The sequence below is a fragment of the Mustela erminea genome, chromosome 10 (genome assembly GCF_009829155.1).
Source record: "Mustela erminea isolate mMusErm1 chromosome 10, mMusErm1.Pri, whole genome shotgun sequence".
NCBI classification, from domain to species: domain Eukaryota; kingdom Metazoa; phylum Chordata; class Mammalia; order Carnivora; family Mustelidae; genus Mustela; species Mustela erminea.
Window position 1 is genome coordinate 805855 of NC_045623.1, and position 144179 is coordinate 950033.

A 144179-nucleotide genomic window follows, 5' to 3' on the forward strand; every position below is an offset into this window, starting at 1 on the left:
CCCCTGAGGTCATTACCTGAGCCAAAGGCAGCTGCTTAACCAACTGAGCCACCCAGGCACCCCCCTTTTTTTTCTTTTTTTAATTGAAGTATCGCTGACACATGTTCCATTGGTTTCAGGTGTGTAACATAGTGACTTAACATGTCTTTACCTTATGCTATGATCACCACAAGCACAGCTCTCACGTGTCAAGTATTTTTATATTCAGTTTGTAGGTGGGGAAGTTGTAAACAGTAAAACTTAACACCATTCAAAATACTTGTGAAGAGGGGTGTGGGTGGCTCAGTGGGTTAAATCCTCTGCTTTCAGCTCAGGTCATAGTTCCAGGGTCCTGGGATCAAGCCCCGCATCGGGCTTTCTGCTCAGTGGGGAGCCTGCTTCTCTTCCTCTCTCTCTGCCTGCCTCTCTGCCTACTTGTGATCTGTCTGTCAAATAAATAAATAAAATCTTAAAAAAAAAATACTTGCGAAGAAAAAGTAACTAAATCTAGGCTAACGACTGCATGTATTATCTTACTTAATGCTCCTCCTCAGCCTGAGGTAGGTGTTATTTTCTCCATCTACAAATGAGAAAACTGAGGCAAGGAGTGGTTATGTAACTTGCCAAAGTCCCATAGCTGGGATTCAGTAGAATCCAGTCCAGTCTGCCTGATTCCAGAACCTGCACTCTTAACCTCTACATATCTTTCTGATTAGTTAAAAGTCGTTTTCTTAAATATCCCTGAGTCTAACAAATAAATCATTGAATAAATTTTTAAAAATGGGGGGGGGAGTATAGCTCTTTTTTACAGAGGAATTCCAAACAATAACTGCAGAAGAAATGAAGAAAATAATTACCATCAGGTAAATATCAATGGTTGCAGGCAAGAACCATTAATGAATTCCAGTTAAAATTATGATGAATAGGATATCCGCAACACGTCAAGGAACCTCTCCGTACTTTTTTTTTTTTTGAAATTTGAAGTATTTAGTAGCAAATTTAATAGCAAATCTTCAAAGAGTCCCCCTTTGTGTAATAAATGTTTGACTCAGGTGGGAAGCCTGGCAGTGCCTTTCAGCATGCTAGATTTTCCAGCGTCTCTGCAGCTAGGTAAGAGGAGAACTGTGTGGTCCATGTATAGGACAGTGGCATCCCCGTAGGTTGCAGGCTGGGTGAGCTCAGAGCTTGGCCGGAGGCCAGGGAGACGGGAGTGATTGGGCGCTATTCTCTGAGGGCACACTGAGGAGCGGGGCCCCGAGCCCTCGGCTCCTCGGGCCGGAGACTGGGAGGCCACCATTTTCATTCCTGTCCTCTGGAACCTCTCCGTACATTTTTATTGATTTTTTCTTTAGGTATATATTTTTTAATTGAAGTATAATTAACATACCACATTGCATTAGTTCCAGACGTACAACATATTGATTCAAGTCTATACATTCCTCAGCGCTCATAATGGCAGGAGTCACCATCTGTCACCATACAACATTATTATAATATTGTTGACTATATTCTTTATGCTGTACTTTTCATCTCCATGACTTGTTTATTTTATAACTGGAAGTTTTTACCTCTTAATCCCCTTTATCTATTTTCATATATTAATTACAAGGAGAAAGATAGTTTTAGTGGAGAAACCCAGCAGACACCACCTAACGAAGTGATTGAAGTTGATATCATCATCAGAAAGATGAAATCACCCAAACTAGTGAATGTGCAGACCGAGCCCTTCATGCAAATAAATTTTTATTTTTTTAAAAGATTTTATTTATTTATTTGACAGGCAGAGATCACAATTAGGCCGAGAGGCAGGCAGAGAGAGAGGAAGGGAACCAGGCTCCCTGCTGAGCAGAGAGCCTGATGTGGGCTCTATGCGGGGCTTGATGCGGGGCTCGATCCCAGGACCCTGGGATCATGCCCTGAGCCGAAGGCAGAAGTTTAACCCACTGAGCCACCCAGGCCCCCTTACTTAATGATTTAAAGTGATTCATTGTTTTTGCTACTATAAAGTTCAGTACTAGACCACCATCTGTGACGAAAGCTTAACAAATTGTTTGATTTGAGGATGGGCAATCACTAAGCCTCTGAAGGAACTTGAAGCATATTTTTCCCCAGTTTTTTTTTTTTAAGATTTTATTTATTTATTTGACAGAGAGAAATTACAAGTACACTGAGAGGCAGACAGAGAGAGAGAGAGAGAGAAGGAAGCAGGCTCCCTGCTGAGCAGAGAGCCCGACGCGGGACTTGATCCCAGGACCCTGAGATCATGACCTGAGCCGAAGGCAGTGGCTTAACCCACTGAGCCACCCAGGCGCCCCTACCCAGTTTTATCTCCATGAAAATTGTATGCTTTACAAATTATGAAGCAGTCCAATTCTTCCCATCGACACTTCTGTTATTGTATAGTAATGCAAGATAAAATGATTATGGAAATTATATTCAGAAACCATAGTTTACAGATTCTGAAATTGATTATATTTTAACATTTTGTCAAAGGGGAATAAAATATGTTGTGTGTAAAAAATAAGCCAAAGGTATATCTTGTGATTTTTTTAAAAAAATACTTTATTTATCTGCCAGAGAGAGAAAGCAAGCACAAGCAGGGGGAGCAGCAGGCAGAGGGAGAAGCAGGTCCCCTGCTGAGCAAGCTGGACATGGGACTCGATGCCATGACTCCAGGATCATGATCTAAACCAAAGGTGGACTCTTACCTGACTGAGCCACCGAGGCTTCCGTACCTTTTTAATTTTAAATAATCAAAGCTGGGGACACTGGGTGGCTCAGTTGGTTAAGATCTGCCTTTGGCTAAGGTCATGATCCCAGGATCCTGGGGCAGAGCCCTACATCCTGGGCTCCCTGCTCAGCTGGGAGCCTGCTTCTTCCTCTCCCTCTGCTCCTCTTCCCATTTGTGCTCTCTCTCAAATAAATAAAATCTCTAAAAATAAATAAAGTTGCTATTTTTTAAAAAATATTTTACTTATTTATTTGTCAGAGAGAGAGAGAAAGCACAAGCTGGGGGAGCGGCAGGCAGAGCAGGCAGAGGGAGAAGCAGGCTCCCCACTGAGCAAGGAACCCCACGTGGAACTCCATCCCAGAATTCTGGGATCATGACTTTAGACAAAGGCAGCAGCTTAACAGACTGAGCAACCCAGGCATCCCTAAAGTTGCTATTTACTGAGCATTTAGCATGTTCCAGGCACAATTTTTCTGCATATTATTTCATTTAATTCTCATAATAGGCTCACAAACTTTAGGACTATCACAACTTTTTTTTTTGAAGATTTTATTTATTTATTTGACACACAGAGCAAGATCACAAGTAGGCAGAGAGGCAGGTGCGGGGTGCGGGGGGGCAAGCTCCCTGCTGAGCAGAGAGCCCCATGTGGGGCTCGATCCCAGGACCCTGAGATCATGACCTGAGCCGAAGGCAGAGGCTTCACCCACTGAGCCACCCAGGTGCCCCTATCACAGCATTCTATAAATATATAACTATTTTATACAGAATGTTTACATTCTGCATCTTAACAATGTACAAAATATCACTACCACTTACTTCAATGGAACTTCAAGGGCAATGGAATGAATTACTAACCTTAAGTAGGCACCTTCCTTCTCATCTAAAATGTTATAATTGTCCAACTATAGATATAGAAGAATGCAGTTTCTTGCCACACATTATTTAAATTGATTACTGTCTAAAAAAGCACAAATTTCATGGGCAAGATTTTCTCTCATCTTTTCTAAAAAAAATGCACAAAATGGAAAACAATCTTATACAGAAGTCTAAATTATAGGTAAAGAAAACAACCAAGTGTCACAGGAGAGTGACAGTGAATTTTCAAATATTTTTTTTTTAAAGATTTTATTTATTTATTTGACAGAGAGAAATCACAAGTAGATGGAGAGGCAGGCAGAGAGAGAGAGAGAGAGGGAAGCAGGCTCCCTGCTGAGCAGAGAGCCCGATGCAGGGCTCGATCCCAGGACCCTGAGATCATGACCTGAGCTGAAGGCAGCGGCTTAACCCACTGAGCCACCCAGGCGCCCCGAATTTTCAAATATTAATAACTTACAGGATTTTCAGGTGTTTCACCGGTTCACTGTTTTCTGTATTCTAAATTGTAATGTATTTTAAATATATTTAATATATTTAAATTAACATTTTAAGTTAATAGAATCTTACATAATTTTTCTCATATGTATCCATTTAACGTTCACATTTTAATATAATGTAACTGTCCCTCACAACAATATATTATTTAAAATATAACTTCTAAGAAATTGTACCAGTCACACAAGCATGCTTAAATACAGCCTTAAGAAAAACATGCATTAGCAACAGGCCTCTGAGGGAGATGATTTATGTATTGGAAGCCGAGCAGCTGGGAACTCTGGCCGGCTCAGAATGGAACGCCGCCTGCTTCATGTTTTCCTTGTCTCCCTCGCCTCAGAAGCAGCCTGCAGTTAATCAAGATAATCCCTTTAAATGTGCTTGCCTCAACTCTAAATTCTATACTGCGTGACCGGGCATATCCTACTTTTCTTGCTTATCTATAAGACTTATAATTGGCATATAACTCATATTCCTTCTTGTTTATCTACAAGACATATGGTTAATATCTAACCTACTTCTTCTTTGTCGGTTGTTTTCTTGTATCTAATAAGTAGGGGACTGAGGAGTTGTTCTAGGTGGCAGTGCTTTTAGTGGTCGTTACCTGCTTGCTTTCTCTGGCAGCCGAGTTGTCTGTGCCTCATTCTCCTCTGTGCTGTGAGGAAGCAGCAAGCGGCACCTGACCAGGGACCAGAAACCAAACAGGAGAAGCAGCCCCAACGTGATGTCTGCACAGGCGGTACCTTTTTCCCTGCTGGTGAGTAGGGGTACTCACCAGTGGGTGAGTACTTGGTGGTAGGGAATGGGTAATCTAGAGAGCACAGACCAATATCACCCTGAGGTACGCTTGCTGAGACAGCTCCTAAAGGCGGGAGGAGCAAAAGTCAGCAAGGGCCAACTTTTGGAGCTTTTAAAAGTAATCAAAGAACATTGCTCCTGGTTCCTGACATTAGGGACTTTAGGCTTACAGACTTGGGAGAAAGTAGGTCGAGTTAAAACTTTTGCATGCTAAAAGGAAAGCCAGTTCTGATTACTGTATGGCCTATTTGGACCCTTATTCGCTCCGTTCTGGATCCTTTACAATCCTCTGATTCGGAGAGCAACAATGAATGTTCAGGAGAAACTAAGAAAAAGGAACCTGAACATGCCATCCTGGAGGGAAAAGAAATTACTAACATCATCATGAAGGAGGAATTTCTTCCCCCTCCTCTTCCAATAACAGAAAAAAAGGAGGGACCAGTTGTTGCTGTGCTACCACCATGGGCTCTGCCATCCTGCCAGAAGGTGCCATTTAGTGAAAAGAATGAAAAATCCATGCTATCAGCCATTCAGAAAGGCCTCCTTGAAGTAAAGCGAGCAGGAGACCTGGATGCCTTACATATTAATGTCCCAGTTGCTATTAGAGAACATGTCGCTCCAGAACATGATCCTAACAACCCTAATGGTATCTTATGAGGCCATACATGAGCCATTTCCCTTCAAATTACTGAAAGAACTAAAACAGGTTATGCAAAACTATGGAATTAATTCCTCATTTAAAACGGGAATCATCCAAGACATCACAGAAGGCAATCAGTTTATTCCGATTGATTGGTCATTACTAGTAAAAACAGTCTTATCCTCAAGTGAGTTTTTAAAATTTAAAACATGGTGGCAAGACCATGCAGAAACAGCGGCTGCCCGTAACAGCTAATAAAGTTCCCATTTCCATTGAGTAGCTCATGGGTGTTGGGCCATGGGCCCAGGTGCAAGATCAGGTACAAATGAATGATCAAGTTGTTGAGCAGCTCCAGCATTGTTGTTTGAGAGCCTGGGAGAGAACAGAAGCCCGGGGAGAGCATTGCTCTTCTTTTCAAAAAGTGGTACCGGGGGGCGCCTGGGTGGCTCAGTGGGTTAAGCTGCTGCCTTCAGCTCGGGGTCCTGGGATCGAGTCCCACATCGGGCTCTCTGCTCTGCGGGGAGCCTGCTTCCCTCTCTCTCTCTCTCTCTGCAGCCTCTCTGCCTACCTGTGATCTCTCTCTGTCAAATAAGTAAATAAAATATTTAAAAAAAAAAAAAGTGGTACCGGGTCCAAAAGAACCCTATACTGATTTTATTGTGAGATTACAAGAAGCTGTTAAAAGACAAGTAAATAATTTCAAAGCTGCTGATACTATTCTTCAGCTGTTGTCATAGGAAAATGCCAACGCTGATTGTAAGAAATTGATAGCACCCTTTAAAGGCAAGGGAACATTGACAGATTATATTAAGCTGTGCCAGTTGGGAACAGAGACCTATAAAGCTGATTGGTTAGCTCAGGCAATGGCTGCTCTGACCACAGGAAAATTTAAAGGACAATGTTTCAACTGTAGGCAGACAAGGCATACTAAAGCTCAGTGTAGACAAAAAGGAAAATTCCCTCCACAAAATGTAAGAAACAAACCACCAGGTCTCTGTCCTAAATGTAAAAAAGGAAACCACTGGACAAATCAGTGTCATTCCAAATTTCATAAAAGGATGGCTCCCCTCTTTCGGGAAACTTCTTTGGGGCAACCCCTCAGCCTCAAAAGAAAAGGGGGCCAATTCTCCCTTAACACCCAGCTTCCAGATAAATGTACCATTTTAAATTTATTACATGCTATGCCTGGTAGTGCTGGATTAGGTATTCCTATTCCCAAAGATCATCTCTTAATGCCTGCCAAGCTTCCCACTAAAATTCCAACCAATATTTTTGGCCCTTTACCAAAGGGAACCACTGGGTTACTTTTGGGGAAATCTAGCCTTACTTCAAAGGGAGTACTAGTTCACACTGGCGTTACTGATTCAGATTATACAGGTGAAATTTCAGTGATGTTAACTACTGTGGCTCCACACAGTTTTCAAAAAAAGGAGATTGCACTGCCCAGTTGCTACTTTACCCTATTTCCAGGGTCAATTTTAAAAAACAAGCAAAGCAGGGCGCCTGGTGGCTCTGCCCCACATCGAGCCCCCACATTGGGTTCTCTGCTCAGCAGGGAGTCTGCTTCCACCTCTCTCTCTCTCTCTCTCTCTCTCTCTGCCTGCCTTTCTGCCTACTTGTGATCTCTGCCTGTCAAAAAAAATAAAATCTTTAAAAAACAAGCAAAGAAACTCCAACAGGTTTGGGAGCACTAGAAAAACTGGGGCATATTTAACTGAGAAAATCTATCTAGATACACTGATTTGTCTTTTTAAATACAATTTGTCTTTTAAAATTACAAGGAAATGAACTTTCAGGTCTAATTGATACCAGAGCTGATGTCTCTATTACAAGCTCGTTACATTGGCCTAACATTGGCCTAAAAAATGGCCATATAACATAACTCGTCTGCTGTAAATATCATGGGATTAGGACAGGCTAGCAATGTATGTCACAGCTTCAATATTCTTTTCTGTGAAGGACCAGAGGGTCAAAAGGGCTATCTGCAGCCATATATTGCAGACTTGCCCATTAACCTTTGGGGGCGAGATTTACTAAGTCATTGTGGAGTCTCTCTGGTTTGACCTTCCCCTAAGGAGGATTCCCAGATTTTTCACGAAGGGCCACTGATGCTGAACCCATTCAGTTAAGAGTGACAAACCTATTTGGGTGGAGCAGTGGCCCTTAACACAAGAGAAATTACCTGCTTTACAAGCCCTAGTTGAGGAAGTGATATGAAAGGGGCATACTGAAGTATCTCATAGTCCTTGGAATTCGCCTGTCTTTGTTATTTAAAACAAAACAAAACAAACAAAAGAACCCAGGAAAATGGAGACTTCTAACAGACAGGCATATGGTTAATTCTGTTACCAACCCATGGGGTCTCTCCAAACCGGTATTGCCTTTGCCTAATACAGTTCCACTCAAATAGGCAGTGATTCTCATAGATTTACAGGGTTGCGTTTATACTATACCACTTGCTAGGGAAGATTGTACCCATTTTGCTTTCACAATTCCCAGTGTAAATTTAAAAGAACCAGCCAAATGATACCAATGGAAAATTTTACCACAGAGAATGTTAAATAGCAGGAATCTGTGGCCAAAGTTACACCGCTGGTCAGAGGTCAGTTTCCACAAATTTTATCTTACCCATTACATGGATGATATATTATGTGAAGCCTCTGATAACGTACAATTGCAGGACACATTTAATATGCTTCAATTACAACTGGAAAAATAAAAACTAATTATAGCTCCAGAAAGAAATACAAACCACCTCACCTTTCTCATATTTGGGGTTCATTATGAACAGGACCTCAATTAACCACAAAAAGTTCAAATGTGTAGAGATAAAATTACAACCTGAAATGATCTGCAAAAATTATTGGGAGATTGGATAAGACCTAAAATTGGAATTCCCACTTAACGCTTTGCAGCATCTGTTTGCCTCTCTTAAGGGAGATCCTAATTTAAACAGCCTTAGGACCCTATGAAAAGAGGCCTTAAAAGAATTACGGTTTGTCGAAACCCGAATTCAGTCAATGCAGACGGATAAAGTCCAACCTAAAATACCCTTAGATCTTACTTTTCATACCCCACATACACCCACCAGATTAATTATACAGGAAGAACTAATCATAGAATGGATTTTTCTTCTAAATAATACTGTTAACACACTCACTATTTACATAGACCATATTGGTAGCATTATTCAATTAGGAAGAAAAAGAACTTGCCAAATACAGGGATATACGATCCAAAGGTTATTGTTCCGCCTTTAAATAAGACACAAATTGAAACAGAATTCCAGAATAATTTAAATTGGCAAATTGCCCTCAGTGGCTTTACTGGAAACACTTCTTCTCATTATCGCTCTTTACTTATTGTTTCTTTTTTAAAACGTAATGCTTTTCTCCTTCCTAAAACTACTTCTAAAAATCCAATAACTGATGCCCCTACTTATTTTTCTGATGGCTCTGTCAAAGGCAAACCCTGTTAACTATGGTCCTACCTCAAAAATCATATTTACTACAGGTCTTTCAGCACAGAAGTCAGAATTAATGACAGTTACTGCATTATTTCATGTTTCTTCTGCATTTAATCTGTTACCTGATGCTTTATACACAGTGTATGTTTTATAGCATATAGAAACTGCTACTGTTTCTACATCTGATGTACTATGATGGCTCATCACAGTAGCTGTAAGTCTTCGGGGATGTTATGCACAAATAACTTCACTTACTGGGCTCATATCCCTAATCCTCTCCTGCTCTGTCCAGTAAAATGGGGAGACGATATAATACCAATTTATTTGAATGCCTCAAAATGGGTACCTGGAATTTTGGATCCTAGATTGCCATTATTGCCCCAAGAGGAGAGCACAAACATTAAACTTACCTTGGGATACTGGAGCAGACCAGTATGTATGGCAATCATTCCAGTTGCCTTATCCTTGATGATCAAAGATCGTTGTGACCTCTCCTACTAACAGTGGTCTGACTCAAGTCCAATTACATTTACTCTTCATTAAAGGATTCTAAGGTCCTAGCTATAGCATAGCAGCAACCACCCCCTCCCCCGGACCCAATGCAGACTGACACAGATGTGGTCTGATGAGGGAATCTTTACCAGAGGATTGTCGAGCTTCTTACCCCAGGGTCCTTATTAATAACCTGCGGAATTGTATGGGACTGGTCCCCTAAAGGGATGGCAGTCACCAAATGCAGACCCTATTTCTCTCAACGGAATTTAAAATGACAAGTTTTTGAACACCTCATCTTACCACAAACCTTAACTTGGGGAGATGCACCTCTGGTCTGGCATGGGCAAGGACTTTTGGCGCCATCCCCTTTTGCTGATTATCATAAAAGACAAGAATTTATGGAAGGTCATCACCACTTTAAGTCACCTTAGAGTCTGGAACGGCTCTTATATTTATCAGTCCAGTAGCTAGCTATGCATTCATCTTTTTTCTGGTGAGAAGAATGGGTGAGAGCATGTGTTAGAGATCCCTATGTTTTTTGTCATTGAAAAATTACTTTCGAGCATAACAAAAGAGAAATAAACTGTCCCAAATGTAAAATGTTCACCTGTGTGAATAAGAATGTTTACACAGACAATTCCATTATTCTCTAAGCTAGAAGAATAAGCATCCGGTTACCAGTGAAACCACTGTGTTTGGGAAAGCTCTCCAGGTAGGCATGTACTTTTAACAGTTTTGAAGGCCTGGGTGTGTAGAACAAAAACGTATCTCGGGCTGTTTATAGCAGCTATTTTAGGAATTAGAGTCATTACTGTTATGGCTACCACTGCAGGAATGGCCTTGCATCAGACTATACAAACCACACAGTTTGTACAAAAGTGGCATGAGAATGCTAGCAAAGCTTGGAATCAACAATCATTGATCAAGGATTACATGTAAGAATCTCTGATTTAGAATCAGCCATGATGTATACGGGGGGATGGTTTTCAAAATACAAAGCTTAAGGGCACCTGGGTGGCTCAGTGGGTTAAAGCCTCTGCTTTCCGCTCAGGTCATGATCCCAGAGTCCTGGGATCCAGCCCAGCATCAGGCTCTCTGCTCAATAGGGAGCCTGCTTCCCTTCCTCTCTCTCTGCTTGCTTCTCATCTCCGTCTGTCAAATAAATAAATAAAATCTTAAGAAAAAAAAAAAAACTTAGGCTCCACCTTTCCTGTGACTGGAATATTTATTTCTTCCTTCTGTGTTACTCCCTATGCCTAAAACGAATCAGAAATATCAGGGAACAAGATCTGCTGTCATATTACCCATCATTATGCCAGTAATTTAACTTTAGATTTAAAACAGCTTCAAGATACTATTCAAGGCATTACTCAGTCATCTTTACAATCAGTTCCAGGCATGAGTTTTGCACAAAGTATTGATGATAATCTGTCTCATCTAAACCCTTTGGATCAGACCAACTGTGGTCTTGGCCTTATAGGTGGAATGATTATTCTGTTTATTGCTTTAATCTTTTTGTTTAGTCCTCAGATGTGCACAAAAATCCTTCCAACGACCAATGGATCGGGAGGTTGAAAAACCGACTCTTCCGCTTCTGCACAAGCTAAAAGGGAGAAATGTAACTATCCCTCAGAACAGTGTATAACTTAAAATATAAGAAATTGTACCAGTCACGCAACACACACTAGCAACAGGCCTCTGGGGGAGAGGATGATTTACGTCTTGGAAGCCGAGCAGCCCTGGGGAACCCTGGCCCCCTCAGGGTGGAAGGCCGCCTGCTGCTTCCTGTGCTCGTTGTCTCCTCTGCCTCAGAAGTAGCCTGCAGTTAATCAAGATAATCCCTTTAAATGTGCTTGCTCAACTCTATTCTATACTGTTTGACCAGGCATAGCTTGCTTTTCTTCTTGCTTATCTATAAGACAAATCAACATAACACATTCCTTGTTTATCTACAAGACAAGGTTAATGTATATCCTTCAGCTCCTTTGCTGTTTATCTTCTATAGAATAAATACAGGACTGCAGAGGAGTTCAGGTGGTGGACCCCTGCTCCCTTTCTCTTGTAGCTGACTTGTTCGTGCCTCATTCTTTTGTGTGGTTGGGAAGCCACAATAAGACTTCTTTTTCAAAATATAATTCAAAAATTGATAAAAAAAGACCAGTGCATCCCTTTCTCACTGTCTCTTCAAAAATCTTTTTTAAAAGCCCAATGGGAAGTTTTATTTACACGGTAGAAAAATTGAAAACATTTTTCACAATTTCAGAGGTGATGCAATTACAATATTTTATTTGGCTTCTGAGCTCCCTTAAAGGATTTGATACCTGCATAAAACATTTTATAATCTTGATAGCCAGACTAATGTTAACGTGCTCTCGGTTTAGTTTTAACTGTATACTTCTTAAAACATAATAGAACGACTGATTTGGTAATGTTGAATCTATTGATAAAAGTGACCCCAACAAACACTGGTCATTATTTAGTGGAAACATTTACAAGCAATTAACAGTTGCTAATGCCCTGCAGTTGTCTCTCTCTGATTTTTCAATTCCCTAATATTTTCCCCCCTTTTCGAGAAATGGCATAATGGAGAGAAGACCCTCGGGGTACGAAACACAAATGCAGACATTTAAACATTGATGGCTTTAAGATTCATTTTGTGGTCAGGTTTTTGTTTCTTAAAATTTGTGAGTTTTCCCTTAAAATCCTCGCGCTACGTTGCTTTAGCCCCACCGGATACGTGCCCCCTACCCATTTCCGACTTAACTGGGCTCCTGCCCCCAGTTTCAGGGCCCCGGGTCCCTCGCACCAGCTCAGCAGGACCCCGCAGAGTCCAGTAGCCCAAAGCGCCAAACCCGGGGTCCCTCGCGCGCCCCGCGAGTACCCGCGGCGGACTCTGCTCCCGGCCCTCGGGGTGGGAGGTGGGAGGTGGGGGTGGATCAGAGGCCGCTCCCAAAACATCCTTAAGGGCATTCCCTTTGTTCGTTCATTCAACAAATACTCGGATTCGCCTGCCCCTCAGTCCTCAAAGGACCAATTCGGGCCTCGGTTTGCAGGAGTACCGTCTTCGCCTTGTTAACGACACGAGGAAGCCGGGGAGGACGAATCTCGGCCATTACTTAGCAAATACCTTCCCAAGCGGCCGGGAGCATTGCGCCAGCTCTTCTCCCTTAATCCTTCACTTAATAGCAAACAGTGACCACGGCTGCACTCTGCGGTTTTTGCCTCCAAGTCGGCCTTACGCCAAATTCCTCCACGACGCGAGCGGTTACCCTCTCTCCAAGCCAGCAGGAGAGACTTCCGGGGGCAGCCGGGGCACCCCGGACTCACGGCCCGCCGTGGTCTGGGTCCGGGCCTCAAACAGCTCCAGGCTGGAGGTGGGGAGAGAATCACTTCCGAGAGCGGCGACCCAGGGGGTCTCAGCTGGATTTTTCCATTCAGGCGGGAGGCTCCGTCTACCACCTAGCGCATCGGAACTACAACTCCCAGCATCGTAGTAGCTGCCCGGACTTCCGGAAGCCAAGGCCCGGCGGGGAGGAAGCAGCCGAGACCCGGCCAAAAGGGCCGGGTGTTAATTTAGCACGAAAAAAGGGGGCGGGAAGGGCTGTAGGGGTTAGCCTGTCAGTTCGCGGCCATGAACGTGGTTTTTGCTGTGAAGCAGTACGTTTCCAAAATGATAGAGGACAGCGGACCGGGTATGAAAGTACTTCTCATGGATAAAGAAACGGTGAGTTTGCTTTTGCTCAGTATTTGTTTGTGAGGGAGCTCGCTCGCTCTCTTGTAACAGCTACTCCCACTCCGCTGTAGGATTTAGTGTTTAAAGGTTTTGAAGCGAGGGTCAGTTCTGTGTGGAACTAAAAGGTGGTAATAAAGCTTGTCTGGTGGTTTGAAGTGTAAATAGCTGTAACTACCACCAGAGATTTCTTCATCTACCCGGAACAATTTATTGGAATCAGAAGTCCTTTCCTCAATGTCTCTGCCAAGGAATAATATGTGAGACAGGACACTTGGAAGAATTTTATTTCCAGTCAGCGTTCTGTTTTGAAAATAAAGCTGTTAATGCTCAAGCCGAGATGACAGGTTATTATTTGTTGGTCACAGAATTATTTTTTTTAAAAAAATCACACTCTAAGGTGATGGGAAAAATTTTTTTTTGAAATTTATGGATTGTCTGTGTTGAGAGAGAACATGTTTTTCATTCTGGTACATTACCTACATGTTTTGGGTGTTCAGTAAATGTTACTACTACATGTTAGTATTTGCCTTATCCAGCCAATTATTAATGGGAAAAAAATTAAGTCTTAGGTGTTGCTGCTTGTTTATATTATTTTGACTAGCATAATGATTAGTTAATTCTTCTTCTTTACAGACTGGCATAGTGAGTATGGTATACACACAATCAGAGATTCTTCAGAAGGAAGTGTACCTTTTTGAACGCATTGATTCTCAAAATCGAGAGGTCATGAAACACCTGAAAGCAATTTGTTTTCTTCGCCCTACCAAGGTACTGAGCTGTCATTTGCCCAGGCAAACACAGAGCACCCTGATATGAAAGCATTAAGAAAGCAAAATAAATTTGTATTATCGTTTGTGGCATCATAATTAACCTGGTTCATCAGAGTTATAATCTTGACTCTCTTGCTTTCCACATCTCAGTTTACTCCTTAAAATCATTTTTTCCTGTAAGATGCCTTTTGGGTTCCCAGCTACTTCCTAGACCACTAACTAGCCTAGCGGAGACCCACTTCACTTATTTCTGGATTAATCTCCATATCCATCACACTGAACACCATTGCCACTTAATCTTATATACTTATGTACCTACACCAATATCTCGAGTCTGTATCATTTTATTCACGTCTATGCACAGGAAGATACATATAATGGCTGAATTTTACTTCCATGATTAAATCAATATTTAGTAGCCCAGCCCTCAGATCCCTCCTTTAGCTGGTTTGGCCTGCCCTTATGTATCCAGCCTCCTGTGTCCAATCTCTGCTCCTCCACTCTGGCCAACTAGGCCTTTTTATCATCCTTCTATATGCTCATTCCTCTTCTCTATTTGTTCTCTTCCCCTCATTAAAGGTTCTTTAGCCTTCTGTCCATTTTCATCCATCATCTTCTAAATCTAGATTGAGTCCTCCTATAAAACTCCTATAGTATTTCAACCTTATTTTGTATATTATCTTTATATACATGATCTTTAACTCCAGTGCACTCTTTTACCATGCTTGTATATTATGTACTTTCTGAAATATAAATGCCATGTCCTGTCATGTCAACCCCACTTGAAATCCTTGAATGACTTGTATTTATGCTAAAGGCAAAAACTCTTTAATTATGGTTCTGTGTGGTCTGGTTCCTGTCATTCCTACAGTCTCATTTCAAACCATTGCCCCTTTTGCTCTTGGCCACATTAATCTTTCAGTTCACTTGATTCCATCATGCCACAGGACCTTTGCACAGGCTTTTCCCTCTGCTTGGAACTTCTTTACTTCCTCTAGCAGATCTTCCCTGGTTTTGCTAACCAAGTCAAACCCTCCTCTTGTTAGCACTTTACAGCACCATCTTCTTCTCCCTTTTGCTTGTCATAGTTGAAATTGTATATGGTTTGATCAATATTTGTCTCACTTACCAGCAGTAAGCTCCATGCGAATAGAGATGGTATCTGGTTGGTTTGGGGTTTTTTTCCACACTATTATGTCTCCAGTGCCTGCTACATGGTGGACCTTGATAAATAGTTCCTAAATTAATGAATATGTTAATACTGTGTTATAGTCATTTCCAGTTGTTTCATATTTGTAGCTCATGAAATTTTGGTGCTGAGAGGGATCTTAGAGATCATCTGGTCCATCATTTCCTAAGATTTTTAATTAGAGAACCTCTTTATACATATACAGATAGATAGATAACACTCTCTGAAAATAAAAATGTCAGGGTTTTTTTAAAGATTTTATTTGTTTATTTGAGAGAGAACACAAGCAGAAGCAGGGTAAGGCGCAGAGAGAGAGGGAGAAGGCTCCCTGCTGAGCAGGGAGCCCAATGCAGGGCTTGATCCCAGGCCGCTGGCCCCTGGGATCCTAACCTGAGCCAAAGGTAGACACTTAACCAGCTGAGCCACCCAGGTGCCCTACTAAAACTGTGTTCTTAAAAATGACTTTTCTTTGGGGTGCCTGAGTGGCTCAGTCGGTTAAGCGGCTGCCTTTAGCTCAGGTCCTGATCCCAGGGTCCTGGGATCACGTCCTGCATTAGGCTCCCTGCTCATCAAGGAGCAGGCCCCCCTGTTTGTGCTCTCTTTCTCTGTGTCAAATAAATAAATAAATAAATACTAAAGAAATAAAAATGACTTTTCTTTAATATTATGTTGTAAAGTTCATTTTAATGTATTTTTAAATGTGAATGAGTTTTCAAAACCTTTTCCCATTTAATAGGCATTAATAGGCAATGTGTGTTTCTTATATTACTTTTAGTTCTTTAAGGAAATGTATGATTTTTTAAATATTCAAAACTGTATTGCATATCATGTTTAGACTAGGGACCAAATTCATGTTGAAATTTAACTGTGTTAATAGTATCAAAAATAGATAAAACCTGCATTATGATCTTGTGTAATTGGAATTCTTATGTTTTGGCCATATAAAAATCAACTTTTTACTTCTAAATTTCATATTTTACCTTTTTTTTAAAGATATATTCATTTTATTTGCAAGAGAGAGAGAAAAACTCTCTCTGGGGGGAAGGGGCAAAGGGAGAGGGAGAAAAAGAATCCCAGGCAGACTCCTCGCTGAGTGTAGAGCCTAACACCAGGCTTGATCTCATGACCCATGAGATTGTGACCTGAGCCAAAATCACAAGTCAGTTGTTTAACTGAATGAGCCACCCAGGTGCCCCTATATTTTGTTTTTAAATCTTAGCCTACTGTTGAAAATACTTCACAAACATTACAGTTGTACAGTCTTAGGTCCCAGTAAGTTAAAAGTCAAAGTGAATGCAATTAAGTGTATTTTATCTCTCTTTTTTTAAAATATTTTATTTATTTATTTGACAGACAGAGATCACAAGTAGGCAGAGAGGCAGGCAGAAAGAGAGAGGAGGAGGAAGGCTCCCTGCTGCGCAGAGAGCCCAACGTGGGGCTCGATCCCAGGACCCTGAGATCATAACCTGAGCTGAAGGCAGAGGCTTTAACCCACTGAGCCACCCAGGCACCCCAAGTGTATTTTCTCTTGAATGCTAGTTTTTAAAGAACTAGATACGTTTTGATATTCTATCTAAGAATTTTGATTAGATGAATAATTTATAGACATAATTTATAATTTATAATTTATTATAAGCAGCCTGAGGCAAATATACAGAATTATTATTAGTTTTATGTTGTACTTCAACATTTGTATTTTTAATACTTTGAAATCTTAATTTGGCCACGATGATGCAGTTCATTAATACTACAGATGATTCCAGATCATTATTTAACATAACTCTTTTTCACTTCCAGCCCTTATCCCTGCAACATACACTGAAATCTAGACTTCACACTCAGTAGATTCTCAGTAAATACTTAAATTAATCAATGAACAATATTTATTATTTTTTCAGTTAAACAGTTCTCACATATTATTTGTTTATTTGTTGTTTCCTTTCTAGGAGAATGTGGGTTATCTGATTCAAGAGCTCCGGAGACCAAAATACAGTATATATTTTATTTGTAAGTATATTATTTCACTTATTCCATCATGTAACTGTATCCTAGCTAATTTGTTCTGTTGGACACTTCATATTGTTAATAAAGTAACTGAATCAGTCACTATATGAGTCTGATTTTTTTATATCCTTTCCAAGTACTAAAAGTCCTGTAACCAACCAATATGCTGTTTTAGAGAGCTAAGTGGGATTTTCTTCATCATTGACTGATTAGGTAAAAATTACTTTTTAAGTTTTACTTTGCCTATCAGTATTCTTTATGAGTCAAAATTACAAGTAGCCAAATTTCACATCCCACCTCTGCAAATACAAAACAAAGCAAAAAGTGTATACTTATTCCTGTTTTATACTTTTATGAACTGAGGCATAGAAGCTGATTTCTTTATGTGGAGGAGGATATGCTTGAGTTTGTTGGAAAAGCAGAGATTTACTTTACATCATACCAGATGAAAACATTCCACTTCTCTTTGCTACTTTATGTAATACTTAAAAGTACAAGTCATCCAGTAGGTATCTCTTATGTACATAACTTTTGGTTGGGGGGAAGACAGAGTCCTGGAAATAAATTAGGTTTGTGGTTACTGTACATTTTATATGATTTTTTTTTTCAATGTAACACATTCTGCTTTGGAAGTTACATCCATTCTCCTCTAGATGTCATTATTGATCTTCATGGATGAGTAAGTCTAGTTTATTTGGTGCCATTTCCAAAACCAAGGATAAACCTTAACTCTCAGTATGTAGGACATTGCAAAATTTTAAAGCTTACTTGAAGGCTTTGGAGTTTTAGAGTTTAGATTATACTCTAAAATGTACTTACTTTCTACACTATATGCTACAATTAAATTAAAGCCCAAAAATTAACCTTTGTGATAAGACAGTATTTTATAAAGAACTTTCTCATATAATTATTTCATTCAGCCCTTACAACAACCTCAAGAGGTAAAAATTGGCAATTTAATTATTTTTTGCCACCCTGGTGGTGGTGTTATTGTTTTTCTTTTGGCTAATAGTCACAGGCTGAGTTTTATAATTTAACTTTTTATTTTGAGGCAATTTGTAGATTCATATATAGTTGTAAGAAATAATACAGAGATCCCATTTATTCTTAAACCCATTTCCCCCACTGTAGCATCTCACATAACTATAGTACAATACCACATCCAGGATATTGACATTGATACAGTTAGGATACAAAACATTTCCATCTCCATAAAGATCTCTCACATTGCCCTTTTATACCAGATGCACTTCCCTCCCTCCCAACCCCATTATGAGCCCCTAGCAACCACTACTCTGTTCTCTATTTCTATAATTTTGTCATTTCAAGAATATTACATAAATGGAATTATATAGTATATAACCTGTTGGGATTGGCTTTTTTCACTTAGCATTCTTGAGTTTCATCGAGGTTGTGACATATATCAATAGTTCATTCCTTTTTATAACAGAGAGGTATTCCGTGGTTGTATGTGGTTATACCAAAATTTGTTTAGCTACCCATTGGAGGATATCTGAGTTGTTTTCAGGTTTGGCTGCTACAGATAAAGCTTCTATAAACATTTTGTGTATAGGTTTTTGTGTGAACATGAGTCTTCATTTCTTTGTAGTACATAATGTCCAGGAGAGCAAGAGAGCAGTTGCTGGGTCACATGGTAGTTCCATGTTTAGTGTTTTAAGAAGCTGCTAAATGTTTTCCAGAGTGACCATACCATTTTACTTTCCACTAGCAATGTACAGGTGATCCAGTTTCTTTGTATCCTTATGAGCATTTGGTGTTGCACTTATTTTTTATTTTAGCCTTTCTATTAAGTGTGTAGTCATTACAGTATTTTTAGTTGGTCACAAGCTAGATACTTAGGAAAGTGTAGAAACTTCTACTTAGAGATGTGTGTGTATGTGTATGTACACACACATATGAATATATGAGAGATTCCCTGTACTGTCGAATTTAAGTAGACATACAATGGAATCACTTCTTGTACTGAGTTTCTCCGTTTAAAATTGAGTAGGTCATGAAATGAAAGTCTCCTTCTTTGAGGCAGCAGTTAAAATTAGTAACCAATAACATGATGTCTTTTCTTCTGGTTCTAAAGGTTGTTTGATTTGCACTGTGAATCTGTGAAGTAGAAGAAATAAAGTAGCACTAAAGCCTAGGAAAAACAGGCTCTTGGGACTTGGGTAAAGCAATCAATTTCACAATTTTATTTGATTAAAATAAACTAAATGAGTTTTTATGTAGTGATTACATTCATTACAAACTTTCAACACAATTTATATCAACACTGAATTGGCCTTCTGCTCATCTAACCTTTTTATAATTTCATTTTTATATTTCTGTGTCTACTAAATATGTTGTTTAATAGGTTCCTCCCTTCCTTTATTAAAAAAAAAAAAAACAACCTCTCTTATGGAAGTCTTCAAATATATACAAATAGTGTAATAAATCCCAGTGTACCCACCACCCAGTTTGAAAAGTTGCTTTGCCCATGGTCTGTCTTGTTTTAGTTATACTACTGCCTATTCCCCCACCAGTGTTATTTTGAAGGACATCTAAGGCATCATATGAGTTCATCCCTAAATATTTCAGTATGCATCTCTAAAAGATAAGGACTTATTTTACAAAATACCATTATTAATAAAAAATAAAATCCATTATTATACTTATCAAAATAATGAAAAATAATTCCTATTTTCAAATACTCAGTGTTCAAATTTCAGATTCTCTTACAGTTTTGTTTTTTTCTCACTGTTTTTGTATTCGAGTTATGATCATAATAAGATCCACACATTGCTGTTAATTGATACGTTGTTTAAGTTTCTTTAATCGTCTATAGGTGTTTTCTCTCTCTCTCTCTCTCTCTCTCTCTCCAGTGCAATTTATTTATTGAAGAAGCTACATTGTACTGTTACAGTATCTCACAGTCTGGGTTTTGCTAATTGCATCCTGATAGGGTACTTAAACGTATTCTTTGCATTTTAAAATATTCCTGGGTCACCTGGTTGGTGCAATTAGTTAAGCATTGACTCTTGGTTTCGGCTCAGGTCACAGTCTCAGGGTCATGGGACCAGGCCCCATATCGGGCTTTGTGCTCAGTGTGAAGTCTGCTTCAGATTCTCTATCCTTCTCCCTCTGTCCCTCCCACCTGTGCATCCTCCCTCTCTCCCTAAATAAATAAATCTTATAAATAAATACACAAATAAATAAAATATTCCTCTGCCCTTTAGTTCTGTAGATTGGTACTTGGATATAGAAGCTTAATTAGATTTAGATTTTAGTTCTTGGCAAGAATATTTCATAGTCAGTGCTGTGTGCTTTCACTGATTGTCTCTTATTGTGATATTAGCATCAGTTGATGCTCAATACCTAGGTCCATCCATTGATCCATTAGTGGTTGATAAAAATGAAGATGTTTTAATTCTGTCATGATCATTCCTTCTTTGTTTTTTAGCTGGAATATTTCCATAAGGAGAAATTTCTCCTCATCTACTATTTGGTTACCTGTGGTATAGTTTGTATTTAAAAGAATAAAAACTCACTTCTTTTCCCTTTATTTGCTATTTTCAGTAAAATGACTTGGTTTCCTGGCATCCTCCAATGCCTCCATGGTGGTCTTCTTTTGAAGTAGTATGAATTTATGGATTTGAATATATTTGTGCTACTCATTTCAGTTCAAAGGTGTTCGACTGTGACATATACCACAATGTATACTAAACTTCACTTAATCATTAGGCTATTTTGTGTCTAATTGGAGCAAAAGTGATCTCCTTTGAGTCAGACATAACTCATATGTCTGCTTCAGATTTCAGTAATGTGATCAGCAAGAGTGATGTGAAGTCATTAGCTGAAGCTGATGAACAGGAAGTTGTGGCTGAGGTTCAGGTAAATGTATTGATCCTCTAACACATCTCTTATATTGGCCCTTTTTAAAGATTTGACTCTAACATAAGAAAGGTGCTGTCTCAAAAGAAGGGAGATTATTGATCAGACATTATAAATGTGCATTGCACCGAACTATTCTCAGAAAGTTTGTAAGAGGTATCAAATTAAGGGGGAACAAAATTAAAGGAGTCAGTGGGAGTAAGGTGATTGGACTGGTACTGGATCCTACTGAATGGGTAGAGAGAGTTTCACAGGGTTGGAAACAGAGTCAGATATATTCTGTGCTAGCTTTTTTTTTTTTTCCCCCCTATGCTAGTTTTTGAACCACATTATAAGAATGTTCATCTTCAGGGCTATGTCTGATTGGAAAAGAACAGGAAGTAAAGGATGTGAATGAGGTTTGTTAAAGTTCTGTTTGTGATTATCTTGCTCTGGGAAGTAAAAAGTAGACTTTTGTTGTTAGGTTAAAACTTGGTAACGCCTAAATATTCTGCATGCTATATAATATATCACATCAGAACATGTCATGTTACCTTTTACTTTAATGCTTTAATGTTCTTGAATACATTTATCACCTCATAAATGATAGAAGAATAGAATAGGACAGCAAATAAACAAGTTTTGGATTTTCAAAAGGATGTACTAAGTCATAAATGAATAATAATAATAATAAAAGGAATGACCTATTTTAAAACATATTTTCCCTCATGTTAATACACTGTACAAAAAAAAAAGAATAGACTGAACAATGAAGTTCTTTTTCATCTATGTGTAACATTGTATATCCTATAGCAGTGTCTTATTTTTACTAATTGGTAAGTGTACACAGAGGTCTCCAGAAATGTAGTGTACACACTTCTACAACTTTTTTTTTAGAAGATTTATTATTATTATTATTGCTGCCCTTTTATAATTATTTTATTCCCCCACATTGACTATTGCTAGACAGTTACTAATTGATCAGTTTTTTTAAATCTCTTTTATACCTGCATTTCCTCAAATTTGATTATACCACATAGTATCATATCACATATGAAAATATTGCTGTATGATACAGTTGGAATATATGAAATAACTGACTAATCTTGGTGCTTTGTTTGCAGGAATTTTATGGTGATTATATTGCTGTGAATCCACATTTGTTTTCCCTCAATATCTTGGGTTGCTGCCAGGTATGGAAGAAAAGGATAAAAAAATAAGTTTATTTATCAGGTGGGAGTTAATTCAGCAAGTAATTGGACTTGTAAGAAAAAATTCAAATATTTTCTCTGAATATGCATTTTTAACAAAAAGGGTCGAAATTGGGATCCAGCCCAGCTATCCAGAACAACTCAAGGACTGACAGCTCTCCTTTTATCTCTGAAGAAATGCCCCATGATTCGTTACCAACTTTCATCAGAGGCAGCAAAGAGACTTGCAGAATGTGTTAAGGTATGGCTTTCCCTATCTCCAGTTCCAAAGCATCAAGACCATTCACTTCCTTATATTTCAGAAACTACAGCAATATTTTTTCTACAACCAAGGAGGTGATGTGTTAAGTTTACTGGCAAAGAGGTAGATCTTTGTAATAAAAAAAAGCAACAGACTAGGGCTAAAATTTTTGGACTTAACTCAAGAAACATTTGCAAGCTAAGTAAGCTAAATAGTTACTTTGATCCAGTTAAGGCATTTGTAAAGTAGAGTTTTAAATCCTAACCTCTTAAACAACATGATGCCAAACTTTTTTAAGCCTTTGAATCCTTTTCGGAAGGTCTAGGAAGGTGTAAAGAACTTTTGTTAAATGTGTTTTTTATGTATTAATTTTCTGTCTATCAGTATGGAGTTTTCTCAAAAAGTTGAAAATAGAGCTACTCTATGATCCAGCAATTGCACTGCTGGGTATTTACCCCAAAGGTATAAATGTAGTGATCTAAAGGGGCACGTGCACCCCAATGTTTATAACAGCAATGCCCACAAAAGCCAAACTATGGAAAGAGCCCAGTTACCCATAAACAGATGAATGGATAAAGAAGATGTGGTATATGTGTATTATTTGTATATTTTATATAAAGTACATACAGGGGCGCCTGGGTGGCTCAGTGGGTTAAAGCCTCTGCCTTCGGCTTGGGTCATGATCCCAGGTTCTGGGATCGAGCCCTGCATCAGGCTCTCTGCTCAGCGGGGAGCCTGTTTCCTCCCTCCCTCTCTGCCTGCCTCTCTGCCTATTTGTGATCTCTTGTCTGTCAAATAAATAAATAAAATCTTAAAAAAAAAAAAGATACATACATACACATAATGGAGTATTATGCAGCCATCAAAATGAAATCTTGCCATTTGCAATAACTTGGATGGCACTAGAAGGTATTATGTTAAGTGAAATTAGTCAGAGAAAGACAGTTATCATATGATCTCACTGATATGTAGAATTTGAGAAATAAGGCAGAGGATTATAGGGGAAAAGAGTTAAAAATGAAACAAAATGAAACCAGAGAGGGAGATAAACCATAAAAGACTCTTAATCTCAGGCACACTGAGGGTTGCTGGAGTGGAGGGGGGTGGGAGGGGGTGGCTGGGTGATGGACATTGGGGAGAGTATGTGCTATGATGAGTGCTGTGAATTGTGTAAGACTGATGAATCACAGACCTGTACCTCTGGGGCAAATAATACATTATATGTTAATTTAAAAAAAAAGATTTCTGTTTATATTACCAACTAATTGGTTGACAAAACCATCTTTCTCTCATCCACAGCAAGTGATAACTAAAGAATATGAACTGTTTGAATTCCGGCGGACGGAGGTTCCTCCATTGCTGCTTATTTTAGATCGTTGTGATGATGCCATCACCCCGTTGCTAAACCAGGTGCAGAACCCTTTATTAGCATAATAGAAGCATGATTTCAAGTGGTATTCATCAAAATGCAGATGTGGAAGTAAACAGAATGGTCCATGTACTTGCCTCTTTATTTTCAGTTTTGTGGGGTTTTTTTGCCTTGTGTTTCCTGGTCGTTTGGTATCCCTATTCTTCCAGCCACAGTCATCTTTGGTTCTTTCTTCTGCCTCATCTTTCCTGTCTCCTTCTGCCACCACCTTCACCCCAATCAAGACAACTTCTAGATTCTGTAGCTTCTCCTTTTACAGTGTTTATCTGTAGTTTTCCATTCTTACTGCCAGTACCTTTGTATAGACCCTAATCTCTTAAAAGAATACTGAAATAGTCATTTACCCATTCCTCACTTTTAATTTTTATTTTATTTTATTTTTAAAGTTTTGTTTGTTTGTTTGTTTGTTTGACAGAGAGAGCACAAGCAGGGGGAGCAGCAAGCAGAGGGAGAGGGAGAAGCAGGCTCCCCACCGAGCAAAAAGCCTGATGCAGGGTTTGATTCCAGTACCCTGGGATAATGACCCGAGCCGAAAGCAGACGCTTAACCAACTGAGCCACCCAGGCACCCCTTATTTTATTTTTTTATACAAGATCAAATCTACACTTTTATTTATTGACTTTTCAATAAGTTTAAATCCTTGAGGGTATAGCATTGTATGGATTCTATGTCCAGTGGCCTTAGCATGAAGGTTGCTTAAGAATTTGACGTGAGCGGGGGCGCCTGGGTGGCTCAGTTGGTTGGACGACTGCCTTCAGCTCAGGTCATGATCCTGGAGTCCCAGGATCGAGTCCCGCATCGGGCTCCCAGCTCCATGGGGAGTCTGCTTCTCCCTCTGACCTCCTCGCTCATGTTCTCTCTCACTGTCTCTCTCTCAAATAAATAAATAAAATCTTTAAAAAAAAAAAAAAAAGAATTTGACGTGAGTCATGCCACTGTTCCCATGATTATGAGTCACCTTCTCCAGATTACTCTGGTTTTGCTCAGTTTGCCACCAGGAGTCACTGTGTTATTCTTTGCTTTGTACACATAAGCACATCTCTTGCCTAGATAGAACTTAGTTTCATCTTGAGCATGAACACCTTCAATTTTAAAAGTTGTATGCTCCCTGTGGTTCTGGAGATCCTGCTTATACCCAGCAAAAATGGCCTTATACCATAGCCGTCCAGGCATATTTATTATTTTAGGAGTCTTGTTCCCAGCAGACCTCTACAGGCTCCAAGATGGCTGAAACAGGCCTTGATTCCCCTCTTTTAATTTCTTTCTATTCTAATAGATTTCATAGACACAATGCTGTTAAATCATTTTTCCTAAAGAACAGTTCTGATCTTACTACTTCTGGCTTAAAAATCTTCATTAGTTCCCATTTGCCTACTAGCTTAAATACAGATTCCTGAACTTGGCATCCAAGAGCCTTTACAGTATGAGCCCAGCCTTAACCTACAGCTCACTACTGTGCAGATATGTTGTGTGGTTTCTGGTCATCATTTTATTCATGTTGTGACTTATGCCTAAATGCTGGAATGTTTCAAATACCTTCTCTCCCTATCTTCACCTATCAATATTCTTCTCCTTTAAAACCACTCAAAACATCTCCTTAAAGCCTTTTATTCTTTTAGTCAGACATGTTCTTTTTCCATAAAATTACTGCAGAACTTTATCTTTCTTATGTCCTTTGCTTTATTTACCATGTTGTACCTTTGGTTGTTTTCACACAGTCCTTCACGGCAGACTCTGTCTTACTGTGTTTGTTCTTCTGCAAGTATAAGAATAGTACTTCATACAAAGTAGAGGCTTTATTAATAGTGACTTTGAATTTGTAGGGAAAGACATAGTTAATATTTCAGTTTCTTCCCAGCTTATCTTCATTTTAATGCTAGGAGAACTCCGTAGCTGTGGAGTGCAGCTTCTCTATAATAGGACAGCCTTATAGTCCTAAAATACAAAGTAATAAATGTTCACTCAAGAAGTTTTGAAAATATAAAAAAGTGGAAAGTTAAACGAATGCCTATAAATCTATTTTCTAAAGAAAAACAACCATTTATTCAACCAATTTCACTGAAGACCTATTATGTGCCAGATATTGTGTTAAGTATTGGAGGTAATGGGGTACCTGGAGGCTCAGTCAATTCAATGATTCATGATCTCTGCTCAGATCTTGACCTCGGGGTCATGAGCTCAAGCTCTGTGTTGGGCTTCATGCTGGGTGTGCAGCCTACTTAAAAAAAAAAGTATTGGAGGTAAAAGATTAAAAGATGCAGTCTCAATTCTCAAAGAGCTCATGATGGGGAGAGAAGTAACTGATCATTTTAATAATAGAATAAGTACTAATGGTAGAAGCATGAACAGGATGCTGTGTGGAAGCATATTTTGTTATACATATTTTGTGTGCTCCCACAAAACTGCTTTTTTCTGAAGATATTATTTACTATTTGAGAGAAAGAGAGAGAGTGCATGTGCACACGTGCAGCAGGGAGATGGGTCAAGACAGAATCTCAAGCAGACACATCGCTGAGCACCAGGGCCCTACTCTGGGCTTGATCTCACAACCCATGAGATCATGAACTGAGCGAAAACCAAGAGTCAGACACTTAACTAATGAGCCACCCAGGCGCCCCTGAAACTTGCCTTTTAAAGGATTCATTTGGCAAGTATTTTAGGAAATGAAGCACCTTCTCTTATAACCTTACGTTCTTTCTTAATAAATCTAGTTTGCTTAAGATGAAGTAAAAGTATATAAATATTTCTAGCATTTAGATTCTAGATTTAGAAGCTAATTTGCTGGAGAATACTTCGTTTTGTATAATGGACCTATGACTAAAAAGAACCCATTCTCCATAAATGGTGAGAAGGCAAAATTTGGGGTTTCCCCATTCCATTTTCACCAAATATGTTCACATTTTGTAAAAAGGAAACCAATCTTTCTTCACAATTCATATTAAGTAAAAATATGAAATAAAATGGATTCAGAGGCGAAGCTTCCGAATATGTGTGTTTTGATCAACTCACAAGGTTGGTTTCTGATAATATTAGTGTTCCCAGGATAAATATAGCACCACTCAGATCTGCAAGAACACACTTCTCATGCTGCAGAAAACCACAGAAGCGTACAGGAAATGGTACAGCTTGTAACTGCAGTACCAATATAGCCCTATCTCTGAAGCCAAAAATATACTCTTAATTCACAGGCAAAAACTGAAGCTAATGATAGATCTAATTTGTTTTCTTTCTATGGGGAATATTAATCTTGTTGCCCTTCTTCCGAATGTGTAAAATCTACAAGTATTTTGACTTTTAGTTTAACTAAATTATGAGTCTTAATGCTTAGTAGAACACAAAATATTAATAAAAGTTGAACTAAATAAAGAAACTCTGTAAGGAAGACTAGTTGCTAAGAATGTTATCCATTTTTGTTTTCCTGAACATTTACTATTTGCATGTTTTGTCAGTTACCAATTTTTTTGTCACAATTCTTCATTTAGTGGACATATCAGGCCATGGTCCATGAACTACTGGGCATAAACAACAATCGGATTGATCTTTCCAGAGTGCCGGGGATCAGTAAAGACTTAAGAGAGGTGGTCCTATCTGCTGAAAACGATGAATTCTATGCTAACGTAGGTGGTTAAAAATTTTTTAAATTGTTTTTAGTTGTTTTTATGTAAGAAGGCCAGTATTGACTTGTTAGAATGAGAACAGATAAGGGATTTTATGTGGAAGGATGATAGGCGCATCCTGTAGATAAACTATCTCAAGAGAAGCCGGAAGACTTGGATTCCGACCCTTTAACAGTGTTTTTTTTATTCATAGAAATCACATATTTAGCTTTGTTTTTTTTAAAATTAGAACCCAATTTATTTACTTCCTTCCCTTCTATAGCCCTTTGTGAGAATAGTAATGGTATTCATCACCAGTGTCCTGGCCAATATCCAGATTTGGTCATTATAATGGAATTTTCTTGCTCTTTGATTCTGCCTTTGGGATTCTTTTTCTCTTCTTCTTTTAAATGGCCTGAAAATCAGACTCATTGATAGAATTGTGTTTCCAACTTCTTTTTTCACAGAATATGTACCTGAACTTCGCTGAGATTGGTAGCAATATAAAGAATCTCATGGAAGACTTTCAGAAGAAGAAACCAAAAGAACAGCAAAAACTAGAATCGATAGCAGACATGAAGGTAAATTGAACATGTTCATGGATGACTAACATGCAAGACTTTGGAACTATTCATGTAAGCAACATTTCTGGAATATTCTCAGTCTGATTTCTGACTTGATTCATTTTGTTTGGTTTGAGACAATTTTCTATACTATTTCTCTTTAGGAAACAGTATAGTGGAAACTTCATCACAAGCCATGTACTTCTTTCCATTCTTCATTAGCATTTGGACTACTTAAAGGGTCAGTCTACTGACATGTACCAGTTCTTCTCTCTTAAAGCAGAAACAAAATGCCATGGGATTGAAAGTCGTAGATGCCTTAGTCTGGGCAGAACAATTCCTGCTTATTTTTTCCCTTCATGTAAGTCTGTCCTCAGTCAAGAAATAACAGAACCCCCAATTGCTCTTTTTCCCATGGCAGGCCTTTGTTGAAAATTACCCACAGTTTAAGAAGATGTCTGGGACTGTGTCAAAGCATGTGACAGTGGTTGGAGAGCTGTCCCGGTTGGTCAGTGAGCGGAATCTGCTGGAGGTTTCAGAAGTTGAGCAAGAACTGGCCTGTCAAAATGACCATTCTAGTGCTCTCCAGGTATCTATTCAGTCCAATTTGATGAGCACCTACTATGTGTAAGGCACTGTGCCAGGCAGAGCAAGAGATACAAAGGCAAGTAATCCTTCTTCACCAAAATGGAATTTATAATCTGACAAGGAGTTGAGTCAAGAACACAGATTAGTTTTATTTAAGATCGATACAGGAACCACAGGAGAAGAATAATGTGCAATAGCAAAGGTTTCAGGCAGTTAACTGGGTATTTAGGAGGGCATCCTAATCTATTAGGAAGAATACTAGACTAAAATCAGAAGATCTGGATTTTAGCCACTTGCCACCTTCTGGCTTTGTGACCTTTGGAGCTGTTGGCTTAATTTCTGAGCCAGTTTCTTCATCTGTAAAGTAGGTGTAATGATACTTATCTCACAGTGTTTTAAGGAGGATTTTAAAGATACAATATATGTTAAAATGCACTAAGTCTTTTATTATTGTGCACCTGCTCTTCATTCCATGAACATGTAAATGCCTGCTACATGTACATTGTGCTATAAGGATCCAGAAGTATGAAGAAGAAAAAGATACCATCCTTTTCCTCAAAGAGCTCACACTATATAGTAGGGAAGAAAGAAATTTAAACCAGGAATTACCATGCTGTAAGTGCTATGATACTAGAGGTATTTACAAAGGGATATGGAAATACAGAGGAAGGAAAACTGTTTCCCCTAAGGGTGATGCTTCTTGAAGAAAATGACAGTAGATTTGGGTCTGGACAAATAAGGAGGAAGGTACCAAACAGAGTAAAAGTGCACCAGCCAGAGAGAAGAGGGGAAATTCTTGGCAGATATGTGAGGGGAGAAAAGTAAGGGAACAGAGAACAGTGCAGTGTAGCTAGTGCAGGGTACAAGATGAGGAATGGTCTTAGATAAGCCAGAAAGATAGCCTGGGGCCTGATTATGGCCATTGAAAGGACTTTGGGCTTTAATCTTAAAATGTTGAGAGCTATCAGAGCATTTTAGAAGAAAAGGAACATAATCAGAACCTTGCCGCAAGAAATTTACAGCATTGTTGAAGGAAAAAAACAAACACGAGAAACATTTATGAGGTGTTTCAAGGTAATAGTTAATTAAGTAAATATTGTGATGCTGACTATAATTAGATTTGAGGTTATCAGGGACAGTTCCGTAGAGAGGTAATATATTAAGATGGACCATCAAGAATGAATAGAATCTGGGGGAGGATTTCATTCAGGGATAAGAGCAAAAGCAAAGAGGCTGAAGTATGCAGAAAATAATAAACTGTGACCTGTTGGAGAGTGGGTGTGGAAGAGAAATAGGAGATAAATTGAATGGGTAAACAGGAACCAGTTTATGAAGAGGCTTGTAAAAGGAATTTGCACTTGCTGAGATAAGCAGAGAGATCCATTGTAGGGCCATATGTAGAAAGTCAAAGCAGTATGTAAGGAAATTTAATAAGTATGCTTTGGAGGTGAAAAAACTGGTTAGGGTAGTAGACTCACAGTGATAGTACTAAAAATGTTCCATAAGGGCAAATCTGAGAGACAGTTCAAAGGGAGAAAACAATTTAGCAACAGATTGGATACAAGGGTAACTAGACAGAACAAATCTAATAATTCCAAGGTTCCTGATGAAATGACATTGTGGTATCACTCGCAATAAGTCACTTGGGAATGAGAGTCCCTTGGGAGGTAGTCATTTCTAAAGCACTCACCATAAGACCATAAGAAGTGCATTTTCTTATTAATAGGACCCAGTATTCTACAACTTAGTCTTTTTCTTTCCCTCCTGCAATTCGATTTGACTTTATAAAATAAAACCAGCCTGATATAATGGAAACAACACAGGCTTTGGAGCCAAACTGTCCTGGCTTTTATCCTGTCTCTACATACCAAAGTTTTTGGAGGAAAAAAAAAAAATTACTTATTTTGCCCAAGCCTCAAAGATAAAGATTTCAAACTAATAGACTCTTACCAGGATTCAGTGAGATCTGTAAAATGCTTCACATGCTGTAGGTGCTTGGTAAATGTTGATTCCCTTCCTCTAAGCATAATGCTTTAAATATATCGTGTAGCTAAAATAAAGAAATCTACCCACCTGTGGTTGCTTTAGTTATAGTGAGGTCTTTACTGGGATTTAGAATTCGTTACTTTTTTATGTTTATTAAGATTTCCTCTGAAAACACCATCAGTTTGAAAATTTTAAAGATTCTACTTGCTTATCTTTATGAAAAGTACTTTTGTCAACACTTTGAATATTATCCCTGTGTTCTTAAATCCTTTCAAAGAACTTTTAGGCCGATTTTATTATTTTTTAAATTGTATTGAGTTCTAATTCTTAGATAGATGATATAAGTACTTGGTGAAAGAGTATGTAGTAAAAACTCAGTCTGTAAAAAAAAAAAAAAAAAAAAACACCTCAGTCTGTTAGTGGTCTCACCTGCATCCTTACAGTTATTCTGTATATGCGCAAATCTAGGGGAGTGGATCTTCCTCTCTTTTAAATTCAAATAACAGCATACTTTACACATAGTTCTGTATTTTGCTTTTTCACTTAACCATGTATCTCAGAGACTGTTCCAGATCAGAACCCAAACATTCATTCTTTTAAATCACTAAAGTAGTATTCCTTTATAAAGATGGCAGTCTGTTTAACTTGACCAACTTACTTGAAACAGTACTTACTAATAACAGTTTGCAGTTTTGTGGGCCTCATAGAAGTATTCCTATGAAAACTTTTTTTTTTATTTTTAAGATTTTATTTATTTATTTGACAGAGAGAGAGTTCACAAGTAGGCAGAGAGGCAGGTAGAGAGAGAGGGGAAGCAGGCTCCCTGCCAAGCAGAGAGCCTGATGTGGGGCTGAACCCCAGGATGCTGGGATCATGACCTGAGCCGAATGCAGGGGCTTTAACCCACTGAGCCACCCAGGTGCCCCCTATGAAAATTTCTTATTTATTTTTTCCAAGAAAAAAAATGTTCTTTTCTAATTTATTAAATAAAGCAAAATGTTGTCCTATAATTATACATAATATATATTATACATATTAAATATAATTACAATTAAATATAAATTTCCTTCTGTTTCTTTGTCTTTTATTTTTCCCTTTCAAACAATAGAACCAAACTTAACCACCTGCCAGTTTTAGTATCTTTATTTGTGTCTCTCTACCATACAAAAAGCAGTTAGACAAGGTTACTGTTACTATAATTCCTTGCCTGGGTACTTGAACTCTTAACTCATAAGAAATATGAATATTTCTTATTCACTTTAAAAGAAAAAAAATACTTTTAAAATATGAATTCCATTTGTAATCCACTTTATATTTTAAAAAGTTATCCTTTGAAGGTTTTCTTGCCCATGTTACTCGGGTTTTACAGTGAGCAGTTGATTTGGACTCCCCCACCATAAAGGATTTCTTGGGCAACATGACTTAAATAGTCTATAAAGGGAGCTTTTGTTTGATAATGAGTACATGCCAGGGTCCTGACCCTAGATGGGTTATAGCATTCCTTGGCTTGACCTTAGATGATAATACGTCATGAAGTAATGAATTGAGGTTTTTGAGGAGAGATGACGTTTGCTTTACTGAATAATAACTATATCATGATGAAGGGAAAAAATTCACATATTGCTAAAAAGTAACTTATAAATTGCTGCCACTTCTAACCAGTTATCCTGCAGGCTAACTAAATTTTGATTTAGAACTTTCACTAGAACCAAACTGCAACATTCTATCATTAAAATATATCTATAGCCTTGGAAAAGACTCATTTGATCAGTGAGGAAGATTTTTTTTTCATGCCCTGAAGAGATACATCTTCAGAAACTAAGCAGTTTTCCCCCATTGTGTGTCATATCATGGCTTTTCATTTAGAAGGAAGAACTATTTTTATATCCTTCTTTCCTGACCTTGGGTAAAAGACCTCAAATCATCTTATTAAAGATACATAGTAAAGACTCAATAAATACTTGTTAGAAAAATGAAGAGGAAGAGTTCTATTTGAGACAGTATAGAGCAGTGGCTAAGAGCTTGGGACTTTGATGGCTTGGGTTTGAAAATTTTATTAGTCTTTTTGTCTGTAAAATGGGGAAAAATTACAGTACTTAAAGATTTCTGTGAGGGTGCAGTGAGCTAGTATGTGTAAAGCACTTAATATGCCACCTGATTCTTACAACATTCAATAAGTAATAACTGTCACATTATCTGTATTATTATTTGATGATACATTCTGTTTTCTTTATGACATCCAGGACATTGTTTTCTAATCTGCGCATCACCTCAGATCTCTTTCTCCCTGATTTCAGAAGGGTTTTCTGCTTCTCATTAAAATCATGAGAGGGGCGCCTGGGTGGCTCAGTGGGTTAAGCCTCTGCCTTCGGCTCACGTCATGATCTTGGGATCCTGGGATCGAGCCCCGCACTGGGCTCTCTGCTCAGCAGCGAGCCTGCTTCCACTCTCTGCCTGTCTCTCTGCTTACTTGTGTTCTCTCTGTCAAATAAATAAATAAAATCTTAAAATAAATAAATAAATTTTAAAAAATAAAATCATGAGAAAATTATTTGGGACATATTGAGATGACAATTTTACTTTGACCAGTTGAGGATAAAAATGATCATTTTCTCTCTAAACTAACATTTTGCAGTGTTCTCAGACAGTGTTGACCAGCAGAAGACCTACAATAAAGCTAAATTTTATGTTGACTAGTCATTAAGGAAAAGAATACTGACTCAGATGTATTTACCAGGCAGTAGAATTGGGTCTTGCCTACTTTTTGTCATTTCTATCATTTTTCCTAGATAAGCTCTCCACTAACACTGTTCTCTCAAACTGTTAGACTCATTTTTTTTTATCATATCAGCATGTTGAAGGCTTCTGCCAGTTTTGTCTTGCTATTCTAATCTGCTGGCTTATAATGTTATTCATTGATGATTTTACTACATTTATGTGCTATTAGATAACAACAAGATAGAGTTCCTGTTCTGGAGGTCAAATTAAAACAAAAAATAATAAAGACTATTTTTTCTTGTGACTTCATCTGTAATTTATAAAAATTTGTTCTTGTGCTGCTTCATCATAGTTTTGGCAGAAGAAAACAGAAGAGTAGCCCAAAACAATGGAAAGATCTTTAAATAACAGAAAAGAATTGTTTTTTAATTGATATTTTTTGAGTGAGCATTAGCTCCTTTTTGAAACTTGACCTTCAGAGAATGAGTTCTTGCTTTTATTTTTCTCTTCATTGTTTAGGCATATATGAATGTTAGAACTCAGTGAATTCTGTGTTTGAATCCTATCTTCTTAAGAGGACAATAGTTTTCTTTCACTCTTTACTCGGCCACTGTATTGTGAAATGTACTTTTCTCTCTTGAAAGTTTCAAGGCTTATGGAAAATTTAATAAGAAAAGAGAAACCAATAGTTCATTATGTAATTCACTCATATTTCCAACATATAAATACCTGCTGTGTAATTAGAAGTCTCGGATTGTTTTCTCCTCTTGTCCGGTTAGTACCCTGGAATGTCAATATAACGTATGCCACTGGCAGTCAAATTGATGAGTCAAGTAGCCATGAGTGAAATGTTCAAAATTAAGTCAGGGATCCAGTCAAACAAAAATGCCCTTCTTCAAGGACGTATATAACCGAACGAGAAGAAAGAACTTAGCTTATACCTACATGTTTCCTTTCATGAGTAAATAGATAAACCTAGCTGGAACACTGACCTGAGTCATGGATTGGGTCCTATGGGATCAAAAGTAAGCAAAGTAATCTACTCAAAATAATCTTGGATCATACCCCGCAACGTCCTCTAGAAAGAGTGAAGAGTCAAGCCAGGGACTCTAAATACAAGCACCAGATCTCAAGGAAGACAAGTGTATTCTTTACTGGGAAACACCAAGAGTCAAGATGCGAGTGAAAGTAGTTAGAAAGCGAACAAGAAGGGTGCAGACTGATTGGGGCAGTCTTTGTCCCTGTACCAGTTGTGTGGTTTCAGCAAATCTGAGAAACTGAGTAGATGTAAGGTAAAAAGAGAGTGATCCCAAGGGCAGGAATTGAAACATTGTGCTATTTAAAAAGTGGCAAAAGAGATCCCAGTTTAAAGATGTTTTAAACTGGGTGCCTGTGGCTCAGTGGGTTAAGCCTCTGCCTTCAGCTCAGGTCATGATCTCAGGGTCCTGGGATCGACCCTGGGATCTGCTCCTCAGGGAGCCTGCTTCCTCCTCTCTCTCTGCCTGCCGTTCTGCCTGCCGCTCTGCCTGCTGTTCTGCCTACTTGTGATCTGTCAAATAAGTTAAAATCTGTTTAATTAAAAAAAAAACATGTTTTAAACTTAGGCTAAGTTTATTGAGAGACATAAGAAATAGGGTATTCTTACTTGATAATTTGTATTCTGAAATTTCTTCATATTATGATAGAAACACAAAGTGGCAAATTTGAGCAGATATTCTAAATAGTCTGTATTCTGTGATTGCTCTGGAAAGGGTACTGCAAAAGAAAAAAGAAGTAAGGAAATTCTTTTGACTGTAGGGTTTAAATCTAAAAAAGAGAAATGTCTTCCCTTTTGATTCCTTAAAGACAATGCTAGGGAAATAGTCGCTCAGAAAAGCAACAATAGAAATCCTACCCAGAGACCTTCCTACTTGAGAGCCACCTGGGAGGTTCCCCCATGTCATCATAGTCCTCTTTAGTGTGAACAGAAGAGTTCTTAAACACTAGGCCTGGTTGTTGTGAAGTATTAAAAAGATCAGGTATGTGAAAGCTCATAAGTTGTAAAGTTCCATTTGGAGGATGTATGTCCTCAGACTCTAGTGCCCTCCAAGGCTCTTGCCAGTCTTTCAACCCAACCCATTCCTTTCTCTGATTTCCATATTCCTGTTAAGAGCATCTCCTCTTTTAGTCTCCCAGACTATTTCTAACACTTAACTGATTCTTTAGGGTCTTTTGTAAATGTCACCTTCTTCATGAAGTCTTTCTTGGCTCCTCAGGAACCAGATGTACTTTTCTTCACTCTGTGTCCCCTTCCCCGCATTGTGCTGATTCTTTCTGTTTCTTGGGTTTCCCCCCCCCTGCATATATATATTTCTGTTATAATACCACATATGTTTTCCTGTAAAACCTCCTCCCATTCTGTAAAATTATGTACTAAAAATAAACAAGTGTTATGGGAAAATAGGTTTATAAGCAGGTCACTTAAAATCTATGTAACTAAAAAAAAAAATCTATATAACTTTGTAATCAAAGCCCTAATAAAAGTAGTGACAATCCTAACAAAAATTTAGTGCAGTTAAATCTCCACAGGCATTGCACCTAGAAATATACTCTGTCCATCCTTTGTAGCCTTCCTTATTCCTGGGATTTACATTTTATTCTTCAAGATGTAAGGACAGAAAAACTTCTGCTTCTCATACAAACTAGTTTCACCAAAATTAAAAATACAGTATGGGAATATCAGTCAGTTTTTCACTGTCATTTTGTTGCTTTTTAACTCAGAAAAATACCTTTGCGTCCATTTTATTTGCACTTGCCCTTTCCCAAGATAGCTTAATACAGTGGAAAATACAACAGTACTTCAAGCTACAAAACCAGCTACTTCTTGCAGAAAACCCTTGTGTAGGATTTACGTCCTTTCCTCTTTAAGAGGAAGCTTGACCCTATTCCCTTCTTAATACTAATATGCTGGAAAAACTGCATATAAACCATTATACCTTCTGTGTTAAACTGACACCATTCCCATATTTAATGATCTTGTACAGTTAAAGTGCATTCAAGAAGTGTAGCAGAATAGGCTGTAATTGTTTCATTCCTCTTGTTTCATACCTCCTTGTCTGTGAACTCACTAAGGACAGAAACTGTGTCTTAACACCTCTCTATCCCCTCCAGTGCCTGGCATAGTGCCTTATCCTTGGAAGGGAATAACAAAGTAGTTCTTGGCTTGAATTAATTTGTTCTGCTGCATAATAAACATAAATATTATACTATGGGGAAGTTCCTTAATGTGAGGATTGGCAAAACCTAAATGATTTTGTCTGGCTTCCTTTGCTGTCAATACCTGCCCTGTTAGGATCACAGGTGTTCAGTTTAGAGATTACATGCTACATACTCATATCTCTGAAGGCCATAAGGAGACATATTGTTACATCTGATGGTTCTTGGAGATTAAGCCCCATCAAAACTCTACCAACTTGTCTCCCATTTCACTGGTCAGTCACTAATGCTAAGCAGTAGTTTTGCAAGGCAGTGGGTCAGTTCTTTTATGTGCTTTGTTGATTGAAATGGTGGAAATGGTATATGTTCCTTGTTTCAGCAAGGAAGCTGCAGGCTTTCCCACCTGAGACCATAGACTGTCTCATCAAAGGAAAGAAAGAAGGAACTATCCATAGTTAAGTTCATTTTTGTCCTAAAGCAATTGCAATGGGAATTTTTTTCCTTGTTTAATTCTTACCTTAGGCAAAGGCATTCAATTTTTTGTAGTTGAAACTAACGCTAAACCTATAACCTGTACATTGCCGTAGTAGTTATCTTAGTCATGAACTCCAGTGCATCACCGCCATTCAATAATTATTAGACCTAAGATCTTATACATCACTTAGGTGAAGGGGGATAAATATCAGCTCTTTCTTTTTTCAGAATGTAAAGAGGCTCCTGCAGAACCCCAAAGTGACAGAGTTTGATGCTGCCCGCCTGGTGATGCTTTATGCTCTACATTATGAGCGACACAGCAGCAATAGCCTACCAGGACTAATGATGGACCTCAGGAATAAAGGTGTTTCTGAGAAGTATCGAAAGGTAACCATTTCTATATTAATCCCCACCAAATAGCTAGCAACTTGAATATTATATTCTTAGCTCTGACAAATGAGAACTCATACTGGGTTTGTTTTTTTTTTTTTTTTTTAAGACTTTATTTATTTACTTGACAGAGATCACAAGTAGGCAGAGAGGCAGACAGAGAGAAAGGAAGGGAAGCAGGCTCCCTGATGACCCTGGGATCATGACCTGTGCCGAAGGCAGAGGCTTTAATGCACTGAGCGACCCAGGCGCCCCCCCATAATGCTTTTACTTCCAGAAATATATAACTTTGTCCTCTCATATCTTCATTTCCTTAATAAAGGCATTTTCTTATGAAGTGAGTTTCCTGATCCCCAAGCAGTAAGAGGTGATTTCCCTTTTTTTTCCTAATAGCTTGTGTCTGCAGTAGTTGAATATGGTGGTAAACGGGTCAGAGGAAGTGACCTCTTCAGCCCCAAAGATGCAGTGGCTATTACCAAGCAGTTCCTCAAAGGATTGAAGGTATGGCATGTTCTCTGTACTCCTAAATGTGAATCAGTGGAGGCCCCTGCATCTGAGGGTGAATAAATAAGATCTTCAGAGTAACTTCAGGGTTGCTGCTGATTTAGTACTATGTCAGTTAAATGAAATTAAAGCAGACGTCCTCCCAAATGCTTTCTGTATTGGAACAGTATCAGCATTGGACCAAACAGCTGAACAGGGAATAATAGAATATTTCCAGGAAATATCCCAGAGTAGAAAACAGTTCTGTCAGTTATAGCTGTTTTACTCCATTGTTTATCATTTAAGATTTGTTTGGTAGTCTTCTTGGAAGGATATTAAAGATGAAGCAAACAACTGTAGTTCTTTTAAAATTACTATTTTCTTAAAATGGCAAAAAGAAAAATAGTTTTAATCTGCAAGCCTTTCCTTCATTTCCAGAAATGTTTCCATTTTCTTGAGTGTTTCCAGATTCCTTTTCTATGTGGTCTTTTCCTCCTACTTGCTCTACCTATCATATAACATTTTCACAAAGGGTAAGAATCACTGAAAAAATGATAAAAAATTTAAGCAATTCCGTTTTTGAGATTTTTTTATAATAGCTAGGCTTAAATTAAAAAGTATTTTTATGAGATTAGAACATTTCTAATTGATGAAAAGAAAATTTTAAATTATTTAACCATAAAATTCCCATTTGAATCCATCCTGTGAAATCCCTATTGAGTGCCTGTCCTTCTCTCATGAGTATCACTAACTGTTATATTCCAAGTTTCCTGAAAATGATATAAGAATCATCTTCCCCTGTCTTAGGGAGTAGAAAATGTGTATACTCAACATCAGCCATTCCTACATGAGACCCTGGACCATCTCATCAAAGGCAAGCTTAAGGAAAACGTGTACCCTTATCTAGGCCCCAGCACACTCAGAGACAGGTAAGATAACCAAGATATCAATAATGAAAACCAGAAATATTAATAATATAGGAAATGTGGAGTATGGTAAGAAACAACTAAGATGTTGCTGCTCTACTCCTCCTTCCACTGTTGTTTCAGTTTTGAGAATCTTCTGGTTTTACGTGTGTCAGGGTTAGATATAAATTCACCTGCTAAGCCCGCAGGATTTTCTTTTGGAATAAAGAAACAGGTGTTTTGAAGTATCCCAAATACTTGTATTCTGTCCTTTGGTATCAGATGAGTTTATTTATGCCATTTAAGGTTGAGTTCCATGGCATTTAATATTTGGAGTTTCAAACATAACAGCCAAATATAGATCTGCTGCTTGGTTGCCTTCCAGAGCAGGTTGTTACTATTTTTGGTGAGGACTGGACTTTGCCAAATGTGGCCAGCATACAACTGAGACCTAATTAACAGAAGCCATTTGTTACACAGAATCAAAGGATGGCTTGCTTTTGGGGTATTAACTGAAGGAAGCAATTAATTGTCATTTTAATTCAGTGGTCTGCCAGGTTTTGTTTTGTTTTGTTTTGTTTTGTTTTGTTTTGTTTTAAAGATAGTATTTATTTATTTGACAGAGAGAGACACAGTGAGAGAGGGAACACAAGCAGGGGGAGTAGGAGAGGGAGAAGCAGGCTTCTTGCGAAGCAGGGATCCTGATGTGGGGCTCGGTCTCAGGACCCTGGGATCATAACCTGAGCTGAAGAGAGACACTTGAGCCACCCAGGTCCCCCTGTCTGTCAATTTTAATAAAAGAAAACTCCAGATCAACTTACTTAGACCAACCTGAAATTTTAAATATGCACAAAGTCTACTTTTTTTTTTTTCAAAGTCTACTTTGTTACAAATTATATTATGTATTTTTTTTTTAACTGGGACCACATATTACAAAAAGCCTAATATATGTAATAGAATCCTATCGGATAGATTGATGTGTGAATTATTACTATTGGTAGAATTCTTCTATTATTTCAGCTAATCATAACCTAAGAGTCTTGGAAGAATAGTGTTTTATATATATAATAAACTTCTGAAGAAAGGAAAGGATGACTCATACGATAAAATGTTTTTTTTTTCCAATTTGTTCTTTTACAAAAAACAAAACAAATTTGGTAACAGAACAGAAAAGAAAGATCTTTTAAAAAATCCAAGGTTGGGCGCCTGGGTGGCTCATGATCTCAGGGTCCTGGGATCGAGTCCCGCATCGGGCTCTCTGCTCAGCAGGGAGCCTGCTTCCTCCTCTCTCTCTCTGCCTGCCTCTCTGCCTAATTGTGATCTGTCTCTGTCAAATAAATAAATAAAATCTTTAAAAAAAAAAAAAAAAAAATCCAAGGTTGAGGGGCGCCTGGGTGGCTCAGTGGGTTAAAGCCTCTGCCTTCGGCTTAGGTCTTGATCCCAGGGTCCTGGGATCGAGCCCCACATCAGGCTCTCTGCTCAGCAGGGAGCCTGCTTCCTCCTCTCTCTCTGCCTGCTTGTGATCTATGTCAAATAAATGAATAAAATCTTAAAAACATTTTTAAAAATCCAAGGTTGAGAGGCAGAATATCTGGAGTTAAATTCAGACTGTACATTCATTCAGATAAAATGTTTAAGGACCTTGATGTCAAGATTCAGAAATACCAGCTAAGTGAAAAGTACACAAACTAGCCTAAAGCTATTTACCTATCATAGAGGCTTTTCAAAAAACAGTATCATTCTTTTAACTGACCTTCTAATTAATGTACGACAAAAGTAAAAATAGTACTTTTTTATGAATTTCATTTAGGAATTATCAAACAGGAAATTAGTTATGTATTGCTAAAGAGACACCATAGCCCACCAAAAAAGTATATTGTGTATGTTAGTTCATAACAGCAAACCTTTCTAATTTGGGTGATTCGTTTCCAAATAAAGCTCAAAATGATGCTTTTCCAACAAAATGCACATTTATCAGTTGTCAGCATCTGTTAGCATTTGTCACTATTACCTAAATAAAATATAGTTAATAATTCAATTGCTCCATCCTTTTTTTTTTTTTCTCCATCCTTTTATGTAACAAATATTTATTGAGTGTCTTCAGTATGTCAACAATTGTTGTAAATGCTGGGGAAATAGAACAGGAGAGACAGGTTACCTGCCCTTAAAGGGACTTACATGAAGGAGACAATAAGCTAGTAAACAAACAAAGAATATAATTTGAATGAAATAAGTACTATTGAAGAAATAAGCTACAAAGTAACTTTATAGAGGTCAGGGGGCTGCTTTTAATGGAGAGAACCTCTCTGAGGAAATGCTATTTAAGATGAGCTTTGAGGGGCACCTGGGTGACTCAGTCATTGGGCATCTGCCTTCAGCTCAGATCATGATCCCAGGGAGGGTCCTGGAATTGAGGCCCCCATCAGGCTTCCTACTCAGCAGGAAGCCTGCTTCTCCCTCTCCCACTCCCCCTGCTTGTGTTCCCTCTCTCACTGTGTCTCTCTCTGTCAAATAATAAATAAGATCTTGGGGGGGAAAAAAAAAGATGAGTTTTGAATTAAAAGACAGAGCCAATCACAGAACAATTAAGAGAAAAAGCATCCGAAGCAGAGGGAACATCTGAGCAAAGGCCTTGAAGATAGAACTTGGCAAGTTCATGGAATAGAAAGAAACCCAGTGTGGTTGGGGCATAGTGAGTAAGGAGGAAATAAGTTGAAAAAATAAGTAGGGGCTGGATTACATAGGGTCTTAAAAAGGGTTTTAAATTTTAAATGTCAGAGTAAACCACTGAAGAGCTTAGCATATAGGTGACATGAACTGAATTACTTATTAAAGATCACCTTCTAGAGAGAGTTGGGTTTTTTGGGGGGGTTTGGTTTTTGGTTTTTGGTTTTAGAATGGATTTTTTTTTTTAAGATTTTATTTATTTATTTGACAGAGAAAGATCACAAGTAGGCAGAGAGAGAGAGAGAGGGAAGCAGGCTCCCCGCCGAGCGGAGAGCCCGATGTGGGACTCGATCCCAGGACCCTGAGATCACGACCTGAGCCAAAGGCAGCGGCCCAACCCACTGAACCACCCAGGTGCCCCTAGAATGGATTTTTGAAGGCAAAAATAGAAGTAGGGAGACTGTTTAGGAAGCAGTTGTAATAGTCCAGGTAAGGAATGAAAGAGGTTTGGATAAGGAGGCTAGGAGAGAAAGAATCAATAGACTTATTTAATAGAGTCATCTACTCCACTAAAGAGACTATATACTTTTACCCTTTTACCATAGAGTAAGAGAAAAGTCAAGAATAACTCTCAGATTTGGGAGGAGTAGGGCAGGAATCAAGTTGTTAAGTTGTAGATGTAGATATACAACTTGTAGGTAACAAGTAGAAATGTTAGATAATAAATTGGGAGTCAACAAGATTTTGGTGATATATAAAGCTATGGGATATAAGATATATAAGATCACTGAGGGAGAGAGCATAGAAAGAGAAAAGAGAGCCCAGGACTGAGCATTGAGTGGAATACATGGAGCCAGAAATGGAGACTGAGGAGGAGACAGAAAGGTAAACGGAAAACCAGGAGAGCGTAGTGTCATAAAGACCAAGAAGCAAGTGGTAACCTGAGTCTGGTCTTCTGAGGTAAAGCTGCAAACAGTGAGGAATCCATCAGATATGGCAACATGAAGGTCTCTGGTGACCTATTCCCTAGTTTCCACGAGACTGGAAATAATTATAACAGATTACAGTTACAGGATATAAGATAAAATAGAGATAACAGGGGCACCTGGGAGGCTCAGTGGGTTAAAGCCCCTGCTTTCGGCTCAGGTCACCATCCCAGGGTCCTGGGATCGAGCCCCACATCGGGCTCTCTGCTAGCAGGGAGCCTGCTTCCTCCTCTCTCTGCCTGCCCCTCTTAAAAAAAAAATAGAGATAACAAATGTAGGTAACACTTTTAAGGAAATTTTGCATGAAGGTGTCAGAGAGATGGGTGGTAGCTAGGAGAGAGTGTGTGCTCAAGGGAAAGAGATTCTAGAGCATATCTGATGAGACTGTAATAAGAATTACCCTAAAGAAAGCAAAATTGAAAATGCAGAAGAGAAAGAGGAACTGCACAAGTGAAGTCTGTAGGGGATCCAGAGCATAAGCAGAGGAGCCTTTGATAGAAACAGAAGTACTTCTTTTTAACAATTTTGATGGTGAGAATATGGGACCATCTAAGCTGATTGGCTTCTATTTTCTCAGTAAAATACGCCGTCTACTTACCAGCAAGGTAGTGGGTAAAAAGAGAGGAAACATTGCGAAACTGTCATCTTGCAGACCAGGAATTCAATTTACTAAGGAAATGTAGTTAGGACTTCTAGCCAAATTGAGTGCCCATTTGAGTTTTATGGTCATAAATTTAAAATAGTGGGATGCCTGGATGGCTTAGTCAGTTAAGTGAGAGACTGTTTATTTCAGCTCAAGGCATGATCTCAGGGTCTTGAGATCTAGTCCCAAGTGGGCTCCACGCTTGGTACAGAGTCTGCTTGTCCCTCTCCCTCAGCCCCTCCCTCCCCAAATCAATAAAAAAGTAAACAAAAATCTTTAAAATAGAGCCCATGAACCTAGTTGTGTGGTTTTCTCCAGTAACTTTTGGCTATACTGGATTAAATGAGGATAAGGCTGGTAGCTAGGCTCAGCCTGGATTTGGGGAATTGAAAACAGAAGGAGGGTATTGGATGGTAGATAAAGTATTGTTGAGTGAATTAGTGGTCTTGATGAGGTCAAGGAATATTATAGAAGTATTAGTTTAGGTGAATTAGAAGTTGAGGAGGTGGTTATTGAAGAAAGAGATCTTGAATTCAAGATGTCACAGTGCAAATGCTTATAGTAAAAGAGTTTATGTTATAATCACGGGTGTTGGTTATGTGGGATGGAAGAACAGATCATCTTGGGTGAGAAGACCAGGCTGTGAGATGAGTAATCCACATCAATGTGAAAGTCACTGAAAATTCTGAAAGGAACAGCAGTGACAAGGAGGACAGTAAACCAGAGCTAAAGTCTTCAGGGAATAAGAGAGTGACCAGGAAAGGAGGTCAGGAGAAAAGAGTGCAACTGCATCATGAGCTGCTAACATAACGGAGACATTGAAGAAGGCAGCAAAGTTGGTTGCGAAACAACAGGAGGGAACACTGAAGGTACCTGTGCCACCTTCTGGCCCTGCTTAACAGCAGGTAGACCGCAGAGGCCTGGAAGAGACCTACTGAACGATTCTGCTTCTATAAGTTTGCTGTTTAGATATATTGTGCAAGTACACAAAGACATATAAATAAGGATAGTTACCGAAACATTATTTGTAACAGTTAAAAAAAAAAGAACCCAAAACGAGCTAAATATCCATCAATAGAGGACTGGTAACCTAAATTATAGTACAGTGCTATGCATTCTTAAAAAATGCAGAACTCTTCATGGGGTGATCTAAAAACTTCCTAAGATACATTGGATAGAAAAGCAGAATGCTATAATATCCCTTTTGTGTAAAAAAAAAAAAAAAAACCAGTCTAAGCATAAAAGCTATTAAATACACATGTGTATATAAGCAAGTCTGCTCAACTGTACATATATACATTGTATGTTTTATATATATATATATGCAAGCGCACATATGTTTATGTATACTGTGAATATTTTGGAAAGAACAAGGAAGTGTTAATAGTGGCTACCTCTGGATATTGAGGCAGTAGTTAGTTGTATACATACCTATTTTGCCCATTAGATACTGATAATTGTATTAAGTATCATAATCTTGACGTAAGAACTAGGTTTTATAGTATTTGGGTTTTTCACAATATTTAACACAGGTGTTTGATAGGTGTCAAGTTTCTCATGTAGGCATCTGTAACCATTGCTATGACAAGGTTTACAGTTGGAAAATTTAAACAAGAGAATAAATTTGGCTGATGTTACCAGAAAATTTGGATTTTTACAGTTTGCCAGTGATGCTCCATAGTATTTTGGCTCTACATCCCCTTGGCCTCACTCTCAGTTCTAGCCATTGTCTTGGATCATCACTTTGAGGATAGTCATTGATTTTAGTCATCTTTGTAATAATTTAAGTCTCATCACGATAGAATTCCTTGTTTATGTTGTTATGAGGAAGTATCAAAGGAGATGTGGCAAGAATACAACTTTGAAAATAGGAACGCCTATAGAATTGTTTTAGCCCTTAGCTATTAAATATGTGGTTAACCTGTTTGGCAGTATAACCATATCTACAAATTGAGGTTTTTTTTTTTTCTTTTTTTTTAAAGATTTTATTTATTTGTCATAGAAAGAGAAGCGAGAGCAAGCACAGGCAGACAGAGTGGAAGGCAGAGTCAGAGGGAGAAGCAGGCTCCCTGCGGAGCAAGGAGCCCGATGTGGGACTCGATCCCAGGACGCTGGGATCATGACCTGAGCCGAAGGCAGCTGCTTAACCAACTGAGCCACCCAGGCGTCCCTACAAATTGAGTTTTGATCTTTCTTCTGCAGATGGGACTCCCACCTATCCTATTTATTAGCAGGCTCATTTTTCTTTCTTACTCCAGAATTGTTCCTTGTCCGTCATAAAAACAAGCAACTCAAACATTTGGCGAGAAAACGGAAGCTCTCTGGTCAGGCATTCCACAGTCAATTCAAAAAGGAAGTACTTTTTTACATTTACACAAATGTAGTGGAATCTTGTTGCAGCAGTTCATTTTGTTTCTATAAAGACAGCAGTCCTTTTCCATCAGCCTGTTCTCCTACTGTAAATGCTCATTAGATCTTTATTATCTCTAAGAACTCAAAAATTTTAATTTTAGCCATAAGTGTAATGGTCCACAAAGTAGATAAAATATTGCCTCTTAAAAGTGTAATATTTTCTACTTAGTTTATTCATTTATAGAAGTAATGATTTACGAAACTTTTATATGTGAAAAAAAATTTTTTAATAAAACAAGATATAAATTGGTTGAGTTCTCAAGGTGTCCTTGTATATCTATATGCAGCATGAATTGGCTGCTGTTTTCTATCTAATGTATGCTGCCTGTGTTAATTAATGCTTTCGGTTGCAATAATGAATTGCAGAGCACAGGAACATGTGTACAAAGAATTGAACTTGTGTATTCCACGTAGTTTCAGTCATTGTGTAAAAATGATTTGTGTATTTTGCCATTGGCCTCATCAGAACATCTACTTTTAAAATTCACCAGGGAAAGGAAAGAAAAGGAAAAACGTTAGGGTTGGTTGTCTTTTTTTTTTTTTAATTTCCCCATCAATGTTCCTCCTTAAGCCAGCTTGAATAAGTAGTAGGAGGTTCAGGAAAACATTTATTAATGTTTTCATGACCAAACGTGACACAGTCATCTTTGTTAGGTACACAATTAAGCCAAGCTGTAAGTCTATCCCAGTGTCTAAGTTTTGTCCTTACATTAATATACCCTACACCCACAGTTACCATCTGCGACATTTTTCTCCGCTCTCCAGTAATATGAAAACACTCTGGCACCCTGAATTATCAGACTAAAGGATAGAGTTCTCGCGGTCTTCCAGGAGCCTGCTTGAGTTTCTTCCTTCCCAGTGCTTGCCTTTCTTTTCCGCAAGAGACAGACGTACTCTTCCAACACACTGTGGGGAGAGGGCAGCTGTAGAGAAGCCCCATCTCTTTTCCAGGATGATCCTTGTTCGTGTGACTTCCCAAGTTCGTTGACTTCCCAGATCAGGAGCCCAAAAATGTTATTGTCTGCTTCCTCTCATCCGTCCCTGCAAGGGAGAAACTTCCTTCCCTTCTTCTTAAATAATCTATGCAATTCATGAGTATGTACTCAAGGTAAACTGCATAATGAGTGTCAGCCTAGGGTTGCCCCTCAACATAAAGAGTATTGCATATGGAATCTCACAGTAAAAAAATACTCACTTTCTGAGAATAGAATTTCATTTCAGCTTTGAGGATTTTATTACTCCTGAACGCCACTGCCTTTTTTTTTTTTTTCTGTCTCCACCTAGGCTGACACCCAGATAGTTACAACACAGACCAAACAATTGATAGAATGTCTTCGGTCTTTTTGGTAGCACATTCTTGCAACATTGGATTTTTTTTCTCCATTCTCCACATCTTTAATGAATATTAAACCAATTATGTCTATATTTAAGATGTCAGTATTATCTCAGCTCATTGGTACCTCTAGAACCAATATAATGGGAAGAATTAAAAATTGACATTCTTTGAAATTTGGTGTTGAAAAGAAATTGTATCTATCCATGAGGGTAATACTATGATAAAGGTTGCAGAGACTCTTGTCAATATTTAAAATTATAGCCAAATGTGGCTTCGTTGATCCCCTTACAAAGTCTATCCCTGAAGAGTCTGACAAGAGCTGAATTTGGGTTTTAGCTGTTACTCCCTTTCCCCTTCCATAGAAAGATTAGTCAGAACTGAAACAACACCATCAGTTGGAGAAAAAAAAGAGAACCTGTATTTTGCCTGAGTATTCAGTACCTGAGTAATTTAGAGTTCATCATACTCAGTGGAAAAACATTACTATCATAATCATGCAACATTTCCTAAGAAAATGTTTCCTAAGAAACATTTCCTAAGAAAATGACCTTTCTCAGCAAGAGAAAGCTGGCCAGTGACTGGAGGCAAGGACTTGAAGGAAAAAAAACCTTGATGGTGTAGAGTATTTCAGTGATTCAGGTAATGCTTTCCTGTAAGCTACAAAGAGCCTCTCTCCCTGCAGCCTAAAGCACTAGATTACTATTGGATTAATAATTTAGCTTTAAGGTTGGTACCTACTTCTCTATGATACTAGAGGAAATCACACAATTACAGAATAGTGCCACTACAAATTCATTGTTTCTAAACTCACTTGGGCCTTCCCAGATACCAAACTTCTATGCATCCTTAATTCTTTCTCTTTGTCTCTTTCTCCACATCAGTTTTGAATGTTTGCCATTTTCTCCAAATCACCTAACCCACCCCAGCCCATAGCAGTGTTTCCTAGAGAAAAAAAATGAATCTGCCAGACATTAACTCCCTCAGTATCTAGCCCCCATATTTATAAACTTACTTACATATATCTTCCTTTATGTTCTTCCTCCATTCTAAAGGAAATACATCCTTTTTTTTCCTATTTAGACCTAATCATTCTGTCAGTGCTCTAGTTTTAGACTCCTACCATCTCTTCTGAAGCCTTCCTATATTGATTATTTGCTTGCTCCCTCTCTCTCCCTGCCTCCTATATTTTCAACTTCTCATCTAACTACTTTCCCACAGACTACAAGCGTACTTGGGTTTCTCTTACTGTTAAACAAACAGTAAGTATAAGACCCTTGAACCTGGATGTTCCTCTAACCTTTCTCCTTTCTTTCATAGTCAGGCTTCCTGGACAAAGTCACTGTCTTCGTCAATCCACGCATCCTGGCTTCTTAGTCCACTATAATACACCAAGACTTCTCTTACAAATTCATATACAACAGCATGTGCAGTGTCTCTTTCAGTCCTCACCTTATTTATTACCCCACTGTTCATTTCCACAGTTAACCATTCAGTTCTTCTTGAAAGTCACTTGTCCCTTGGCCTCTCCCTTCTGGTTCTCCTCCTACCTTTCTGACAATTTCCTTCTCAGTTACCTTTGCTGGCTCTTCATTGTGTTTGTCCTATAGCTGTTAAACACTCTCCAAAGCTCTGTCTTTTGATGCTCTTCTCACTGTACGTGATCTCCCTAGGTCAGACTCATCTATTTCCATGGCTTCAGCTGTCACCTATATTCAGGGAAATCATTGGGCCTCAATGTTTAGTGGACATCTCTGCTGAGATGTTCCACAGTTATCTCCAACACATGTTTTTTCTTACTTTCAGGAAATCAATCTTGCTTTTTTTCCCTTCAAACCTTAACCACTACACCTAGTCACCAAAACCAGAAAACTTAAAGTTATCATAGACTGTTCCTTTATTCTCATCTTCCACATTTAATCATTGACCAAATATTGAAGAGTCCCCTGCCCCCCCCCCTTTTATTTTTTTGGTCTCCTATATCCAGTCCCTCCTCTCCACTCCTGGTATTTCTTTCTGGAAGTATTACAGTGGCCTTTTGTTCTCCAGCTTTTCCCACCTGTTTCCCCCAATTCATTCTCACACAGTTGCCAAAATTGTCCTTCAAAAAAGCAAATTTGAGGCAACCTTCTTGGATCCCCTTCCCTCTTCAGGAGCTTTGTACTGTCACTCACTAAACTTTGCTTTGTGGATCTCAAAAAAAAAAAAATTTGATCACAGTAACCTGTTAAAACCCTTCAGTGACTCCCCATGACATATAAGACTCAAGGCCTTCCGCGGTCTGGCCACTGCTTATTTCTCCCTCTCTTTCTCTCACTATGTCTCTGATTTATCTGCTTCATTCCACAGGAGTTAAGAGACTTCAAAGTTTTTATCCTAAGCAACTGAAAAGATAGATTGGCCATCAACTAAAATGGGAAAAGCTATAGGTGAAACAAGCTTGGGGAAGATAAGGAATTTGAACTGAGAAATTTCTTAAACATCCAAGTAGAAATGTCTAGTAGATAGATATTTAAGCCTGGCATTTAGGAGGCAGTGCTCTATGCAAGAGAGACAGAGATAGAGATTTGGGGTCACCAGCAGAGAAATGTATTTAAAACCATACAACTTGGGTGTGATCATCTAGGAATAATCAGTTAAGTTTAATAGAACTTTCTACAGTGATGGAAATGTGCTCTATCTGTGCTATATTATAAGGTAGTCATTAGCCACATGTGACTGTTGAGTACTTGAAATGTGGCTAGTTCTACTGAGGAACTGATTATTTTATTTTATTTTAATTAATTTAAATTTTAAATAGCCATATGTGGCTAATGGTAACTACATTGGGCAAAGTAGATCTAGAGAGTAAGTGTAGATGAAGAAGAAAGGAAGACCAGTGACTCCACCATTAAGATATCAGGGAGATAAGATGAAGCCATCAAGGGACACTGAAAAAGAGCAACTAATGAAGTGAGAAATCCAAGAATGTGACGTCTTGGAAACCAAGTGAAGAAGGAATATTGAGGAAGAAAAAGTGATCAACTTAATCAGCTTAGAAGGACCAAAAGCCTTGATAATACATGGTGCTGAAAGGATGTGGAGAAACAGGCATTTTCCTGAGTTGCTGATGGAATGATAACTGTGGAGCAATTTGGTGATATCCACCAAAATTTAAAATGCATACTAGATCCAAGATAAGGGCAAGGAGCGGAACAATGTACATAAAATGCTTTTATCTGTGTGTGTGTGCGTGCGTGCTATATGTACATGTACATATGTGTGGTGTGTATATGTGTTTGTGAATATGTATTTATACATATATTTACTTACATATACACATATATAATATCTCTGAAAGGACACATAAGAGGCAAGTGGTAGTGTTTGCCTCTACATTGAAACCGAAGTGCAGGAGCACCGTGGTGGAGGGAAACTCACTTTTTTTTATAGTATATACACTTTTGTATTTTATATTATATGCAAACATTTATCTAGTCAAAAATAGTATATTTTAGAATAATTAGGGTGCCTGGGTGTTTTAGTCGGTTAAGCTTCCGCCTTTCAGCTCCAGACATGATCCTGGGGTCCTGGGATCAAACCCCACATCAGACTCCCTACTCAGTGGGGAGCCTGCTTCTCCCTTTGTCTCTTCCACTACCACTGCTTGTGTTCTCTCTCTCACTCACTCACTCTTAAATAAATAAAATATTTTTCAAAAAATAAAATAGTAAAAATGATTATAGAATATATAACAGTAGGTAATTCCTAAGCATTGTAGTACTAAATACATTGTTTCAAGTAAGTAGTCTTAAATGTTTGTTTTTTCTTAAAAAGTAAATTTGTGGGGTGCCTGGTGGCTTGGTCAGTTGGGCATCCAACTTTTGATTTCAGCTCAGGTCATGATCTCAGTGTTGTGGGATTGTGCTCAATGTTGGATGGAGCCTGCTTGGGATTCTCTCTCTCCCTTCCGCCCCTACTCCCCTGGCCCTGCTCATGCGCTCACACTCTCTCTCTTTTTCTCTCTCTCAAAAAAAAGTAAATTTAGTGTTTAAAGGCATGATTTTAAGTTCCAGGCATTTCACACAGAAATGTCATGGTTGATTCTCTACCTAATTACTTGCAAAATAACCACCTCTTCATCATTGGGAGACTTTTATTGGGTATCTCTAATTTCACATTTTTAATTTCGGCCATAATATCTGATTCTGTTTCTGTAAAGTGCCATAAGAATAAATACTCTCAGTTAATCCCTTCACGGTGTTTTAAAAAGAAACAAACAGAAAGGAAATGTAGAGGGGTTTTCCATGATTTATACATAAACCTGTACGATTAAAGAGGTTTCTGTTTAACTTTGTGCTATGACCTCCAAAATGAATGCTTCTACTTGTAGTTTTAAATAACGTCCGGTAAGTCATTTAACAAAATTACTGGCTTGCTAAGATTAAGTAATTTTATCTTCTTTTGATGGCATGAGAAAAGAAAAACAAGGCAAACTGCAACAGTTTTGAAATGATATGGTCTCCTTCTGGTTGATATCTACAGAAGGGCCAATAGGAGGCCCTTACTTTTGTTGTTATGAAGCTATTTTGATAAAGATTAGAACACAGTAAAACTACACAGTGCTACCCAAATGAAGCAAGTGGCTGAGCTGATGTGTCAGTATGTCCAGTATCAAAACTCTACTCAAGAGTTTTTTGTTTGTTTGTTTGTTTCACAAGGTTGTTTTTGTTTGTTTGTTTTGGGTTTTTTTTTTTTTTTTGGTTTATCGAAGGATTTGAGAACAAAGATTTTAAGAAGAGGTGAAGTCCCCAGAAGTGCTTTTCAGTTATGTGTCCCATTCTCTTTTTACACTCAAAATACTAAACATTTCTAGTTTGCATCTTGTGGGAACATCCTAATATACTGGTACTTTCCAAAATACTTTGAAGTCCTTGGACAGAGGCCATTGTGATGACACTGTACTAAGTATTTGACAGAGGCTTATATACGAAAGGAGCTGTGTAGTACAAGTACAATTTACTGCTATATTGATATCATAGCACAGTGAAGTACTCTGCAGCCTCTTGAATATAAAAGAATATTTCTACATTTGGTTCTAGAAAACACTATTGTGCTATTCTGAAATCCACAGCACAGAAATTATAAGACATCCGCTCATAAACGGAAAGCAAATCACTATTCAGCATTTCCTGCTCTGTTTCCTGCCAATTTCAGATCATTAAAACTTTTTTAAGCCTTTTATTCTATTCTGCTTTAATTCTGCTTCCTCCACCAAAAATGAAAGATTTAGAAATTAAAATTGTGCATATAATAGTAACACCAAATCTGCCTTTTTCCCCTCTTATCCTATGATGTTAACTTTCTTTATTATTGCAGACCTCAGGATATCATTGTGTTTATAATTGGAGGAGCCACCTATGAAGAGGCTCTAACAGTTTATAACCTGAACCGTACCACTCCTGGAGTAAGGATTGTTCTGGGAGGAACCACAGTGCATAACACGAAAAGGTAAGGGAAAACATTCAGTCCTACAGCTCTGTTCCCTTTCCTAGAGAGTAAAGCGTAAATTTATAAAACTGAATAAATTGCTGGTAGACCAAAATGCATCAGTTCATAGTGTAATAGAGATGAAAGATCTAACTCCATTAGCTTCATAAATCACCCAGTTAGGTCAAGGACCTAAAGAGTAAGGACCAGCCTGTACCATTAACAATTTATATTTCCTGTATTCAAAGGAGAAATCTTTTTTTTTTTTAAGATTTTATTTATTTATTTAACAGACAGAGGTCACAAGTAGGCAGAGAGGCTCTAACAGAGAGAGAGAGGGGGCAAGCTGGCTCCCTGCCGAACAGAGAGCCTGATGTGGGGCTTGATGCGGGGCTTGATCCCAGGACCCTGGGATCATGACCTGAGCCGAAGGCAGAGGCTTAACCCACTGAGCCACCCAGGCACCCCTCAAAGGAGAAATCTTATAACCACGGACTGGCACTTTGAAAATACTGAAACATAATGGTATTGAATTCTGAGAGTGTTTTTCTTTTTGTTGGTTAATTACACTCACCCAATATTTAGTAAGAAGAATACAAAGATGAATAAGATAAAGATCCTCAAGGAAATCATTGTCTATTAGGAAAGATAGAACATAAAACATAACAAAATAAGTGTCTAGAGAGACAGACCAAAGAGCCATGCATTATCAGAATGACTAAGAAAAATTAGCAACTGTTTCATGGAGAAGGTAGTGCATAAACTGAACCTTGGGTAGAAAATGGACATGAGGAGGAGAACATACTAGGCAGAGTTCACCACATGAACAAGTTACGGAAGCTGTAGGCAACAAGCATAGAAAAGGAACAGCAAATAGTCAACCAACTGGAATGTGCATAATAAGTGAGAAGGTTGGCTGAATGCTGTAATTGTGAAAGGCCTTGAATTCCAGGCTGAGGAATTTTTACTTTCTTGTGTAGAAAATGAAGAATCATTGAAAGTTATTTAAGGAGTAAAATTACAAGTGGGTCACAGTATTTTAAGAAGATTAATTTGGAAATTAAGGGCAGGAAAGACAGGAGGAAGTGACTAAAGAAGCGTGGCATGACAGTTGAATTTAAATGATTAGAGACCTTGAGAGATCCATGCTGAGCCATGCACATACACATGGATATATTGGGAGTCATTAGAGGTTTTGTGTACTTTTTCCTTTTTGTGTTATTATTTGGCTTTTTAACATAACTGTTCCTCTTTATTATGGAAGTAATATACATTTATTCTGAAATTCTCTTAGTTCAGAAAATGTGAAGAGAAAGAAAACAGCTCCCATAATCTCTCTACTGTTACACTTTGATCTTTTCAGACCTTTTTTTTCTAAGCCTGTTTAAACATTTATGTGAGTGTATCAGCAGAAAAGGGATCTCTTCCACATTCTGTTTTATGACCTGAAATTTGTAGTGTGTGATGTAAATATAAACATCTTCTGGTGTTAAATATATAATCATTCATTCATTAAACAAATTATTAATTGAAAAGTAAGATAACCTGAGTTTGAATCTTGACTTTCCCTCTTACTGTTTGTGAATTTAGGCAAATTACCTAAACTGTTTGTCAGTTTCCAAAGCTTACTCGTCATTTATGTGTTTCTTTTTTGAATTGCCGGTTCATATTCTTTGCCCATTTTGCAACTGGGGTATTCTTTTTTCCCCAGTAATTCTTATTAGTTATATTATATATATACGTACGTGTGTGTGTGTGTGTGTGTGTGTGTGTGTGTGTGTTACATGTAATTATATATAATATAATAATTTATTAATTATATAATTACACATATTGACCATTTGTTACATTATTTTACCTATCATTTTCCTTGTTTGATTTTTTTATATTATTCACAGTATTTTGTTGTATAAAAGTTTTATTTTATTATGTTTTATTTTTTACTTTATGTAGTCAGAACTACCAGTGATTTCTGCCTTTGGTTTCATACATAGTTCTTTCCCAGTGAAAATTATATAAACACTAACCTCTATTTTTTCCATCATTTTTAGGACTTGCATTTAAAGTTATAGCTTTGTTATCTATCAAAATTTTATTTTGTAATAAACTATGTAGTAGTTTCCTTTTTTAATTTATAGAAATATTACATATACTTACATACTTCATTACATACAGAGAAGCATACAAATGATAAGTAGACCACTCAATAAAATATGACAAAGTGAGTATAACTATGTAACCACCACCCAAACCAAGTAGTAGAATGTTACCTGCACTTCCAGAAGTCTCCCTTATGCCTCATGTCCCCTCCTTGTCACAACTCCCACAAAATAGTCCCTGTTATGATTTCTATCACCGTAGATTAGTTTTACTTGCCCTTAAAGAATGCTTGTTGGATGAATGAAGAAACAGGGTAAAAGTAATCTATTTTTGCCTTTCTCACAAAAAATACAAGGATCTTGGCAGGATCCTATGAAGGATCTCTAATTACCTTCCTCCCAACTGACAAGATTTCATTGTCCAGCATTTTGGTTCCATCTTGTTTTTATAATCCCCAAATTAATCATCATCATTATTTTCAACTGTTATTTGTCTAGATTTACCCATGTGTTTGCCCATTTCCCCTTCCCCCACTTTTTCACCCTGATCCTTTCTAATCCAGTCTTCTCACTAAAAACATCCTTTAGTAGTTCTTTCAGCTCCTGGTCAACTTGATTTTTTTTTTCCCTAAAAATACCTTAGTGTTTTAAGTTTATAAATCCAGAGTGATAATTTATTCTCAGCACTTAAAAGTTAGAAGACAATGGAATATTATTTTTAATTGTTGCTGTTAAGAAGTCTACTCTCAGGGGCGCCTGGGTGGCTCAGTCAGTTAAGCCTCTGCCTTCGCTCGGTCATGATCTCAGGAGTCCTGGGATTGAGCCCCACATTGGTCTCCCTGCTCGGCAGAGATTCTGCTTCTCCCTCTGCTCTCTCTCTTTCTCTCTCTCACAAATAAAATCTTAAAAAAAAAAAAAGTCTACTCTCAATAAAATTGTTTTTGGGTTATAGGAAATGTATTCTACTCGGATTCTCTTTAAGATTATCTTTTTGTTTTTGGTGTTCTTGTTCCAGTATTATGTACCTAAATGTGGATTTTTTCTTATTTATGCTACTTGGTATGAAAATCCATGTTTGCCGTGATTACTGGAAATTTTCTAGTCATTATTTCTTTGAACATTGCTGCTTTTCTGTTTCCTCTGTTCTCTTTTGGAACTCCTGTGAGATATATGTTAGGCCTTCATCTGTTCTTCATGTCTCTTAACCTCTCGTGTATACATCCATATCTTTTGTGCTGCCTTCTGTGTAATTTTTTAGATCAGTATTCCAGTTCAATAATTGTGTCTTCATCTGGGTTTACTTTGTCCATTTGTTTTTTTTTTAACTTCAAAGATTATATTTCTATGCCTGTAAGTTCGTTTTGCCTCTTTTTCAAGTTTGCCTGATGTTTTTGTTAATTTCTTCTTTCCTCATGTTTTCAAATCCTTCATTTTTCTTTAATCACATTAATTCTATAACCCCAAATACTTTCCAGTTCTTGAACAATTAAATAATCTTTTATGTAAAGGTAAGAAAGTGAGACAGCTTTGCAGAAGCTTTAGACTAGATTCTTCCAACTAGCCAGCTTTGGTATTTCTTTGTCTGACATAACAGTATGCTAAGCAGTACACTGAATTATGTTTGAGCCAATAGCCTTAGCAATAGAAGGCTTGATAAAATCTTGAACGGGATTGTTCACTGGCTCTATCCAATAAAACTTTTTTTTTTTTAAAGATTTTATTATTTATTTGACAGAGAGAGATCACAAGTAGGCAGAGAGGCAGGCAGAGAGAGAGAGAGAGAGGAGGAAGCAGGCTCCCTGCTGAGCAGAGAGCCGGATGCGGGACTCGATCCCAGGACCGTGAGATCATGACCTGAGCTGAAGGCAGCGGCTTAACCCACTGAGCCACCCAGGCGCCCTCCAATAAAACTTTTTAAGAAGGAGGGAGTTACTGTGGTAATTGCCAATCTGGAAAAAATTTAGTTAATGTTTGCAGTACATAAATGATCCAAAATCATGTGTTTACCATTTATATTTATAAAGATACAACCTATAGCTAATAGGTTAACAATGAAATTTATCACTATCAGTAAAAGAAAAAAATAGGGTCACTTGGATGACTCAGTGGGTTAAGCATTTGCCTTCGGCTCAGAACATGCTCTCAGGGTCCTGGGATAGAGCCCCATGTCAGGCTCCTTGCTCACAGGGAGCCTGCTTCTCCTTCTCCCTGTGCTGCTCCCACTGCTTGCGCTCTCTCGCTCTTTCTCTCTTAAAAATTAAAATTAAAAAAAATAATAATGGAATTTGTATTTCGGAGATCATTTATTGTAAAGGCTTAAGTAATCAAAAGCAACTTAGCTTCAGCTTTTAAGGGGAAGGCTCCATTTTCATGACGAATATCGTCTGTCTTGGGTATTACTAGCATATTGAGTAAGATCACAATTCTTAATATATTTAGAAATCTTGACTCTCGGTAAGCGGAAAGGTTAGTATTTTTTTAAATCAGTTTTATAACTGGATATAACGGGGCTAGTGTGAGCTAACAAAGATCCTTGATTTGGGGGAGAAAAAGTTTAATAATTTGTTTCTGTGAATTGTTAGAGTTTCATTTTTGTGCAGGGGGCTCATTGTAATATGGTTATTAGATTATTGGGTTATTAGGTAATATTAGGTTATTTTTTAAGGAAAAGTCCACAAAGGAGTAAGTGACACAAAGTATTGATGCCAAGAGCTCTACAGCACAGAAGTATTATTTTAAGAGACTGATGGTCTGGGGTGCCTGGGTGGCTCAGTGGGTTGGAGCCTTTGCCTTCGGCTCAGGTCATGATCCCAGGGTTCTGGGATCGAGCCCTGCATCGGGCTCTCTGCTCAGCAGGGAGCCTGCTTCATCCTCTCTCTCTGCCTGCTTCTCTGCCTACTTCTGATCTCTGTCTGTCAAATAAATAAAATCTTTTTAAAAAAAAAAAGGTTTAAAAAAGAGAGAGAGACTAGACTGGTGATCAGGAAACAGTATACTTTTAGATGTGAGTGATGAGTGTCCTCCTTGGGATCATGTTAAATGTGATATAGGCTGTCCCACAAGGATATGGATTAGTGGGGATATTGGATTTCCCACTAAACGGGGTAAAAATCACGTCTTATAGCTGGGAATGTGATGTGCTGATATAGAAACTGTCCTTCTGGAGTGGGAAGTGCCTGTTGCAGGATATTTCTGGGATACTTGATTTCCCTGATTTCTTAAGTAAAAGTTGAGATCACTGCAGGTCTATTCTGCATATCTTGATTCTGCATATCAGATCCTAGCACCACCACTTACTAGTTTATGATTTGGAACAAGGTACTTAATGTAATGGCAGATAGGTCAAAATTGGTCTCTTGCATCCTAGAAACTTACATGTACCCTAACCTCTCATGTTGCAATTTAAGTAACCTTCATCCTATGATACCTTTTGTTTCTAAAATACCTCAAGATTGGGGGTGCCTGGTTGGCTTAATTGGTAAAGCATGCAATTCTTGATCTTGGGGTCATATATTTGAGCCCCTCATTAGACAAAGAGTTTATTTTTAAAAAAATTTTTTTACTAAATAAAATACATTAAGATTACTGTGTATTGAAACAAAATCTCAGTTGTAGACAAAAAATAAAGACCAGAAAGCAATTCTTTCTTCTCTCCCTTGTATATTTCCAGAAATTAATGTAATTTTTGGTGAGATAGGGGCCTTTATATAAGTCGGCTTCATCTTAAGCCATAAGGTATCTGAAGGTATCACTTCAGTTTCAAAAGAAGATATACATTAGTTGAATCTGAAATTCAACTTGCCATTGAAAGTTATTTGAATTCAAGCTGCTCTTTCCTAAGTACCTTCTTTTTTTTTAACTGAGGTATATTAGTTTCAGGTGTACAGCATAATAATTTGATATTTATATATATTGCAAAATGATCCCCATACTAAGTCTGGTTAACATCCATCACCACATAGTTAAAAAAAATTATTTTCTTGGGACGCCTGGTGGCTCAGTTGGCTAAGCCGCTGCCTTTGGCTCAGGTCATGATCCCAGGATGCTGGGATTGAGTCCACATTGAGCTCCTTGTTCAGTGGGGAGCCTGCTTCTCTCTCTGCCTCTGCCTGCCACTCTGCCTGCTCGTGCTCGCTCTTGCTCTTTCATTCTCTCTTTCTCTCTGACAAATAAATAAATAAATACAATCTTTTTTTAAAAAAGAATTTTGGTGAGCACCTGAGTGGCTCAGTGGGTTAAACCTCTGCCTTCAGCTCGGTCATGATCTCAGGGGTCCTGGAATCGAGCCCCACATCAGGCTCTCTGCTCAGCAGGGAGCCTGCTTCCTTCTTTCTCTCTGCCTGCCTCTCTGCTTACTTGTGATCTCTCTCTCTGTCAAATAAATAAATAAATAATATTTTTTTTTCTTCTAGTGAGAACATTTAACATTTACTCTCTTAGCAACTTTCGAATTATACAGTGCAGTATTATCAACTATAGTTGCCAGGCTTGTCTCCATGACTTATTTTATAAGTGAAAGTTTGCACCTTTTGACTCCCTTCACCCATTTCACCCACCCCTTCATCAGCTGCCTCTGGCAAGTACCAATCTGTTCTCTGTAAGTTTGGTTTTGTTTTATTTTGTTGTGCTGTGTTTTAAAGTCCACTTATAAGTTAGATCATACAATGTTTGTCTTTCTCTGTCTGATTTATTTCACTTAACATAATGCCCTCAAGGTCCATCTGTGTTTTTACAAATGGCAAGATTCCATCCTTTTTCATGACTGGATATTATTTCATTGTGTGTGTGTGTGTTTATCCACATTTTCTTTATCCATCCATCTGTTGATGGACCCTTAGGTTGTTTCCCTATCTTGGCTGTTGAAAATAATTCTTCAGGACACCTGGGTGGCTCAGTCAGTTAAACATCTGCCTTTGGGTCAGGTCATGATCCCAGGGTCCTGGGATGGAGCCCCACATCTGCTGCTCCCTCTGCCTGCTGCTCCCCCTACTTGTGCTCTCTCTGTCTCTCACTGACAAATAAATAAATAAAACCTAAAAAAAAAAATTCTTCAATGAACATGGGGGTCCATATATCTTTTTGAACTAGTTTTTTGCTTTCTTTGGATAAATACCCAGAAGTCAAGTTGCTGGATCATATGGTAGTTCTATTTTGAATTTTTTTGAGGAGCCTCCATACTCTTTTTTGTAATGGCTATACCAATTTACCTTCCCTCAACAGTATACAAAATTCCCTTTTCTCCACATCCTTAACAACACTTATTTTTTGTCTTTTTGGTAATAGCCATTCTAATAGGTATGAGGTGATAGTTCATCCTGGTCTTGATTTGCATTTCCCTGATGACTACTGATGTTGAACATCTTTTCATCTACCTGTTGGCTTCCTGTATGTCTTCTTTAGAAACATGTCTATCCAAATCCTCTGCCCATTTTTTAATCAAATTGTTTGGGTTTGGTTTTTTGTTTTGTTTGTTTGTTTGTTTTTTGCTATTGAGTTGTATGAGTTCTTTTTTTTTTTTTTTTTAAGATTTTATTTATTTATTTGTCAGAGAGAGAGAGAGAGCATAGGCAGACAGAGTAGCGGGCAAAGGGAGAAGCAGGCACCCTGCCGAGCAAGGAGCCCGATATGGAACTCGATTCCAGGACCCTGGGATCATGACCTGAGCCGAAGGCAGCGGCTTAACCAACTGAGCCACCCAGGCGTCCCAAGTTGTATGAGTTCCTTAGGTATTTTGGATATTAACTCCTTATTGGGTACATAATTTGCAAGTATTTTCTCCCATTTAGTAGGTTTTCCATTTTGTTGATTATTTCCTTTGCTTTGCAGAAGCTTTTTTAGCTTGATGTAGTCCTACTTGTTTATTCTTGCTTTTGTTGCCTTTCCTTTTGGTATTAAATCCAAAAAATGATCCCTAAGACCAGTGTCAGGAAGCTTACTGCTTATGTTTTCTTCTAGGAGTTGTATGGCTTCTGATCTTACATTCAAGTCCTTAATCCATTTTGAGTTTATTTCTGTGTATAAGATAATGGTCTAGTTTTATCCTTTCGCCTGTGGCTGTCCAGTTTTCTTAATACTGTTTACTGAAGAGACTGGCCTTTCCCATTGTATATTATTGCCTCCTTTGTCATAAATTAATTGGCCTTACATGCACGAGTTTATCTCTAGGATCTCTATTCTGTTCCACTGATCTGTCTTTGTGCTAATACTGTACTGTTTCAGTTACTATAGCTTTGTAATATAGTTTGAAATCAGGAAGCGTGATGTCTCCTTTCTTTTCTTTCTTAAGGTTGCTTTGGTTATTAGGGTCTTTTGCAGTTCCATATACAAATTTTAGGATTGTTTGTTCTATTTCTATGAAAATCTCCATTGGAGGTTTTTTGGTTTTGGTTTTGGTTTTGTTTTTTTGAGAAAGAGCATAAGCATGACTGGGGGAAGGGGCAGAAGGAGAGGGAGAAGCAAGACTCCCTGCTGAGCAGGAACCCCCCCCCCACCCCAATGCAGGGCTCAATCCCAGGACCCTGAGATCGTGACCTGAGCCAAAGACAGACGCTTAACCATTGAGCCGCACAGGCATCCCACCATTGGAGTTTTGATAGGGATTGCATTGAATCTATAGATTGCTTTGGGTAGTAGAGATATTTTAACAATACTAATTCTCCTAATCCATGAGCATGAAATATCTTTCCATCTATTTGTGTCTTCATTTTCTCTCATCCTTGTCTTACAGTTTTCAGTGTATAGGTCTTTTCACCTCCTTCATTAAATTGATTCCAAGGTATTTTATTCTTTTTGATGCAATGGTAACTGGGACTGTTTCTCAATTTCTCTCTCTGATAGTTCATTGTTGGTGTATAGATATGCAGTGGATATCTGTATATTGATTTTGTATCCTGCAGCTTTACTAAATTCTAATTTTTTTGGTGGAGACTTTATGGTTTTCTCTATATAATATCATATCATCTGCAAATAGTTTTCCTTTTGACTTTCCTACTTGACTGCTTTTTCTTTTTTCTTGTGTAATTGTTCTGAATGGGACTTCCAATACTATGCTGAATAAAAGTGGTGAAAATGGACATACTTGTCTTGTTCCTGCACTTAGAGGAAAAGCTTTTAGTTTTTCACCATTGAGGATGATGCTGGGTGTGGGCTTGTCATAGTGACCTTTATTATGTTGAAGTACATTCCCTCTGTACTCATGTTATTGAGAATTTTTATCCAAATGGTTGTTGAAATCTGTCAGATATTTTTTCTGCATCTCATGAGACAATTTGGTCATAGGATTTTTACCATTCATTTTGTTAATGTGGCATATAAGTATCTTCTTTCTTTAAAACCGTTTTTTTGTGACAATATTTTTCAGTAATTCAGGCTCGTTACAAAGAATCAAAGTTCTACAGGCCTTCTGTAGCTATATGATTTGTTTTTATAGGGTCTGCTCTGATTAGGTGTAACTATGATTATCTTTGTTTGGATTTAAACACCATTTAAAATAAAGGCATGTATATGCTGCTAAGACACCAGCGAATTTTGCAGAAGCTAATTACCTCCTTAGCAACATTCTTAATAAAATTGCCTTCTGGATAAAGAGAGACAGTCAATATTTTCTTCTTTCTATAGCCATATGAAGTTTAATATGAATTTTGCCTTGCTTTCCCCTCTCCTTTTGTACGTAATGAAACACACAAAAAAAGATAATAACCAATCACAGGGACCTCTTTAAAGGCGTAATTTTCATGCTTTTTTGAAGGCAGAGAACCTGCCCCTAAAAGGGGTCTGGGTAGTGGATTTCGCAGGGCTCTGAACACATGCAGCGGGTGCCTGCCCTAAGTGGGTCCATGCAGGTTTGCAGTGTGCACACCATGGTCTCCTGTCTCTGTGCTTGCCCTTCTTATGGAATTACCCACCCCCAGCTTCCTTCTTCATTTGTCTTGTTAGTCATACTGCCCCTCAATTGCAGGGGAAGGGGGAGGAATACATCAAATTTCAACTAGGAATAATATATAGGACATGAGTTGTTCTGTAGCACAACAGATATTTTCACCAGTATCTATGAGGAACAGTCAGAAGTCATTTTGCCTGAGTTACAATTTCTAGAATACATAAAGAAGAATATATTGAACACACAAGAACAGCATAAAGTTAACAGTTCAGCAGATATTTACTGAGCATGGAATACCTCCATGAATAAAGCAAAGATCCTAACCCTCGTGGAGCTTACATTTTAATGCAGAGGGGACAAAAATAAACAATAAACTTAATAAGTAAACTTTATAGTAATTCAGAAGGTGATAAATACTGTGGAAGAAAATATCAGAGCAAGGTAGAGGGAAATTAGTATTGCATGAGGGCTGTGGGGATAAGTTACACTACTCCATATGGTGTCAGGAAAGACCTCGTTAAGAGATTTGAGGAAAGACTTGAAGGAGGTGAGGAAGCAAACTGAACAGATGGAGGGAAGAACATCCCAGGCTCAGTAGAGCTATGTCCTAAGGCACAATCATGCAGTGTATCTAAAGAGACTGTAGAGGCTAGGAAAAGGAGAGGGAAATGCAGTCAGAGAGGTATCTGGGGCCTCACAATAGAGGGCCCTGTCGACTGTTGTGAGGGCTGGGTTACACTATGAGTTAGAGAGCATTGGCGGGTGTGGGGTTTTTAAGTTTTATCAAAATGTAATTTCTGTTACATTATATACAATTCATCCCTTTAAGATGTACTAGTCATGGGCGCCTGGGTGGCTCAGTGGGTTAAGCCGCTGCCTTCGGCTCAGGTCATGATCTCAGGGTCCTGGGATCGAGTCCCGCATCGGGCTCTCTGCTCAGCAGGGAGCCTGCTTCCCTCTATCTCTCTCTCTGCCTGCCTCTCCATCTACTTGTGATCTCGCTCTGTCAAATGAATAAATAAAATCCTAAAAAAAAAAAAAAAAAAAAAAAAAGATGTACTAGTCATTGGTTTGGGTATTTTCACAGATGTGTGCAACCATTACCACGGTCCATTTTAGAATCTTTTCAACACCTCAGAAAGAATTTCCCTCATGCCAGCCCTAAGCAACCTCTAATCTTTCTGTTTCTATAGATTTCCCTGTTCTGAACTTTTCATTTAAGTGGAACCATATAATAACACAGTCTTTTGTGAGTGGTTTCTTTTACTTAATATAATGTTCTCCAGGTTCATCCATGCTGTAACCTGTATACTTCATTCCTTTTTAATGCTGAATACATTTCATTGTATGCATTTATCGTATTTTGTTTATCTGTTTGTCAGTGATGGACATTTGAGCTGTTTCCACCTCTTGGCTGTCATAATAACAGTGCTATAAACATTTATGTATAAGTTTTTGTGTGTATTGTAGATTTTTTAGCAGAATCTTGAAATCTGACCTATTTTAATCAGGATCACACTGGCTATCAAACCTAATATGCTTAAGAGAAGTATTATTTCTCTTAAAGTTCAAAATAAACATGTGTTACTATAAAAATGAACATTCTAATTTGTATTTAAATGAACAGTACCAATTATTTATTCATCTGCAATAGACTGGTCTGTTATTCTAGTTGTGTTTGTGATGCACATGATCCTACCTTGCAAATAAAAGAGCATCTCGGTTAGGGATTTGAGCTGGCTTGCCTTATCACTTCACAAGTCAATCAATATTAAAGAGTTCTAGTCCCTGCTGGCTGCAGTTGACACTTTAAGTTAGCTCTGTGAGCTGAGAGGCCAAGAACCAGATCCATATGGATGGAATTGTTCTCCCAGAAGAAATCCCTCTGTCTTCTCAGAATTCAGGATAGAAGTTGTGGGGGTTGGGGGGAAGCTTGGTAAATGTATTAGCCAACAGTGCTGCCATTGCCTAAACCCTGCCTAAGCTTGGGTGAAGAGAGCACTTCAGTCTCCAGTGCTACCAGTTTAATTAAGAATTTTGACAGGGAGGAAGGTCACCTACTAGAAGGTGACCCTAGATTAACAATCCTCTTACTGCCAGATTCTCTTTGGAAACAGTAATAATAATTATACATAGTAGGTTCTCTGTAATACTCCTGGGTTCAGTTAAACTCTCTATATGCCTGCAGAATACTTAATGGTCCTATTTGTCAGTTATTTTCTTTTTTTTTTTTTCCTTTTAATATTTTATTTATTTATTTGACACAGAGAGATCACAAGTAGGCAGAGAGGCAGGCAGAGAGAGAGTGGGGAAGCAGGCTCCCTGCTGAGCAGAGAGCCCGACGAGGGACTTGATCCCAGGACCCTGAGATCATGACCTGAGCCGAAGGCAGAGGCTCAACCCACTGAGCCACCCAGGTGCCCCTCAGTTATTTTCTGAAAGCAAATAAAGATGAAGGAAAATGAACTTTCTTCCCCTCCCACGTAATTCATTGTCATTATAATAAAAAATTTTAAATATTATAGTAAGAATCTTTCAAAACAGTACAACTAAAGTTAATCACTATCAATATTTTGGCATGTTCCTTCCTGTTTTTTCTTTACCTAAAGTTTTTTGAATTTTTTCTTTTGGGTTTGGTTTGGTTTGGTTTGGTTTTTATGTTTTTTTGCTGAGTGTGGAGCCCAGCACAGGGCTTGAACTCATGACCGTGAGATCAAGATCTGAACTGAGATCAAGAGTTGGACGCTGGGGCGCCTGGGTGGCTCAGTGGGTTAAGCCGCTGCCTTCGGCTCAGGTCATGATCTCAGGGTCCTGGGATCGAGTCCCGCGTCGGGCTCTCTGCTCAGCAGGGAGCCTGCTTCCTCCTCTCTCTCTGCCTGCCTCTCTCCCTACTTGTGATCTCTCTCTGTCAAATAAATAAATAAAATCTTTAAAAAAAAAAAAAAAGAGTTGGACGCTTAATCAGCTGAGCCACCTAGGTGCTCCAGGTTCTGTTTGGTTTGTGACATAATTAGGATCATATTGCCTATATCATTTTCTCCTTGTTTTCTTACTTGTAATTATATTGAGAACACTTTATATTGTAATTATATTGAGAACACTTTTCAATGTTATTAAAAATTATTTAAAATAATCTTAATAGCTTATATAGCTATTTCACTTTTAAGAATGTATCTTTAGGGGCACCTGGGTGGCTCAGTTATTATGCATCTGCCTTCAGCTCAGGTCATGATCCCAGGGTCCTGGGTTCGAGCCCCGCATCGGGCTGCCCGCTTGGCGGGCGGCCTGCTTCTCCTTCTCCCATTCCCTCTGCTTGTGTTCCCTCTCTCACTGTGTTTCTCTCTTTCAAATAAATAAAATCTTTAAAAAAAAAAAAAGAATGTATCTTTAGGGTCACCTAGGGGGGCTCAGTAGGTTAAGCATTCAACTCTTAATTTCAGCTCAGGTCACGATCTCAGGATCATGAGATTGAGCCCCAGATCGGGCTCCACTCTGGGCATGGACCCTGCTTTGGATTCTCTCTCTCTCCTGCCTCCCCCAGCACTTGCTCACACTCTTGTGTGGGCTCTCTCTCTCTCTCTCAAAAAAAAAAAAAGAAAAGAAAAAGAAAAAAAATGTCTATAGCCATTACTGTTAGACATTTAGATTGTTTATAATTTTTGTTTGATCTAATGTTGACAAATATGTTGTATATTGATAAACCCTTGTCCTATCTCTGATTATTTCCATAAGACAAAAGTACAGTGAGGCCATCTCAAATATTACTACTACAAGTATAAATTGGTATAACTTTTCTGGAAAGCAATTTGACTTTATATATTCAAAGATAAGGTTAACTGCAAGGCTCTTGTTGAGGCAGTGCTAGTTTCCTGATTTTTTAGAATCTCCGGGTCAGGCGGTGGAAATGTTCTATATCTTGATTAAGGAAATGGTTACACAACTGTATAAATTTGTCAAAGTCATTAAACAATGCCCTAAAATTGGTAAATTTTATATCAACAAGAAATTAAAATTTTAAAAAACAAAGTACTGTAGTATCAAACTGACACTTTTTCTTGATATAATCAGAAAGATTAAAAAAAATTAAAAAGGAATAGTTTTCTTACTATGTAATTCAGTGTTTTTTAATGCCATTGCTCTAGAACTAATATCTAGAAGATACTAGCTAGTATTATGAGTCATGTACTTGGAGAAACACTGATCATAGCAATTCCTAAAAAGGCAATCATGATGATACCAAGAACTAAAATTTATTTAGTACATACTATGTGCTAGACAATGTTATACCTGTGCTCTCCAATATGCTCTCCACAAGTCATGTGTAGCTGTTGAGCACCTGAAATGTGGCTAGTCTAATTTGAGGTGTGCTACAGGTATAAAATATATATCAAATTGCAAAGACTTAGTACCAAAAAAAGAAGTGTAAAATAGCTCATTAATAAATTTTAGAAGTTAATAATGTTTGGGATTTTTGGCTTAAGTCAAATATGCTATTAAAATTAATTTTACCTTTGTTTTTTACCTTTCTAATACAGTTAGAACATTTAGAATTACACAGAAGCTCACATTTGTAACTTGCTTTACATTTCTATTGGATTGTATTGCCTTACCCATTCAGTTTTGTTTCAGTCTCTGATGACCTAACAAAGTAAAAATTTTTATTACTGTCACCAACTTCATTTTTCAGATGAGATTGAGGTTTTAAGGAAGTGAAAACCTTGTCCAAAGCCATGGAGCTAAATAAGTGACAAAGCTGAACTTGAACTGTTTGTTTCCAGGATAGGCATCTAAGCACTCAGTTGAAATAATATTTTAAGAAGATTTATCTAGCTATGATTATTTTAATCTCTTACTTATAAATGTCACTTATTAAGGTAGGCAAAGTTTGTTTTTACCAAATGGACAATATGTGAAGCTTTCTGCCTGCTAAGAAATATTGTAAACCAAAGGTGGGAAAATAGTACAAAAGTGAAGAATCATTTAGTGTTTTTTAAGATTTTTGTCATCCACATGTAATTAAGAATGAGATTTAAGACAGCCTTGCTCTTTGAATAAAAATGGTTAACTTGATGATTAACCAGCTACAGCTGTTAGTTCACCACTACCTAAGATGATGCCTGAGGGTTGGTAATAATATACCCCTAACAGAGTAAGTCAGTAACAATATAGAGAGTACAGGGTTTTTTTGTAGAGAGTATAGTTTAGGGCTTAGAAAACAGCTGGCATTTTTAATTTCTGTAAATAAATTACAAGGTAGGAGGAAGCTGCTTCATATCATCAACAGGTACTTTATAGATTTCTACCTAAACAAGTAACACTAGAAACTTGGACCTTCTCCTGTAACCACGAGTTGGTTCGATCTCTGAATTATTTACAGAAAAATTAGGATCCTGTAACAGAATTTGCATTTCAAAGGAAGAGGAATCCAGAGGACATTTCTTGTTCACTTACGGACATTTCAGGATCAGTTTTGAAACTGTTGGAATCCTCACTGTCTCTGTAGAGATGCTGGGGGAGGGGGGATACTTTCCTGCGGGGACTAGAGTGTTAGCCACCATTGCAAGAGTCATGATGGAGTGTATCACAGGTCACTGACAAGCATTTATTGAGTGCCAGTTATATGCAAAGTTTTGTGCAAGATGCTAGAAAGATGAAGGCATGTTCTATATTTCTAAGTATTTCAGTGTCTAATGGGAAAATAGATATATAAATGAATAACTCTAATAAGACGCTTTTTTTAAAAAAAGCTGGATTTGGGACACCTCGGTGGCTCAGTCGTTAAGTGTCTGCCTTCAGCTCAGGTCACGATCCCAGGGTCCTGGGATCAAGCCCCCAAGTCAGTCTCTCTGCTCCTCGAAGAGCCTACTTCCTCTGCCTGCCACTCCCGTTGCTTGTGCTATCTCTCTCTCTCTCTCTCTCTCTGTCTTGCTCTCTCTGTCTCTGTCAAATAAATAAAATCTTAAAAAAAAAAAAAAATGGATTTAACCCAAGAGTCAAATCTAGGCCTTTCTCAAATCCAGTTTATTTGTGCATAATTGTGTAAAACTAAAAATCACTTTTCATTGCAAAATCAATACATAATACTTGTAGGGAAAAAATTTTAATACAGCTGAGCAAAAAGCAGGTAATAGAGATATCCACACTGCCACCATCCCACCATGGGCAGTGTCAACATTTTGAAGTACATATATAGCCTTTGAAATCTTCTTTATCAATGTGTACACATATATTTTTAAAAGGGAATATGCTATACATAAACTTTCAATAAAAATACTCAAATATATCATTTTTTATAGTGACTGCATAACATTCTGTTGTCAGATTGTGCCCCAGTTTATTCAACTAGTTGTTTTTTGTTCATTCAACACTTATTGAGCACCTACTGTATTCCAGGAGCTATTGTAAGACTGGATTTACAGAGGTGAACAAAATTATTTAGTATTAATTGTTTATAATTTTTCATGCTTATAAATAATGCTGTAATAAGCATTTTATTTACATCCTTACATACTGCCCAGTTGCTCACTTGGGATAGTAATAGTTGAATATATACTATATATGCCGGACACTCTGGTGACTTCATTACATATATTTTCTCTTTTAATCATGATCCAAGAATTAATATTGTGATTCTGTTTTTCAAATGAAGAAACCAGAACATGGAGAAATGAAGTAATTGATCTTAGGTCACACAGCAAGGAAGTGCAAAGCTGGAATTCGAGTTCAAGCTTGTGTGATCCTAGATTCGTGCACCGCTAGCAATGTTGAGATGAAATTACTGCCTCAGAGAGCATAAACATTTTTTTAAGTAGGCTTTTCACCCAACATGGAGCTTGAACTCACCACCCCAAGATCAAGAGTTGCAGAGCATAAACATTTTAAGATACTAAATTACTAATTTGCCAGCCAGAAAGGTTTTACCAGTTTGAACCTTTACTCCATACCCTTGCAACACTGAGGTCAGCTGCTCCTGATTCTTAAAAATTAAGTTAAACTTAAAAATCAACAATGTGGGGGTGCCTGGGTGGCTCAGTCCGTGAAGGGGCTGCCTTCTGCTCAGGTCATGATGCATGGGGCTCCCTGCTCAGCAGGGAGTCTGCTTCTCCCTCTCCCTCTGCCTCATGCTCACTCTCTCTTTCTCTTAAATAAATACAGTCTTTTTTTAAAAATCATTAATGTGTATGGAGAAGGTTGGGTTTAAAAAAAAAAAAAGAAAAGGAAAGGAAAGAGTTTATTTCAACTCAAATACAGGGAAAGAAGAAAGAAGCAGATAAACAGCGTGAAGCTGAGAGACCAGTAAATGAGAAAGACACAGAGGCAAGAGAATCAGAGGTAGATACTCTCTGGTCACAGAGCACCCCTCATCCCCTTCCCACATCCCTCCATCTCACCCCTAGCCCCTTGCCATCTGGTACACCTTTCTCCTTTGCGTAAACTTGGTTGAACAGTTTGTCTCTTGTAGCCAGAATGTTGCATCTTAGGAAGATGTTCTTATCTCTTACAAGTTTATAGGATATGCCTTTTTGTGTAGTATGTAAGACCCAGTACATACTTGCTTATTTGTTTCGGGCTTTGTTGGGTGAAACAATAAAAAGTTGGAAATGGAAGGCAAGTTCAACATTGCTAACTCTATGGAGTGACACAGAAGTGAGTTGTTTTCTTCCTATATTATCTACATTTCTATGTTTTTTATAATAAAAAATACGAAATTGTTCAGCAGATTTTTAAAAGTCAACAATTCGATGTCATTGGGATTATTACGTACTAAAGTAGTTGGTTATCCTCGGCACAGCCCCAAGTTGTCATTCCCCCACCAAAGCCGTATTACCTTCTACAGCAGAAAGACACATCTGTCAGGATATCTGTTCTTTTACTGGGATTATTGTTAGAGTCTCTGGGCTGAATAGCACCTGTGATTTACAGATCACCTTTTGGTACCGTTTGGTCTTTCATTTTTTAATATCTTTTTTAAATCTAAATTTAATTAACATATATTATTTGTTTCAGAGGTAGAGTTCAGTGATTCATCAGTTGCATGTAACACCCAGTGCTCATTATATCACGTGCCTCCTTCATGTCCATCACCCAGTTACCCCACCCACCGCCCCTCCAGCAATCCTGTGTGTTTCTTATGATTAAGAGTCTCATAGTTTCTCTTCCTCTCTTATTTCCTCTTGTTTTATTCTTTCCTTTCTTCCCCTATGATCCTCTGTCTTGTTTCTTAACTTTCATATATGAGTGAAATCATAGATAATTGCCTTTCTCTGACTGACTGAATTCACTTAGCATAATACCCTCTAGTTCCATCCACATTGTTGTAAATGGCAAGATTTCATTTTTGATGGCTGAGTGATATTCCATCATGCATCTATACTACATCTTCTTTATCCATTCATCTGTCGAAGGACAGCTGGGCTCTTTCTGTATTTTGGCTGTTGTGGACATTGCTGCTGTATTGGCAAAGAAGCCAAACTTTCACACTTGCCGATGACATGATACCCTTTGGTCTTGTTTTGTTTTGTTTTTTAAAGATTTCATTTACTTGTTTGACAGAGAGAGAAAGCATGCACAACTAGGGGCAGCAGCAGGCAGAGGGAGAGGGAGAAGCAGCTCCCCACTCAGAGAGGAGCCCCCCCCCAATGTGGGGCTCGATCCCAGGACCCTGGGACCATGACCTGAGCTGAAGGCAGGTGCTTAAGGACTGCGCCACCCAGGCGTTGCCCAATTTGGTCTTTTATTTTTTTATTATTATTTTTTAAAGATTTTATTTATTTATTTGACAGACAGATATCACAAGTAGGCAGAGAAGCAGGCAGAGAGAGGAAGCAGGAAGGAAGCAGAGAGGAAGCAGGTTCCCTGCTGAGCAGAGAGCCCAGATGCGGGGCTCGATCCCAGGACCCTGGGATCATGACCTGAGCCGAAGGCAGAGGCTTTAACCCACTGAGCCACCCAGGCACCCCCACTTTGGTCTTTTAAAAGGCAGTATACCATAGAAGTTAAGAGCATGAGTTCCAGTACCAGATTACCTTTTTTAAATCTCACTTTTGCCATGTGTCCACTTACATGACTTTACCCTAACTACTTCACCTTTTTCACGCCTCAGTTACTCAGTTATAAAAGAGAGGTCATAATAGCTCTCTCATATCATTGTTGTGACGACTGTATAATAGAATATATAGAAAATGCTTGGAAGTGGGGTGCCTGGGCGGCTCAGTGGGTTAAAGCCTCTGCCTTCGGCTCAGGTCATGATCCCAGGATCCTGGGATCGAGCCCCACATTGGGCTCTCTGCTCAACAGGGAGCCTGCTTCCCCCCCCCCCCCCCCCCCCCCCGCCGCCTGCCTCTCTGCCTGCTTGTCATCTCTGTCAAATAAATAAATAAAATCTTTTAAAAAAGGAAATGCTTGGAAGAGAATCTGGCACAGGGTAAGCACTCTGTTACTGGCTGACGCTGCTACTGTTACAATTCTTCTATTTGGGGGACACAAAGCAAAAGGGGCTTCCAATATGATTCATCATCACCCCCTCTGTCATGACCTTTATCTCCAAATCACTTGTTTTGAAAACCTTGACTTCAACATTATTCAAAGGCAGAATTACATTATTATCCCAAGTAGGAATATACTGGGGTGGTGATGACGTTTACTAGGAAGGTAGCCCCATTGCCGGATGACCTTTGTGGTCGATGAGGACAAATATTTTTTAGTAGCTCAAGTTCCATTTGTGCTCACTTCCAGTGTTACCTTTGAGGCTGTCGGAGTTAGCACCTCTGTAATTCATAGGCGCGCAGAGTCTTTGGCAGCCATGCTTGCTACCAGTAGGTTCTGTGGGGCTTCATTTCTTGTGTTTTTTTATGGTGGCCACCATTCTACTATCGCTGTGGTGGCTCTGATGGATTGATGTGGTCTTGAGTGTTCCACATGGTGGGAAAATACATCTCTCGCTCTTTTTGTTTTCAGATGATAACCCCCTTTCAAGACCTCTCTGTAAGTAATATTACAGGCAGTCCTGTCCTTGAGGAGTCCATCTTTTCCCTGTGGACTAAGAGGGTAATCCTTTCTCCTCATACGACACTCCAGTGAGTGATACACATACCAAGCCAGATACATCATGCAGAATCCCATTGGTTGCTTTTTTGTCCTATTTCTTCTCAGTGGAAGAATTCTTTTGTTTTGCGTTTTGTTGTGTTTTGTTTTTATAAGTCAGGTGTCCAGTACTAAGGTGGGAACTGGGAAGGAGTAGCTACACTGTTTAACAGGCAGTTAATATTGTTTGTAAGACAGTGTCATCAAATAAAGTAACCTCCATGGAATTGGTTATAATCAAGGAAATATTTTCTGTCTTAATTCAGTGTTTCCTAGGGTCTCTCCTAGAGAAACTGTTCAATATTTATTGGGTATTCATAGGTATTACCTTAAAAAAATGTTCTATAGCCAACTAAATTTAGAAAATACTGCATCCTTTTCTTGGAAAGTCATAGTTCACATTAGTATGTTAAAGATTCTGAGGGGCACCTGGGTGGCTCAGTGGGTTAAGCCGCTGCCTTCGGCTCAGGTCATGATCTCAGGGTCCTGGGATCGAGTCCCACATGGGGCTCTCTGCTCAGCAGGGAGCCTACTTCCCTTCCTCTCTCTCTGCCTGCCTCTCCGTCTACTTGTGATTTCTCTCTGTCAAATAAATAAATAAAATCTTTAAAAAAAAAAAAAAAAAAAAGATTCTGAGACACGCCAGAGTAAAGAAACCCATTCAGCGTTTTTTTCCCTTTATTGTATTTTAATAATAGTTTTTTTTATATTTATAAATAAATATATGTAACATACAAGTTAGAAAGCATAATAATATAATGAACACCCTGGAATCCTTCACCAAACCCAAGAACTAGGAAATTGCCAATAACATGGATCTGCTTGTATTCCTCTCCAATGATACCCCTTACCTCCCTACAGCAGGCAAGCACCATGCTACATTTTGTATTTAGTTCCCTTGCTTTGGTGGGAGATTTTTATCACTTATAGAAATAAGTGATAAAATTTTTTTCTATAGAAAAAATATAGAAATAAAATATTATTTCTATATGTTTCTAAACAATGCATTATTTAGCTTTGATTATTTTTGAACTTAAAAAAATGGTTTCATATTTCTTTTTACTCAACATTGCTTCTAAGATTCATCTGTATTGTACCATGTAACCTTTGTTCACTCATTTTTCAGTGCTATGGAACATTTTACTGTGCAAACATACCACCATTTACTTCTCCGTTCACCTGTCCATCTACATTTGAGTTGTTGGCTTTTTGTTTAGTTTAGCCTTGTCTTATTTACTATTACTGTTTCTATCAAAGAGCAGCAAGAAGAAATGTGAGCCAAGGATATTGACAGATTAGGTATGATTATATTGTTTAGGAGCAAGAGAATTATTTATTGATTAACTGCTTTATACAAGACATTATTCAAGTCAGGGTCTAAAATACAAAGAAAATAAGATGTCCTTATCTTTGATTGTGTGGTCCAGTGGAGGGCAATCAAAAATTTTTTATTTCTCAAATCAGGACATAATTAATCTCAGGGACACAAAAAAGGCACAAAATAAACATGACGCATCTTTTGGAGAGTCCATTTTCTTATAATCTGGGAAGATGGTCAGAGGTAGAATTAAATAATTAAACTGATTAGTACCTTAAAATATGCTTACATCAAAATTTAAAAGGTCCTTTTATGAAAAATAACAAAATTTGTATGGAGTTTTAACAAAATACCAGACCTCAAAGAAAGGGTTAAGGTCATAAACCAATTTGGACTGTACCCCCCATTTTTTTTTTTAAGATTATTTATTTATTTATTTATTTATTTGACAGAGATCACAAGCAGGCAGAGAGAGAGAAGCAGGCTCCCCGCTGAGTGAAGAGCCCGATGCCGGGCTCGATCCCAGGACCCTGAGATCATGACCCGAGCCAAAGGCAGCGGCTTAACCCACTGAGCCACCCAGGCGCCCCTGGACTGTACCCTTGAGGCTAATAAATTCAGGGGCACCTGGCTGGCTCAGCTGGCAGAACATGTGGCTCTTGATCTCAGGATCATGAGTTCAAGCCTCACATTGGGCGTGGAGCCTAATTAAAAAATAATAATAGGGATGCCTGGGTGGCTCAGTGGGTTAAGCAGCTGCCTTCGGCTCGGGTCATGATCCCAGCGTCCTGGGATCGAGTCCCGCATCAGGCTCCTTGCTCAGCAGGGAGCCTGCTTCTTCCTCTGCCTCTGCCTGCCATTCTGTCTGCCTGTGCTCGCTCTCTTTCCCTCTCTCTGACAAATAAATAAAATCTTAAAAAATAATAATAATAATAATAAATGCATTCTCTTCTGTTGTTAGGGGTTTTCAGGCACAAAAATTTGAGAAGTGTTACTGGGTATTTACCCCAAAGATAGAAATGCAGTTATCCGAAGGGGCACCTGCACCCCAGTGTTTATTGCAGCAATGTCCACAATAGCCAAACTATGGAAAATAAACATGACTAGATGTCCATCAACAGATGAATGGAGATAAAGAAGATGTGGTATTTGACGCCTGGGTGGCTCAGTGGGTTAAGCCTCTGCCTTCAACCCAGGTCATGATCTCAGGGTCCAGGGATCGAGCCCCACATCGGGCTCTCTGCTCAGCAGGAAGCCTGCTTCCCCCTCTCTCTCTGCGTGCTGCTCTGCCTACTTGTGATCTCTCTCCCTCTGTCAAATAAATTAATAAAATCTTTAAAAAAAAAAAGAAAAAAAGATGTGGTATACACACGGTGGAATATTGCTCAGCCATCAAAAAAAGGAAATCTTGCCATTTACAATGATGTGGTTAGAACTAGAGGGTGCTAAGGGTGCTTATGCTAAGGAAAGTAAGTCAGAGAAAGACAATTAAGATCTCACTCATATGTGGAATTTAAAAAACAAAGCAGATATCATAGGGGAAGAGAGGGAAGAATAAAGCAAGATGAAATCAGAGACAGACCATAAGAGACTCTCAACTCTAGGAAACCAACAGGGTTGCTGGAGGGGAGGGAGGATGGAGAGCTAGGGTAACTGGGTGGTAGGCATTAAGTAAGACACGTGATGTAATGAGCCCTGGGTGTTATATACAACTGATGAATCACTGACCTCTACCTCTGAAACTAATAATGTATTATATGTTAATTAATTGAATTTAAATAATATTTTTTATTTTGAGAAGTGTTAATGCATGTAACTTAAATAAAATATGTCCTAAATAAGAAATAATTCAGGCAAATTAATTGGGAAATACTTCACAGAGGAGACAGCATTTGAGCTGGAGCTTAAAAGAATAAGTTGGATTTTCATAGGAAGAGAAGTCAGGGCTAAGGAACAGCAAAATTGAGGACAGGAACTTAAAAAATAATAATAATAAAGAGGAGCAGCACATTTGCAGAATAAGGAGGATTTCTTTGTGGGTAAATCATATATACAGTGAAGAGCTGTGTATAAGATTCCTGCTTTCAGACATCAGTGCTGAATGCCAATGGTTTTCCTTGCTCCTGATAAAATTGCTGTTGGATATTTAGGAAATATTTAGCATGACAGGTGACATTTAAGAAGAGGTCTTAACTTTTTTTAAAAAATAGGAACCTGGGGGTACCTGGGTGGCTCAGTCATTTAAGCATTTAGCTTAGGTCATGATCCTGAAGTCCCAGGATCATGTCCCGCCTCCGGCTCCCTGCTCAGTGAGAAGCCTGCTTCTCCCTCTCCCTCTGCTGCTCCCCCTGCTTGTGTTCTCTCATTCATGTGCTCTCTCTCTCAAATATATAAAATAAAATAAAATGGAAATATGAATCTGATTCAGGTGTTCACTCAGCAAACTCTAAATTTAGCATCTATTTTTTTATTACGGAATCACAGATCAGAAAGATATTACTCAAGATGTACATTAACTTGGGGCACCTGGCTGGCTCAGTGGATTAAAGCCTCTGCCTTCAGCTTGGGTCATGATCCCAGGGTCCTGGGATCGAGCCCCACATTGGCTCTCTGATCACTGGGGAACCTGCTTCATTGTCTCTCTCTCTGCCTGCCTCTCCGCCTACTTGTGATCTCTCTCTCTCTGTCAAATAAATAAATAAAATCTTAAAAAAAAAAAAAAAAAGTACATTAACTGGTAAGTGAAGACATTAGAAAAGAACTCCCCAAGCTCTCACTTCCACCACCCCCTCTGCCATCTGTCCCATCCACTGGGCCCAGTGTTCCTAGCCTAGCTCAGCCCCCCCACATAGGCACCAGGTCTCATCCCTCACCTACTCTAAGATAATCACTCTACACTGACTCCTCTTTCCTCAGTTTTTCCCACGCTAGTGGATCATTCATAGAAGCATAGAAACATACTGACTTCCCCCCCGCTCCCCGCCCCCGCCTCCGCCTTTAAAAACCCTCTACTAGCCTCCTTTCTCTTTCCAGGTTCTGTATCATTTCCGTGTTCTCTTGTGGAGCCAAAAGTCTTGAAGAACAGTTTCTAATCATTGTCTCTAATTCCTCTCCTTACATATTCTCTTGAATCCACATATTCTTTTAAGCCTCAATCTGCTCAGGCTCTCACCCCCATCACTCTCCAGAATATTCTTACTGTGGCCCCCAGGGACCTCCGCATGGCTAAACCGAGAGTCAACTTTTAGCTCCCATTTACTTGACCTGTCAATAACATTTGATCAGTCTCTTCCCTTGGAAACACCTTTATCTCTTAGTTTCCAGAAACAATAGTCTTCTGGTCTTCCTGCCTCACTGGCTCTTCCTTCTCTGTCACTTTGGTTCATTTCGCCTATCTTTGGAATCCCTGGAACTCTGTCCTTAGACCACCTCTCTTCTCTATCTATACCCACTTCCTTGGCAATCTCTTCCAGGCTCATGGCTTTCAAATCTGTCCGCTACTGACTCCTAAATTTATCTCTCTCATCCAGAGCTTTTCAGCCTCAGCACTGTTCGTGTTTGGGACCAGATATGTCTTTGTTGTAATGAACTGTGCTGTGCTTTGTGGGACGTTCAGCAACGTCCCTGGTGTCTAGGCAGTGGTGCCAGTGGCATTCCACCAGTTACAGCTACAGAAATATATCCAGGCCTTGCCAGATGTCCCCTGGGGATAAAATCACATCTCTCTCGCACCTCTCCCCATTAAGAACCACGGTTTCTAGTCTGAACTTCTCCCCCAAACTCCAGATTTGTATATTCAGCTGTCTACTTGACACTTCTGTTTGAATGTCTAATTATCCATATTTAACATGATCAAGACCAGGCTTCTGATACATCTTTCTAAATACGATCCTTCCTCAGACTTTGCATCTTAGTTCATTGCGTATCCATCCTTCTAGCTGCTTAGGCCAAAAACCTTGGTGTTTTCTTGACTCCCCTCTTTCTCTCACACCTACATCATGATTCATCAGAAAATCTTAAGATCCTTTCCTTCAAAATATGTCTAGAAGCTGAAACCCTCTCACCACTGCTGTCCTGGTCCAGGACACCACCATTTCCCACCTGGATTGTTACAACTGCCTCACCCTTGACTCTACAGTCTTATCTCTGCACCGAAGCCTCCAGGGGTTACCCGTCTTACTCAGAAGTAAAAATCAGAATCCTTACAGTAAGCTGCCAGGCCTCATGTGATCTCATCTTCATGCTCCCCCCGTCCCCCATCCCCTTCCTTAACATCCCGGTCTTATCTCTTACTACCCAATACCTTCACTCCAGCCACACTAGCCTCCTCTCTGTTCCCTGAACACACCAGGCCTCAGTCCCTTTGCACTTGACCTTCCCCCGGATAGCTTCCCTTGCCCCATTCAGGTCTTGGCTCAAATGTCGGTTTCTCAGTGAGGCCTTCCTTGACCCCAGGATTTAAAATCTCACACCACCAGCACCACCTCCAACTCTCTTTCAACCAGCTGTATTTTTCTGCATAGCACTTTCTTCATCTCATGTGCTATAGAGAGGCAGTGCCACGTCATGCTTAGAAAAACAAACTCTGAAGCCAGATAACCTCGGTTTGTATCTTGACTCTGTCACTTCCAAGATATAAGACCTTGGCTTCTCTGAGCCTCACTTTATAAAGTGGGATAGTTTTTATCTCATGAGAACCTCACGTACAGTGATAGGAGCTCACCATTATTATTGCTGGTGTGATATTATTGCATTTTACTTATTAATTTCATTTATCTTCTCCCTTCTTCCATTGGAATATAAATCCCGTGAGGGAAGAATTTTTTTTTTTTTTTATACTTTGCTTATTGCTGTATTCACAGCTTCTAGAACAGGGCCTGGTACACAGTAGGCAGTTAATAAATATGTGTTAATCAAATTGTTACCTCTGGAAAGAGCAATGGGGAGAAGAAAGATCCAGGAGACTTGAGCTTTATGTGTACTATTTAAAACTTTTGCCAGAACAATGTATTCCTGTATTACTTGCATCCTCAAAAAGCTTGTAGGCTTATGTGAAAAAAAGACATGTAGACAAAGGAATTCCTAGAGGATTGCTAATATGAGAGCTGAGTTGTAACAGATGCACAGTTCAGATAAAGTACCAAGGGGTGGGGCCGCCTTCCCAGGGAGGGAATAGTATGTGCAAAAGCAAAGAGGTATGAGACACAGTAGTAGCTCTGATGGCTGGAAGCAGTGGAAATTGAGAGGACTTGTCAGTGTTCTGGGCTATTAAACGTTCCATTGTATCCTTCTCTCTCACCCACTCCTATCTTCCAGCATCTCCAGCTAAGTGTTTGGCTGTAATTAGAAAATTATTACTCCATTATGGCAAATATTTGGGGGTGTTTTTTTTCTCATTCTTTTCCAGAAGGTCTTTTTCTGGGTTCCTGCTTCCTATAAATTCCATTAATTTTGTTTCATTATACCACTTAACATTTGACTCTAGCTTCCTTTGGTGTCCTTGGTTTTTTATTATTAAGAAACTCACATATAGGGCGCCTGGGTGGCTCATTTGGGTAAGCGACTGTCTTCAGCTCAGGTCATGATCCTCGGGTCCTGGGATTGAGTCCTATATCGGGCTCCCTGCTCAGCAGGGAGTCTGTTTCTCCCTCTGACCCTCTCCCTTCTCATGCTCTCTCTCTCTCTCTCTCTCTCATTCACTCTCTCAAATAAATAAAATCTTAAAAAAAGAAAGAAGAAAAGAAACCCAGATATAACTTCTATCTGTGGAATATAGTGAAAAAAGAGGAAGATATAGATGATAGATCGATTGTCTTATTATATAGCTTTGTTTAGGAGCACAGTTGTTCAACTCAATTACTTTAATAATTAAAATCTAAAGTCCTTTAAGTGTTAATCCCTAGTTCCTTACCAAAGACTGAAAAGTGTAAAACCTCTTTTTCCAATACATGATGCAAGAGTTTTTGAGATTGACTTTTTTTTTTTTTTTAAGATTTTTTTATATATTTGAGAGAGTGTATAGGGACATGGGTGCAAGTTGGGGGTCGGGGCTAGGGAGGGAGAGAGAGTCTCAAACAGACTACCCCACTGAGCGCAGGGCAGACCGAGATCAGTCTTGTGACCCATGAGAGCATGACCTGAGCCAAAATCATAAGTCAGTCGCTTCACCTACTGAGCCACCCAGACGCCCCTTAATGTTGACTTTTTAAAATCAGGGCTTTGGGGGCACCTGGGTGGCTCAGTTGGTGAAGTGACAAACTCTTGATTTTGGCTCTGGTCATGATCTCAGGGTTGTGAGATCGAGTCCCACCTCAGGCTCCAGGGTGGGCACCTACTTAAGATTCTCTCCCCATCCTTCTGCTTCTCCCCACCTCTAAATAAATAAAATAAAATAAAATCAGGGCTTTTTTCTGCCCACCTTGCTTCTCTCCATAAAGTTGGAAACAATGACACCACAACCAAGACAAGCAGAAGCTTAACCCCCTCTGTTAGCGCCTGGTACCATCTTCGTTTATATGCTGTCTCACATTGAGTTGTGATTGTGCATCTATCTCTAAGAGTCCTTTAAAGGTAGGAATCAGGGAAGGGAGGGAAAACTGAGTGGGAAGAAATCAGAGAGGGAGACAAACTGTGAGAGACTCTAGACTCTGGGAAACAAACTGAGGCTTGTGGAAGGCAAGGAGGAAGGGGGGAATGGATAACTGAATAATGGGCGTGAAGGGGGGCATGCCATGTGATGAGCACTGGGTGTTACATGCAATTAATGAATCAGTGAACACTGCATCAAAAACTAGTGATGTACTATATGTTGGCTAATTGAATTTAAATTAAATAAATAAATCTCAATGTGCTTCCCCCCCCCCCAAAAAAAGCTAAAAAACAAAAATCATTCTTCTGTTATGTTTTTAAACATAGTCTAAATTTGGGGTATAGATACCAATATGTTCCTCGCCCATAATTTTTAAAGCATTCTGTAGTGACTCATCAAAGTCCTCAAATAGATACTTTTTAAAAAGTCACAATGGCCCTCGGAAACAAAATTAGACTTGGCAAATATAAATAGTATTTTCTCTTTGCCGTCAAGAATGTGGGGTCTTGTTGATACACAGAGGAGGATCTTGAAGTATAATTTCAGTGAAGTTACTTCTTTTCTTTGCAATGGTTGCAGAGTCTGAAGTGAAGCAGAAATCACCTGGTAAATTCCCGTAGGGCTTCCCAGCCCATTTGTTTCGTTCTTACTGTAAGTCACCAGTCAGAGACTTCTTGTGTTCTCTCTCAAGAAAGCAATGCTCCCTCATTCCCTGATACTTGTTTTCTGCCCTTGAAGTGTCTCCAGTCCAAGTGGCCAAAAACCAGGCCACACAGAAGTACCTGGATTTCATTAGTGAAATAAATAAATTTCACTTCTACTCCTTTCCCTCTACTTTATCATCTTTTTTTTCTTTTGCAAAGGAGTTTGGAATTTAAGTCCTCCAAGTCCAGAATCTGCCAGATCTTAAAGTGGGAAACAATGGTAATGATTAGGTACCTACCTGGTCATCCCTCCAGCCCTCTGCTACAGACCTGTCTGCCCAGAGTGACACTTACTACACTGCCCCCAGACTCCAGTATCAAAGCGAAGGCTCTCTGGCCAACATGTAGCTATTTAAGATTTTATTTATTTATTTGAGAGAGAGAGAGTGAGTGAGCAGGAGGGAGAGAGAATCTGAAGCAGACTCCAAGCTGAGCACAGAGCCCAACTCGGCTCAATCCCACGACCACGAGGTCACAACCTGAGCTGAAACCAAGAGTTGGATGCTTAATGGTAGCTATTTTAATGAGTTCATTTATTTAGGATGCCACTATTGGGGCCCTACTAGATATCAGCCTATGTGCTAAGCCCTGGAGATCCAAGCTGAAGCCCTAGACCCACCATAAGCAGCTCAAAGTCTGGTGCAGTGGACAGGAACAGGGAGAGGACCTGAGGAGCAAGAACACAGAGCTCAAATACCGGGACAACAAAGAGAGTTGCAGGGATGAGAGGGATCCGACCAGCCTGATGGAGTCTGGGAAGGCTTCACAGAAAAGGTGACTTTCAGTCCTCGCCTTAAAAGATAAAAGGGATTTCGTCAGACAGAGAAGGGCCATCTGTCGTTTCAGACACAGGACTTAAGAGCACAACATACAGCGGGGAAAGCTCAGGAGGTGTTTGGGGGAGAGCAAGTGGCTGGGCGCTGCTGGGTGGCCTGGTGGGAAGTGGAGCCAGACAAGCGAGCAGCACTGTGCGTGGTACCCGGAGTACAGGTTCCAGAGCCTGAGCTTGAAGCCCAGCTGAGCCACTTCCTGGCTGCATTGAGCTTGGCAAGTCCCTTCACCCCTATAGCTTGGTTCCATCATCTTTCAAATGAGGATAATAGCATCTTGTTCACACATACATATACACATACACATGTGGCTTAATACAGTTATCAGGAACAAAATAAATACAAGTCTTAGTTAATTATGAGGATACATTATGAAGGGCCTTGAATTTTAATCTGTACAGTATTCCGTAAGCAAAATTAAGGTTTTCAAGCTGACGAGGTGAAAGTACACAATAGGATACCATCTGTGTTTTAGAAAATCAACTCTGGTGCCACTTTGCAGAGTCCCCCAGCTGAGGAGGAGACTAGAGGCACAGTCCACGTTCTGAGGCCATTTTAAGAGTCAAACAAGAGGTGTTGATGTAACACGGTTCTCAGTTAATACGGCAGCCTTGCCCTTAAAAATTCTGGGTCCTGGGTGCCTGGGGGGCTCAGTTGGTGAAGCGTCTGACTTTTTTTTTTTTTCTTCAAGATTTTATTTATTTGACAGAGACAATGAAAGAGGGAATACAAGCAGGGGGAGTGGGAGAGGGAGAAGCAGGCTTCCCACGGAGCAGTGAGCCTGATGCGGGACTTGATCCCAGGACCCTGGGATCATGACCTGAACCGAAAGCAGACGATTAACGACTGAGCCACCCAGGCTTCCAAAGCATCCAACTTTCGATTTCAGCTCAGGTCATGGTCATCATCAGCCCTGCATCAGGCTCTGTGTTTAGCATGGAGTCTGCTTGAGATTTTTCCCCCTCCCTCTTCTTCCCTTCTATTCTTCTCCCACTTGTGCTCTCTCTCTCTCTCTAAAATAGATAGATAGATGGGTAGATAGATAGATTTTTCAAAAATTGGGGTCCTAACTAGAAATTTCAAACTGGAAATCTCAGTCTTAACAGATCTTACAGGTTTAGTGCTAAAAAACAGGGAGAATCTTGGGGAAGAGCACTGAGGGGCGTTCCTTCTAGTCCACAAGTTTGAGTGTTCAACTGATGCTTCTGCACGCACAGATCAGACCAGTACCTCTTGAATACTAATCGTGATATCCTTCATTCACCTCTATGTCATGCGCGAGATAATCTATTTTTGGAGATGCTTTTTTTCCTTCTCTGAGTAACCTCCAATCTTCTGCTCAGTTTCCTAGAGGAAGTTCTGGCTTCTGGACTGCACAGCCGAAGCAGGGAGAGCTCTCAGGTGACATCGAGGTCAGCAAGCAGAAGATAAGATGGTGACAGCGAGGTGAAGAGAATGGCGTGACCCCCCCCCCGGCGTCGCCGCAGGTTTTCCCCGCTGACCACAGGTGTTGAAGAAGAGCCTTGGGTTTTGTGCTTGTCGTTCTAACCCAACTCCAAGTAGTCTGCTAATTCGTGGACGGTTGACACAGACACCAAGACTCCCGGTGATGAGCTGAGAATAAGTCTGTGCCCCAGCCCACTTTTCTTGTGGTTTTCTTATCAGATAAACAAAGGTATTCCTTGTATTTGACAGCACAATCACTTCAGTTTCTGATGAATTTTGTTGGGATCTTACTTGAGAAATGGATTATCAGCGCTCAGAGGGGTTTAAAAAATAATCATTTGATGTTCACGCTATGCATCCTCTCTTCTCTTGACCCCTTTTACTTTTCATTAACCACATTCCTACACACTTCATTTTTTTGAAAACTCATCATGTTTCTGTAAAGAACCATCCAAAAATTGTTCCTACATTGCAGTTTTCTGTGGCACTGAGAAACCATGTATGACTACAATAAAAATCCATTTTGTGGAAAGATACAAGTTTTTATTTCTTTGGGGTTAATAACTATTTATGGGAATTCATGAGATGAGGGATGAGTTGGCTTTACACCAGAGATAGAGAAGGCACTGCTTCCATACAAAGGATATTTAAAGTATGTCAAAGCAAATGATAAATTCTGGTGTCAATTTCGATTCTCTTGAAAGCAGTGGTTGTGGGGATGTCACTAATGCCAGGAAGTTATGGCATCCTCAAATCATAGCAAAAACAGCATAGCACAATCCCTCACTGGTCTTCTGTAAGCCCTGTATATATTTTTTTACTTTCTTTTGATGTTGAACATAAAATATTCGGTAGCCACAGATAGCCTAAGTTCAGATCTGTCAAAGTTGTCAGGCTTTGAGAATGCTGTTTAGTCTCCCTGTGGCTCAGTGTCCTCATCTGTAAGATAAGGGTAATAGACCTGGAGGGGCTGTCAGTTAAGCACCCGACTCTTGATTTCAGCACAGGTCATGATCTCAGGGTCTTGAAACTGAACCCCATGTTGGGCTCCGTGCTCACTGGGGAGTCTGCTTCTCTCTCTCCCTCTCCCTTTGCCTCTCCCTGCTTGTCCACTCTCTCTCTCTCTCAAAAAATCTTTTTAAAAAATGAGAGTAATAGGGGCGCCTGGGTGGCTAAGTGGCTTAAGGCCTCTGCCTTCAGCTTGGGTCATGGTCCCAGCGTCCTGGGATCAAGCCCTGCATCGGGCTCTCCCCTCAGCAGGGAGCCTGCTTCCTCCTCTCTCTCTGCCTGCCTCTCTGCCTACTTGTGATCTCTGTCTGTCAAATAAATAAATAAATCTTTTTAAAAATGAGGGTAATAAAGTACCTTCCTCATAGGACTATAAGGATTAGATAATACATATAAAGCACTTAGAACATTGCAAACACTAATAATAGACAATAAGATTGATTCCTGTCTCCAGCCTGGGGCTACAAAATCAGTATACAGAAAGATCAGATTCCCGTCAACTCTCCCACTGCACTAATCAGCAGCTCAAGAAATAAGGGAAAAAATAAAGGCCTTTCTAGCCATCTCCCTTTTCCCCATTCCCTCTCCCTTTTCTCCATGGTTTGTTTAACTCACACTCATGTTAAGCCCTAAGACTTTGTCATATTATAGCTAAGAGCTAAGATCTAAATTCCTTTGCTTTTTTTTTTCCTTTGTGGGTCACTTTAGGTACCTTTAAAAAAATTTTTTTCCCTTTTTTATATTAAAATGAAACTGCCTTCATTTGGGGTTATTATTTTAATTGCAGCATTTTATGAGTTACATAGTTTTTTCAAACAAACAGAAACTTCCTTCCAAGCAGGATTATGTGTGCCTCCCTTCCTCTTGGCAAGATAACTCTTTGGAATAAGAAGAACAAGAACAGACACTTCTCTGGGAGGACACCTGGGTGATTCAGTTGGTTAGGTGGCTGCCTTGGGCTCAGGTCATGATCCCGGGGTCCTGGGATGAGTCCCACATTAGGCTCCCTGCTCAGTGAGGAGCCTGCTCCTCCCTCTGCCTGCTGTGCCTGCTGCTCTCTCTGCTTGTCCTCTCTCTCTGACAAATAAATAAAATCTTAAAAAAAAAAGAGAGAGAAAAAGAACGGACTTCTCGGGGTGCCTGGGTGGCTCAGTAGGTTAAAGCCTCTGTCTTCAGCGCAGGTCATGATCTTTAAAAAAAAAAAAAAAAAAAAACAGACTTCTGGGGTGCCCGGGTAGCTCAGTCAGTTAAGCAACCAACTCTTTTTTTTTTTTTTTTTTAGATTTTATTTATTTATTTGACAGAGATCACAAGTAGGCAGAGAGGCAGGCAGAGAGAAAGGAGGAAGCAGGCTCCCTGCTGAGCAGAGAGCCCAATTCGGGGCTCGATCCCAGGACCCTGGGATCATGACCTGAGCAAAAGGCAGAGGCCTTAACCCACTGAGCCATCCAGGGGCCCCTAAGCAACCAACTCTTGATTTCAGCTCAGGTCATGATCTCAGGGTCAAGGCATCAAGCCCCGCCTTGTGCTCCCCAGGCGGGGAGTCTGCTTAAGGTTCTCTGCCTCTCAATCTGCCCCTGCCCCCACACACGCCCTCTCTCACTCACTCTCTCTAAAATAAATCTTAACCAAAAAAAAAAAAAGAACAGAGAATTTTCTTAAACCATTCCTCCTATTATTTGCCTGCTTCCATTGTGCCTACCCAACTAAGGATACCAAGAAGTGTAAAAAGTGAGCCTTACCCTCAGGATGTCTGATGCCAGAAGGTGGCATTTCTGGGACACATGGGTGACTCAGTCAGTTAAGCAGCTGCCTTTAGCTCAGGTCATGATCCCACGGTCCTGGGATCAAGCCCCACGTTGAGCCCCCTGCTTGGTGGAGAACCTGATTCTCCCTCTCCCTCTGCCTGCTGATCCCCTACTTGTGCTCTCTCTCTGTCAAATAAATAAATACCCCCTTTTTTTTTTAGTTGGCATTTCTTTATTAAGGATCAAAGACTTACATACATTTTTTTAAATATTTTATTTATTTATTTGACAGAGACACAGCAGGAGAGAAAGGACAAGCAGGGAGAGTGGGAGAGGGAGAAGCCCGCTTCCCACTGAGCAGGGAGCCCAATACAGGACTTGAATCCAGGACCCTAGGATCATGACCTGAGCCAAAGGCAGACACCTAACGACTGAGCTACCTAGGCACCCCTTACATACATTTTTTAAATATTTTTTAAATATTCTTTTTAGAGACAACCCGGCATGCTCACATGTGAGTTGTGGGGGTTGGGGAGAGCATCCCAAGCAGACTCCATACCCAGTGCACAGAGCCCAACTCAGGGCACGATTCCTTGACCCTGAGATCATCACCTAAGCCACAGTCAAGAGTCCAGTGCTTAGCCAACTGAGTCACCCAGATGCCCCAAAGACTTACGTTTTCAAGATTTACAGAGCCGATTACATTATTAGTGGCGCTTTATTTTTACCCTTTAAAAATAGCATTTTCCTTGACGTCTCATGTGCTTCTAATGACTCTCTTCCGTAGATTGAAAGGCCCTCGTCAAATGTCCCATTTACTCTACAAAGCCAAGGCACTGTTTTTAGCTAACCCTTTGGACAGCAAGTTTTTGCCCAGTAAACTTGCAAGCAGCAACTCAACAGTCCTATCGCTGATAGCTCCTTTCTTCCTCCCTTACGGGGAGTGGCTTATAAAACAGTCAAGTGAAGAATAAAGTTGCTGGATTTGCGTCTTACCCACGATGATACCGTTAGGGAGGTCACCCCATCACGAATCCTCCTGGTATCTTCGCTCCACCAAAAGACAGAAATAGGCTTGAGTCGTCTTTGTGGCTTGTGTGTATCATGGTATCAAGCTCACTGAGGAGACAGTGCTGTGACAATGTGTTAAAAAAAAAAAAAAAAAAGCACCGGTAAATTCTCACTCTGAGATTTCTCACTTAAGAATTGATCCTTGGAGGGGCGCCTGGGTGGCTCAGTGGGTTAAAGCCTCTGCCTTCGGCTCAGGTCATGATCCCAGGGTCCTGGGATCGAGCCCCACATCGGGCTCTCTGCTCAGCGGGGAGCCTGCCTCCTCCTCTCTCTGCCTGCCTCTCTGCCTGCTTGTGATCTCTCTCTGTCAAATACATAAATAAAATCTTAAAAAAAAAAAAAAAAAAAAAAGAATTGATCCTTGGAAACAGCCCCAAGTCAAAGATCCCAATTCAGGTGCCACGAGGTTCACCTGGTGAGAGAGAAGTCAGCTGAAGAACAGGACTGGGATGAGTGTGGCCCAGGGAGAGGGTATGAGTAACAGGACCACGGGAGGCAAAGCGAAGGGAGGTAGGGGCAGGACAGTAAGAGGAGGCAGAGAAGCAGTACAGGTTAGTGAGAGAAAAATCCAGAGATTTATGTAACATCATCAGGAGCAAATAGGCAGGAAAGGTTCTCCACCCCCATGCATCTGTTCTGATCTGAAAATTACTTGGGAGGGTTCTGATATTTTACCAGTCCCTCTGCCTAATGTTCCACAAAACTCTAGCACAAGGACCCCAGTACCTTGCATACAGCAGACACTCAAATATTCGTTGACTTTTCAAAGGAGGAGAAAGGAGGAAGATGGGGCAAATCATGAATCACTTGTCTCCCATAAGCCAGAATCTATCTAACTTATAAATCCAAACCGCTCTCATCCACATGGCCAGCAAGCCCTCAAAAGAGCATGCCTCCTACTTTTTCCTCCCCAGTACACTGGGACATTTTGCTTCCTCATTTATGAAGATACCCTGGATTTTCTGATTCCCTTTAAAGCACTTTTTCAACTGGGAGCGAGAAACAGAGATGGTGAAAGGGGAGAGGAGTGTGTGTGTGTGTGTGTGTGTGTGTGTATACAAAGCCTAAACAGTGGACTGGAGTCAGAACACCTGGATTCTAATCCATTTAGCTAGTAACTTGCTGCGTAAACTTGGGTAAGTGGATTGATCTGCCATGCCAATTCCTCATTTTCCAAGTGGGAATAATATTTATTCTGTATACCTCACAAGGTGGCACTAAAGATTTAAAGAAATGATATATAAGAGCATTTTGAAAGGCTAAATGTCTGTATCAGTCTAAAATAGAGGAATTAATTACTCTGGTAAATGAAAAGAGGTTAAGAGGAATATCATTGGGATTAGGAGGAAAGGGGGTGCCGGGAAAGAGAAAAGCCCCTCCTTCATTTGACAGATGCCAGAAAAAGGCAAGACTGCCCCGTTCCTGAAACCACAAAATTGGTCAATATTTTCTTTTATCTTGAGACGCCTCCAGAAGAAAAAGTTCTTCATTTTCCCTGCTCTTGTGTGCCAGGGATTTGTATGCATTTTGTGGTTATTGCATGTCTACCATATGCCAGGCAATGTTTCTGTTAGCTTATTATCATTCAATAATTAGCCCTAGAGGGCAATACTTGCAGATTTTCATAGGACTTCCACAGGTCATCTCCTATATTCCACTAACTTTCCTTGTTGATAGAATTGGCAGTTCATCCCTCACCATTTAATATGTTGAGGAAGAGAGTCCTGACGAAATTCAGTGACTTGGGGTGCCTGGGTGGCTCAGTGGGTTAAATGCCCGACTCTGGGTTCCGGCTCAGGTCATGATCTCGGGGTGCATGATGGAGCCCCGCATGGGGCCCTGCGCTCAGTCTGCTTGTCCCTCTCCTCTGCTCCTCTCTCTCTCTTTCTCAAATAAATAAAATTTAAAATTTAAATTAAAAAAAAATATTCAGTGACTTGACCAAAGGCCACAAAGTAGTGAAGATGAAACTGGTACCCAAACCTGGGTTTCCTGACTCCCCACCTGCCCTTAAATATGTACTGGGAAAAAATGAAGCTAAGATGTTGGTCTGTCAGCTCCGAGGCAGATCTGGTGTAGGAGGCATCAGCAGAGGTCTCTCCAGTCAGGGCATCCTCTGGGCACAGAGCCCTTTCCTCCACTGGACTAGGATGGGGTGCTTCCAGGTGAGGGCAGCAGGAAGAGATAGCGAGGAAGTTTTAGCCTCACCTGGAGCTTATATTTAAAGCCACATGGTACTCTAGACAATGGCTTTGGAGACGGAGAAATGTACTCCCGCCAGTACTTACCGTGTGTGTCTGCGTATCCCTGGGCCATCCCGAGTCTCACTCTTCTCCATGTGCAATGGAGATCACACGTATGTCCACTTCGTACTTAGGAGGCTCAAAGAAGGCCTGAGGCTTTGCAAACTGGTAGCAATGTGGATTAATACGAACTCCACTCCCCCCGCGCGCCCCTACCCATCCATACCCCCCTCCTCGGGGCACAGAAAACTTTTCCCCAACACCTGACCTACCCAGGCCACTATCTCCACCACCCAGGGAGTGTGAATTCCAGATGCCGGTTCTCCCTCAGTCGAGCGCCCTCCCACCTCCCCCTCTTGTTTTTGTTTGGGAGGGAGACCTTCTCGATCTAGGTTCTCTCGATTTTGCTAGATCTCTCTCCATTATCCGTTCCCGCCGCCTCCGCGGGTCGTCCGGGCAGGTCGGGCGGGTAGCTGTCTCGGGCTCCACCCCGGGCTCCGGCCGCAGGTGCGAGCGTGGGTCCCGCGCCCTCCCCACCCCCCCATCCCCGCCCCGGGAGCCGCTCTCTTCGGCTGGGTTTAGGTCTGTCTTCTTCACCCTGGGCGAGTCAGAAACAAAGGAGGGGGGTGGGGGAGCGCACCATCTCCGGCTCCGCGATTCGCCCTTTATTCTGAACTCGCAACGTCAGCGGGCCCGCGGATGGAGCCGCGGGGCGCGGGCCGGGGAGCTGGCGGCGGGGGCGCGCGGGGGCCCGGGCCGCGTGGGCGCCGGGATGGAGGGCGCCGAGGGGCGGGGAGCGGGCGTGCGTGTGTGCGAGTGCGAGGGAGGCCGGCCTTTAGTGTAACCGGAGCTACAAAGAAGGGGAGAGTCCGGGAGAGGGAGGGAGGAGCGGCAGCGGCGGCGGCGGCGGGGGGCAGCTCCGCCAGCCGGCCCCTTCCCCCGGCGCCCGCGCCCACCCGGAATGATGAAGAAGAACAATTCCGCCAAGAGGGTGAGTGCGCCCGCCGACCGCCGCTCCCAGGACCCCGGCCCCGCGGCTCCGGCGCCGCGCCGGGGGGCTTTTGTGTGCGGACTTGGGTCGGGGGCTTGGACTTGGCTCACTTTGCGCCCGCCCCCCGCACCCCCTTCCCTGGGCCCGGCCGCTGCCTGCGTACGCGCGGCTGCGGCCCCGAGACAATGAGAAATAAAATAAAATGCCGTTCTTCCCGGCGCCGCGGGGACCGAGGCTGCGGGAGGGGGCGGGGGACCTGGTGGCCAGCCGGAGGCCACCCTCCGCCCAGGCCGGGCCCCGGCGCCCCCTCCTCTCGCACTTGGAGTTGTTTATGTGGGGGAAGCGGGAGGGCGGCGGGGCGTGTTGGGGGGGAGGGAGAGTTGCCCAGAGTGAAAACCTTCCGAGAAGTGGGGAGCGAACGCGGGGCGCCCTGAGTCCAGCCTCAAGGGGTTTGGGGGGGACGGTCACGGGAAAGCCGGGGACAGGGGAGCGAGGGGTGTCGTGAGGGCCAGAGTGAGACGGGGAGAAGGCGACAGCCACCTAACCGGAAGGTTCTGCTCTTGCCCTGGGCCAGGGGCTTCAGGATGGCAACCATCCGTCCGCACCGCCTGAGAAGGTCGGCTGGGTCCGGAAATTCTGCGGGAAAGGGATTTTCAGGGAGATCTGGAAAAACCGTTATGTGGTGCTGAAGGGGGACCAGCTGTACGTCTCTGACAAGGAGGTAGGTGCCCTTTGCCTCCTCTGTCCCCGTTTCCTCATATTCCCCCGTTTTGTCCCCCGACAGGGGACTCCCCTACCTCTGTCTCCTCCTTGCGTCGCCCCCTATTTTGTTCCAGAAACAAGTTCAGCAGTTCGGTTGGTCTCTACCCCTGTCAGATCTGCATAAAAAGGTTACCCCTTCTCCAGAAGCCCTGAGTAAGAATTTGAAAGTTGAGCGTGCATCTTAACTTAATGATTTTGCTTTGCAAACACCTTTCGGACAAGGACGATAACCTCCCTCCCAAGGTGTCCCAAAAGTTCTAAGTGTCCCCTGCTGCCCCCTACCCTTTCCTAGCAGCTAGCTGAAGGTGGGATTTTTTTTTTTTTTTTTTCCTTTGCCCTGGCTGCTGAAAAGGCATATGCAGGTCACATCACAAGGGCAGCTGCCCCAGTCACAGAGAACACGTGCGCAATCCTGGGTCAGTCTCATATGACCTCAGGCAGAGTATCTGTGAGGGGTAGTTATTTCTGTTGAAGCCAACATTCCTAACCAGTGTGCTTCCCACTCCATTTAAAAATTAAAAAAAAAAAAAAAAAAAAAGCAGCAGGAAACTCATTCTCCACTCTCTTCCTAAGTTCCTCCCATTTGTATCAGAAAGCAGACAAATGGAGTCAGGAACCCCTGTCTGTCCCTGGGTAGTTAAAATGAAAACCATAGTCCACATTCAGAACCTGAGCCCAGATCACTGAATCCACACTCTTGTCCCTTTTATCTCTATTTCTTGAGATCAGTAACACCTGAGAAACTGACATTGCCCTCCAGGAGTTGGAAGTCATTCCCTTCCCTACTTCTGAGACTGCCTGCATTAGACTAGGAGACTGTGCTGTGCTCCCCTGGTTGGGTGGCCCTTCCTCCCCCAATCCTGTGTCCCATCCAACCCACTCCACCCCGCCCTGGGCTTTACTGGGAAGTCCACCCTGATTTCTAACCTCTTCTGCTTTCTGCAGTAGACTATATTTAGGTAAATAAGTCCTTTTATGGTATTGAAACAGACACATGCGCACTCCTAGAGAAAAAGTATTCATCTGAACACAACGTGTACCTAGCCGAGTAGGGGAAAGCTGAGCTGTGCCCAGGCCCAAGCGATCCCTCTTCTGGGTGTTTCAACCTGACAGTTTAGGCTAGGCTGGGAACTTGGTGATGGAGGGCGGTGAGAGAAGGCTTTGATAGTAGGATTTCTTTTTAATGGCCACTTCCACCCCATCCCAAATCCTATAGAAGGTCTTTCCACAATTTGCTGGCTTTCCAGTTTCAAAAATAATAACGAGCAAGTGTCAAAGTGTATCTCCTGTCTTCCCCGAACTTCATAATGGCAGGAAACTCTGGTGAGCAATCAGGGAGAACTTCCCACACGTCAAAGGGGAACCATGAGAACAGTGAAAGGGGAGAAGGAACAAGACCTCTTTTCTTGTTTGTGTTTGTCTGAAGAACAGAGTCTGGAAGCAAAAGAGCATGCTTGCTCCCTGTTTGTGGAGGAAGGAGTACAGAGACAGGGGAAGGATGGAATGACCTCAGCCTCCGAGGCTTGGTGTCCTGTGAGTCAGGAACATCTGATCCATCATGGGGCCCATTGCCCCCTGCCGAGGAAGAAGAAGAAGTGGGAACACGCCTACCATTACTCCTCTTCTTTGGAGCCCATTTCCATACCACGGTGGGCCTGGACTTAGGGTGAAGCAGACAGAGGACTCTAGGCTCTATTCTGTCCACTTCCCACAAGCTCCAGAGCAGAATCTATTAAGATTCAAGATTTCTTTTTAAATGCAAAGTGTAATGATTGTAATTTAGGTGTTAACACAAGAATATTCCTAACTCTGTCCCCTCGAAATTTCAACAGTCTTATTTGTTACTTCTCATAAAGGCAGGGTCTCCCACTACCACCCCCATCAAAGAAATCCTTCTGTATGGTTGTTATGAATCACTTTCCTCAGTCAAAGGGCATCTTATGATCATGGGGTTGATGTATAGGAGCAGAAACTAGATCTTGGGGAGATCTCCTGCTACAGGAAACTGGGTTCAGGGTATCTTTTTTGGCAAGGGAAAATCCCTTTCTGTGGGCCCAGGAAAAAGGAAGGGTTAACTTTGGAAGATCAGTAAATGAGACTTAGGGAGTTTGGTAGAGGAAAGGACAAGGGTCTCAGAGTTGTCCGTCTTCGGTGGGAACAGTAATCTCCTTGTCCTGCTGTTTGTCTTGTCCCTTCTCCTACTGCTGCCCTATCAGGGCCTAACTCTGTCACTGTCTCCTTCCTGGGGTTCCTCGTCAGCTGTGTCCAGGGCAGAATATTTCCCTTCCCTTCTCCCTTCCCTTCCTGTAAGGAAAACAAAACAAGTAACTCTGTCCCGTGGCTCCATACACACACCCAGCACTTTCCTCTCTAAGAGTTCTGGCTGCTGCTGATAATCTCACGTCTGAGGCATCATCCTCCCTCCCTGCCCCACGTTTCTGGGAATTGTTCTCAGGCACCCCTTGTTGACATCTTCTCCACTGCCATCCACAATCCTCCTGGGCCTCTGGGTCATTTACCAGCCCAAAGCTGGGGAGCCCTGGAAAGGGGAAAGCCGTGGAAGAAGCTCGTCAGGCCGAGGTATAGCTGCCATTGACCCCAGAGAGGCTATGGGATGAGCCCTCCTCCTCTGTGTCAGTCCCCTGGCCCCAGTGGCAAGTCCAAGTCCCAAGGACAGGCAGGGGCAAGACCAGAGACTGGCTGGGGAGTGGAAGAGAGAATCACTACCCCCCCTTCAAGGCTGCTGAGAACTAGGAGAGTAGATGAAATTCCTCTGCCTGCGCGCAGCTGGTGGGGGGCGGTAGGTCTCTTCCAGGAGAGGTATGAAACTGCTTTTATCTGTTTTAGTCTTATTTTTTTTTTTTTAAGGATTTTGTTTATTTATTTGACAGAGATCGCAAGTAGGCAGAGAGGCAGGCAGAGAGAGAGGGGGGAGCAGGCTCCCTGCTGAGCAGAGAGCCCTATGCAGGGCTCGATCCCAGGACCCTGAGATCATGACCTGAGCCGGAGGCAAAGGCTTAACCCAGTGAGCCACCCAGGCGCCCCAGTTTGCTTAGCGGGACAAGCACTGGTGCTTTTCATCTCTCATCCCAGGAAATCAAAAACAGCTCATTCCCAGGCTCAAAAGGCAGAGGGTGAAAGCGCTTTCCAATCCCAGTCTGCTGGTCTGAGACGGTGACTAAGTCCCTCTCCTCTTGCAAGCCAGAATAGTCCATAAGCCACAGCTTCAGAGACACAGGACTTCGGGGAACACCTTAGCAGAGAGGAGAAACGACAGAGAGATTTCAGACAGACGTTGGCGGAAAGATTACTGGCATTTGCTTTGTGGTTCTCCGCAGAGGCTGGTGGGGTCAGAGGATGTAGAGAGAAGTGTGGTCTCTGTTGAAGACATTGGGCGAGAGAGTAAAGGGCCAAATGCTGGCTAAAGGTGGGAAGGGTGCCAGAGAGGCGCCATAAGCAGGGAGGGCTCCGTGTAGACACAGAGAACTTCCTGGCAGGAAGATGCTTAGGCTCTCAAACTGGAACCATGGAAAGAAGGAGCAGAATACAAGTCTGAAATTTCCTCCTCCGGGGACAACCTGAGTGCATCTTTGTCCAGAGAGAGGTGGATGACTTAAACGGCTCTTGATGCCTGCAAGTTTTCTCAGTAGCTCGGAGGGCAAACTGCAGGTGTATTTTTTGGCTTGTGTGAACAAATAACACAGGGGTCTGTTGTTTCTATGGCTCTGAAGCTTCTGAAATGAAGGAGGTTGATGACTCTTTAGAATAGTATGTATTTGAGGAAGGAGTCAGGTCAGGGAAGAAAACCTGGCTGACTCAGGGGAGTGTGCGCCTTATGATCTTGGGGTTCTGAGTTTGAGCCCCAGGTTGGGTATAGAGATTACTTTAAAAAATAATAAAATCTTAAAAAAAAAAAGCGACAATGTAAACGTTTAATAAGATGGGGGAGACCAGATGTAGCCTTTGCCTCGAGACACCCCGTGATGCTGACCCTGCTTTTATCTTCTCCCTTGGAGCGATCAACAGCCATCCCGGTCTTGGTTTCTTCAGGATGGTAGGATTAACCTGTTAGCCTCTACGTAAGCCATGTCTTTTGAAGGACATAATGGGAGACAGAGTGAAGAGAGACATCCTGGGGCTCTGGAAACAGCTTAGCTGAAGAAAGTGGAGCTAAGGGGTTTGCATGGAAACCCACCTGAAGAGTCAGGGCTTGAGGGCTCCGCCAGGACCGTGACCACTGTTGGACCTGTGTGGGCCTTGGGTCAGACAGCTCTCCTACCCTGCCCCGCCCCCCCCCAATTAGGTTATCCTGCTTCCCAGGACTGGTCTAAATGAACAGTCCGAGGAAAGGCATGAGGTCATTTTATCCTCAGCACCTCCCCTCTGACTCTCCCCCAGGTAAAAGATGAGAAAAATATTCAAGAGGTGTTTGATCTGAGCGACTACGAGAAGTGTGAAGAGCTCCGGAAATCCAAGAGCAGGAGCAAGAAAAACCATAGCAAGTTTACTCTTGCCCACTCCAAACAGCCCGGCAACACGGTATGTCGCACCTGCCTCCTGGGCCCCGAGGGAACGCAGAACACCTCAGCCCTTCAGGTTCTCTCCCGCCACTCTCGGCTCAGAGGCCCTGGGCTTGCCCTCCTGCCAGCTTTTGTTACTTAACCCGGGAATATCATGGCCGTTTCACATTCTCCAGGCAAGCCAGCCTTTGAATTGTCCAACCAAAGAAATCATCTCTCTCTCTCTCTTTGTCTCTCTGTCTCTCTCTCACACACAGCACGCACATGAACATCAGACATCCCTTGGAAGAAAATCAGTTTTCCCTGTACCCTGATAGATGAAGTTCTGAATCGACTTTCTCTGTCTGAGGGGACTCACGGAAGTTCCTGTAACTTTCTATTTACTCAAGCATTTAAAGATCTTTAGTTTAGTAAAGATCCTTTACTAAACTAAAGATCTGTCCTTTATTATTTTTCAAACGTCTTATAATTATCTCTAATGACATGTTAATATCCATTATCCTTCCTAGCTCTTCCTTGGTCATTTCTAAAACAACCTCTAAGCTGTGGCTTATTTTAGGAATAGAGGCTGGTTTCCTTAGGTTAGGGATGACAACGGAAGCAGAATCTCTCTCCTAGGAACTGGGTCTATTTCCTGATTTCTTCATTGTCATAGTGAGGCACCAACCCTAAAACGCTGGCTGAACCAAGAATCTTCTCCTCACAGGCTCCCAACCTGATCTTCCTGGCCGTGAGTCCAGAAGAGAAGGAATCCTGGATCAGTGCCCTCAACTCAGCCATCACGCGAGCCAAGAACCGCATCTTGGATGAGGTCAGGGGGCCTCATCTGGAGGGGAGGAACACCAGGGCAGAGGCAATGACCGTGACTCACTTAAAGGGTCTGCTTTTGGGGTGGACCACTCTTAACTTGCTAGCCCCCAGGGCTAGACTTCTTTAGCTCCCTCTGCAAACCCCATTCTCCCACCTTCTGAGTCTCTCTGCCAACTCCTCTTTCCGTGCTTTTTGAGGCCAGGGGCCAGCCCTGGAGCCCCCACACATACAGTAGAGACCTTGCCCTTGGATTTTCTCAGAAGCAGTTAATGGGGTGGGTTCATTTCCTGGTCCAGGCATGTTCAGGCCACAGGGGCTGCAGGGGTAGGACAGTCTCTGAAGAGCACCCATGACTCACAATGCATTTCCTCAGGTCACCGTTGAGGAGGACAGCTATCTCGCCCACCCCACTCGAGACAGGGCAAAAATCCAACACTCCCGCCGGCCCCCGACTCGGGGACACCTGATGGCCGTGGTACGTAAGACTGTAAGAAAATAAAAACTCGTTGAAGGGCCGACTCCGTGTCGGTCCATCTCAGACAAGACTGTCCAGCCCACCGGAGGCATCCATGGTACCAAGGTCAAAGACCAGGGGAGTCCCTTCACCCCGTCCCCCTGCCTGATCCCTCCAAATCAAAAATACTTAGTTAGCACCTACTATGAGTTTAAAGCCCTTGCCCTCAATAAACTGATCGTTCTTTGTGGAAAATGGGATCTACCTCAAGGAAAGTGAACACAGAAGAGGTGAACGCTGTACCATGGAGGAGAAGCTATGAGACCGTGGCAGCCTGCCTGACAGGGAGCGACACTGGGTCATGTAGTCACCTCGAGGCTCACCGTGAATGCCTGGAACTTGCAGAGTGCTGCTTCCCGTCACTATCCTAGCTCTCAGTCTCTAGGGAGAGAGGCAGTCGGGGGTATTAGAAAGAACCAGGTGGGAACCTAGGTTTGTGATTTACTCTCTCTGTGTGACTCCCTGAAGCCACCAGTCTTCAGCAGGATAGGGGGGCAGTCACTGTGCCTACCCCGAGGGGCTGCTAGGAGGAATGAATGATTAAAACAACACATATATCAGTATACATGAGGTGCTGAATAATGCCTGCATTATTTTTTACTATAGTATTCTGGAACTAGAATAAGTTGGACTTGAAGGCAGGGGGTGCTGAGCTTTAAAGGGCAGAGGCGGTTCGAGGACACAGATGGAAAAGGGCAGTGTATGTGTGTGGACCCTCCTTTGTGTGTCTAACCCAGTTTGATGTGTAGAGTCCGCAAGACAGAGGGGAAAAGGTGCTCTCTGGGAAGTTTATAGTAAAACGAAGAATATGGGAAACGGGCAGAAGTTCCTGTAAATCACAGGAAAATGAGAAGTTCCGATCACTATCAAAGGAATAAGAAACAGTAAGAAAGTCCAAGGGCTCCATCAGGATGGGGTGCTTCTCATTTAGGGAAGGCACCTTGAGGAGGAAAAGGACCAGTTTGCCTCTGTCTTTCAGACAGTCCCTCCTGAACTGCCTCCTGATGGCTGTTCCCCACCCCCCTTCATGCCTTCCTTCTCCCTCTCTCTCTAGGCTTCCACCTCTACCTCAGACGGGATGCTGACCTTGGACCTGATCCAGGAGGAAGACCCCTCCCCTGAGGAGCCAAACTCTTGTGCCGAGAGCTTCCGGGTGGACCTGGACAAGTCCGTGGCCCAGCTGGCAGGCGGCCGGCGGAGAGCAGACTCAGACCGTATCCAGCCTTCCTCGGACCGAGCCAGCGGCCTTCCCCGATCTTGGGAAAAGCCAGACAAAGGGGCCACATACACCCCACAGGCCCCAAAGAAGTTGACCACCACAGAGAAAGGCCGCTGTGCCTCCCTGGAGGAGATCCTGTCCCAGCGGGACCCTGCCCCAGCCCACACTCTCCAGTTGCGGCCCGAAGACCCCCCATCTCTCCTTCCCCCACACCCGGGCCAGCTGTCCCGGATCCAGGACCTGGTAGCGAGGAAACTGGAGAAGACTCAGGAGCTGCTGGCAGAGGTTCAGGGACTGGGCGACGGGAAGCGAAAGGCCAAGGACCCCCCTCGGTCTCCGGATTCCGAGTCGGAGCAGCTGCTGCTGGAGACAGAGCGGCTGCTGGGAGAGGCATCGTCGAACTGGAGCCAGGCGAAGCGGGTGCTACAGGAAGTCAGGGAGCTGAGGGACCTGTACAGACAGATGGACCTGCAGACCCCCGACTCCCACCTCAGACCCGCCCCTCAACACAGTCAGTACCGGAAGAGCCTGATGTGAAGAAAGGGGTCAGCGGCTAGGACTTGGGGGCGTGGGGTACACAGACTCTTATCTCCAAGTGTTGCAGGATAAAACTTTTTTATTTACCTCAGTCAAAAAAAGGGAAAAAAACACACAAAACTCGTTGCTTTTGCTGCTGCCCAACCTTCCCGCCACCCTCCTTTCCTTCCTTACCCACGGCTGTTTTCTCTGACACCTCAGTTGCCTCAGATTTGAGGAGGTGACCCCTGCATTAGCATTAAGAAGCTTTTACCTGGATGAAGAGGGAGGGAGTGGAATAAAGGCATAGTCTGGCCATTTACACACACCACCCCTCTGTGACACAGCAGGGAACATTCTGCTGCTCCCAAGGACATGTATAAGCTGAGTTTGGCAGGGGAGGCTTTTTCTCTTGTGTCTCATTCCAGGTTGTCAATCCGAGGGTGAAATTTCAGCTGTCCAGCTCTAGCCCTGGGGATGTGGAAGCCATTGCCAACTGCACACACAGAAGTGACACCTGTCCCAGCCCCTGAGTAGGATTTGTGGGACCCCACCCCCCCACCAGACACACCAGCTTCTTGTTCATATCATCTGAGACCAAGCAGCCTGGATATCTTGTCTGCCTGGTGTCGTAATTTCCCAACACCAACTCAAAGATCCAGTGTTGGACAGTTGGAATGGTGTGGTCCTTCCATGAGGGGGTGCCCAGTGCAGGGGAACTAGGGGCAACTGACCCCACAGAAGAACGGCACTAAGAACGAAACTGATTTGCAATGCAAGCTGGGCAGGATTGAGGGGAAAACCAAACGTGTGCCCAGGTTCCTCTTTTGGCCAAGCTAGGGTTTCCTGTAGCCTCTCCCTCTCCTTCCTCAAACCTCTTTCCCAACACTCATCAGGCCCCGACTTCAGCAAAACAGCTCTGCACTCACGCCACCACCCTCCTGGCCAGGCTCCCTTGCATTCTTGTCAACACGAGAGCTCACACGCTCATTCTGTTTAGTTTGCTGCTTCCCTCTGCAGTTCCTTAGATCAGGTTAACAACAGTGACAGGGGCCAGAGAAGAGTTGTGAAGGCAAGAGCTGAGTGGGGTTTGACAAGAAGGGAACAGGCTCACGAATCAGCAAAAGGGGTTAGAAACCACTTGGAAGTGTACCCAGCCCTTGCTAGCCCCTGGCCCTCTCCCCTAGATCTTCTCTTGCCTCCAAGAGCCAGGACCTAGCTCTTCTCTTGTGGTAAGAGGGGACGTAGGGGACAACTTTGGGACAGACTGCCTGTTGGCACTGGCACTGAGACGGCCCTGATGTGACGTTCAGGAAGACACAGTAGGAGGGAGAAAAGGAAAATTCTCTCGGTGAAGTGCAGACCCTTCAATTCCCATTCTTCTGCTCTAATGTTGCTTCCACATCCCAAGTAAGCAAGATGAGAGAGGTCTCCCAAGTTCAACGGTCTCTATGAAAGAGAGATTCTTGCACCATGCAATCCTGAAGATTTTTCCCTAGATCTAGCTGTGGCTCTTTAAACAAATTTAGACATATTCCTCTTCCCCAATGAATATATATCCAATTTGAGTGAAAGCCGCCTAAATGTCATCCCCAGGGTCTCCTGAGGTTGCAGGAAGTCTGGGTCTGCAGATTTGCCATCCTCCAGACAGGCCTCTCTCTCCTAAACTCAAACAGTCAGGAGACCCACCCGTCGACAAATCATGAAAATCAAGGTTAAAATATTTCCTTGGAGAAGTCCCTATCTTTGTATAAATTGTATTTTACCAGCACCCTCCCTCTTCTTTTTCTTCCTGGTTGCTCCCACATAATGAAAAAGACCAAAGTGAGAAGGACATGTGCAGCCCCATGAGTCAATTCCCTGTGGCTGCCAGAGGAGGTAGAGGACACAGGGAGGCGCTGGGAGGAGATGACAGGTGAGGGGAGCAGAAACGAAAGATCAGGCCTCCCAGAGACTAAGATCCAGGCACCAGAACCAAGTCACAGGGGACCAAAACGAGCCCAGCTTTGGAACCAAGCAGATTTGGGTTCAGAGTCTGGCTTTTTTTGCCATGAGGTCCCAGGCAAGGCACCAGCTGTCTGAGTGTCAGTTTTCTCATCTGCAAAATGGAGAGTTCTTGACCAGCAAGCAAAGAGGACATAGGAAAGTGCCGGCCATCTGGCCGGTAAGTAACCGCTAGCACTAAGCACGGGCCACATGGGCCACATGCCCACCGGCCCCCGTGGTAGCTGTGCTCAGGGAAACGACGCGGTAGGCTGGGGACAGCAAGGACTAGGAGACCTAGGGCCTGGGGTTGATCACTGCCACTTTGTCCTAGTCTGGGAGCCAGCTGAGTCCACCCTCCAGGCAGCGGCCATGCCCCTTCTTCAAGGAGAGACAGGACCAGGCACAGTTCTAAGGTTGGAGATAGAGAGGGGGAGCCCCAACTCTCCTGTCTTCCAGAGCTGGGAGATGAGCACCAAGCCAGCCCTCCCACTGGGACCCTGAAGTGGGGCCGACGGGAGGACAAGGGAGGACAAGAGCGCCGGGAGCCCAGTTTCCCTCTCCCAGGCCTCTCTCTCCGCACTCTATCAGCCCCATCCTTCACCTCCTATATCGCCTCCACTCCCTCCCAGTTGCAGGGTTCTGGAATAAACGGGTAGATCGAGCAGGGGGCTGTGAGCCAACTTGCTTATCACACAGTTACGGGAGACCTGCTTCAGGATGTGTAGTTTTCCTTCCTCCCCTGCCCTCTTCCATCAATTGTGCTATATTCTTTTCTTACACAAAGGAACTAGAAAAAGGAGAATCTTTTGGGAGGCTCTAGGATGGCGAGATGAGGAAATCCAGGACACAGAGTTGAAGCAGGGTAGGGAGTGGAGACAGGTGAAGAACTCAGTGCCATTTCCTAGTTCAGGGACCTTTTCCTCCACTTGGTCTGTTCTTCCGCACTCACTTGTGAAGTAGGGGTTTGGGGAACAGGATGATAATGTCTCAGGTGCTGACCTGAAGAGCTGATGGGTTCCTGTGCATGCTGTCTCACAGAGCTGTAGGCTGTTTAGGGTGAGAAGAAAAGGCGAGAACCCCACAAGTTTCACGAACTCCTGCTCCCACCTTCGGAAAGCGTGCGGTGCTGAGCCTGGAACGCTGACCCCTGCTCCCAGCCCCTCTGTCAACAGTATATTCTACCTCATTCTCCCCAAAACCAGTCCCCCCACCCCCCGAATCTCTCCCTTTTCTACACCTCATAGGCAAGCCGACCCAGCCCTACTCCACCTCCCTCGAAGCTCGGTTCCAGCCCCCTCCTCTTCTCACTCCCAGCCCCTGCTTGTTCGTTTCTCTTCCTCCTTTCTTCCAAGCACCCAGTCTCCCAGCTACAGCAGCCAATCCCCAGCCTGCTCTGGAGCCACACCATATAAGGAGAGGTTGGAAAGAAACCCGGGTAAAGGCGGGAGCAAACACAACACACACACACACACACACACACATGCCAGCACACTCATGCACCCAGAGTTTAAGCGCCTTTCTGCACGTGACCCTGTGTCTGCCCGTCTGTGGGTATGACACTCGTCTCACAGGTCCCTGTCCCTGGCTCACCCCACCCACAGAACCAGGAACCTGTTTGCTATTCCCCGTCTTTATTCACGCCCCCCTGAGACCATCACTCCAACCAGTTGCCTCTGACCTAGATTTTCTGCACTAATTACAAGCCTAACGAGATCTAACAAACACCCAACTTAGCACAGCTGAGACCCTTGAGGTCAATTAGTACAACCCAGCTCAGCTCAGGAAATGAGAGATGGAGCCAGTGCCTCACCCCAGCCCCAGCCCAACCCCGGCCTTGGAAGCAGGCAGGGCGAGAACGCAAAAATAAGCAGAACCAGTTTAAAAATAGGATCTTGGAGAGTTAACAAATGTGCGGAAAACTGCGTTAAGGTTGGAAAGAATACAGATTCCCAGTTCCTCCGAAGTCATCAGGAGGGTAGAGTCATCACTTTTTCTTTTTTTCTTTTTTTTTTTAAGATTTTACTTATTTGACAGAGAGAGAGATCACAAGTAGCCAGAGAGTCAGGCAGAGAGAGAGGGGGAAGTAGGCTCCCTGCTGAGCACAGAGCCCAATGCAGGGGATGCAGGGCTCCATCCCAGGACCCTGAGGTTGTGACCTGAGCCGAAGGCAGCAGCTTAATCCACTGAGCCACACAGGTGCCCCCAGTTTTCTTTTTCTCAAGGACAATTTGGAGAACAGTAACTCCTAGAAGAGTGGGTAGCACTGGAATCTTGATCTGCACCCCCATCTCCAACTCTTAATCCCTCTTCCTCTTTGCTTCCCGCTTTGGACAAGTTGGAGTGGTCTCCCCTGTCTTTCCTGCTGGTTTGGAATAACTCTGAAATCACCTCCTTCTTTCAGAAATGCTAGATTCAGCCTCGCCCTTGCTTTTCCTTCTTCCAGATATTAAAACAATGAGAGCGAAGAGCCCTTTTTTCCAGAGACACACAGAAAAGTGTAACATAACGGTGAACAGGCTGGGTTAACGAGGTACTCCAATGACGCCCAATTACTGTCCCTGAGATGAAGGCTGAGAAGGAACAGTCGGTAGTGGTAGAATCAGGTGGCTTGTGCAGTTTTCCCACCTGGCAGGACTGAGAGACACAAGGGCAAGACGACAGAGCAGGGCAGTGTGGTCCTTCATTTGCTGGGTTCCTTTCTGAGGGTGGCAAACCAAGGCAATAGACCAGCTGTCCTAACGTCATCCCTAGCGCTGTGTGGTGGCTGTGTTGGGGTGGGAAAGGAAGGAGAAGGCGAGCGAAGTGCTCTTTGCCCAAGTGGGGAGAGGGACTTGGAGCCACCTACCTCAGGAACAGAAGGTTTCCCTTCCCCCAACCTTCCCCCAGCTCAGGCTGTGGTGGGCGGCACTCTACTCCCACCCTGCCCCAATCCACAGTCCAAATGGACATGGGGACATGGTGACCAAGAACCAGGTGGGCAGGACAATTCCTCATGTCTCTGTAGACGCCTCCCAAATTCACTTTCCAGACCCCAACCCGCCTCTGAGATCAAGGCACTTACAGCCACGTGCCCATCTGAGGTCTCTACTTCAGTGTCTAACAGACGGCTCTAACTTAAATAAATGTGGGAAATCCTTACGTAATGGTCCTTGCTGAATCACCCTCCTTCCGTGCTCTCTTGGAGTGTGAGTTTACTGTTCCTCTGCCGGAGAGGCATTGTTGTTTCTCCAACCACCATTTGAATCTGGGTTTGCCTTGTAACTTGCTTTGGCCAACAGAAGGTGCCATTGTGTAGGTCCCAGAGTTTGGACCCTAAAAGGCTTGCAGCCCCCTCACTGCATGGAAGAAGCCTGGGCTTCTTAAAATTCAGTTGCATATGTGGAGCTTGAGCGAGCATTCTTGAGGATGTGAGGCCACCTGGGCAAAGGGGCCCTGAAACCACAGGGAATCATCCCAACCTCCAAGCCTCCACACACACACTGGTTAAACGTAGCACACCAAGCAAGACCCCAAGATCCACTGTCTCGTCAACCCATGGGATTGTGAGAAATGAAAAAATTGTTGTGTTGTGTTAAGCCACTAAGTTTGTCATTCAGCAGTAGATACTGAAACAGAAATTGGTACTCGGAAGTCGGATACTACCATAATTAAACATAACTAAAACACGTGGCATTAGCACTGGGCCCAGGGAGCAGACAGAGGTGAGCAGGGCAGGCAGCAAGAAGACTATTAGTCTGCATAGGCGGGGAGAAAATTGTTATTGGATGCTTAAAGGAAGGGTCATCTGTGCGATATAGCAGTGGAATCATTTATGAAACTGTCACCTGTGGTACTTGGAAAATAGAAAATGAACCCAATAAACTTGTTGGAGGTGGCTAAGAGGGTTTCCAAGCAGAATGCTAACAATACCAGTATGTTTCTCTTCACTGTAAATGATAAGGTATTGAAAGAGAAAGGAACTAAAAAAGGAATCAGTCTGCAAGCAAAAATGGAGGGAGAAATAATAAAGAGAACTGTTTCCAACGAGAAGAAACCGGAGAAACTGAAATCTCTGGGCACTGTTGATGAGAATGTAAAATCATGCAACCACTATGGAAAACAATACGGTAGTTCCTCCAAAAAATAAAAAGAGAATGACCACATGATCCAGCAACCCCACTCCTTGCATAGACCCAGAAGAATTGAAAGCAAGACCTTGAAGAGATCACCCATGTCTACAGCAGCATTGTTCACAATAGGCCAGAGATGGAAGTAACTCAAGTGTCCATCAAAGGATGAATGAATAAACCAAATGTGCTATATATATATAATGAAACAGTATTCAGCCTTTAAAAGGAAGGAAATCTGTCATATACTACAACATGAATGAACCTTGAGGATATTTTATTTTATTTCATTTATTTTTTATTTTGTTTTTTTTTCTAAGTAGGCATCACACCTGGTGTGGAGCCCAACACAGGAAACTTGAAGACATTATGCTAAGTCAACCAAGCCAGACACAAAAAAACAAATACTATATGATTCCACTTATATGAGGTATCTAAAGTAGTCAGACTCACAGAAACAGAAAGTAGAATGGTGGTTCACAAGGACTGGGGGAAGAGGGAAATGGGGAGTTGTTGTTTAATGGGTACGGAGTTTCTGTATGGCAAGACGAGAAAGCTCCAGAGCTGGGCTGCACAACATTGTGGATATGCTTAATATTACTGAATTGCACATTTCAAAATGGATGAGATGAGGGGCGCCTGGGTGGCACAGAGGGTTAGGCCTCTGCCTTCAGCTCAGGTCATGGTCTCAGGATCCTGGGATAGAGCCCCGCATCAGGCTCTCTGCTCGGCGGGGAGCCTGCTTCCCCCTCTCTCTCTGCCTGGCTCTCTGCCTACTTGTGATCTCTGTCAAATAAATAAATAAAATCTTAAAAAATATATATCATGATCCCCTGCCCAGTTCCTACACCTAAAATTGTTTGCAGACCTGAAATCTGTTGAATGAAAATGTGGATGAGTCCCTAGGAGGAAGGACCCTACGGCAAGTACATGTTGTAATAATTCCACCAGCCCTTCTCCCAAAGGGCCTTAACAGCCATTTACTCGGGCAACTGGAACTAGGGGAGGGGGAGTGTCCAGCAGGACATAGAGTCTGAAATAAGCCTGATATTCAGAGACCTGAAATGTCACTGTGGACATGGACTACTTTGTGGACTGGACTGATGGGCTCCTGGGCCATCAAAATGGAGTCCTGGCTGGAGTCCATCCTAAGAAGCTCCACGGGTCCATGGCCCCACCTGGTGGTCGTTGCCCCATTCCTGAAGGTGTAACTGGAACTGATTTTGGCTATTCGGAAAGCCCCTACATTGGGTCTGTTGTCTTTGTGTGGTAAGAGCTATCACAGTGGGGAAGCTTCGGAAGTTGCGCCTCTCTCCCCACTCTCACACCTCTAAGGCAAGATGGTAAGTAAATAAAAAACAATACCGCAGGACAAACTGGTGGATGCCAGAGAGGAGGAGAGTTGGAGGGAGGGCAAGAAGGGTGACGGGCAGGGGATGGTCTAGGCTTCCAATTACAGAATAAGTCATGGGGATGAAAGGGACAGCATAGAGAATACAGTCAGTGGTACTGTAATAGTGGTGGTGTATGGTGACAGACGGTAGCTACGCTTGTGGTGAGCATAGCAGACATCAAGAGTTGTGGAATCACATTGTGGTATATTGAAACTCATGTAACATTGTGTCAACGCTACTTCAGTTTAAAATATGGGCGCCTGGGTGGCTCAGTTGGTTAGGCGGCTGCCTTTGGCTCAGGTCATAATCCTGAAGTCCTGGGATTGAGTCCCACTAGCTCCTAGCTCTGCGGGGAGTCTGCTTCTCCCTCTGACCCTCTCCCCTCTCATGCTTTCTCTCTCTCTCTCTCAAATAAATAAAATTTTTTAAAATAAGTAAATATGGGCTCCACCCTGGCTCCCAAAGGTGGCTCCAAGCAGCAGTCTGAGGAGAACCTGCTCCTCCGGGATTTTGGCTCTCAGCCAAGCCCTCCATGTTTTTCCTCAGGAAAGGCTTCATTGTGTCCACCATCCCCATCTAGTAACACAGAAGAGGGAGGCTACTGTTTCCAGAGAACTGACTTGAAACATTCTGAAGCTTGTATCAGAAAGATGTCCCGAAAGGAAAAAGATGAAAGAATCTCGTGGAAGAATGAAGGTGCCGATTATGAAGCTACAACGTTTTCCATCTTCTGTAACAACACCCTATTCCTACTCTTGGTCATCATTGCTTCCTTCTTTATATTGATGAACCTCAACCCCACGTGAACTCTGTTTTGTCCATAAGAGTTTCATCAGGCCTCATCACCCTCCTGTCTACTGGTTCCAAGTAGACCATGCCGGCTTTGCCCTGGGGCTTTGTGTCCACAGGTGGCATGTGGCATACAGAAAAGCGGCGGGGCAGTCAGGGTGAGAGTTGCACAAATGTTTGTACATTTGAAAAAACCAACAAAATGTAATTCAATGTTTGTTTATTGATTCTTTTTGACAGACTGTTGAAATTAAAGGAATTGAAAGGGGAAAATAATTGGGATGCCTGGGTGGCTCAGTCAGTTAAGCTCCTGCCTTTGGCTCAGGTCATGATCTCAGGGTTGGGATCAAGCCCCATGTCAGGTTCCCTGCCCCACATGAAACCTGCTTCTCGATCTCCCTCTGCTGCTCCCCCTACTTGTGTTTTCTCTGTCTGACAAATCAATAAATAATCTATTTTTAAAAGGGGGAAAATTAATTTTAAAAAATATATTATATATACATATCATATATATAAAATGGGAGATAAAAAAATTTTATATATATTACTTATATATATAAGTATGGGAGATAAGTAAATTATATATAAGTAATATGTATTATAATTATATATTATATATTATTAATGATTATTATATATTATTATATTATATATTATATAATCATGTGTTATTATTAATTTTATATATATATATATATATATATATAATTTACTTATCTCCCATTTTGGAGAGAAGACAGAAATCAGCGCCACCCTTAAGGATTCAAGGGACAGCAGGCTATCATACCTGTTTAATTCGCCAGTCTGGTTCATGCAGAAAACAGATGCGTCCTGGAGAATGACCATGACTACAGCCAGCTCAGCTCAAGCCCTGATTGCAGCTGCCACACTGGACGTGGTCTCCTTGCTAAAGCAGACAAATATGGCTTCAGGTACATGACATGTGGCATGAATGTGACATATGCATTCTTCTGTAACCCAATCAGGAAAAGGACCAGAAACAGCATTCACAGGGACTGAACAACATTCATTTAGCTTTGTCCCCAGGATATACCAACTCTCCCAATCTATGTCATGGTATATTCAGAAAAGCTCTAGACCATGTGGACATCCCAGAGAACGCCACACTGATCCACCACATCAATTATATTGTGCTGATGGGAGAGCATGAGCAAGAGGGGGCTAGCCCCTAGAAGGCTTGGTAAGACACAGTCACGCAAGAGAATGCTGTATAAACTCTGTGAAGATTGTAGGGACCTACCCCGGCAGTAGTTTGGGGGATCCAGGAGTCAGAGGCATGCTAGGACATCTCCTTAAAGAAAAGACAAATTGGGGGGCGCCTGGGTGGCTCAGTGGTTAAGCCGCTGCCTTCGGCTCAGGTCATGATCTCGGGGTCCTGGGATCGAGCCCCGCATCGGGCTCTCTGCTCAGCAGGGAGCCTGCTTCCTCCTCTCTCTCTGCCTGCCTCTCTGCCTACTTGTGATCTCTGTCTGTCAAATAAATAAATAAAATCTTAAAAAAAAAAAAAAAAGAAAAAGAAAAAGAAAAGACAAATTGGGCTGCTTATCACATCCACTAGGAAACAACACTTCGTGGACCTCTTTGTTCTGGAGACACTATGTTCGCTACCTAGAAACACGGCTCTAGCCCCTATCCTGGGTGATATGCAAGGTGGGGGCTTTGAGTGGGGACTGAGACAGGGATACTGAGCCCGCCCAGCAAAAGGGGGTGGAATGCTGCTAAACACATGGAGCTGGCATATGTGTGGAACTCCGGTTATCTCCGTGGGCACCTCTTGGCACTCTGTTGCCTAACTGTGTTAGGAACGGCAAGCACAGCTCAGCCGGTGAAGGGTGAGGTCATCAGGGGCTCAGACTGCCTGGAGAATAAGGCAAGCCATCAAGACCAGCAGAGATGAGAGTGGAATTTGGAGTGGATAATGGAGCAGGGAGTTATCAGTCACAGCCCCAAGATCAGCTATGGCAATAGCCTGTGGTTAACCCACAGACCATCCTTTTCTAGGTCCCTTTAGGAAGAGAGCTCACTAGGACCCCAGAAAGGCTACCCCCACCCCCTGCACGTGTCCAGAGAACAGACCCACACGGTACAAGGGAAGGACTGTCATAGCCATGGGGAAGCCCTGCTTAGATCTGTCTTCAGGACAAGAGCACTCAGCTGTCAGCCTCTGGCTGGTAGAAAGTTCAGGATCTGTCTCGGTTTTCAAGACAGGGCACACTCCTCCCAGGCAGCCCCCCACCAGTGACTAAGAGCAACGTGAGGGGTCACGAAGGCCCAGACATTTCTGCCCAATGGGACCCCCTCTCACAAGACACCTTGGCCCTGGAGTTCCCCAATGGTTGCCCAAGATATTATCTGCATTTCAGACTGAGGCTCTCCCTGACCAATCCTGCTTCCTTTCCCCTTTTCTTTCCTAGACATACACCACCTCTGATACCTCTTACACTCCCCACTCCACAGCATCTACTTCCCAGAGGATGCAACCAACACACCTTCCTTCCTCTTGCCCTCCCCAGTGCCACTGGCTAATTCAACTGCAAGGTGTTTGTCTCTACCTTAAAAGCATATCTGGTATCTGACCATTTCTCTATCTGTCCTCTGCCAGAGCCTCACGTGAATAACAGCATGGCTTCTCTCTCTCTCTCTGTCTCTCTGTCTCTTTCTCTCTCTCTCTCTCTTTGCTTCAACTCTTCCCCATTCAGCTTCTGGAATGTCTTCTTAAAGCAATTCATGTAATTTGCCTACTTAAAATCATCTAAGTTTCATATCACTCTTACAATAAAAATCCAAACTCCTTTTCCTGGAAAATAAAACCTTTTATTATCTGACCCATGCACATCTCCCACATTATGTTATCCCAATCCAGCCACACAGACCTACTTTCTATTCTTCAAACACACCAACCTCCTTCCCACCTCAGGCCCTTTGCCCTTGCTATTCCTCTGCCTAAAAAACCCTCTAGTTCTCTTCCTTAAAATCTTTATTCAAATGTCAGCTCTTCTGAGAGCTCTTTACTCGTCACTCTATCTCTTCCAATGGAAGCACTCTTTCCAGTGGAACCGCTCCCTGCCGTTTCACTATTGGCTTCCTTCAGTTCCTTCCAACAATGACCACAGCCTAATCATTTGCCACTTTTGCCTTTTCATTCTCTCTCTCCTTGAGTAGAATATGGGCCCTACAGGGGCAGGACTCGTTCACTGTTATACCCCTAGCACTTTGCACACAATATAGAACACGAGAATTATTTGCAGAATGAATGATGAAATAAAGTCTTACCCATCCCACCCATACCTCTGCTACATTGATCCTACCATTTACTTCCATTGTGGTAATATTGATATATCTTGATGGCCCCATCACAGGTTTTTTTTTTTTTTTAAAGATTTTTATTTATTTATTTGACAGAGAGAAATCACAAGTAGATGGAGAGGCAGGCAGAGAGAGAGAGAGGGAAGCAGGCTCCCTGCTGAGCAGAGAGCCCGATGCGGGACTCGATCCCAGGACTCTGAGATCATGACCTGAGCCGAAGGCAGCGGCTTAACCCACTGAGCCACCCAGGCGCCCCCCATCACAGTTTTTAAATAGCACATTCTTTTACACACAGTAAGAACTAACCCTGTGTGGAAAATAGAACAGGGATGAACCCCAAATTAAGTAAAAAAAAAAAAAAAAAAAAAAAAACCCTGAAGCTGACAGAAATAACCAAGCTAGAAAGCGCCAAAATCTAAATCTAAAATCAGGTTTTGGGAAATGCAATGATGTCTGACCCCAGTGACCGCAGGTAGACCAAAGTTCACAGGTTAAAGGCACAGTCCTCACAAGGTTGCCCTCACTTCAGTCACCAGTCACAAATTCAAGGGTCCCACTACCTCCTCAAAATAATTTTCTAGAACTACTCACAGAACCCAGGGAAGCACTGTACTTAACAAGTAAAGGGTTGTTTGGTTTTTTTTTAAAGATTTTATGTATTTATTTATTTGAGAGAGCATGAGTGGGAGGAAGGTCAGAGGGAGAAGGAGAAGCAGCAGCAGTGGAGCCCCACTGAGCGGGGAGCCCGATGAGGGGCTCGATCCCAGGACCCTGAGATCCTGACCTGAGCCAAAGTGAGACGCTTACCAGACTGAGCCACCCAGGTGCCCCACAGTTAAAGTTATGTTATAACAAAAGGCTACAAATCAAAACCAGCCAACAGAAGAGACAAATGGGATGAAATCTGGGAGGGGCCCAAACACAAAGCTTCTGGTCATCTCCCATGGCGTCCTCCTCCTGGCAACGATGTGTGACAACCCTTGAGTGTTGCCAACCAGGCACACTTCTCCAAGTCTTTGGTATCCAGAGCTTTTACTGGGGCTTAATCACACACCACCCACACTGCTGACCCAGAGTCCTCAGCTCCTCTGGAGGTTGGAACAGATATAGCTTGTTCCAAAGCCGTCACAAATCACCCTGTCACACTGTCCAGTGGCCAACCCCACCCCCAGAGCAAAGACACCCTTATGAAGGAAGACTTTCTAGATGCCTAGCAATCCCCTCCCGGGAGCAGAGGGCAAAAGCCATAGTTCTGCTTTAACTCCTCCCTTTACTTTGGGTAAAGTTAATTCTTCACTAGTAGAGGGGTTCTGCTGTTTTTTGGTGTTTTTCTGTTTTGTTTTGTTTTTTTAAATTCCAAATCTAGAGCTCTGAAAACACTCTTCTGTCTAATCTTTGATCTCTGAGCCGTTGCCCCATCCCTCCTCTCTTAGAATCTGCTCCGGGTCACATTTGCCCTGAAGAACTAAGAAGGATGAGCAGACCAACAACAAATTATGGCCCCAAGATAGCAAGAGGACTTCTGTAAGCAAAGTCTTCATTATCAAGCAAGAAATACGCTGTTTACGAAGGAAACTATTACAAATTCTTTTTCACATGATGTTGTGGTTTCCATTAGCAAGGAAAAGACCAAAACAATGCCGGGCAGTGACATCAAAGTAACAGAACCAATCCACTTGGCCTTGTCTGCTGGCCTGTAATCCCCTCCAGATCAATGCGCCAAGAAAATGCCAGTTCCGAGGATTTTCATTGATGGGGGGGTATGCATTACACATATGGGTATGTGTGTATGTGGCTTCTTTCTCCCGCTTTTTACAAAAGGCAATTGTGATTATTACCTTGTGAGTAAAAGTTGTCACCAAGCTGTCATTAAAAACAATTTGTTAAATCTTCAAATGGCAAAGTGTGTTTTATCTTTGATTGTAACTGTTTATTCACTTTTCTTTCAACTAGATGCTGACCAGCTTACAAAGGTACTCAATAAACATTTCGTAATGAATGTCTAATTTGAATTTTAGAAAAAGATAGTTACAAATGCACAATAAAAGAACAAAAGCCTAATAACAATAATGAAAGTATAAAAAAGGCATTGAAGTTGTTGACCAAAGAGCCAGGTTCCCATTCTGGCTCTGCCCCTTACTGAGTATTTAACCTTGGGTGGGACTCAATTCCTAAATCTATTTCCTCATCTGCAAAGTGGAATTTCTCCCATTTGCTCTGCTAACCTCAGAGGGTTAGCATAAGAATCAAATGAGCCAATGGATTATAACGTGTTTTGCAAACTGTAAAATATCTTGCCAATGGTATTTATTTTTTTCAATGAAAAGTTGTTTTAGGGGTTCCTGGGTGGCTCAGTCACTTAAGTATCTGCCTTCAGCTCAGGTCACAATCCCAGGGTCCTAGGATTAAGCCTTGCATCAGGCTCCTTATTCAGTTGGGAGCCTGCTTCTCACTTTCCTCCTGCCCCTTTCTGCTCATGCTTTCTCTCTGACAAATAAATAAAATCTTAAAAAAAAATGTTTTTTAGGGGCCCCTGGGTGGCTCAGTCAGTTAAGCATCTGCCTCCCCCTGGGGCCATGATCCCAGAGTCCTGGGATCGAGCCCTGCATCAGGCTCCCTGCTCAGCAGGAAGCCTGCTTCTCCCTCCCCCACTCTCCCTGCTTGTGTTCCCTCTCTCTCTGTGTCTCTCCCTGTCAAGTAAATAAATAAAATCTTTTAAAAAATAATAATGATAAAATAAAATAATGTTTTTAAAGTGACATGCAGCGATGCCTAGATGGCTTAGTCAGTTAAGCATCTGCCTTCTGCTCGGGTCTTGATCCCAAGGTCCTGGGATCAAGCCCCGCATCCAGCTCCCTGTTCAGCAGAGAGCCTGCTTCTCCCTCTCCCTCTGGCTGCTGCTCTGCCTGCTTGTGCTCTCTATCTCTGTCAAATAAATGAATAAAATCTTTTTAAGAAATAAAAAAAAGGGGGGCACCTGGGTGGCTCAGTGGGTTAAAGCCTCTGCCTTCAGCTCAGGTCATGATCCCAGAGTCCTGGGATCGAGCCACGCATCAGGCTCTCTGCTCAGCGGGGAGCCTGCTTTCTCCTCTCTCTGCCTGCTTCTCTGACTACTTGTGATCTCTATCAAACAAATAAATAAAATCTTTAAAAAAAATAAAAATTTTTAAAAAGTGACGTGCATTTCACTAGGATGCAAGTTATTATTGGGGAAAACAGACTCAAGAATTGCAAGTCGATGGGGCGCCTGGGTGGCTCAGTGGGTTAAGCCGCTGCCTTCAGCTCAGGTCATGATCTCAGGGTCCTGGGATCGAGTCCCGCATCGGGCTCTCTGCTCAGCAGAGAGCCTGCTTCCTCCTCTCTCTCTCTCTGCCTGCCTCTCTGCCTACTTGTGATCTCTCTCTGTCAAATAAATAAACAAAATCTTTAAAAAAAAATAAAAAAGATGGGACGCCTGGGTGGCTCAGTTGGTTGGACGACTGCCTTCGGCTCAGGTCATGATCCCGGAGTCCCGGGATCGAGTCCCGCATCGGGCTCCCAGCTCCATGGGGAGTCTGCTTCACGCTCTGACCTTCTCCTCGCTCATGCTCTCTCTCACTGTCTCTCTCTCAAATAAATAAATAAAATCTTAAAAAAAAAAAAATAAAAAATAAAAAAAAAAAAAAAAAATAAAAAAGAATTGCAAGTCGAGGCAGACTGAGAGCTGGGCAGTTCTCTCGCACCTCATCAATTCTGTAAGTAGTCTAGAGGAGACCTATTCCTGCTCTCTGCTATTTATTATTCCTGTGTATTCTCTGAGTCTCAGTTGCTTTCTATCAATCTCTCTAAGCCTCTTACACCATCCACTACCTAGAAATAAAATAGGCCTTCTCACCCTGGATGGTTTGCTGGGAGGCTTATATGAGATCCCTGTTGCTAAGGTCTCTTTGCCAGCCACAGAGTGATATACAGTTTGGTAGCATTTTCCTAAAGGTGATAGGTAAGAAATTTGGTAATATTTCCCTAAAGGTGATGAACTTTCAGGAATCGTTTAAATAAAGTGCACAGGCTGAGGGTATGAGAGGCTTACTCTGGCCACTGGCCAGCACAACCCAGGAAAAAACAGACTAGGCTTCACTGTCTTGGACTGGATCACACATTGCCTTATACAAATTCCATTCTGTGAAGCCCTTAGAAAAAGTAAAATAGGTCCTTTCACATCCATTGGTTTATTCAACCTTCCCAGTACTTGTGCCAACCAAGACTTATTATGCCCATTTTACTGAGAGGGGAACTGAGGCTGGAGATTTTTCCAGAATCATGCAACTGGTAAATGGGTACATCTAGGATGAACTCTTCCAACAGCAGTGGGAGAAGACACAGGTGCTTAGATAAAAGACGTGGCCTCACACAGATGGTCCATTTCTCATTCTTCCCTGATATAACTTTCTATTCAAGCCATTAAACCTATCTTCTGTCTTTTTCAAATCCTTCATGTTTCTCACTCCGGGGAGGGTGCCCAGAGGAACAACTACGGTAGCAAGCAGATTTAGATGCAATAGGGTGACAGCTTTGGAGGGGCAAGAAGACATTCCTACAGGAGGGGAAGGTGGTCAGTGTTCACACATCCTCCCCTGAAAAGAGCTCTAATTGCTGATGGAGTGGGTACTGTCTGTTAGAAATGCCCAGCTCTTATGTCACATTCTGATTCTACACATGAGCCCAAAGGTCTGTATAAACACCCACTGCACTCCCACCTCTGCCTTCGTAAATATGTCACCTTCAGGCTTAGGCAAGTCAAGAACATTCCTCGGTCACAAAAATGCTAGGGTTCCCTGTTCACGTGTAAACCCCTTTTCACTACCTAGAATTCTTCCTTCATTAATTCAGGTGTCTGCTCTTATTTAAAATCTAATTCAAATACCAAAAATTGGAAACAGCTCTTAAGTCCATCAGTCTGGAGACCAATATAAATAATGATAATACATTAATTCAATGGACCATTAAGCAGTCATTAAAAACAATAAAGTAGATGTGTCAAAACTGCCAGAATACAATGTTTCAGGGAACTAGTAAAGGGAAGAGCAGGGTGCACAGTATGTTCCCGTTTTTATAAAAAGAGGGATATTAAATATTTTAGTATTTATTTCAATACAAATAAATATTATTTTTGCAAAAATATTAAACACAACACATACCTCATTTTATTGTGCTTTGCTTTTTTTTTTTCTTAACAAATCGAAGGTTTGTGGCAGCCCCACATCGAGCAAGTCCATGAGCACCATTTTTCCAACACCACTTGCTCACTTCATGTCTCTATCACATTTTGGTAATCCTCACAATATTTCAAACTTTTTCATCATTATTATATTTGTCATGGTGATCTGTATCAGTGATTACAACTTGCTGAAAGCTCACATGATTGCATTTTTTTAGCAATGAGGTTTTTTTTTTTTTTTTAAGATTTTATCCATTTACTTGACAGAGAGAGATCACAAGTAGGCAGAGGCAAGCAGAGAGAGAGAGGAGGAAGCAAGCTCCCTGCTGAGCAGAGAGCCCGATGTGGGACTCGATCCCAGGACCCCGAGATCATGACCAGAGCCGAAGGCAGCGGCTCAATCCACTGAGCCACCCAGGCGCCCAGCAATGAAGTATTTTTTAATTAAAGTATGTACAATTTTTGAGATAAAATGTTATAACACATGTAAGAGACTAAAATATAGTGTAAACATGACTTTTAAAAGCATCGGGAAACCAAAAAATTCATTTGACTCACTTTACTGCAGTAATGTGGAACTGAAGCCACGGTATCTTTGAGGTATGCCTGTGTTAGAGAAGGCAGTTAGGTTCTGACAGGATACCTGGAGATCAGCAATGAGGAAGTCATGAGCAACTGTCAGGAAGGTCAAAAGTGTGTCCCTACAGCACACTGCAAAAATCTGGATCAAACCAGACCAGCCAAGATGGCTAATGCCATCACAGGAAACCCCTGGCCAAATTAAGAAAAAATCCGGGGCGGGGGGGCCTGGTAGCTCAGTGGGTTAAGCCTCTGCCTTCGGCTCAGTCATGATCTCAGGGTCTTGGGATGGAGCTCCGCATGGTGCTGAGCCTGGTTCGCCCTCTCTCTATTCCTGCCTCTCTGCCTACTTGTGATCGATATCTCTCTCTCTCTCTCTCTCTGTCAAATAAATAAATAAAATCTTAAAAAAAAAAAGAAAGAAAGAAAGAAACTGGGAAGCCCTGCCTCCCATCCTAAGTAGTAAATATTCAACCCCCTAGGTAACTATTCTCAATAAAAGATAGAAACCCAGCCGTTAGGGCACACAGCTCTCTCTCCTGTGTTCGTAGCTCTCCTACCTCCAGAGTGTGCTTTTCTCATTAACAAACTTTTCTGCTTGTGTTATTCATTCAGTTTTATGTGTTTATTTTTTAATTCATTCTCTGACAAGACCAAGAACCTTCGGCAACTCCTTTTGGTCTGGCTGGATCAAGGCTCCAGGGCCCAGGGTCTCCCTAGATCGCCCAGCAACACCCATATAAGTTTACACTGGCATAAATTTCTACAAGAGTACATAAGAACTATTAACACTGGGGGCACCTGGGTGGCTCAGTGGGTTAAGCCTCTGCCTTTGGCTCAAGTCATGATCTCAGGGACCTGGAATCAGCCAAGCATGGGGCTCTCTGGTCGGCAGAAAGCCTGCTTCCCCCCTACTCTTTCTGCCTGACTCTCTGCCTACTTGTGCTCTCTCTTTGTCAAATAATTAAGTAAAATCGTTATTTAAAAAAAAAAAAAAGAACTATTAACACTGGTTGAGGAGACATATTTTCATTGTGTATCTTTGGTACTGTTCAACTTTACCACAGCATATATTTATCTCTCAGTTAAAAAACAACTTAAAAAAATAAACTCAACCTATTTTATCCTGAAGAGCTTTTCTTGTCCATCCTCCTTCTTAAATGTCTCCTAAATCTCATTACCTCCCTCCCTCACCCTCCACTGTCCCAGACTAACTGTCCGGGATTGACTGGGCTTTGTTCCTGGAGACAAAAATCTAGAGGAGGTATATTTTTTCATAAATATATATATTATTTTAAAAGAATAGCACTTTTAGAATAGCACTAAGTATCCAGGATGATTAGTTTAATTGAAAGCTATTGAAAGGCAAATTTCCAATCACACCCATTTGCAGGGCAATCTTGAATTACAGAGTTGTCTGAAAGTCAATTTGCTTGCTTTGATGTTTGCTTTGAGTACCAAACTGCTGCTCAGGGTTCTGTCCCATCACACACGCCGCCACCGGCTAACTCCCCTCTCCTCCACTGCTGGGACAGTTTTGTAATTAGTCTCACTGATTCCATTGTTTCTCTTCCTGCCTTTCCATAAGCAATCCCCACACTGCAATCTGAACCTGCTAAAATTTAAATGATACTAATATTCCCCATTGACCTTGAGGTGAAATCTACTTTCCTTTTTCTTTCTTTCTTTTTTTTAAACATTTTTGTTTTATTTCTATTTGTTTTCTAAAATCTACTTTCTTGGGGGTGCCTGGCTCAGTCATTAAGCATCTGCCTCAGTCGTTAAGTGTTTGCCTTCAGCTCAGGTCAAGATCCCAGAGTCCTGGAATCAAGCCCCGTATCAGGCTCCTTGCTTCAGCGGGGAGCATGTTTCTCACTCTCTAACTCCCCCAGTGCTGTGTTCCCTCTCTCGCTGTTTCTCTTTGTCACAAATAAAATCTATAAATAAATAAGTAAATAAATAAGTGTGTAAAATCTACTTTCTTTACATGGCTTACAAGAACCTCTAGATCTGGATTCTTCAGCCTCAGCCTCCTCCCCGCCCCCTCCCCACTAGAAGCCTCGGGGCCTGCCCCTCCCCCAAACTCCAGCTGAGCTGCAGAGGCAATGAACTTCCTGCTCCCTGAACAAGCAGAGTGCTCTCTCTGGCCCCCCCCAACTCTTTGTATCAGCTTTTTGCTCTTTGAGGACCCTCCCCACCCGACCCACCAAACTTGACTGCAGAGCAGTGACCACAGGCATTCCTCTCTGATGATCGCCTCCCACCTGTTGGAACAAGCATCCTTTCTATTAAAAGTGATAAATCTCCTCTAGTTCACGTGGCAGATAGTTCTGATTGTTACTTTTGCTTTCAGCAATCCTCTAAAAAGGGAAAGAAAACCTCTATGGCATAGAGGGTGAGAAGAAATCAAATATTAAGGCCAAAAACTAACTCCTAGCAGCCAGGCAGAAGTTATCGGGTGGGGGTCAACTCAAGTTCTTTACATCCAGACTCCTACAAGGTCAAGATCTTTACAGATTTCTACAACAGACTCTCTGCCATAAACCCAAAGGTCTAGCAATCTAGGTTCATCGCAAAGGTGTGATTGCCTTTCCAAGCTTATTCAGAAATCTGTGAATCTCTTGGATGGCACTTCCTCTCCCACCCTGACCTTGAAACCCAGCTCTGCTTTCATTTTGATCTTCACCAGGGGAATTTTGTGGGCGCCTGTGCACCAACAGAGAGTACTTTTAAAGGCTTCAGCCTTGGACTGAAGAATTTAAATTTCTTCATGTATGTCCCCCAACAACACAGAACAGAGACAAGATTTTTCTGGTTCTTTTGTCGTGTCTGCACCATACCCCTTCCTTAAAATCTGTCATATACACCCGGATAACTCCAGTTAGCAATGAATTCCCCCTATATTCGATGGTAACTGATTATTCAATTTTTCACTTAATTATATATTGTCTTGAATTGTTCTCTAACAACTACCAAAGCACTTTCAACAAAAGGTGAACAGAAAAATACCAAGCTGGGGGGTCAAAAGATTTAGCTTCCAGAAAGTCAAGAGTCTGCCACTAACTCTCTATGTAATTTTGAGCAAATCACCCTTCCCGTCCTCAGTGCTCCCTGCAGAATAAGGGTGGAGTACTGATCTCGAAGGATCCTCCAGACTACGTGTCCATGACTCTGAGCTCCTCAAAGTTCAGGAGCACAGTCCACATCCTTTCTCAAGACACATAATGAGAGCTCTATTAAGACTTGAATGAAAGCCATTGATGAAGAGGTTGCCTGGCCCCAGCCCTTCTAGACCAAACCAACATGCAACAACAGATGACTCTGTCTTCCTTGAAGAGCTCTCTATGTTTACAAATGAGTCTACAACTTCACTGATACAAACCTAATAACTTTCAACATCTTGTTCCGCTGGAAAGTTATTTCTTACAATAAACTTACATCTCTCCATATCAACCTTCTGGAAACCTGGGAAACTATCAATAAATCTGAATGGCTTCAGATTCACCTTCTGTCCTCTCACTCTTGAACTCCTTTTTGCCTGCAGCACTACCTTGAAAAACAAACACTCATGCTAGACCACTGATTTGTCAGGGTCTCAGCCTTACTGCCCAGACCCCCACTGTCCTCACTAGGTAAGCCATATGATTATGTGAATCATTGACCAACACCCAAGGGGCAAAGATAAACAAAAACAAATACCTTTCCACGAATTTCACTTAGAAAACCAAGTACAATGGCAAAAACAAAAACAAAAAAGGAACACCCACACCCACAAAACAAAAAACAACAACAAAAAACAAACAATTTTTTAAGCCTTGTGGGATGTGGGGAGTATGGAAGTCTCAAGAGCTGGTTTCGGAAGGGCAGCGCATACCAGACAATGTGGTACAAGAGGCTCCCGGCTGTTGTGTCAATGAAGCCTTTCAGACCTTCCACACTACTTCACTTGTTCCCCTAAAGTAGCGCTTTCTGGAAGCTCAGCTCTCAGCTGGCGAGAACAGTGAACCTTGTGCCATTTGTCTATCAACTTCTTTAAAAAGAAAAACCTCCTGTACAGCTGTCTTGTTTTGCATTCTCTCTTCTGTACTTCAGTACACATAATGACAAACAGTGGAGGCAAGGGGTTCTTTTAAAACTGTGAAGAAAGAAGAAATAAAAAAGTACCCAGAAGTCTCTGTTTTCAGCTATTGGAGGAAAGTTTGCAACCCATAGAAACCAGCACTAATTTAAAAAAAAAAAAAAAAAAAAAAAGTCAGTCTTGAGCACTGGGAATAAACAATAAGGCACTCTTCAGGCTTTAGGATATTAAGAAAGAAAAAAAAAATGGTGCACAGCCCATCCATCCTTTCCAAATCAAACAATGCAGCTTTTCAAAATTTGAATGTAAAAATCATTTTGTATGTTAATTGCACCTCAGTGAATTAATTTTTAAAAAAATCTTCACATGCAACCAACGCTATTGGCACTACCATAGAAGAGGTATTGGTGCAGATAATCCAAAGTAAATATTCCCAAAGGCATTTTTTTTTCCAAAAGTATTTTTTTTCTACATTTTTTGTAGAGATTAATAGAGCCTACGGAACCTAAAAGAACCGAAACTAAATGGTTTCTTCAAATAATATTTAAAAAAAACAAGACCTCTAGGGGAACTTGGATGGTTCAGTTGATTAAGTGTCTGCCTTCAACTCAAGTAATGATCTCAGGGTCCTGACTTAGGGTTCGAGCCCTAAGTTAGGGTCCCTGCTCAGCAGGAGCCTGCTTCTCCCTCTCTTCCCCGCTTCTGCTCTCTCTCACTATCTCGGTCACTATCTCTCTCAAATAAATAAAATCTTTAAAATTAAAAAAAAAAAACTCTAATGTTGAAAATTGGTGTTTAAAGGAATATTGTTTTAAAGGAACTACCTATACGATTCACTTAAAAAACAACGTCTGCTCAGCAGGGAGCCTGCTTCCTCCTCTCTCTCTGCCTGCCTCTCTGCCTACTTGTGATCTCTCTTTCTCTGTCAAATTTTTTTTTAAAAAGAGTGAGAGAGAGATGGGGTATACACACATACACAATGGAGTATTACTCAACCATCAAAAGATTGAAATCTTGCCACTTGCAATAATGTGGATGGAGCTAGAGTATATTATTATAGTAAGTGAAATAAGTCAGAGAAAGACAAATATCATATGATGTCACCCATATGGAGTTTAAGAAAGAGATGAACATAGGGGAAGGGGGAAAAAAAACAAAGAGAGAAACAAACCATAAGAAACTCTTAACTATAAACTGAGGGTTGATGGAGGGAGGTGGGTAGGGGATGGCCTAGATGGGTGATGGGCATTAAGAAGGGCACTTGTGATGAGCACTGGGTGTTTTGTTTTGTTTTGTTTAAGATTTTATTTATTTATTTGACAGACGGAGATCACAGAGAAGCAGGCAGAGAGAGAGGAGGAAGCAGGCTCCCTGCTGAGCAGAGAGCCCAACACAGGGCTCAATCCCAGGACCCTGGGATCATGACCTGATCCAAAGGCAGAGGCTTTAACCCACTGAGCCACCCAGGCGCCCCCAAGCACTGGATGTTGTATATAAGGGATGAATCACTAACTTCTACACCTGAAACCAATTTTAGCGTATATATTAACTAACTAGAATTTAAACAAAAACTTGAAATAAAAAATAAAAGTAAAGATTTTTATAAATAGAGACAGAGTATAGAGCCACCCCCCCCAAAAAGGAAACAATCCTGAATATGAAAAAGTTTGTTCACAAACACAGGCATACCTCCACTGACGCATGGATCAAGAAGATGTAGTATAGATATACAATATACAATATTACACAGCCATTAAAAATGAAATCTTGCCATTTGCAATGACGTGGATGGAACTAGAGAGGATTATGCTAAGCAAAATAAGTCAATCAGAGAAAGACAATTACACATGATCTCACTGATATGTCAAATTGAAGAAACAGGGCAGAGGATCATAGGGGAAGACAGGAACAAATGAAACAAGATGAAACCAGAGAGAGAGAGAAATCATAAGAGACTCTTAATAATAGGAAACAAACTAAGGGTTTCTGGAGGGGAAGGGGATTGAGGGCTGGGTTAACTAGGTGATGGACATTGAGGAGTGTGTGTGTTGTAATGAGCATTGCGTTTAAATGAGACTGATGAATCACAGACCTGCACCCCTGAAACCAATAATATATGTGTTAATTTAAAAATATATATACAGGGACACCTGGGTGGCTCAGTGGGTTAAGCCGCTGCCTTCAGCTCAGGTCATGATCTCAGGGTCCTGGGATCGAGTCCCGAGTCAGGCTCTCTGCTCAGTGGGGAGCCTGCTTCCCTCTCTCTCTCTCTCTGCCTGCCTCTGTCTACTGTGATCTCTCTCTGTCAAGTAAATAAATAAAATCTTAAAATATATATATACATATATATATATATATATATATACACACACACACACACACACACACACACACAGATTAGAATGAAGAGTAAATGTTAAAACAGAAAACAAAAAACACAGGCATACCTCATTTTATTGCACTTCATTTTTTGACGTTCTCTGATACTGAATTTCTTACAACTGTAGAATTTGTGGCAACTCTAAACTGAACAAGTCTATCGGCACCATTTTTTCAACAGCCTTTGCTCACTTTGTGTCTCTGTGTCACATTTTGGTAATTCTCACAATATTTCAAACTGTTTCATTATGATTACTTTTCTTAGGGTGATCTGTGATGTTACTATTGTCACTGTTTTAGGGTGTCACGAATCATGGCTATGAAATGGCAAACTTAATCATAAATGTTGTAGGTGTTCTGACTGCTCCACTGACTGGCCATTCCCCTGCCTCTCTCTCTCTCTTCTTGGACCTCTCCATTCCCTGAGACACAACAATATTAAAATTAGACCAATTAATACCCCTACAACAGCCCCTAAGTGTTTAAAGGAAAGGAGAGTCACATGTCTCTCAATTTTTAATCAAAAGATAGAAATCACTGAACTTAGTAAGGAAGTCATGTCAAAAGCCAAGATAAGCCAAAAGCTAAGTCTCTGGATTCAGTTAGCCAAGTTGCAAATGCAAAGGAAAAGTTCTTGAAGACAATTAAAAGTGCTACTCCCGTGAACACACAAATGATAAAAAGCAAAACCACCTATTTGCTGATATGGAGAAGTTGTAATGGTCTAGATAGATCAAACCAGCCACAATATTCCCTTAAACCAAAGCCCGATCCAGAGCAAAGGCCTAACTCTATCCATTCCTGTGAAGGCTGAGAGAGGTGAGGAAGCTGCAGAAGGGTTTGAAGCTAGCTGAGGTTGGTTCATGAGATTTGAAGAAAGAAGCCATCTCCGTAACATAAAAGTGTAAGACAAAGAGGCAGGGGCTGATGTCAAAACTGCAGAGTCACCCAAACAATCTAGCTAAGATGTTAATGAAAGTGGCTGCACTAGACAACAAGTTTTCAAAGTAGATGAAACAGCCTTGTGTTGGAAGACGTCATCTGGAGCTTTCATAACTAGAAAGCAGAAGCCAACGCATAGGTTCAGGGCCTCAAAGCTTTAAAGGACAGGCTGACTCTCGTGTTAGAGGCTAATACAGCCGGTGAAGCCACTGCTGATTTACCATTCTGAAAATACAAGACCTTTAAGAATTACGCAAAATCTACTCTGCCTGTACTCTAGAAATGAAACAAGGCCCACCTCTGAGATCTATTTCTCAGAAAAAAGATTCCTTTCATAACATTACTACTCCTGGACAATGTTTCTGGTCACCCAAGAGCTCCGATGAGGAGATGTACAATGAGAATAATATTGTTTTCATGCCTGCTAACCCAGCATCCATCCTGTAGCTCATGGATCAAGGAGTCATTCCAACTTTCAAATCTTATTATTTAAGAAATGTATTTCATGGGGTGCTTGGATGGCTCAGTGGGTTAAACTTTGGCTCAGGTCCTGGACTTGAGCCTTGCATCAGGCTCTCTGCTCAGTGCGAAGCCTGCTTCCCCCCCCCACCCCCCCCACCCCTCGCCTCTCTGCCTACTTGTGATCTCTCTCTGTCAAGATAAATAAATAGGGGGCGCCTGGGTGGCTCAGTGGGTTAAAGTCTCTGTCTTCAGCTCAGGGTCCTGGGATCTAGCCCTGCATTGGGCTCTCTGCTCAGCAAGGAGCCTGCTTCCTCCTCTCTCTCTGCCTTCCTCTCTGCCTACCTGTGATCTCTGTCTAATAAATAAATAAAATCTTTTTAAAAAAATAGTAATAATAAAATAAATAAATAAATAAAATCTTTAGTTAAAAAAAAAGAAAGAAATGTTTTTCATAAGGATATTTCTACCAAACAATTCCTCTGATGGAGCTGGGCAAAATAAATTGAAAACCATCTGGAAAGGATTCACCATTCTAGATGCCATAAGACTATTTGGGATTCCTGGGAAGAGGTCAAAATAATAACATTAACAAGAGTTTGGAAAAAGTTGATTCCAACCCTCGTGGATGGCCTCGAGGGGTTCAAGAGTTCAGTGGAGGAAGTAACTGTAGGCTGGTGGAAACAGCAAGAGAAGGAGCATGAGAAGTGGGGCCTGAGATGTGACTGAATGGCTGCCATCTCACGATCTGCCTTGAAGGGACGAGAAGCTGCTTCTTTGGATGAGCAAAGAAAGTGGTTTCTTGAGATGGAAACCTCTCCTAGTGAAGGTGCTGTGAAGACCGTTGAAATGACAACAAAGGACTCGGAATCTTACATAAATGGAGTTAATAGAGCAGTAGCAGGATTTGAGAAGACTGACTCCAGTTTTGAAAGAAGTTCTGCTGTAGCTCAATGCTATCAGATAGAATCACATGCTAGAGAAATTATTTGTGAAAGGAAAAGTCAATCACTACAGCAAATTTCATTGTTGTCCTCTTTTTTTTTTTTTTTAAAGTAATTGCTACACCCAATGTGGGCCTCAAACTTACAACCCCAAGATCGAGAGTTGCATGCTCTTCCAACTGAGCCATCCAGAGGCATTCCTCTTGTCTTCTTTTTTTTTTTTTAAGATTTTATTTATTTATTTGACAGACAGATCAGAATCAGATTTTTAAAATCTTAAAAAAAAAAAAAAAAGTGAGTTTAACATGAGTTTACCAAATGGTTTAAACTGTTTTTGGGGAAGAGGGTTCAATTTTTATTAAAAATCCCCAAAAACTCAGGTTTACGCATGGATGTCTCATACTAAGAAGAAAAAATAATTATCTCATTTATTTGTTTTTTTTTAAATTCAATTAGCCAACATATAGTATATCATTAGTTTCAGTTCAATAATTTCAATAATTCATCAGTTGTGTATGACACCCCAGTCTTCATCACATCACAGGCCCTCCTTAATGCCCATCACCCAGTTACCCCATCCCCCCATCCACCAGAATTGTTTCATTCTTAAAAACTGGACTGACTCTTAGGAAAAAACAGAAAGTGTTACTGCATTCTCGGATAGATAGTTAATGTAAATAACTTCCAGCAACAAACAGGGTATTACTTATCTGTTTCATAGAATCACAGAGTTGAGTCAGACTTTGAGTTGTCTAATGGGTTCAATCACTTTGCCTTTCTAAGTTCCCCTGTTCTAGACACAACTTCAACAGCATTGCAGTAATCCTTATGCCCTAGGAATAGCGACTTGCCATCACCTGCTTGAAGGGAGCACACAGAAGTGTAAGTGGCAATGACGTTAGTGTTTCAGTGTGTGAAAACCTAGTGTGAATTTTCCCTTCTCTGCAACAGTCCACAAGGTATTATTATAAAAAGAAGAAGGAAAAAAAACCCTTCTTGCTCTGCTTCTACCGACTTCAGAAACAGTAATCGTTAAAACTGTCTTTTGATCTAAAGTCACTTAAATACTCCTTTAAGGATCTTTTACAGTCACTTTTCTTCACGTTACCTAAATCACAAGCTCTTTTTTTCCCTTAAAGACCCTCCCCCCAACACACCAAATTAACATCAGTGGCAACTGTTGAGCAGGTACTGCCCTCTAGTGCTTACACTTTTATAACAACATTTTAAAACACTGACATCAGTACCACAGAAAGTCCATCAAAAATTAAATAACATCCTAATAACCCAAGATTTTTCAACTTCACACTATTGATATTGGGGGCCAATCAGTCTTTGCCCTTGAACTGCTGGATGTTTAGCAGCGTCCCTGGCCTCTACCAGCTCAATGCCGCCGCATCTCCCCAACCCCAGCTGTGACAAAATGTCTCCAGACTTGGCCAAATGTCCCCAGGGGAGCAAAATCACCTCTGGTTGAAAAACTACTGTATCATGCTAAGGGTTGTCCAAAATGTTCACATTACTCCTGAAAATTATAAGCAGAAAAAGTCTTCTTCTGTAGACTAATTAAGTGAGATAAAGGTGAATTTCATTGGTGCGGTAAACAAAACAAAAACGGAGAATTAAGGTTTTCAGGTCTCCCGCTCCACTCCCCAAAGTCCTGGCTAGTGGGAATTTCTTCACACCTTTAACTTTGTATTCCAGTTTTGCTTCTCAGATCTTTTCACTTCCTTTCAAAGTGCTTAGAAAACAAAGCGTGCTCTTCTAGCTGAATATAGTGGAGGCTGGCAGAGAAAAGGAGGGGCTGAGATTGTGTGTCTGTACTGTTCTATCATAATATGAAACATAATAAACATAACACAAAAATTCTTACAAAAAATCAGAAGGAGGGCGTCTGGGTGGCTCAGTTGGTTGAGAGACTGCCTTCGGCTTAGGTCATGATCTCGGAGTCCTGGGATCGAGTCACTCATCGGGCTCCATGGGGATCCATGGAGTCTGCTTCTCCCTCTCCCCTCTCTCTCTCTCACTCTCTCTCTCTCAGATAAATAAACAAAATCTTTAAATAAAAAAATTTAAATATCAAAAGGAATTTCAAACCTGGATTCCAGAAAGTTACATTAAGAGGGTTTATTCAGATCTGCTATGAATTATTATTCTTCATGTAAGCACATTATGCTTATAGATCCTGGTTCTGTGAATTTTAAAACCTACAAATGACTGAGGACTAGACTTTTTTTTTTTTAGATTTATGTATTTAAGAGAGAGAGAGAGGACCTTTGAGAACAGGGGGAGGTGGATAGGGAGAAGCAGACAAGAAGACTTCCCACTGAGCAGGGACTCCTACAGGTGTTGGGGTGGAGCTCTCCTGGGGGCTTGAGCCCAGGACTCTGAGATCATGACCTGAGTCTAAATCAAGAGTCTGATGCTCAACCAACTAAGCTACCCAGGCTTGGACTTGCACTGAATGTAACTTCCTCCCCTCATCAAATTTCTCACTGATTTAATTGGTTTTACTAAAGAAAAAAAAAAAAAAAACAAAACAATAAATAAGAATCTATAAGCAAGGGGCGCCTAGGTGGCTCAGTGGGGTAAAGCCTCTGTCTTTGGCTCAGGTCATGATTCCAGGGTGTGGGGATCAGGCTTTCTGCTCAGCAGGGAGCCTGCTTCCCTTTCTCTCTCTGCCTACTTGTGATCTATCAAATAAATAAATAAAATTAAAAAAAAAAAAGAATCCGTAAGCAATTTTTATTATATGATTAAGAATATATCACTTTTTATTAATGTATCCCAATCCACTATTTTATTTATTACTTAGTGAAATTGGAAATACTATAGCTCTACAATTGTCAAGCTCTTATTAGCAGAATCTTGAAATGGAAAATCTATTTTGCCTACACAGAGCAGTTTGTGATCATTCCCTAAACCTCCTGTGAGAAGCTTGGGCTTTCCTGACTCTGTATATATTGGTTTCATCCTATCCTCTCTAACTAAATTCTCTCTAAATTTTATTAGAATTCTGGTGGCACCTAGGTGGCTCAGTCAATAAGCATCTGCCCTTAGCTCAGGTCACGATCCCAAGATCCTGGGATGGAGCCCAGCTTCAGGCTTCAGGCTCCAGGCTCAGCGGGAAGCCTGCTTCTCCCTCTTCCACTCCCCCTGCTTATGTTCCCTCTCTCGATGCATCTCTTTCTGTCAAATAAATAAATAAAATCTTAAAAAAGAAAGAAAGGAAGGAAGGAAGGAAGGAAGGAAAGAAGGAAGGAAGGGAGAAAGAGAGAAAGAAGGTCTTCTAATCATGTAATAAAGCAAGGCACAAATAGGTTTTATTTATTTATTTTTATTTTATTTATTTATTTGACAGAGATCACAAGTAGGCAGAGAGGCAGGCAGAGAGAGAGGAGGAAGCAGGCTCCCCACTCAGCAGAGAGCCCCATGCGGAGCTCCATCCCAGGACCCTGGGATCATGACCCGAGCCGAAGGCAGAGGCTTTAACCCACTGAGCCACCCAGGCACCCCCACAAATAGGTTTTAGTCTTTAAAGGACAGTCAAATGGTTTAGAATATATATTTAAAATGATAACACAGAAAAGATACATGACTTGCACCAAAGGAAAACAAAAATCTAGAATGATATCACTCTGATCAGAGAGAGAGGAGATATATATGTCACCCAGTAATATTATTTGAGAGTTATTTTGCATAACTTTTTTCAGTCATATAAAAAGTCCAGGTTATTCGGTAATATGCAGATATTTCAAAGGATTCACAAGTTGTTTTTTTTTTTTTTTTAAAGATTTTATTTATTTATTTGACAGAGAGAGAGGCAGGCAGAGAGAGAGAGGGAAGCAGGCTCCCTGCTGAGCAGAGAGCCCGATATGGGACTCGATCCCAGGACCCTGAGATCATGACCTGAGCCGAAGGCAGCGGCTTAACCCGCTGAGCCACCCAGGCGCCCCAGGATTCACAAGTTTTTTAAAAAGCAAATTATTGAAGAGGCACCTGGGTGGATCAATCAGTTAAGCAGTTAATTGGTTAAACATCTGCCTTCAGCTCAGGTCATGATCCCTGGCTCCCCACTCAAGGTGGGCAGTGAGAGGAGAGTCTGATTATCTCTCTCCCTCTTCCTCACCTCCCCCCCACTTCATGCATGCTCTCTCTCAAATAAGTAAATAAAATCTTTCTTTTTTAAAGCATATAAGGGGTGCCTGGGTGGCTCAGTGGGTTAAAGCCTCTGGCTTCATTTCAGGTCATGATCTCAGGGTCCTGGGATCGAGCTCCGCATCGGGCTCTCTGCTTAGCAAGGAGCCTGCTTTTTTTTTTTTTTTAAAGATTTTATTTATTTATTTGAGAGAGAGAGAATATGAGAGGGGAGAGGGTCAGAGGGAGAAGCAGACTCCCCAGTGAGCAGGGAGCCCGATGTGGGACTCAATCCTGGGACTTCAGGATCATGACCTAAGCTGAAAGCAGTTGCTTAACCAACTGAGCCACCCAGGCACCCAAAGATTTTATTTATTTATTAGAGAGAGAGAGAGTGAGAGAGAGCATATGAGGGGACAAAGTCAGAGGGAGAAGCAGACTCCCCATGAAGGAGCCTGCTTTCCCCTTTCTCTCTGCCTGCCTCTCAGCCTACTTGTTATCTCTGTCTCAAATAAATAAATCTTTAAAAAGCAAATTAAAAAATAAATAATAAAAATAAAATTAAAAAAAAACAAATTATTCTAGAAATTAGCTTATGTATTCATTGCTAATCTCACATCACTTTAAACTTCTTCATTAGGAAAATATTTCCTTAGATTTTGATTTAAAGGAACTGTGGTCATCAGAAGCCCCCAAAAATCCATGTCCCAATCCCCAGAACCTGTGAACATATTACCTTATATGGTAAGTGGGATTTTGCAGGTGTGATTATAAGAGTTTTGAGATGGAGAGATTCATCTGGATTATATGGCTGGGCCTAATGCCATCACAAGCATCCTTAAAAATGAAAGAGGAAGACGGGAAAGTCAGAGGAGATATGATCACAGAAGCAGAATTCAGAGTGATACAGCAGCTGCCTGTGAAGATGGAGGGACCAGGAGCTTAGCAGTGAAGGCTGGAAAAGACAAGGAAGGGTTAGTCTCCACTAGAGCTTGCAGATAGCGGGAACTGGCCCACGATGTATTCTCAACTCATTTCACTGGTATTTTAATAGTGAAAGCAGCAGTCACTGGGAAGACTCCCTACACAAGCATCCATACACTATTCCTTCTCATGTAGAAGTATTATTTAGACACGCTTTAAGGAATTCTGGTTAAAATCTACTTCAAATAACCACAATAATGGAATATACTCCCAAAAGAAAACAACTTTCCCTCCTTTGCCAACCCACTAACAGATCTGGAAAGTTACAATTCCAAACACAACATTCATTATTGCTTATGATTTTGTTCCTTGAAACTTTATGAAGAAAATTCTGTACACATCTTTTCCAAAGTACTTATGAGAAACAAGAATATTTAATCCAGATGCTGTTCCCTAAATTGGGCAAAATGTGTTCTTTCCTGATTCAAAATGTAAAAAATGAGTTTAGCTTAGCACTTGCCGTTTTTTAAGAAAGTAAGCTTCAGAAATTCTCTTGCTTCATCTCCTCTAGTCCTGTTTCAGTATCATCTGGCCTTTCAATTAGAACATGAGTTCACTGCTTCTCAGTGTCCACAGAGTTAATTAATTCAATACAGAACATTCTATTTTCAGCTGGCATAAATGTGGACATTAATGTATTCTTTGTACTAAGCAATTTAACCTGAATTGGCAATATAGTAATTTAGGGATTATTTTTTCTTCTTCCTTGAGATAGTAAAATGTCTCTAGACGACCTTGTGTTTTATGTCTAAACAGCAAGTACAATGTGAGTTTAAGGGGAAATACTTCAAGAAAACTAAACTCTAGACTTTATTTTTTTAAGATTTTATTCTTTGTCAGAGAGAGAAAGCAGCAGGCAGAGTGAGAAGCAGACTCTCTGCTGAGCAGGGAGCCTGATTCGGGACTTCATCCCAGGATTCCGGGATCATGACCTGAGCCGAAAGGAGACGCTTAACCGACTGAGCCACCCAGGCATCCCAAACTCTAGTCATTTTTAACCTGTACTTGAAAATTTTCCCTTTTTACAGTTCTATAATGGACAACTAATAACTAAGGGGATTATAAAAAGCTAAACAAGTACTATAAACAAGGCATTGCTACAAAAGGTAGAAAAGGCAAATTCCTGCGCTCTAGGAGTTTTTCCCTTTCCTGGTGCTGTAACGGGAATTTAGTAAGAAAGAGATGTAACACTTCCACTTCTATTTGTTTTAACAAATTTTGTAACAAATTTTTATATCAGGTCTACATCTTCATAATATTAAATTTGATAATGATAGTAATCCAATAGAAAAGAAGAAAACACACTTACATCGGATTACTTTAAAATGTTAATACCTTGCTCGCTAATGTATCCCTAGAGTTTGGAGCACAGAAATCAAGAAATATGTATTGAATGAATAAATGTCTTGCTCTTTGTTTATTCTTTAGATCAACTGTAGAAAAAATTTTCAGTTGCTGCCCAAAAAATTCCATTGAGAATTTAAATGGAAGTTGTATTAATTTTTTAAGTTGATTTAAGATGGCCTGTAATATTTACAAAGTTTACACTTTCCATCCAAAACTTAGCATGCCTCGCCTTTTATTCAGTGGTGAAAAATCAAGGGTGTTTCTATTAAAGGGTGTTGCTAGTGTTTTTTCTCTCTGGTAACAGTTTGAATAGTTTGCATTATATAGATCAAAAACACTCTGTATTAAGAGCCTAACTATAAATTGTATTTGTTGATAGGGTGAATGAAATCTTTTTTTGTTATATTTCCTACCTAATTCTTGCCAGAATAGTAGAGTGCTTTTTCCTGAACAACTTTATTAATTCAAATGCTTAGTTTAACATAAAAATTCTATCATCTACTTTCTGCACAACCCCCCAAATTTAAATCACTTGTTTACTATCTGACTGCATTAGTCAGAAATTTCAAATCAATTTTAAATTATAGTCCATGACAGACTAAATATACAAACGGACAATGGCCAGACCATATAGAACACAGAACCTTGACCCTTAAGCTACAGCCACCTGCCCCGGAAACCAACCCCTTATCTACAATAAACAACACAGGAAGTCAGCCTGTTACAAGTCAGACTTACAGGAAGCCAGGCTGCTTTCCATAGTGACAATCCAAGAAGCTAAACAATAACTTCTGTAACAATCTGCCCAAAATGGCCATGACTTCATTAATAACTGACAGCTTCCCTCATTTTGGTCCAACTTCCAATGTGGGACCAACAACAGAAAGCAAAGTATGCACCCCTAACCAGCTGCATAGAATGTCCCATTTCTAGTTAGCCTGCCTCCAAGCTTCCCCAGGCCAACAGTTTCCAGTTGGGTGGGACATATGTGAAGCCTTCCCTTATCTCTACTATAGTTTTCTCAATTTTCTGCCTGCCTTTGAGTAACTGACAGAACTCTGGTGATGGTAGCTGACTCCTTTCATTTATTTACACAGGCAAGAGCCGGGCACCCCTAAATTTTGCTCCTCATTTTAATGGAAATATTAATTATTTTGCCATTAAAAATAGTATTGTTATTTTGATAAAGATGTTATCATGTTGAGTGGTCCTTCTATTTCATTCCTAAACAGTACTTAAAATAGGAGGTTCATTTTTACCAGATAACTTTTCAGCATCTTGTATTTTTCATACTCAAAGTTTTAAGATTAGATTTATTATTGAACCATCCTCAAATTTCTGAGATAAGCATTTCTCAGTTATTGAATTATTCTTTCAATATATTGTAGGTAAGACTCATTATTTATTTATTTATTTATTTGACAGAGAGAGAGATCACAAGTAGGAAGAGAGGCAGAGAGAGAGAGGAGGAAGCAGGCTCCCTGCTGAGCAGAGAGCCTGATGCGGGACTCGATCCGAGGACCCTGAGATCATGACCTGAACCGAAGGCAGCAGCTCAACCCACTGAGCCACCCAGGAGCCCAGTAAGACTCATTTTTAGTAGTCAGTGTTGATCTTACTAGTTTTTTTTTTCCAATGATAATTTTAGTTTCAGATTAGGAGGGCATCTTTTAGGTAACTAAAAAAGATAAACCATAACAACTAGTAGCCACTTATAATTATAAAGGAATAATAAGCAAATACCTCATCTTCAAGGGTGTAACAAAAATCAAATGTATTCAAAAGTGAAATGAAAATAAACCTAATTGCAAATTTCTGCTTTAATCAAATAGAAAACCATTATTTTAAGCATTGCCTTTATTTGAAAATTCTCTACTGTTGAAACGACGTCTCAGAAACAGGAATACTACATACATATAATAATGCTTTCTTTTTAAAAAATAATGCTTTCTTTTAACACTACTCCTATATTAAACGCTAGCAAGTTTTAGAGATTAGATTAATATATGTTTAAAATTTAACTTAATGATATGAATATCCTGATGTTAATGATACTCATATTTTCAAATAATTAGACATATGTAAAATATAACACACAAGAATATGCTTAAAAAGATATCACAAATCACTGACAAAGGGATAGATTATTCAATAACAAGTAGTGCTGGGATAACTAACAACTTGGGAGTGTGGAAAGACAACAAAGATTATCCGAAGAATTATCCAGAGGGCTCCCCCAAGTTACCTGCCTGACAATGAGCTAGCTGGCTGGTATCTTTAGGGCCTGATCTCACCTTCCCCAAAAGTAACCAAGTGCTGGGCAGCCAGCATTTCCAGCAGCTCTCTAAAGAACTGTCACTGAAGCTCCAGCTATCTGACACCCAGATTCAGCTCCACTCTCGAGGCCTCGCCCATGTTTGACGACAGTGCTCCTGGTACACTCAAGCCAGCCCACTACTCTCCTGGATGGCGAGCACATGGCCGCCCGCTCCTGCTGACTCTTCTATTTATGAATTCCTGCTTGAACCAAATCATGCTTGCTGGGGTATGCCTGAGCCCTCTTGCTTGAGGAAATAACAGGTTTAAACTCTGACCTCACATTATGCACAAAAACTAATTCTAGGCGGTCCATAAGTCAACAAAAATAAATCAAGACAATGAAAAGCTAGAATAAAATAGAATTCAAGGATCATCAAATCTCTGGAAGATGAGAAAAATTTCCAGACTTCGTAAGAATAAGATGAATCACAAATTTAAAACACTAATTGACTTACTACATAAATACTATGAACATTCATATAACCAAAATAAAAAGAGGAATAATAGAAGAAATATTTTTATCTAGTATGACAAAGAGTTAAAGTCCCTATTATGTAAACACACTAATACAATTGATTTTTTTTAAAATCAAACGGTAAAAGGCCACTCGATAAAGTTATAAACAATCGACAAAGGAACTTGCAACCGTAATCAAGAAATGCAAACGAAAGCAACAATGAGGGGAGGTTTTTACCTACTTCTCCTACCTTTCTGACAGCTCCTTCTTAGTCTCTTTTGCTCTTCATCTCCCCAACTTCAGTATGTTGAAGCTCTAGGAATTCCACACTTAGATTTCTCTTTTTTCTATCTCTACCCATTCCCTAATGATCTCACCCAGTCTCATGGCTTTAAATAGCATCGACTTGTCAATGAGTCCCAAAATTTAGATCTCCAGCTCGGACTGGAATATTCAGCTGCCTACCTGCCATTTCCACATGGATTTTAAACAAGTCACTCAAACTTAATGAAAATGTGTCTCTGTCTGAACTACTGATACTACCTCTCACCCCCCAAGCCCGGTCTCCCGCAGCCTTCCCCTACTCAGGGAATGGCAATCCCATTCTTCCTGCTGCCCAGGCCAAAAATCTTGGTACCACCCCGACTCCACTTTTTCCCTCATCTGCCACACCTCATCAGTCAGCAATTCCTGTCAGCTCCACCTCCAGGACACACCCACAATTCAATTCACTTCTCCCATCACCACCAAGATCCAATCCACCAACATCATTCACTTGGATTATTGCAATAACCTCCTCCTAACTTGTGTCCTGGCTTCTGTCCTTGCCCCTCTTCCTTTGTTTTCAGGAGAACAGCCAGAGTGAACCTGTTAAAACCTAAGATAGATGTCATCATTTCTTTGCTCAGTTCTCCAATAGTTGTCCATTCCCAGTAAAAGTAAAATCCAGGGACACCCGGGTGGCTCAGTGGGTTAGGCATCTGCCTTCAGTTCAGGTCATGATCCCGTGGTCCTGGAATCGAGTCCGGCATTGAGACTCCCTGATCAGCCAGGAGCCTGCATCTCCCTCTGCCTGCCATTCCCCCTGCTCATGCTCTCTCCCTGCCAAACGGATGCATAAGATCTTTTTAAAAAGAGTAAAATCCAAAGATTTTATAAGCCCTACAGAATCAGTCCCCTTTTTACCCTGCTCCACCCCTTATCTCCCAGACCTTATCTAATATTGCCATCCTTCTTGCTGACACTGCTCTAGCCATAAGGCCTTGTCATCTCCACCACACCAGCCATGCTCCCACTACATAACCTTTACACTTGCTATTCCTTATCTGGAATGGTCTTACCAAGGTATCAAATAGTTAGCTTTCTCACGTCCTTTGGGTATTAACTAAAAATTTTCCTTTACTTTTCCTCCTCCCTTTCTCTTCCTTTCCTAAAGAAATCAGTCCTACTGGGGCGCCTGGGTGGCTCAGTGGATTGGGCCTCTGCCTTCAGCTCGGGTCATGATCTCAGGGTCCTGAGATCAAGCCCAGCATAGGGCTCTCTGCTCAGCGGGGAGCCTGCTTGCCCCCTTCTCTCTCTGCCTGCCTCTCTGCCTACTTGTGATCTTTATCAAATAAATAAATAAAATATTTAAAAAAAAAAAAAGAAATCAGTCCTACAGGATGGGGCAGAACCAGGTAGACCAGCGCACAGTGGTGTGTCAGAGCCAAGAAGGATAATGAGGGCCCCTTGCAGAGGGGTGGCTTGGCATGCGTGGGATGTCAGACCCCCAGGTGGGATGTGCTGAATGAGGTCAGAAAGGTACTGAGGCAGGGAAAGGTGTGACAGCAGAGGAAGAGAACAATAATACACAGTGGGTTTGATCAAATATGTAAAGAAATTAAGGATAAAGGGAGGTAATTTCTCACTGTCAGGTTACAGAGTATGAAGATGGAAAGGGGATAAAACTAGAATGAACCCTAAGGTGTTAGACTGAAATTGGAGTGAATGCATGATTTTCAATAGATGTACAGAGACATAAATATAGATAATTATTGTGTGTGTATATATCACATATATATGTAAATGTATATGTGCACATATATTCTCCATCCATTAAATGGGACTGGGAAGAGCAATTCCATTCAACCCCAATAGCGATGAGCACACCTAGCACCCAGAGTTGTGACTTCAAAATAGCACTCTCGGGCGCCTGGGTGGCTCAGTGGGTTAAGCCGCTGCCTTCGGCTCAGGGTCCTGGGATGGAGTCCCGCATCGGGCTCTCTGCTCGGCGGGGAGCCTGCTTCCTCCTCTCTCTCTGCCTGCCTCTCTGCCTACTTGTGATCTCTCTCTGTCAAATAAATAAATAAAATCTTTAAAAAAAAAATTTTTTTTTTAAATAGCACTCTCATGGGCTCCTCAGAGAAATGGCCATTTCGAGGACTGGGCCAGGAAGGTACAAGAAAAGCCTGGAACATATTGTTGTGCCAGAAAACAAGGAAGTGTTCAAAGAATGATGGTGGCATGTAAAAGGACGCTGAAGCTAAGCCTGAGGGGGTTCCAACGGGAAAACCTAAGAACAGTTTAAACGCTAAAATAATGACACTCACTCATGGACTAAAATAGGAAACTGAGCTCATACACATATAAACAAACAAACAGAAAGTCTGATGTGGAGTATATTCAGTTTCTCGCCATAAAACACTTAATTACAAAGAGAAGAAGAACTTTACAGTGGACAAGCTTTAAAGATACCTCCGAAATCAAGTGACCAAAGTAAACATTAGCAGTAATGGAACAAACAGAAATTATGTGCCCCCGATAAGACACAATGAGAACACAGCATTGTTTCTGTCATACTGCCATCAAAAATGAGTAACGCTAAGTCTAATCACAAGGAAACACCAGACAAACCTAAATTAGGGGATATTCTACAAAATAAGTGGCCGGGAATTTTCAAAGGTTATCAAGGTCACAAGAGCTGAAGAAACACTGAGAAACTGCTTCAGCCTGAAAGATACTACAGAGACATGATAACTAAAAGCAACAACTTGATGCAGAACAGGATCCTTTTTCTATAAAGAGCATTACTGAGACAACTGGCAAAAATCTGACTGGGATATGAGGATAAGACAGTATTAACGTTTACATAAAATATATACGTGTGTGTGTGTGTATATGATTTTATGTATACATATATATGTATATATATGTGTGTGTGTGTGTGTGTGTATATATATATATATATATATATACCACATCTTAGAAAAACAGGAATTTTTGTCTTTTATTCACTGCTGTGTCATGAGAGCTTAGGACATTGCCTGGAGCATAATAAGTACTCAATAAATGTGTAATGAATAAATGAATGTAAAAGCCTATTAAATAAGTAAATGTTTTAAGTCAGATAATAACCATTACGAAAGAAAAAAAATAACCATTATGAGGACAAGTGAAGTAAAACTGTTATTCTCATCATCAATGATAACTTGTTAAATGTCCTTTGGGAAAATAATTTGGCAATTAAGAATCATAAAAACAGGGGTGCCTGAGTGGCTCAGTGGGTTAAGCCTCTGCCTTTGGCTCAGGTCATGATCTCAGGGTCCTGGGATCTAGCCCCGAATCGGGCTCCCTGCTCAGCAGGGAGCCTGCTTCCTCCTCTCTCTCTCTGCCTGCCTCTCTGCCTACTAGTGATCTCTGTCTGTCAAAAAAATTAAAAAAGTCTTAAAAAAAAAAAATAAAAAATTAAAAAATTAAAAAAAAATAAAAAAAGTCTTAAAAAAAAAAAACTGTTTGAATACAAAGTATGTTAATAGAAGAAAGCAGTTTACATAAAATCAGAAGAATTTGGCTTTATTAGTCTTGGACTCCTGAGGCAAGATATGCTAAATACAACAAATTCTAACACCATGAAAAGGTATACTTTAATGTGGATCAGGGTAGGATCATCACACCTGTCAGACCAACAAAATAGCTCTCAAGACCATCCAGCACGTTCTGTTCTAATTCCATAATCGGATTATAACTTGGCCTCCCAGTTTTCTTTTGTTGGAGGAAAATATTCTAGACCTCTACCTAGCCAGAGGAGTACCTGAAATGCAGTTAATCCTAACTGAGATGTGCTTTAAGTGTAAGATCCACTCCAGATCTCAAAGACTTAGTATGGAAAAAAAGAATGTAAAATATCTCAGTAAGAATTATGTATTGATTATATGTTAAAATTATAACATTTTGGATATATTGGGTTAAATACAATATATTATTAACATTAGTGTTACCTGTTTCTTTTTACTTTTTAAATATGGATACAGAAAATTTAAAATTACTTCTGTGGTTCACATTTGCAGATAGTATTATATTTTTATTGATGAGCACCAATCTGGAATACTGAACAAGAATACTACAGTCAATATAAATGTACAATCTCCCTAAAAACTAAGAAATTGATACCAGGTTTAGACAGCAGTCTCTCTGAGCTCTCATGGGGGCATGAATTTATCCCTCATATCTGTACTGACAGAATCAGATCTTCAATGAAGTGAGTAAATCAAGGTTCTGGCACCCTCTGAGCTTCCTGGGCACAAGCTGTCCGCTCTGCTGTTTGTCTGTTTGCCATCATTTTTCTCTTGGCTCATAATCTTGAGTTTAGACTGTATTCTTCAGGGGATAGTGTTGTGTGTTCCCACCTTTGTTTTCCTAGCACTTCAGTGCCTTAAACAAAGGTATTAAAAGATTTTTTTTTTTTAGGATTTTTTTTTTTTTTTTTTTTGGGTGGCTCAGTTGTTGAGCATCTGCCTTCAGCTCAGGTCATAACCCCAGAGTCCTGGGATCAAGCCTGCATTGGTCTCCCTGCTCAGCGGGAAGTTTGCTTCTCCCTCTCCTATTCCCGACCCCCCTCAACCCAGTTCCCTCTCTTGCTGTGTCTCCCTCTGTCAAATAATTAAAATCTTTAAAAAAAAAAAAAAAAAGGAAGTTTTTTTAGGGGCTCCTGGCTGGCTCACTCGGTAGAGCACGCAACTCTTGATCTCAGCGTTGTGAGTTCAAGCCCCATGCTGGGTGTAGAGACTACTTAAAAATAGTCTTTTTTTTTTTTTTTTTTTTAAGATTTTACTTACTTATTTGACACACAGAGAGAGCTAGTGAGAGAGAGCCCAAGCAGGGGGAGCAGTAGGCAGACAGGCAGAGGAAGAGGGAGAAGCAGGCTCCCTGCTGAACAAGGAGCCCCATGTGAGGCTCCATCCCAGGATCCTGGGGTCAAGACTTGAGCCGAAGGCAGCCACTTAACTGACTGAGCCACCCAAGAGCCCCCAAAATAAAGTCTTTTTTAAAAAAAAGTTTGTTAAAAAAAAAAAAAAGTTTGTTGTGGGGTGCCTGGGTAGCTCAGTTGTTCAGCTTCTGCCTTCGCCTTGGGTCATGCGTGATCTCAGGGTCCTGGGATCAGGCCCCACATCAGGCTTCCTGCTCAGCAGGAAGCCTGCTTCTCCCTCTCCCTCTCCCACTGCCCCCTGCTTGTGTTCTCTCTCTCGCTGTGTCTCTCTCTGTCAAATAAATAAAGTAAAATCTTTAAAACAGAAAAACAAAACAAAACAAAAGTTTGTTGGGATGCCTAAGTGGCTCAGTCGGTTAAGTGTCTGCCTTTGGCTCAAGTCATAATCCCAGGGTCCTTGCTCAGTGGGAAATGTGTTTCTCCCTCTGCCTGCTGCTAGCCCTGCTTGTGCTCTCTCTCCAAATAAATAAATAAAACCTTTAAAAAAAATAAAAATGAATAAAATTTAAAATATTTTTAAAGTTTATTAAATGAACCTTCTTTCGCATATTATGCCTTTAACATACTTATAGACCTCCTTACCTTAAAAAGCTTATGTACATAACTTCTCCATTGTTTTTTTTTTCTTCACCAGGTAATTGTGACTGACTTGCAAAGATTGAACACATCAAAACCTGAAAGTAAATCACAATCATGTGAACGAAAAATAATGAATATATAACATGGAGTGATAGCTTAACAACCATCCCAGCACAGTGTATTTTACTATTAAGGACAGAGCCTTAGAGACAAACCACAGAACTGATATTTCTTCATTATGCAATGGCTTACATTATATGACCTCTTATTTGTCCCTGAATTCTAACAGTAACCTCATGGCTGATACAAAATAATAGTGGAAGGGAAAATAGATGACACAAAAAGGAAAGATTTATCATGAGATCAGCGTGATACTTTGGCCTCTTAATGTAGACCAGGTAACAATAACGCCTTTCTCAGCAAGTAATTTCTCAATGTTCTATCATTTGTAAGGGAAACAAATTCACTACTAACTTTCCCAGGGTGCTGGGATCGATTCACTACTAACTACTTTTGAGTACTGTGTCAGCATCAAAACAATGCTGAAAATATAATCTCTCAATATAGGAGGGGAGGAAACTTCCGCCCAAATATTTACTCTGTCAAAAGGAAAATTGTTTTCGGAGAAATGCTGTTACCCAACAGAAAATCTTGGCTTCTTAAAATACAGGTATGTTCCCTTCTCTTGCTTTAACTGAAGAAGTTGGTCTTCATTTAATCCAGTTTTGTGAGCATTTTATAAAAGCCATTGAAAAAGCCTGAGAAAGTAGTGACATGAGATTTACTAGAATTAAACATTTACAGGGGCACCTGGCTGGCTCAGTAGGTAGAACATGTGACTCTTGATCTCAAGGTTGTGACTTCAAACCCCATCTTGGATATAGAGATTACTTAAAAATAATTTTAAAAAAATTAAAGAATGGGTCTATGTTTCTATAGAACTAGCAACTATAAATTTCTTGTAAGATCTTACTTTTAAGTAATCTCTACACCCAACATGGGGTTCAAATTCACAACCCCAAGATCAAGAGTCACATGCTCTATGAACTGAGCCAGCCAGGTGCCCCAGTGTCCTTTGATATTTTATAAAAACTGTGTACACCCAAATATTATCTGAAATGTGACTTACTAATCCCAATAAAAGTATAATTTGATGAGTTTTTCAATAGTTTGAGACGCTTCTAACAAACTCCAGTTTAGCTGCCCCTGCCCAAAGGAAGAAAAACTTGAGTCCTTAGCTGCTGCCCTTTGCAAACTTCCCCACTGGAAGGATTCTTTCCTTTCAGGAGAAAGAAAAAAACAAAACAAACAAATTCTCAACCTATGTTAAACCTCTTTATCATTTTACATGTGGCCTAAGTGTCATTTTCCAGTGCTTTGTCTATGAGTAGCTGGTAGCTCTAATACTTTCCAGAATTGATTTGCCCTTAGGTACCAACTTGACTGAACTCTTAAGACTAGGATCCAGCAATTTTGGCTTTAAATAGGGAAAATGAAAATAGGAAAACCATAAAACAGCTGGCTAGCTCCTAGAAACAAGCAGTAAAGGTCACGGAACAAAGGTCACCCGAGTGCAAACTTAAGCATGCACAAAGAAACAGCAGCAAAGTGTCCTGAACTCCAGTTGCTTTTCTACCTTAGAAATCTTGAAAACGGGGGCGCCTGAGTGGCTCAGTGGGTTAATCCTCTGCCTTTGGCTCAGGTCATGATCCCAGGGTGCTGGGATGGAGCCCCGCATCGGGCTCTCTGCTCAGCAGGGAACCTGCTTCCCTTCCTCTCGTTCTGCCTGCCTACTTGTGATCTGTCTCTCTGTGTCAAATAAACAAATAATCTTTAAAAAAAAAAAAAAAAGGAAATCTTGAAAACGTACAGAACACACCAATGTTTATACTTGCTAACTTGGATGTGATGTTCATGAATGGGAGCCCAAGAATAATTCAAATTTCAGATTAAGGAAGAAATTAATTCAGATTAGGAAGAAATCAGAAGCTCTGTAAATCCTCAAGCGAGGGATGGAAAACAAACAAAAAGAAAAATGGATGAAAAGGACGGTCCTAAGGAAGGACCCGACCGGCGAGTTCCTGTCCGCGTTAGGGTAGCCGAGCGGACCCAAAAGAGGAAAGAAGCGGAATAAGGACCACGGGCGCTTTTCCGACCGAGGGTTGGCGCGCGAGCTGGCGGTGACTTCGCCACTCACTACCCCCGCGCCTGCGCAGCTCGCAGACTGAAAGTTGCGGGAGCGCGCCAGCCCTCACTTATCTAGGGGGTGGGAGGGGCGGGAGGGGCGAGGTCACGTGGCCTGGATTGCGGCATTTCTGGCCCAATCCAGGGCATTTCGGAAAGCGCCCTTGCAGAGCAATTCGGGTAGCCCCGGTTCGACCAGAAGCTTGACCTCTTTTTAATATCCTGGCTGTTCGAGTCTCTTCTTGGATCTAAGAATCTGGTTTTGTGCAACTTTCTGTCGTGCGTCTTGCAAGTCAAATTAGGGGCACAGTCTGGAGTGATGGGCGCTTTTTATTTCTTTTTCTCCATAATTAGAGAGTCAGCTCTTTAACTTCAAGGCCTTTTACCGTCTCCCCAAGACGCTCAAATCCAATTCCTACTGCTGGAGACTTCAGCATCCCTGGAGGGCGTATTGTTGTAAAAATAGTACTCTAAGAAAAGAAAAACTGGTTTATCTGTATCTCAAGGCTTGAGGATTGGGGAAATTAAAGTAAAAATTTTAAAAGGCAGGTGTTTCATAGGACTCCAATAGATAACTTACCTCAAAAACGCACCCCCAGGGCGCCTGGGTTGCTCAGTGGGTTGAAGCCTCTGCCTTAGACTCGGGTTGTGATGCCGGGGTCCTGGGATCCAGCCCCACGTTTGGCTCTCTGCTCACTGGGGAGCCTGCTTCCCTTGCTCTCTCTTTGCCTGCCTCTCTGCCTAATTGTGATTACTGTCTGTCAAATAAATAAATAAATGTTTTTTTTAAACGCACCTCCATAACCCCCCCCCCTTTTAAAAAGATTTTATTTATTTATTTGACAGAGATCACAAGTAGGCAGAGAGGCAGGCAGAGAGGGAGGAGCTGAGCAGAGAGCCCCCAGGACGCTGGGATCATGACCTGAGCGGAAGGCTTTAACCCACTGAGCCACCCAGGCGCCCCCCATAAGATCCCTTAACCTCAGTTTAAGCATTTAGGGATCTCTGGGTGGCTCAGACGGTTAAGTGTCGGCCTAGGGCTATAGTCATGATCTCACGACTCTGGGACTGAGTCCCTAGTCAGGCTCCCTGCTCAGTGGAGAGCCTGCCTGTCCCTCTGGTTCTCCCCCTACTTGTGAGCTTGCGCTTACTCTCTCTTTCTCTCTCTCTCTCTCGTTCTCTCTCAAAATTTTTTTTAAAAGGATTGATATAAAAATCTCTCCGTCTTGTTTTCTTAGGCCTTCTATCAAGAATCTAAAGCAGCGATGCTGGGATAAGATTACCTGCACGATGTTGTTGGTAAGCCCCAGAGGAGTGTGAAAGGAAACAAGGCCTTAGAGAAACTCCGTCTTAAGGCTAGAGCCCTTAAAGTGAAAAGGAAGTGGGGTAAAAGAAAAATGGTTTGAGGCTGAGTTCTAACGTTCTAATCCTTCACCTGCTGACTGCTACAGCTACAGCCCAGGAACCTTGGCAGTGGGGAATCAACAGTGCAAAAAGGAATCAACAGTGTAAAAGGATAAAATGTCAAATAATAAAAATAAAATAAATATAAAATAAAATGTCAAATAAAATGTCAAAACAATTAAAAAAAAAAAAAGGATAGCACCCTCCACATTTCCTATTACAGAGAGCTTGGTAAAAATAAGCACCCCCTCGACCTGGAATCCTAGTCAGAAAATTTCACTCATTTCCTATAAATGCTAAATCCTTAACACAGCAGAAATGAATTCGTTCTTAACTCAGAATATTCTCGTAAATGGTATGGGGTGGGGCGAGTGCAGAACTAAAAATGCTGGACTTGCACTGACTTCTCTGCCAGACTTGCAGAGTGATTGTAATTGCTGCTTCCCTTGCAGATGCTAGTTTTCCCTGGTGCTGCTCTCATTGGTTCTTAAGTATAGTTGCTTCAACTGCAGTTCCTTCCAGTACACTTACAGGTTCTTCTATGAAGCCATCTTCCTCAGTCACAGCTGTCCATAGAAGTGATACTGAGCTCCCCTGAGCACACTGTGCTTCTCTGTGCTAGCTTCTCTGTACCAAGAGAAGACTGGGAGAAAATGCCTAGACA

General features: G+C 41.2%; 2 protein-coding genes, 1 long non-coding RNA gene and 1 pseudogene across 4 annotated transcripts; 3 read left to right on the forward strand and 1 right to left on the reverse strand.

The window, feature by feature from the left end:
* Nucleotides 1–13011: 13011 nt before the first annotated feature.
* On the forward strand, nt 13012–83811 carry VPS45 (vacuolar protein sorting 45 homolog). The gene is made up of 15 exons (XM_032361185.1): nt 13012–13207; nt 13850–13984; nt 17122–17182; nt 20982–21061; nt 22165–22233; nt 22355–22492; nt 23792–23902; nt 27404–27538; nt 27985–28098; nt 28502–28669; nt 37270–37428; nt 37825–37932; nt 38722–38843; nt 52219–52350; nt 83175–83811. The coding sequence occupies exons 1-15, from the start codon at nt 13115–13117 to the stop codon at nt 83260–83262; spliced, it is 1713 nt and encodes a 570-aa protein (XP_032217076.1). The 5' UTR covers nt 13012–13114; the 3' UTR covers nt 83263–83811.
* Nucleotides 80763–90085, reverse strand: LOC116600827. Of its 2 annotated transcripts, XR_004289828.1 has the most exons (3): nt 89393–90085; nt 87030–87166; nt 80763–81202 (listed from the first exon to the last, which is right to left on the reverse strand). It is a non-coding gene; the product is annotated as an uncharacterized LOC116600827 (long non-coding RNA). The 2 variants fall into 2 exon arrangements; XR_004289827.1 differs by lacking the exon at nt 80763–81202 and having other exon boundaries at nt 86733–87166; nt 89393–90082.
* Nucleotides 90086–90213: 128 nt separating this feature from the next.
* Nucleotides 90214–98815, forward strand: PLEKHO1 (pleckstrin homology domain containing O1). The gene is made up of 6 exons (XM_032361186.1): nt 90214–90338; nt 90913–91059; nt 95499–95639; nt 96327–96431; nt 96804–96905; nt 97999–98815. Exons 1-6 carry the CDS (start codon nt 90309–90311, stop codon nt 98698–98700), a joined length of 1227 nt encoding a protein of 408 aa, XP_032217077.1. The 5' UTR covers nt 90214–90308; the 3' UTR covers nt 98701–98815.
* Nucleotides 98816–106605: 7790 nt separating this feature from the next.
* LOC116567324 lies at nt 106606–107036 on the forward strand (annotated as a pseudogene).
* The last annotated feature ends 37143 nt before the right edge of the window (nt 107037–144179 follow it).

Bases quoted from the DNA above. Each gene is read 5' to 3' on its own strand.
- VPS45 (XM_032361185.1), top strand. From the start codon at position 13,115: ATGAACGTGGTTTTTGCTGTGAAGCAGTACGTTTCCAAAATGATAGAG. The intron at 13,985-17,121 runs GTACTGAGCTGT...TTTCCTTTCTAG, and splicing joins GTTTTCTTCGCCCTACCAAG to GAGAATGTGGGTTATCTGAT. The intron at 22,234-22,354 runs GTATGGAAGAAA...TTTAACAAAAAG, and splicing joins ATATCTTGGGTTGCTGCCAG to GGTCGAAATTGGGATCCAGC.
- PLEKHO1 (XM_032361186.1), top strand. From the start codon at position 90,309: ATGATGAAGAAGAACAATTCCGCCAAGAGG. The intron at 91,060-95,498 runs GTAGGTGCCCTT...ACTCTCCCCCAG, and splicing joins TGTACGTCTCTGACAAGGAG to GTAAAAGATGAGAAAAATAT. The intron at 95,640-96,326 runs GTATGTCGCACC...TTCTCCTCACAG, and splicing joins CCAAACAGCCCGGCAACACG to GCTCCCAACCTGATCTTCCT.